Below are 144,179 nucleotides of genomic sequence, written 5' to 3' on the forward strand. Positions count from 1 at the left end.
GAAACACACCTTTCCACCAGCCTGGTATCTGCTGCTCTTATCTTTAAGGGGACAGGTGTTAAAAACCTGCCGTCTGCATTGCTGAGTACATTTATCACAGACGCCCACACACTCCAGAGTGTTTGTTCAGAGTTCCCCACCTGTGATAACATCATCACTCAGCAGCCACTGGAGACGAGATGTATGGATGACACCAAGAGGGAGCAATGCTTGAGATGTTGTAATTTTCATCTTTAGACGAATCCCCCTCTTATAGGAACTTTTACTATGATGACAGCTACAGATGACGGTTTTGTAAGAGATTAAGAGCCGCCTGTCCACAAGGCTGTTTACAGCTCTTTTCAGCACAAACCCTAAACTTAAGGGGAAAGGTCAGCCTGATTAGGATTTAATAACAGTAAGGATGAGCACTTGCGGATGCACACTTAATCAGTTTTGCACATTCTTTGTCAGCATTACTTCTCTTCCTGTCGACTTCCATGGAAGACATGTGATGACAAAAAATTACATCAGCTATCATCTTGACAATTTTCCACTCTGTGGTTTGTACTACCAAAAACAAAAGTAACACATCGTAAGGTTTCCTCCAGCTTGTCGTATAATGTGTTTAATGTGACATTTTTATTCCTCCTTCAGTTGAGCCTTGCCCCCATGCCCCTACCACCATCAGACAGTACAAAGAAGGTGAGGTGCCGAAGAAGTCCTGCTAATAAAGGAACACGCGGTAAATAAAATGACCTTGCGAGGCAGCTAATTTAAAAAGTTATTAATGAGTAACTGAGTGTAGAGGCAAAGAGGGAAGAAAAGTGAGCTTCTTTCTTAGAGGAAAAATGAGCTTCGTGATTACAAAAATTACAAGTTCCAAAAATGCTCCCTCACTTTTTCGGAAGTCAAAAATTGCAAGTTACAAAAAATGCTCCCTCAGTATTTCGGAAGTCAAAAAGAATATGTTAGGTGTTTTAATAATGTGTTTTAATATGTTTTAATAAAGGTTAAAATTAAAGGATTTTGATTCTTTAAGTCAGGACTTACTTGCTCCACAGATTGGACTTTGAAACAAAACTGGTGCTCTTCTAAAAAGTGCTTCTGACAGTTAGTGATCATAAGTGGATGGGATTTTGATTTTGAAATGAGGAAGGTCATTAGTATCCAAGGTAGTCATGTGGTAGTCACAGGCTTTCAAGCTGTTACAACATCTCCCTGTGCACAATCTGTGAATCTCTGAGCATCTGTACTGGCAGATCATTAAAACAGTGGTAAAAGCGAACACGACCGCCTACACTCATGTGTTCAATCCAGCTACAGGGGCATGACACAGCGCGCCAAGTTACGAAAATCCAGAAATGCACGAATGGCAGAAACACCATTGTTGTCGTGTGACATCACAACAACTTTGCCGTATGGTGCCATTTGCCAGGTAGGGCACAGTGTGTATAAAGGGGCCCTTACACCACATCTACTTACACCTCACCAGCCCTTTTATTAGGCACACTTTGCTAGTGTTGTGTGGAATCCATTTTGCCTTTACAACTGCATTAATTCTCCTAATCCACCACATCCCAAAGGTGCTCTATTGGATTTAGATCTGGTGGCAATGGAGGCTATTTGAGCGCAATTAACTTATTATAATTTTCAAGAAACCAGTTTGAGATGATTTGATGATTCAGTTTGTGGTTTATTATCCTGCTGGAAGCAGCCGTTAGAAGATGGGGAACACTGTGGTCAAAGATGTGGACATGGTCAGCGACAATACTCAGGTAGGCTGTAGGGCTTAAATAATACTAATAATATTAAAGGACCCATAGTGTGGCAATAAATATCCCCCACACTACTATGCCACCACCAGCCAGGGCAGGACGGATCCGTGCTTTCATGTTGTTTATGCCAGATTCAATCCGGATGTCGGAGCAGAAATTAAGAACCTGCCTCAGACTGGTTTAACTTTGGCATAACGCCCACTCTGATATTGCGATAAAGTTTATCATCAATCCATGGTCCTTGTTCATCATGTTTGTTCACCTCCACAGGTCCCTTCTGTCATGCAGTACATACACTCTTTCTGTTTTGTATCATGTTATTTCATAGATACACACACCTTGCCCCAGTGTGTGTTTAATGAATAGGCTGAAAAGTTGCATTTTTAATGCTCTTAGTGTTCATACTGACTGTGTTATTAATCATTGCACTTACTCGCTTTCCTCTAAAACTGTGCGACGCATTCACCGCCAGCTGTGCCGTTGCTTTTCTTTGTTTTGTTTTCCTCTTCGTGCATTTTTGGCCCATATGTCCTCTCTCTCACACACATACATGCATACACCATTACAAAGCGAGGAAAAAAGACCCTACTGTGTACAGCAGAGCATTTGCTTGCTTCAGCTGTCTAACTTTGAAGATGATGTCAGAATGTGACAATCACCACTCTATCTACCAGCTTGTTTCATAACAGGTGTTATACATACAAAGAGAAAGTGTGTGTGTGCTTATCAGTGTGTAAGTGTGTGTGTGTGTGTGTGTGTGCATTTGCCTTTTCAGCCTGGCTGTGTTTTGGACTGCAGACCACAAACAACCCTGAGGTCTGAGGATTGTTATCTCATTGGCGCAATTATCACACTTGCAGGCAGATAGACACCAGAAACACACACGCACGCCACTTTCACCCCATTACTTCGAACCACACCCACTGGACGGGTGTGTATCTGAAGGGGCTGTGTGAGTGTGTTTTGGAGGAATGGAGGGTGGATGTAGGGCAGATTGTACTGATGGCTGGGGCACCCCTGTGACAAGTGTCCTAAATCGGGGCAGTCAGGCATGATCGTGCCATTGTGAATCGACTTGTCAGGATCGCTTAGAGACAACAATGGAGCGGACAGACGAGAGGCGAGTGTGTGTGTTTTATCGCATGTTGGATTAAGGAAAAATTAAAATGTGCGTTCGTGGCCAGTTGCAGTGTTGGGAAGTGATGGCAGGAGGGGAGGGGCTGTAGCGAATGTAGCGGGTGTGCGCACGTGTGTTTGTGTGTGGGTCTGTGTGGTGGGCCCTATTGAAAGGCCCTTCCTTCTGCTCTATTTACCCAGGTGAATGGGGAAGCTGGACCAAGGCTGGGCGGGAAAACATGTCATTTTGTGCCAAGCAAATTTGTGTGTGCGCCTCTGTGTGTGTGAGGAAGCAGGTGGGGAGGGGATACTTGTTACTGTAGTTAAGTAGAAGTTGTCAAGACAAAAAGTTAGCCACACCATGACCCTACACCCTCAATCCCTAACCCAAACAGACCGCTCCAAGCACACGCGCACACACACACGGGGACGCACACAAACCATTGTAAACATAGCAGTTTCTACATATTCTTGGATTCATAGCGTCAAAAAATTGCTTTCAAGTTTCTAAAGCGTATCATTTTTTTAGTCACGCCTTACTTTGTGTGTGTTCACATGTGTCTGTGTCTGTGTAATGAAAAAAAACCTAGACAGAGCCAGTGTGAAAGCAGACAAAATGGGCTCTAAGAGGAAGTGTCTGCCGTGTGTGCGAGTATGGCATTTTTTTTTTTGGTGGGGGGGTGGGGGTGGGGGGGTGTTGCTGGGAAGTCGATAACCTGCTGTCAGGCTGAGAAATTTGACCACACTCCAGCACCAGAAGCCTGCGAGGATGTCAGCGTTTGTGCGTCTGCGTGTGTATGTGTGTGTGGTTACCTATAAAGGCCCTGTTTGATACAAAGATTCGAGATCACGCTTGTCTCCAGTGTGACGGATTGTTATGAAAATTACAAAGAGAGACAGGAGCGTGGCACAGACCTGAGCGCAGAGTACAAATGGTAGCTGTGTGTGACTCCCTGATATGAATGATTGGAAATCGACACCAATTACAGTTTGCAACTTGCAAATGTGACACTAAATTCAAATATCTGCTGTGCTGTAGTGTTATTTATTGTTTACAAGGCATTCTTTCTCTCCTGTTTATTCAAAATTTCACGTCCGTTGACAGCAAAATTACATTTATTTATACACTTTACATATTATGAAATATAGCTACAGTGGGTTAAATGACAAGTTGCTGACTGGGATGATGTCATTTCACTAATGTAATGAACTATTTAATATATTAAAGTTGAAACAACCATGGACTTTGTTTTGATTTCACATAGTATTAGACCAAATATTAGAGTGATTAATTAAATCAAACAACTTAAGCTTGTTAGCTGATCCATAAGTGAATCCATAAGTGAAGTCCTATTTCAAATTTAAACTTCATGAGGCTACAGTTTCATCATTTCCGTAAATAAACTGCCCACCTCTCTGTTGCCATCTATTTATTTATTTACTCGACTCTTTCAGTCTTTTATCTAATGGCCTAACGTCTGTTTCTTGCTCTTTGACCTCGTTGGCACTGCTTTAGCAGTACTGACCCACTTTTTCAAATGTTTACAGTTATTGTTTTTGGCTATCTGCAGCAGGCACATTGGCCTATACATTTTTTGCTCCTGAAAAACAACAACAAACAAACAAACGGCCTAACGAATGGCAGCCAAATCTGGGAAGACAGCGACTTGCAGACGAGTCTAATCACCTCAGCAGCACTCCCCATCTCTCTCTCTCTCTGCCTCGCTCACTCTCGTACCCGACTATCTCGTCACCCTCAGTCTCTCTTTCCACGTGGCAGCGACTATCTGCTCAATCTGTGTGTTCTGGTTGCATCTGAACATATGCATGTATGTGTGTTTCATGATTGTGAGCGTGCTCGTATCATAGAGCATCCATGCCCGTGTGTTATGGTCCTCACATGGCACACATTAAACTGACTTGGTGATTCTAACATTAAATGTGTCACCAGCAACAATGATCCTGTGGTTTCAGGTCACACACAGGTTAAACGAGCCTATCTGTGTGTCCTAAAATTCACAGTCACCCAATATTTTCCCAGAAAAAACTGCTGTAAATAAACCAATCAGGATTTAACTCCTAGCTGCTACATGTTACATGTGAAAAGGGAGGTATTTTGAGGTATTCTCCTAACCTTTGACCCAGCTTATCCAGGCGGTACTCCTTGGTGACCGATTAAAGTTGCACTAGTCAAGTTTCCTTTTTGAAAATGTAACATGTCATTTTCAAATTAATGTTCATTGTATATGAAATGAACAAACACCAAGGGCGTTGTGAAAGTAAGACACAAAATACAAAATTTTTGGATGTGAAATTTTAGAATAACATAAGTACACGCTCAAAGTTTTTGATTTTTTTGAGAAAAATAAAAATCTCAAATTGACCCCGGAGTTGAAGCTGTGTTAAGGCCACTTTCGTACATGCCAGTGGGGCACATGCACGACTTTTCACTACCGGTGCACTATTTGAACAAAGAGCACACTTGTTGCCAAATGCAGTGATCTGATTGGTCAGATCAGTTTATTCGCAGGCGAAAAATAATGGAAAAAAAATGGCGTAAATTTGTTTTGTGAAATGACTTGGCCAGTGTGAACTGTTTCATTTAGAACGGGTGGGTCCATTGTTGTTTAGGTTGTCACAAATGGAACAGTAATTTCCAAATTGAACGTCATGTTGTATCAAACAGAATATGAAACTATCAAGTGAGACTGCACACTCATTAAGAAAGTGTTTGCTGAGGTCATAAATCAAGTTAGAAGTCGGGTCATTTTCCCATCAATCAGACTTCTTTTAGCAACCTGAAAAGTCACCCACCTTTGACCAGTAGGAGGAATGCAGGTTTAAGGCACACTAGCTTCATTTTTCAGACCCAGAGGCTGCATCCACATTTTATATACAGTCTGTGCGTATTTGGGACAAAATTGTCCCATTAAAATGAAGTTATTAATTCATTTATGTGTCTACACATGGATTGTTTTAATATTTTCTATGCCTTAAGCGTGCTAGTAAATTGTCGGATCTCTGCTGACCTTCTCCAAACAAATAACCACTAAATAACCTGCTTTAAAGGCCTTTTTCACAAACTACATTGTGACATTTTACATACAGGTTTCAGTAATTCTAGGAACTCCTATTTCAACTTCATGGAGCTTGTTTTTTGCTCCCCCCCCCTTCCATTTTTCTCCTCTTCTCTGTACCATGGATGGGGGCGGTAGTTATCAGGCCCAGCCAGCACAGCCCTGCCCTTCTACCTGACCACTGCCAGCAGGGAGCGGCTGCTCTTGCCTGAATATCTCCGACCACAACAGCAACAAGGGAATGAGGAAATCAGGCTAGAGTAATCTATGCAGACCCAGAGCACGCTGGCCAGCATGTGAACTAGTGGCATGTGTGTGTTTTTGTGCATATGCACGCGCACGTTCAGGAGCCCGCCATTTCTGCAACATCCTGCTATAAATCTATTGTGACACACAAACCGAATTTATGAGCCAATCTGCTTGCGACAGACATGTTTGATTTGAAAAGGGAAAGGAGGATGGAATAAAAAAAAACACTAGCACTGAGAGTAAACTTCTGCTTTGACTTTTAGAGCTAAATATCTTATAAAAATGTAACAGTGTGACTCAGTGGCAGGTGAAACTCTTAAAAATGCAAATATAATTCTAAAATATGACTTTATAATTACCCAATAAAAACAGACCATGGAAAAAGGGTATAACTAGAGGTTGCTTTACTTGACCTAAACAGAACCAGGCAGAAACAAGAGCAACATTATGACAGCAGCTTTTGCCCCTGTGACCCACATAAACAGCCAATGAGAGCCTCTTTGAGCTTAAATGAATGTAGGTGCACATGCAATGATTTACAAGCCACTTTTGCATTTTTCACAAATGAAGCTCCTCTTCTGTTTTACATGATTTAAACTACATAAAACTCTGTTTCTCTGTGTGAGGGGACAGCAACCCTGACGTGAACCGAAATGAACTCGGAAAAAAATTAAATAAATAATTATTCACTATCAACAAAAGCGCACTGCAGTCCAGTATTTTGATGATGTTGTGCATTACCACAACCTCTTCTGATAGTCAGCGCTGCTCTGATAACAGTCACAAGTGGACACTCAGTTTTTCATTTATTGAAATAAGCAGATGAACGTAAAGCCTGGTTTGTTTGTTTTATTAGTTTAGTCATTGAGGTCTGTTGAATGGTGAAGCGGGGACTGCAAAAAGAGTAAAGATACGTTGTGTCTTGGATCTCTCATCCCAGTATATATTGGGTTTTTTTTATTATCAGTAAACCACTACCATTCAGTATACACACAAGCAGCTGCCTTCTCACTCAGTGGAAGCAGGTGTCTGTGAATCCTGTGGGGTTTGGGGTTTGGGCTTTTTTCTGGTGGGGGGGTCTAGTAGAAGATGGTGAAATTCCCAGGGTGAAAGTCTGCTTCGTGCTATAGCCTCTTTCCACAAGACACCCCCACCCACACACACACACACACACATAAAACCACACACTCTACATTTGCTGACAGGAATTGTCAAACCCGTCGTTCAAATTCAAGCAGCCCTCATCAGGCCTTTGCTGTCATTTCTTTGCTGTCTTTTCGGGGTTTTTTTTTTTTACACCATTGTTGTTACAATAGCTAAAAACCACAACATTGTGAACATGTGGATGGACTAAGCATGCTTACGCCCACAAAGAAACTATTTCTGTTTGCCCCTGTCTTAAATATCACAGTTCCTGTTAGATATGTCCGTCTTGATGACTGCCATTTCTGTTTATGAATCCCTCTGAGACTGCCACTTGAGAGATGGGAATCTATATTTAAGGGCAGTGTGGTGGATCAGGGTGAGGTTGGGAGGGGGGTGCAGGTGGCTGAAGGTGTTGTGGGGGATGTGAGAACGTGTGGATGGGGAGGGGGTGTAAATATAGCTCCTGGTCTGAGTCTGGGCCCCTTAGCTTGCTAAGGCCTCACAGGAAAGAAAGTCTCCTCAAGAGACTGAATGTGGAGCTCATACTTACGTGCGTTTTTTGGCGAGCAGCGACGAGTAATAGAACAATTTTCACATTGCCCACAGTCATGTTAGTGCATATGTCTGTGTTTAAAGGAGTTGATAGCATGTTTATGCAAAGCCAAAAAAAAAAAAAAGTGAAAGCAGTCCAGGACAAAATGTTTCTTTGTATTTCTGGGACATGCACCTGAGTGGTCCCTGCTTATCCACGGAAAAAGAGGGAACGGTTGGAAACATTTGCTTATTTTCTTTGCTTGCTGATAAACTCTATACTCACTTGGTGAGCGGCAGATGGGAGAGAAGGTTTTATGATATGATATGGTTCGCACAACTTTATGACAACAAACCTTTGTATCAGTTTATGTGTGCGTGAAAGCGAGGGCTATTTGAATACTATAATCCGCAGAGGAATTTGAATACTAGAGATAGATTACACTTTGCAGAGGGTAAATAGTTCATTCAGTTTAAAAGGCAGGAATTACTCTATATAATGGTGCGGCTATTTGGAGCGCTATTTACACTGACACCGTAGGCTTCTTGGGCTGAACTTTGCACTTTACAGCTTAAATATATGAAAATGTTATTTCCATATATTATTGTCCACGAGTAGCCGTGTTTGAACTGCTATCAACTTTAGTACGCTTAACGTCAGAGATTAAACACTGAACACAAGGTTGTTATAAAAACAGCACACTTTATTGAGTAGGCAGTCAAAAGTAGAAGTATAAAAACTTGGCATGTGTAAATGCTTTTACAAAAAGTGTGCTAAGTGTTTGACACGAGTTACTGCAGTTTCGTTAAAGAACACAAAATGCTTGTTGAGTGTACTTTTACAACAGTGTAAATCCATCAGGAGAAATGTTTTTCTTTCTTTCTCTTTTTAAAAAAATGGGATTTTGGCTGTAGCATTAATATCAGTGTTTGCTACTCTCACAGTTTTAAGGAGAATATAAAATTCAAGTGCAGCTTGGTCTTACTCTTACTGGGTGAAGCTCAGGTTTCAAATATAAATGCATTTCGGACTTTCAAATGTATAAATAAATTCTCTCTCTTTCTGTAGATATATATATATATATATGTATCTAAATTCTAACAATTGCTTGTTCATTGAATCTTTTCCCGGTTGGGGGGGATACTGTAAAGGCCAGAAATAAATCAAAAGAACTTGAAATGAAAACTCAATTCCTATGAAATAAAGGCGCCGATGTGGTTGTCAGGTAATACTAAAAAGGCTGGCCCCTTTCTGTTGTATAAAAAAAGTATAAAAATTGTAGTTGCATAGTGATGCGAGAACAGACCGAGCAGTCCTTGTTCAGCAGTGGAGTGTTTACATGAGGTGGCAAAGACCAAACACTTGAAATTCTCAGTAGACCCATTAAAAACCCCTTAATAATTAAAAAAAGGACAAAAAAAGGTAAAAACAAAAAAAAAAAAAAAAAAAAAAAAAAACAAAAAAAACAAAATAAAAACAGTTTCATTGTGAAATACAGAGGTCAGTTAGAAAATCATCATTATGACTTTGGATGTACGATAATGCTAAAAGGGCTTAAATACTCTGAAATACAACACTGCTCCATTGGCCAATTGTAAAACAACAGCAACAAAGTCATAATGTAAAAAAAAAAAAAAAAAATCAATAAATTAATGAGCTTGTTCTTTATATTACTATCAACATGTGTAATTAATAATACAGCCTAAGGCATACATGGTCACCATTTCCCCGTTTGTAATACAATAAAACCAAAGAAAATTTAAAAAATTTAAAAACTTTAAAAAAGTCACCCCCCCTCCCCCCTTAAAAAAAAGTCTTTGGTTGGTACAAATCCAACAAATGTAAGTGTGAAAAAATCAGTGGCATATAGCCTCTCCCAATGACTGTACCACCGCAAATATGTAACCCTGCGATGCTGTATCCGCCCGTCTGTTCCAGAAGTGTAGGTGAGAGCGAAAACTCTTTGAGTTTTGAACCCAGTGATGTCGTAAACGCCTGTGTTCTGCTCCAGAAGTAAACAAGTAAACATCTGCTTGATCCATCCATTGCTCCAACCATTTTCTACTGCTTCAGCTGGGGGGCTAAACACCTTAGCCTGGTTGAGCTAAGGGCTTTTTTTTCTCTTTTTTTTTTTAACTCCAGTGCAGGAAAAGTTGATGTGTTTGGATCAGCATTTATCTCAGTCTATATCATCAGTGTCCTTGAAGGGAAAGCACTCAAGAACTTGTGTTCCGAGGCCAGTATGTGCTCCTCTGTTTTCCCGGAGGTCAACAGATCCCAGGAACCCAGCTGTTGCTGCTGTAAGAAAAAAGAAGATGATCAGTTTTTATGTTAACATGCAAAGCTATTTTATATATATATATATTTATGATTTAATTACACACACACACACACACCTGTAGTGGGTTATTCAGGCTTCTGTGAGGGAGCTGGTAGATTTTGTGTCCGTCTTCGTTCAAGAGTGAGCTGGTAAGTAGGTCCTAAAAGAAAAATGAAACAACACATGTTAACAACATGATAATTACAGTACAATGACTGAAAAGGGGTGCATAGTAAAGGATCTTAGGGTTGATCCTGTGCGTACTCATTGATGGACTCACATAAAACAAAACAAAAACACATAAGAAGGTCAAACATCAACTTACTGATACTTCCTGAGCTGGGCGACTGGGGGAAAAGAGCTGCCTGTTAAGTTCTTGCCCTGCCCACTGCATGCAGTGGCTCCTCTTGCATGGGAACTCGACCTAGGACCCCCCCGAAAAAACACAACACGGTCATTTAAAGCACCACATTTTCCTCTTTTTGTAACCAAGTCACACAAGCTTGGCTTACAAAAATTAACCTCAAGCTATTCTTTAAGCTGATGTCAAACGTGTTGCAAAATGTAACTAAAAAACAAAACAAAGCACAACATGTTTGTCACCGCAACATGCAAATAGCTGGGTTTGATATTTCACCCCTGCCCGCTGTTTTCTCAAGATACAAACTAACACTTCTTATGTCAGTCTCACATCATATGCGCATGCTCTTTTTTTTGCATATGTGTACATGCCTATGTAGGGTGGAAAGTACCTCTTGCTTTATCTTCTTAAATGGAGGCTGCTTAATGGCATCTTCCACTGGCTCCTGCTTGATGGACCCAACCATCTGCTGCCCCAAAGTGGTGTTCTGGAAACAACACAAACCTTCGAGTGAGTCCCGAGGACAATGCAGTGTGCACAGCAGCAGTTTGCATGTCAAATTAAGCACCGAGGGATATATACACACATTAAAGTCTCTCACCATTAGTTTAACGGGGCCATATTTGATCTCCTGATGGGTCGAGGCTGATCTCAAAGGTGTGGGTGTACGTGGGGTTGACTCCAGAATTGATTCACACATACTGGGAGTCATGAGCCTGAGGAGAGAGGAAAGAAAAAGCAAAACAAAATAAGAGACAGCTGTTAAAAAAAGGCTCATATAACAATAACAGGTTTGCATAATAAAAGTGATGAGAGCAAAAGCTTCTTACAATTCATTATCGTTTAGGAGGCTTGCAGGCACGGTCGAGTTAAAGGGTAGGTTGTCTGAGTGTTCTGGGCTCACTGGCTGGTTGAGGAACTGTGAAATAAAAAGGAAGAAAACATTAAATTAAAGACCCCTGACAAGGTTTTGACACCCAGGAAGATCGTGTAGCACGCTAAGCTCAGAACACAGAAATGGAAAGGAAGGATTGGAGCTTTAAACAATGGGACAAACACTAGTTTTGAGTGGTGACTGCATAAGCTCGGGTCATGTGACCTGTGGGGGTGAACAGAGTAGATTTGTGACTTCACATGGGTTGGCATTCGAGCGGAAACCAGTCAATGATTCCTTAGCAGTTGCTGAGCACCGATTGGGCAAGACCCTGTCTGCTTTAAGAGTGCTCCTTTCCAAGAACCCACTGCTAACAGGCTCTGGGAAAAGGGTGGGAAATTCTGGGTCAAGGCCCGCTATTCTATCTGTGTTTCTAATTTATAGGGCATCTTCTTCAACTGGTTCCAGTTGATCACGACAGACAAAAATAAAAACATAATATAGCACGACGCAGTGTAAGGCAGATACTTACTGAGTCAATCATGGATTCCATAAGCCCAGGCATTGGATTTGAGAACGCAGGACTGCTGTGGGGACTGTTGTTGTTGTTGTTGTTGTTGTTGCCGTTAATGCCTTCGACGGGTGTTGTGGGGGCGCTGTCCTCAGCTGAGCTGCTCTGGTCAAGAGGCAGTTCCTGGCCGGCTGCCTGGTGATGAGGTAAAGGCAGAGCAGCACCTTCTGAGCTGTTGGACATGGAGCTCTGGTTGGTCCAGTTTTGATAGAACGAACAAATCTGGAGAGGGGAAAAAATGTTAAAGGCTGGAAAAGAATAATCACCTGAAAACACAAAAGCACAGAGGAGCAAGTGCAAAGGAAGCAAAGATATAAGAAGCTCAGGGAACGCTCAACCGTGATCAAATGAGAAGGGGAACTTTAATGTAAAGGCCGACAGAAGAAGTGTTGAGTAGAGAATTGCACAAGGGGTCATGCAAACCCAAAAGAAATGGTGATAAGATCCTATTGCATCACTTTTTGCAGAAACAGACCACCCAGATGTTTCCTCCTCCTCCTCATGCACACACAAAAAACACACGTCCAACCACTGTCCTTAGAAAGCCAGGGTCAAAAAAACGCCCAAAAAACACATAAATTGTGCTGTCACATGTTTCACTCTCCTGAATCCAGACGCAGACCCGAGTGTGACTCACCGGTAGTGACGGCTGGCCCCTCAGTTCATTTTCTGTTGACATGAGCAGCATTTCGATCTCTTTCACCCTCTTCTCCTTCTCAGGGTCCTCCTCGTTATAGTGTCTCTGAAAGAGCAGAAGAAATGCGTGAGCACCAATTCAATCTAACCAACTCATCTTCACCATCTTTCAATCGCCGCTCGGGTTTGCGATTCTTACCTGGACTTGGGGAATGTTGAGTATGTTCATATTGAATGCGAGGGTGGAGTGCCCCTGTTACAGAGAAAGAAGAAGACGTTAATAAATGCAAGCTCTTGCGGGGGGAGATCTGCCTAAATTCTGGTTTAAAGCCCACTTACTCTACGTGCGTCAGACAGGTAGGTGGCGTAGCTGATCGGCAAATTGGAAGTCAACTGCGTGTGACCGGGCTGTTGGGGAAAGCACATGATCTGATTGTTGGTCTTCACGTAAGTGCGGCTGGCGGGGAGCGAGGGGCTGCTGTTCTTGGCTGTGTTCTGGAGGTAGCCCTCCTGTTCCACCTTTCTCCTCATGGTGGAGTTCCAGTGGTTCTTTATAGCGTTGTCGGTCCTGCAAGTCATAAGGGACATGTGTTAACTTAAAGGTGATGTGACATCCTCTAGCTGCGCACAGCAGCTTTATCAATACAGGCGCATGCACATGCTGAGGCAGATAGGAAAAGTCTCAGTCACACACATACACGCATACTTAAAAATGTGCACAATTGATAAGGTTATCAGTGCAAAGCAATTACAATAACCACATATTTATCTGTCTTTTCTCTTCTCCTGCCATTCTACACCTCGCCCCCACGTCCTAACTTAGCCTTTTAACCTTTCTTTCCCAGCTTGCATTATGTGTCCACAACTCCATTTTCTCTCATGCTCACTTTTATTGGCGTGCCCTCCCCTCCATTTCAGCCTCTTAACCGCAACATTGCGCAGCTAACCAACAAGGTTTCAGTGATTCATCTAGCTTCTCCTTTTCTGCCTCTTCTTCCCTCTCTCTCCACCTCACCTGCCAGGGAGCAGCTTAGCGATTTCTGCCCAGCGATTGCCCAGCTTCTCGTGCGCCTGGTAGATTATTCTGTCCTCCTCCTCCGTCCAGGAAGTCTTCTTAACCTCTGGGTTCAGGTGGTTGTGCCAGCGCTCGCGGCACTGCTTGCCAATTCGCCCCTTCAGGTGCTTGGCGATCACTGACCAGCGTTTGGCGCCGTATTTCTGGACCAGCTCGATCACCTGGGGATTTTTAGGGTTGTGAGGGGTGAGAGAAAGAGGAAAGGCAAGAGAGGAGGAGGAGGAGGGGGAGTGTTGAAAAGGAAGAAGTGAATGGTAGTAGAGGGGCATGGGGAAAGAGGAAGGAAGGAGTAATAACAGGGAGGGGAGGGAGAAGTAGAGTGGCACAGAGATATGAAAACAGGAGGGAGAGAAGAAATAAAACAATGATTATCCATAAAAATCTCAGAAGTTTTACTGAATGCACTGCTTTTCCTTCCTCCTTCTCTCTCTTTCTTGATCTTTCGCTTGTGTAGGTGATTGAGAACACCTGCTGGTGAGCAGTGAGGGAGTTTCCATTGGAACATTAGCCACTCTGCTAATCATTACAGTGGCATCTGGGTGGAAATATAACCCCTAAACGCGTTATATGTTGTGTAAGTGTGAGTAAAAGTGTGCAACCACAGTTCAGGAGTTGCTACAGAGAAGTTGCTTTAAACACAGGAACACAAAGTAATTGTTGATCTCAGTGGTATCCAGTTAGTATAAAGCCCACTCTAACAATTACACTGTAAGGTCACCAGTAATGGCTGTTATACTGCTATAACATAACCCATGGCTAAAGCACACTACAAACTCTACATGCAAGTTAATCTTGCATTTATATTCACAGTTTTCCATGCCACCCCCCCCCCCCACCAAAAGTACAGTGTGCTCTTACCCTTTGGTCCTCCTCTTTGGTCCACGGTCCTTTAATGAGTTCTGGGTTGAGAACCTTCTGCCACCTGTGTTGGCACTGCACATCTGTACGGTTCTGTGTAGAGAGAGAAAAACAAAATACAGTTTGTGATCATCTCCACACAATGGGAAGTTGCATGCAGACAAATCAGGGACTCATGCCTGCTACTTACAGTTAATAGGCTTGCAATTATTTTCCAGTCTTCTGCTCCATGATGTTCAACAAGTTTCTTCAACTTCTCATCCTGAAAAAATAGAGTACATTTTTAAAAAAAATATGTCACTAATATTTAGTATTGAACAGCAGATTGTGAACTGTATTGACAGGTGTGTGTGTGTGTGTGTGTGTGTGTATACCTCTTCTCGTGTCCAGCGTGTCTTGCCGAGCTGGCGTTTCCCAGGCTTGGGCAGTGATCCATCATAATCATGTTCATACATCTCAGTCTCCTCCTCGTCATCCTCACTGCTGTACAGACTGCAGACACACACACACACACACAGGGCAACATTTTAAAAAGAGGTGGAGTCTGCGTGGAAAAAGAAGAGTGCAGGATAATAGACAGGAGAATAATAGGACAATAAGTACCTTACTTGTTCTAAACTACTCCCTATTAATCTCTTTATGAGGTGCATTAAAAAAACTCAGCCCTCTCTTTTACTCACTCTCTTAACTCCAACACAGACAGAAAACCAGTCATTCTTGAAGGTTTGGCTGCAGGCTTTTAGCCAAGACACCCACAGGGGGTGTGCGTGTATGAGTGTGTGTGAGACAGAGAGAGAGAGAGAGCGAGACAGAGGGGGAAGGAAGGGGAGGACGAACAGGTTCCAGTGTTTTTAGTTTCCACAGATACCTGGATTGGCACATGCGATCATAATTTTGTGACCCTGGCGTGTTCAAACTTGCACGGGGCATTGTACAGCGCAGCCATGCACACACGGAAACACACGCACACGCGCAGACACAGTCCACGCGTATACACATACACACACACACACCGATGCCATGTGGTCAACCAATCAGAATGCGGGACAGGTAGAACGAACAGGTAGATAGTTGTGCTGTCATACAGTGCAACAGGTGAAGAGGAACCCCACTGTGTGTGTACGTGCGTGTGTATGTTTGTGTGTGTGCATGCGTACAGAAGGATATTTACACGCCATTATCTTCCTTATTTTCCTTTTGCCCAAATGCGTGACTACTATCGCAGAGGCGAGCAAACATACAACTTCTCTCAAATTTATCCAACAACCTCTGCGTTTGAGCGCAAATGAGATAATTAGCGTGAAACAAACAAAAAAGCAAGCAGACAATAGAAGATGATTACAGCGCTCTCACAATAAGAAGAACGACTAATCAGCTCGATCGGCTCTCCCGAAGTGATAATTACTCTTAAACCAATCAAATTAACTCCGGGTGCAGTTTCTTCTAATTACCATGAGAATAAAACGAGATAAAAACACGTCTGTAAACGGAGGTAAACGGTGGCTTTGTGTGTGTGTGCAAAAAAGCCGATCTCAAACATAAGATTTACACACTAGAGCTAATGTGTGTAATTTAAGGGAGAAAAAATAGCATTGGATCTCCGCGGAACAAGTACGCATGGAGTACAAAGTTAGAGCGCAGGTTTCCAAAATAACAGCCAGCGCTCCTCGCGGAGATGCGGGGAAGCAGTCGTGTGTGTAGCGTGTGCAAGTTTCACCGAAAAGAGCCGAAATCGGTGGCAGATGAACTGCTTTGCAGCGTGTTTTTACTATCCGCGAGTTAAGACACGCCAGAGACGAGAAGCGTGCACGGCAGAGCACTGTCACAGCCGAGCGATGACCAGCCACCTGTCATTGGCGCGAGCGCTCCTCAGCTCCAACTGGAGAAAAGTAAAGGGCTCGCGCATAGTACAGGCTGATCACAAATATATATCTATACTATATATAAAGTAAAAAATATACATATAAAAAATATATATGAATATAAACACACACGCGCGAGCCAGGACAAGAGGATGCACTCTTCGCACTCGTCTTCACGCCGTGTCCAAGTGAAATAATGCTTCACCAGAAAACTACAATAATAGCTGCAAGTCTTTGAGAGACAGAAAGGGAAGCTTCAAAGCTGCCCAAGTCGTTGCTCGTGTTTCTCTTACCTGCTTCTGGACCGCCGAATCATGCTTAAAGTCTGCTGACGGTGTTTGGTAAACGCGGTAAGCACCTAGCCGACAGACAGCACTGACTTGCTCTCGCTCCTCACTTTCAGCTTCACTTTTAAAACACGACCGCTGGTACTACGGACCCGCCCCCTTCCCGCCCCTTTGTGCTCGCCCTTCACCAATACGCCGCGCCTCCCGGCTGTATTTGGCGCCTCTCGGTCGTGGCCTGAGGCTGTGGACCCCCAGGCGTTTCTTAAAGACATTTTTTTTTCTCTCTCTCTCTCTCTGTCAACAATTTGAGCAAGTCCGAGTTTTAATGGACAAGCAGATGCCTCCTATGAGAAAATGTGATGTTTCTCGTAGATATATCCTGAAAGCATGTTGAGTTTTGCAGTGAGAGACCCCGTGCTATCAAAACCACAACTGGCTTTGGTAGACCCCCAGTATAACATAAAATTAGGTAAAACACATGCTAAGCTAACTGGTCACGTTCACTCTATTTTTTAGGACAAATTAAATACATTGGATTTAGGTCTGACTCTATTAATGGTGTATGTGAGAGGTTTCCTCTCCTTTCAGGGGGATATGAAAGTCAGAAAAAATTACAATATAGCCACAAGATAACGGCAAAATATATCAGCTTCCCAGTGGAGAGAGTATAAAGTAAAGTAATGAAAATATACAGGATTTGTATGACATATCGTACTGCCAGAAGATGCCTATTTGAAATGTGCTTTGAATAGGGTTAACAAGTGAATGCGGTATGGGATCCACTTTGTATGATAAAAAAAGTGATCTCTGACCTTATTTTTGTAAGCCTGTACTCAAATAGTACACATGAAACCTGCCTAATCATGCAATATCTCGGGAGAGGAAGTTTAATAGCTCTTTTATTAATATAATTCTGAACAGGTCAGGGTACAATGCAGCAGAGAATCCAAAAGGAAAAGTTGCCATGAGCCTTACTAGTTATTGATTTGATCATTTCTTCTATAGAGATAGCTCAAATTGGGAGGCAGCAGGACTCCTTAATAAGTGCCCAATATAGTGTGTGCATGTGAGAGAGTTGGTCCTGTCTTGTAATACAAGTTCCTGGTTGATTTTCTCAAACGTGTCCTTAAACGCACCAGCCAGGTCACTCAAAAGGAGAAGGAAATGCATCTGTCTGAAGAAAACAATACAAATAGGTTTATGGCATGCAAGGAAAGTGAAGTTACAATGAGCCCAGTGGTGATTGCCTACCTGTTTGTAGGGTGCCTCCTGGTGCCACAGATGTTTCTTGGTGATAAAACATAGAACAGGCCTCGTGTTATTGTTTGCCCATAAAAAAGAAAAAAGTTACAGAACTTGCAATTGCACTAAACTTTTTTGTGGTACTTTATTTGCACTTATCTCACAGGATAGGCGGCTTTAAACCACACATGACTGCCTCTTTAAGTTGATTTCTTGTCTTTGAATTTTCTGAAAATAATCAATATTGAAACTACAGACTGGATGAGTTTGCGCTTATTAATGCCCATGGCTTGTAAAATATTGCTTATTTCTTAGTAATACCGCAAAGCTTCGGAATTATTCTTTATTTAACCAACTCATTTGTCACATATTGTGCGTAGTTTGTTTTGGTGAAGCTTTGAATTGCTAGAGCTGTCTCTACTCAACCATTCATTTCATGAGGGGTGGGGGGTTAATGCTTTATTGGTTTAAATGTGTCTTCTTATTGTTCCTACATACGCGGCCGTATTGTCCTAATCACTTGTGATTACCATCACCCGATACCAATCTATTGTTCCAGAGAAGTAATGATAATAACAGGCTGATGGAGGCTTATGCACACACACACATTACTGTAGACTAAAAACTTGCCACTTAATGCAGCCTCTAAAAGTGCTTATATGGCTCAGTGAAGTGAAGCAAGTACAATTTTTCCAGTTTATAGCTTTAGACATGAGTTAAATGGGGTAGACTACAACTTCAAAGTTATGTGTGCCCTACTAGATTGCTTAATCTAAAGATGAAAATTTTTTTCATCTTTTTTTGTTATGAAGTTTCACCCCCCATTTGATCCACTAAGCTGGAGGCAATTGATTGTCCTCATACGTCGCAGGCAACTCCTGAGTACACAAGTTATAGTCCTGTCAGTTTTGCCTCAAGTACCTGAACGACCCGCAGTGTTTACACAGCCAGTGATAAAACCTAAAGAATCGTTAAGCTCTCTAATTTCTGGGATTACTTCGAAGCTGTGTTTGTTTGCATTCAGGCTGAAGAGGAACTGAAGGATCTCTAATACCAAAAGGGAGTGAGAAACAGACAGCTATGTGTGGTAAAACAACATTTATATGAAAATATATGAACAGCATTGGTCTTAGATAATGTGCTGTTAGATTAGGCTTTATTGTCTCCCTCAGGAGAAATGGAGCTTTGACAAATGAGGGAAAAGTGGCATATAAGACAACACATGTACAATTTCACCTCTTACTATTCAGTAATTTTTAACTGATAATGGCACTAAAGAAAATTTGTACCTATTTAACTTACTTTCCTGATGGGATCAACTCATAGTGTTACCATGGGGTTGCATGTCTTAATTGAGTGAACAATGAGCCCAGATAAACCATTTGGTCAGTTAAGAAAAAGGGCAGAAAAGTATTCTCAGGTGCTTATAATGCATTTTGAACTATTTACCTATTAAATGGCAGGACCTATTGTGCTTTGCTAATGGAGAGTCGTTTAATCACTTTGAGATGTAGATGCAGCCCCTTTGCTGTTGATCAAAAACTTAAAAGGACCTACTAATGACCCACTAATGGCCTCCCCAGTGATATGTGTAAGTGTGCTTTGCAAATGCAGATTATTCAGGCTCGTTCTTGTTGGGGGTTTTTCTGAGCACGCATAAGAATGTGTGAGTTTGTGAGCCTACGCTCGGTGTGGGTGTGTCCACCATTATTATCGTCTGAAACTGGCTGATTGGTGTATCAGTGGACAAAAAAAATGGTTAGGTTAGTGGCCCAAAGCATGCTACTAAGATTGTTTTTCACACATAAAACTTTTACTGTAAATCACCTGTTTCCTGTCTGCGACATAATGCTTTACTGAACATATAATAAAAATCCCATCTATCGAGGATTATCTATATATAACCCTTTCGGGACGTAATCTTGCAAAGCTGCTGGAAGGAAGCCGTGTGTTTGGAGAGTGTCTTTGGAGAGCAGTTGCTTTCTGCTTTCATGCCTTGCTATACACATCATGCAGCCACAGTGTTTCCAACTCTTCTGATTGTAGGCTTGTGAATTTGAACATCACACTAAGTGAAAGAGGCCTCAAGTCGCATGAACGCAGCCCTTCTGGTCTTCTCTGATTAACTTCAACCATGTTAAATGACACAAAATAAAGGCAGAGTGGATAATTTCAAATGTGTGTACCACAAAATGTGTTATGTATAAAATTCATAAATTTGATGCATTGCACTGAAAGTCATGGACATTTAGAGGGATGTAGTCTTCTTAGCATCGGGCTACACATGTTGACTTGAGGATCAAAATCAGATAAAGATTAAAATAATCACTTAAAATTGTCTTTAAATTGCTCCCCAAAAGAATTCTCAAAGGTTTTTTTTAACTAAAACACTAAAACACATTTTCTAGAGCCAACTTTCGTTATTAACAAGCAAGGGCTCCCTATTAATTCCCATTTTTCATAGATCTTTTTGGAAAGGGTAAAATGAGGACTGCTTTAAGTCAGCTGATTACATCAAGCTGAGGAGAGCAAAATGGTCGTAATTACTGTATTGTAGTATATTATTATTCCATTCTATAAAACACATTTTGCTGCTTGTCCTCTACCCGATCTAGCAAGCTCAGTGTCCACTCTATTATTTCTTAGCACTGTGTACAGCCATGACTTTTTGATCTATTCAAATTAAACTTTAATTAAATAGCTGTTATCATGTAAGACTGCAATCCAAGCCCACACAAAAATATAAGTGTAGTTGACCTTTAAGTTTTTATATTTAACCATTCTTTGCTGGGACAAACTGTGTGCAGAGGGCGAATTTTTTGCTACATGAGCCAGAATGGTGTCATTCCAAATTCAGCTTTCCCTGACACTAAAAAGCATCATGTTTCACAGATGGAAGCAGCAGTGTCCTCTGTGCAAACATAACACTTCTCCACTGTTTTTTTTAACTAAACATTTTCCAGTGTCCCCCTGGCTTGTCTTGCAACCTGCAGAAGCGGTGGCTGTCTCCTTGTTGTGCAGTGTTCTCCTGACGATCCATTAATAAGGATTAACATTAACTAATGCAAAACAGGTCGTCAGATCTTCCTTTTACACCGTGACACACCTTGCTTGTGATGGGATCTTTTGTTTGTTGATCACTGCTGTTGAGGGTGATAATGGCCTGGCATTTTTTCTTCTTCTGTCTGCATGACTTCCTCTTCTTTCTGCCTGACTGTGAAGTGAAGAAGTCTAAACTCCAGAGATGGTTGTGTAACCTTCTCTGAGCATCTACAGATCCTTTTAAAGCACAATGATGGTTTGAGGATATTTCTGCAGGAATATATAACATTCTGTAGGACACAGAAACTTTCAAGTGCCACTCTAGGTTAGTAAAAGAGGAACATCAGTAAACAAGCAGTCTTCATGTGAGTTTGGGATCACTTGGGTAGAAAAGACAGAAATTAAAAGTGAAAGTGTGTGTGTGTTTTCTGCACAGGCCCCAGATGTATCTTTTTCTTTAAGGGTAATATGTAAAACTACCTTGGGTCATCTGAAACCAAACTGAAAGAAAGGAGCAGGGGTATATGAAAATTCCTTTGTAGAAGGTTGAGGAGGAAGCCCAAAGCCCATTGACTCTTTAGCTGGGGACATTTGCATGGGTGCTATTGGGCAGGTTAAGGGCAGGTATTGTGATAGCTACCCCCTTTGCAAAACAGTGTGTGCACAGGGTGGTTCATTTGAATGATTTTAATGATGGCTCATGGTCTCATCCTACAAGATTCTGTGCACAGTGTCGGGAAGGCCACTTTTTGCTGTTAATAACTTGGCATGAGTGTGTGTGCATGTGTATGTGCTTGCATTTAAGTGAGCACTGGAAACATCAGAAAGGTTAACGTGATTATGGCTGGGTGTGTAGCCACATATTTACCAATTGTTAACTGGGAATAAATGTGTATTTTAAAAAATATATCACATGCCTAAAACCAGTGGGAATTTTTATTTTTTTAATTGATTGTTAGATATTTCATATTTTGGGTTGTTTTTTTACATAAACCACTATTTCCTTCAGGATTTATGGATTTGAGTGTGATTATCTTTTAATTTCTCAACCTGCAACTTTAAATACCTTTAAATACCTTTTATATATTATCTCTGTGTACTTTAGTTGTTTGGACTGCTTGCCCACCTGACTGCAAAGGGTGTATGTTTTGCATTTTCCCCGAGGGTGAGTTCCTGTGAAAATGCACTCCCACCATGTCTGGGGCCCTTGGAAAATTATGTAAAGTGTTCCCCGGTACCTACTGCCAACCTTTAAAGGGACCTCACCCCCTCCCCACGCACATGCACAGAGGCTTTGTCTTCTACAATTACAGCAGGCTAATCTGTTTGCAAATGTACATGTTGTTGTCACCAGAATTTGCAACCCTCTGCTTTCACTTGACTCCACAGACACCACCGTGTTCCATTTCTCCGCTATCATGCGGATCCTGTGAAATGTTTGGTAATTCATTTGGAGGTGATGTGACAAACGCAAACATCTTTATTTTTATTTTAATCAAAAATGATATAATTTACAGGTTTAAAAACAAACAAAGCAATTATCCTCTGATCCCATCATTCTTCCAACAATCTGTCCATCCATCTGTTTAATCCTTTTAATCAGCGCAGAATCCATTCTCTCAGAAATCCCACTCATCTGCCACTGATTAATTGATCAGACTTTCTGTAAACTCTGCGGCAACAGAGATTTGTCCGGCAAGTGCTCAAAAGCCATTGAAAGGAAACAAGTGTTCAGATCCTGTGTGAAGGTGTGAAATGATCACACCTTCTTGTTGCAACACTAACGCATGTTTGATTCATCTCTATATGTGATTGCATCAAGGTGGCAGAGAGCAAATAAAACACACACACACACACACACACACACACACACACACACACACACACACACACACACACACACACACACACACACACACACACACAAACAACGTATTTGGCATAGCACTGTGTCAAAGACTGGTTGGTTGAAGTTGTGGCGTTTTTTCTTTTTTTAAAGAAGTCTCTGTTTTGTTGTGAATCTCAAAAGGTTATGTTGACCGAGGACAATGCAAGAGAAACACTGCAGAGACCAACTTCTCTAGTTTCAATTGACTTCTTTTTCTTTTTTTGGCATACATGTCTTCTCCCTTATGCAATATGTTCCATTTCCATCTTGCATCAGGTGCTGTTTGAAGCGTTTAGTTTGTACAATGTCCTAGAAACATTTTGATGTAAAGGAAGAGTTCCCTCTGTCACCTGTGTGACCCTGTAAACTGAGCAATGAACAACAACTGCATATGTATGCATGTGCAGTTGTTTATTTTGACATGTAGATGTGCACCTAAAACTTCAAAACGCAGGAAGTGGAATTTTTTCTTTTTGTAAGGGGAAACCTCCACCCACTCAGGGTCACACATGCATGCGCAGGCAAAGGCACACACACACACACACACACAGGCAAACTTTTACGTACAACAAATGATCATCTTCTACACTGACGTCCCCCTCCCGATATGAATCCCCCCCCCCCCACGTTGTTCTTACCAACCTCTGTCAATCTGATCTTCGTCAAACTGCCAGTTGCAATATGAGCCATCACTCGTGAAAAAAGTCTTTACAATTACCTAAGCAGGAGCTGTTCTTTATTCTGATCTATTTTTAGCAAGGGGGAGACACGCCAGACCTCATATTTCATTTCACCTTGCAGATGCATGCTGTAAATTTCACCTGCATCGCTGCTATCAGATTATTGTCTGACATTTTCATCATCCTTCCTTTCATTGAGGCAATAAGATGCATCAAAAAAAACAAAACATGCATACATCTGCAAGCATATCTGACACCAAAAAAGGGGCATGTTGCAGACCAGTTCGCAGATAAACAAGCACACGAAATGTTTCTAAAAAAAAAGGGCACACAAATACACTTCTCGCTTCTCCCCCTTTGTGGTAGACAGGCTATAGATTTCTTGTGGTACAAAGATAGCAGGAAAATATGATGTCACTGAGTGTTTGTTCGAGGTGTAGTGTGGGCTCAGATGGGTTGGCCCCTAACCATAGGCGATAACCTTTGACAAAATAGTCATTCACACCCCAAAATCAAAGGTGGGATTCAAATTTGTATGCGCATGGTAGTTCATGTTAGCAGGCTTGAGTTCTTTCAGTTCACTTTTTTTTTCTTTTTCTTGAGAGAGTGCATGGTGCATTATAACTTTTAAATTAAGTTTTGGTTTGCTTGTTTGTTTGCTTGAATCATTATGGTGTTTCCTTCGTATGATTTAAAACTAGAAAATCTGAACACCTGAGCTGGGTCAAAGAACCCTGTAAAAAAAGAACGACGTGACTTCATCGGTGCGGATGAAGGCCAGATTCAGCTGTCAGCCCAACAGGCCTGCACGGGATTCACTGAGGATTCTGACAAGTGGAACCAATGTGGTGTTTGGGAACACCGCGGGGAACGAGAGGAAATCTGTGCAGTAAGTCATCGAAACTACAGAGACAGTCATCAGCCTTCTCCTCATGTGTACACTGTAAACACAGAGCTGCGGGAGGAAAAGTTCCAGCACCATCCGGTGCACAACCTATTCGGGGGGAAGCTTTGAAAATATTGGCACTGGACCCAATAAAATGGCACAATTGTGGAATTAAATAAACCAAGGTTTGAGATTTTTATATATTGGTCTTTTAAGTGTTGCCTCGGAAATTGAAGATCAAATGATTGAACTCTTTCCTCTCACAAAGATGACATTCGACAACTTCCCCCTGTAGCCTTAATGATGAGTTTTGACACCTCAATGAATCATTAAAGATGTGACTGGACAACAATTAGAATTGTTCCGTTTTTTTGGGTTTTTTTTTTTCAAACGTAGCCCTAGTAAGCCGTAAAAGCAGAGATCACATTCACTACTTTGTGATGCACACCCAGACATTATACTCTGAAAACAGGTTAGAAATATGACATAAACTACCCATTTCAGAAAAGAGAAACAAGGGTTACCCCCTCGTAAACATCCAGGTGGGAAACATTTAAAATGAAAAAGACTAAAAAACTGCAAATCAGAACATTATTTAACAACATTTGGTCAGTCCTCTTTCACAGTCAAAGGTCCACAGATCTTAAAGGCCGTGCAACTAGAAATAAAAAATTTGCTTTTGCTGTTACAGGAAAACTATGCCAGGTCAGTTATTACTGATATGAGTCACAAAGGCACCCCACCCCCCGTTTCTATTTTTGGTCTGATTTTCCTCACCTATTTGCTTCTCTGTTTCTGTGACAGTGTCCTACCAAAATGGAAAACTTCACTCTGCTTCAGTGCAGCAAATATTTACAAGTATTGTTCCTCTTAAACGAAAAATATATATAATTCAAGCGCAACCTGAGAAACCACAGGTCAGCGAGCATCACCACATGTGAGGCCCAGCTCTGCAACATTTTTTCTTCTTTCTTTTTTTCAGCCATTGCTATATGTGCCTGATGCCTGGTGGCAAAAAGACTATAGGGCTTAAAGGAAATGCTACACCCCCCACCCTCCTCGCACCATGGACGCTTAACACCTGAGAAAATCTAACACTTTACAGACTGTATTTCATACCACCTCACACCTCTCTTATTTTCCTGTGATACTCTTATCTCTGTCAGACAGAGTCCTCTCCCAGTCATTCACTTTGTTTTAAAGAGTAATTTTATTATAACGTTTCCATTTTACACAGATGGGTTGTTTTCTCTTTCTTTGCGACATAATTTATTTTCTTTCTCTGTTGTGGTTTGTTATTTCTTATTATTTACTGTTAAACTCGTCGTGTAGTGCAATGTTTCTTTTTTATATGGGGTGCAACTTTTATTACTATTTTAGGCTTGCAGAACTTTACTCTGACGGATGCACAGAGTTGAAGCTGTAAATAAATCCAGTGTAATCTAGGTCTGACAGCGCAAACGTTTTGAAACCCATTGAGATCTTATGCCAGGCTGAAGAACTACAAACGGAAGTTACGTCAGCGAAGAAAAAAACTTTTTATTATTATTATTTTTTTTAACTTTAATTATGCAAAAGCTCGGTGTCGATGAAATGACGTAAATACAACTAATACATCTATTTTCTTTTTTGTTTGTTTTTTTGTGTTGTGGTTACATTTATGTATTTGCGTGACTGTCGAATCTATTGTGACCTGCCTGCTGAGGTAGGCTAGCTTCACACAGCAGCAACTGCAGGAGCTTCGCTGGGCAGTGAACACATGTCCGTGAACCGAATTACATAACAGTGGCGCCGAGAGAGGAGGCATAATCAACATGTCTCGTCATAGAAATGTTCGAGGTTACAACTACGATGAAGGTAGATGGCAAAAAGGGTTCCGATTTAAATGCCGCGGCAAGGCCTCAAAGAGCTAAACCAGTTAGCTGTTTACAGCTAAGCTAAAGTTTACAGTTATTCAGTAGCTGTAGCGGCTAATGCTAGCTCGTTTAACTGGCAAGATCACATTGATGTCGTGTCACTTGGCACCTAGCGCAAGATAAATTGTCCCATAACGACAGTAATTACTTATACCCACGCAAACCCAGGATTTTAGGTTAATGTTATAATGACAAATTTTGATGTGAGGTGTGTGTAACTACTCAATTCACTAATGTTTACTCAGGTTATTGCCAGCTACTTGCCTAGCCTAGCTTGCTAACTATCCAATGTTTTGTTTGTGTCAGTAACACCAGATTCCTTACTTGCTCTTCTTTACATTCACATCTCCCCATGTTGTTAACTTGCGAAATATCTCTGTAAATAAAGCTTAGAGTTTAGCGATTAGAGGAAAATCTCCAGGTTTCCAGTATGCAGTGGCATTCATAAAGTTGCTGACAAAGCAAAGTCACAGCTGGCATAAAGGGGCTTTACTGCAACTGTGTATACGACTGTTTGTGTGAGGCACAACTAAATGAGCAAAGGTATCCATCTAAGTGTTGTTTTTCTTCTTCTTTTTTCAGACTTTGAAGATGATGACATGTATGGACAGTCTGTGGAGGATGACTACTGTTGCATTTCACCAGCAACAGGTTGGTTAGCATTGATGCATAGTGAAGATGGAGCAAACTAATTTGAATCTGTCTGAAGTTAAGCATACACTGCATTTTCAAATAAATAACTTTTTTTCATTACACTCATTGATAACAATAGTTGCTTGCATTTCCAGTTTAAGTTTGAAAGTATGCAACATTAAGTAGACATCATGTATGATGACGTATAATCTACTATTAAAATTAAATGGTTTTGGCTTATCTAGCAAATCAGTTCATCTACTCGCGTCAAGAAGAAAGACATGCACCAAGGGAAGAGCCTTTAGAGGAGGAAGAATTTGAAGATGAGGCTGTCCCTGTGTCCCCTACTGTCAACCACAACCTCAGCCCTCTTGATCAAGGTAGTATTTTTAAGCACACAACTGTGGCTCAGAATATAAAAATTTCTCAACTTGTTTTTTGTGTTTTCACAATTAAAGGTTCCATGCACCAATTCCTTTTGTCCTTTAAACTTTTGTTTGAAACTGTGCATTTTTTTTTACTCCGTGCTTTTTGTATGGATCACAAATCTATTGTGTGTGTCCAATGTTTGCTGTACTCTTTAGCCAAGCTGTATTCCTGTCTGGACCACATGCGGACTGTGCTGGGAGATGCAGTGCCGGACTCAGTCCTGACCCAAGCAGCCATAAAATGTGGATTTGACCCACAGAGGGCACTGGACGCAGTACTGTCTGAAGACACTAAAACCGCTCCAGTTACCAGAAGTACAGCTGAAGAGATTGGTACAGTAGAGCGAGCTAACCAGGACAAAGCGCCACAACCACAAAGAACCAAACAAGAGGCTGTGGCTGACAAAGGTACACCTTGAGTGGGTCAAAATAAAAATGTTTCAGTGATTGAAAACTGTTACCCCTAAATGATTCAGTGTAGTAACACACCGGGAGGATGTTAATTTGTGGCATTTAAAGGGTTGTATAACAGATTTGGGTTTTCTGTGGAGTTTCATAGCTATGAAAAATTTTTCTGTATAGGTGGGTGTTCCAAGATAAGTATTTCCCATTTCCTCCTCAAACGCAGTCAACAGAAGTCATTGCTGCTAGTACTTCTATATAAATATGTGTCATTATTGGGTGTATGGAAGCCTAACAGCCAGTAGTGTTCTTGGTTGATTTCACACAAATTTGCATAGTGATACAAATGTTTAACAAAGTGCCTTCTTTCTGTCTTTTTTTCTCTCTTTTGCTACATGATTGATTTGACTTCTGCTCCCCCTCACCCCTACTCTTCGACAACTGCACTTGGCTTTTGTAAGGTAAGGAGCCTGCTTGTCTGCTTCTCACACAGACACGACATCCAAGGCACATGAAGCCAACACACATGGGCACAAACATGAACATCCACATGTACCTGAACTAAAAGCACCCAGCTTATGTGAACTCTTATCTCAACCAAATGCTGGCAGCTGTGAAAAGCAGGATTTTAGCCTTAAAAACATTAGCCCAGGTGTTAGCAGTGGTGGTAGTCTGGCACAGCTCATCTCTGAGCACGAGCAAAAGAATAAGGGGTCAGTAGTAGCTGACACAAGGCAGGGTTCGGACGTTTCCTCATCCAACAAAGGACTAAATGCAACAACAACAGCATCCATTATGTCTAATCAGAGTAGTATTTCACTGGGAGCTTTGGCATCTTTAAAGACGTTATCAGCATCACCGGCCTCTCCTCCCTCCATCCTTTCAGTTTCACTCAGTAGTCTATCGCTAAACAACCCCAAGACAGCAGCTGCAGGCTCTTCTATGGCTGCTCCTCCTGGATTTGGGAGTCTCAGCTCTGTTGTGCAGAAAAATCAGCAGTCTGTTGAGGTTGGAGGCAAATCCATGCTGGGTGGTTCAAAGGGCAGCCCAACATTGGCCGATTTAATCCAGGAGCACTCAAATCGAAGCCCAGCTTTCAGTAACTCGCTCCTTACTCCTCAAAGCAGCATACCTTCTGTGATGTTTCAGGGAATGGCTGCACCAGCACAAACACTATCCCTGTGCGAACTTGCTTCCCAGCACCAAAACAGAAAGAGTTCCCCTCAATCACAAAGCACTGAAAGACTAGTGAACGCTCTCTCCTCATCAAAAATAACTAGCATCACTCCCCCATGTCTGGCTGGCACTGTCTCATTGTCCCAGCTTGCCTCGCAGCATTACAGCAACAGTTTCTCAACTTCCCCTAAGCCTTTCAGCTCTGAATCTCCAGAAAATGCACTGAAGCAACCACCTGGTCTCTCTGAGCAGCTCTCTTTGTCACATATGGCATCTGAACACAAAAGCAAAACCTCAACCACCTCAAATGGGTCACAGTGCTCCCTCACGTCACTCTTTTCACCAGCAAAACCAGAGAAGACTGGCATGTCAGAAGAGAGTGCTACAGAGGGTGGTGCTAAGTGTGAACTCGACCACAGACCATACCACCAAATCTTCAGACAACCTGAACCAGGTCACACTATTGATCTGACTTCACTGATGGCCCAGTCACATGGAGAAGGTCTCCATCAGCTTGAAAGTGACCTCCCATCACCCGTGTCTCCAGCTGCTTTTGCATTGGGGTTGGATGTTTCTGTTTTTGCAAAACCGTCAGTGTTTGCGATTACTCTGTCTGTTCAGACTAGCAGAAGACAAAAGAGGATGAAAAATGTACTGAAGGGAAAAATAAAAGGTCAGAGGACAGGAAGTTATTACAAGGCCTTCCTCTCTCAGTCGCAGGAGAAATCCAAAGAGCAGCTTCCCACACTTTTGCCGATTGTACCTTTCCGCTTCGACACCCCTTCGCCTGACGACATCGTCCGTGCTAATCAGCGGAAAGCTTTCACCAGGTAGCCACAAGGAAAGCGCTTAATTCAGTTGCATCTACCTTGGTGCTAACTTGACTTGCTTTGAATGAGAACCCCACTTCTTTCTGGACCATTTTGCTCCTATCACTGAACTAAACCCAGAGATGCAGCACTCAGGGTTGCAAGTCTGCACTCATGTATGGGGAGTAAAGGAACTTTTGGGTCCAATAAAATGACATGATCACTCTGATCACTGGTTAAAAAAATAATAGAAATAAGATTATTAAAGCATTTATGTATTGTTTTTAAGTGAACACACACAGAACAAAGAGAAACGAACTCACTCTGGCAGCTTAACAATAATCTTAGCTAACCCGAGCAAACTTTCAAAGAACAATTTAAGTATTTTAGGAACTTTTAGAAAGATTTTTCTTTCTTATTGCTGTAGTTAGCTTTCTCTCCTTCATTTTAAATGTAGTCTTATTTTTGTATGCTTCGAAGGCCAATGGCTTTTTAATTTTTTTATGATCACAGCAAAGAGAAAATTCACATATACTCTAGATGTGACTTTTTTTTTTTTTAAGTCTGAGCTGCATGAACCCTCAAAAGACAAAAGAGGTTGACTTTGTTTGCAGGTGTGCTGCAGCTATTGGAATATGGATCAGTTAACCATTGTACTGGTTTACTGCTGCCTGTGTTTGAGATCATGGGTTTGACTTTTTGGTTTAGAGGACACCTGGAGATTTTCCCATGAGGGAAGAGGAACACATACGCATATGCGCACAGACACACAAACGCATACACAAAGACAAGCAAAATCTTTTAACTGTTAAATATTGAAAAACTGAGGTTTTTTGCGTGAAAGCACTATGAATAATACTTTTACTGAATTAGTCAAAGTGAATGCCTTCATACTGTAGTAAAAGATTTTAATTTCGTTTTGTACACATGGGTTTAATTCACACTGGGTGTGTCTTCGCACACTGCCAAAGGTTAATTTGTCTGTTTTGAAATAAAGATGATTGAATTTATGTACTCTGAGTGAACCTCTGTCTAGTCTTCTCCTTCAGTTTTTGCGAATGTGCATGTGTTAAACACGTTTTTTGGCTTATTGTAAGGAACTAATTCTACATAATGAATTAAAAGTGCTCTGTTTTAATGTAAAAATCTATAGTAAAGTTCTAGTACACAATAAACAGTTGGTCACAATAGTATCTTTACCAGTTAACAGAACATTTGCCTGTTTTTAAAGAGACATTTTCATAAAGAAAACATTATTGTTTATCTGCAGTAAAGCTTCCATTTTTTTAAACGGTTATGCTAAGGTGTCTTAAGGCATTTTTGATTTTGACACTCTTGTTTTTTTACTCCTTCAGTGTTTTTTTAAGTGTGGGAATTCATGTTGGAAGAAGAGGTGTAAACGTCATGCAGGTGCAGAGAGTAAACTGGACCCCTGGGGTGTCTGCCAGAAAGGAGAGCCTGAGGGAGATAATAAATGATAAAGGACAGTTAGTGTTAACAATAGCAAGATAAACATTAGAGGTGAAACAGGTTTTTCAGTGTACAAAGCTTGCAGTCCTTGGAAAATGGTGTTTGGAAATAATTAGATACACTGGATGTGTTGTGGTCTGTTTTGTGTGAAAAAGTGCAGGTCCAGAGTGTTTTTATAGTGTTTTTTTTCAGGGAATCAAGAGATGAACGAGTTGTTATTAGTAAGTGGTTTTGTCCAGCAGCTATTTGTCCTTTTTTCTCAAGGGGAGCCGCTGTGTGGGTTTGTGCAGGAAGCCGCACTCTTGGAGAAAATGTCAAGCCAAGCACATGTCAACTCTGCACAGCCGATAGACTGCTGTGCCTCTTATACACCACCTACGTAGGAAAATCTGATCAAGCCTCTCAACTTTCACAGCTTTCTCAAAGGCTGTGACAGATCAAATCCTTTGTGTGTCTTTACAGGCTCTGCATCTCTTGCAAGGCATACATGTTGCACAAACTATGATTGGTTTTGAAGTAGTGCCAACTCTGGAAAATACTATTGTTCTAACAAGTGGTCAAAAGTAAGCAGATGCACTTGGACTTACATGCGTCAGTATTGTGTCTTTTTTGTGGTTTGTGTTCTGTTAAAGGGCAAAATGGAAAATTTTGCATTCAGAACATAAGAAATTCACGAGTTGACCTCAGTGCTGTGGTTGAATGCAAGACACATCCTAAATGTCTTTTTTTAAAAACCATGCGGCTGGCATGCACAGTAGTTCCCCAAATTTGTTAACAGCTACACTTTCCCAGGAGTTAATGACATGCCAGTCCTACTACTTCCTAATACCAATCGTGCAAATATATATACTGTACTTAGTAAACATGTAACACATTTAAACGACCACATATTACTTATAAATAAAGGAATCTTTGTAAGCAATATTTGACTTACAAATCAAGGAATCTCTCTGTTCAGTATTTACTATGCAATCATTGTCACCCAATGCGTTTTTGAATATGAAATTGTTTGAGTGAGTGGTTCTCATACTTTGCCTGAAAGCTGTTTAGCTGTTTCCAGTAGCTGAAAATCTTTGGAGGCACTCACTAGCTCCTTTCCTGTCCCAAATATCAGCTATTAATATGAGCTGAGACAGTAAATATAACTCTATTTTAAACTTTTCTCGGGGTCCAGGCCGTGGTAAGATTTTATAATTAGATTTTATTTGTGTCTGGTGGAGGGTTGTGTATATGCATGCACGTGCAACGAACAACCTAATTGCTTGTGGTCCTGTGTTTTTTCCCAAGTAGTGGGGTTGCTGTTCAGGTAACAGAGTACTCCTCGATGCATAGGCCCATATCACCAAGCCTTAGGCTACATCATTTTCTGATGTGCACATCCCAGAATTGTAACAGTATGTTGACGTGACACAGACCTCAACAACTGTGATAGGTCTGTGTGGTAATAATGTATGTTGCAAACCTAGTAAGCGGATTAGTAAGATTACAGCACTGTAAAACAAGATATAATAGGCTGTAATTATATCTCACTTTCTTATATTGCTAATTCACAATTCTGCCAGTGTAAACATACTGTTTTTTTTTGTTTGTTTGTTTTTAATTATACATGCGTAGACTCTTTAGTCTTTCTGTCTTCCTGCATTTCAGTAAAAGTATCTTGATCATGATTGGATTTTTTCAAGTCTGGTATTGACAGCTCAGTTTGACTCTTTGACTTTTTAAATTTAATATAAAAGTGTCATGTTGTGATATAATTGCTTTTGCGATGGCAGGCGTTTATGTTTTTTAGTGCATCCAACCAGGGGACAAACTCGGGTTTCTTAGAGCCACATGTCAGCTTTTGATAGCGAGTTAATATTTGAAAAGGAGCTGCTTCAACAACCCTCTAACAAAGAACAGTACTTTACAATATCTAAAAGAAAACTATTCCAGCTAAGGGTGGAAGCAACAAATAAATGTGTTTTCACCACTTGAGGTAGAAACAACCCGTCAAGTACAAGAAAGTTCTACAAAGGAGGAGATGCTAGCGGGGATGATGCGTGCCCCAAATGTAAGCAAATGACTCCACCAAAAACTGCTTGAGCACTCGCTAATTACACTCCATATGACAGTAAGAGCAAACGGTGGATGGAAATTACTGATGTGGTTACACAGTGGAAAAGCAGGGCTTTAGGCAACTGGTTAAAAAGCTCAAACCAGGATACAACATCCCATGTAGAAAATATGGTTGAATTTGTTTGTGTAACAGTGCTGTGCAGCTCTTGTAGTGTTAGTCATTGTCAAAGTGTTAAGCGGTTATTTTATACTTAAATTGTCCAGGGAAAAACCTGATAGGCTACTTTTTTGCTTACAGTTGAAATACTGGGACAGACTGTAGTATGCCTGGGCGACCTGCCTGGACATATCATTTGCCCAGGCATATATTGGTAACATGCCCAAGCAACGCACCCAAGAAGTCAATGCTATGTGTTGGGGGAAAAACTGGATAACATGCCTTTCAGTGAAACCATCAGCAGCAGGGAAGTTTTTAGTCCCATCTAACTGCAGTTACCTTCGAAATACACGACCAAGTGCTTCTTTTCAAGTTTCTGATCTCATTTAGTTATTGCAGTTATTGTTTGCAGATAGGGAGTGTCATATAGTAAATCCTTAACCTACTAATCGCCTTGCTTTAGCAGAACTTTATTTTTATGCCAAAGTCTGCTTAGCTGCATGAATTATTAAATGACATTGATATTGTTTGTTTTCCTTTCAGACATGCTTTAAATTTGCAAAAAATTAGATAAAATGTGGGAAATTTATGTCTACAAGGAGGTGTGTATTAATAATTTAGCTGTTAGGCTCTATGCATTCCCGACTGTGGCAGAAAAGATTACAGTCCCCGCTGTTTTTTTGTTTGTTTGTTTGTTTGTTTTTTTTTTTCATGTTGGCAAAACAGTTCAGCCTTAAGTTGTGTGCAAGCCCTTGCATATTATTCAGAACATACAGTCCTGTTTAACTGCTCATTAATACAAATATTTAATCAGCCAATCACATGTTATCAACTCAACGCATTTAGGTATGTAAACATGATTAAGACAATCTGCTGAATTTCAAACTGAGGATGAGCAACTTGAAATAATCTCAGACTGGTTTCTTGAACATCAGTTTCATTGTAACTCTAAGGGCCCTGCAGTCAACAGATCTCATTCCAGTAAAACACCTTTGGGATGTGGTGGATCGGGACATTCACATCAAGGATGTGGATTCAACAAATCTGCTGCAACTGTGTCACACAAGGACGTCAATATGGACCAACATCTCTGAGGAATGTTTCCAGCACCATGTTGAATCTATGCCATTGAGAATTAAGTTAGTTCTGAAGGCAAACGTGGGTCCAAACCAGGGCTAGCAAGGTGCACCTTGTAATAAAGTGTTGTTAAAACCATATTTTAGCAGCTTGTTATAAATGGTACATTCAGATTTCTAGGCTCCCCCGATCACCATCAACTTTTGCTAAGCTAAGACGTCTGTAGTTTTATTCTTAAACCATGTAGTGTATGACCCTTTAACCTTTTTTGGTGGTGGGGGGGTTGTTAAGTTGTGGTTTTGGAATAACTTAACAAATGTCCACAAAAAAGAGTCAGATTCTTAAATTAGTTAAGATTTTAAATGTTTCTCCAACTAGTTTTATATGAAACACTTGCGTAGTAGAAAAATAAGTCATCCAATGGGAATTACTCTATAATGTAAAAGTGCAGAAAAAAGATCCTGTATGCATGAGCAACATACAGATGACAGACATCTTAATGTATGAATATAATTATGACTCAAAATGTAGGTTTGAACAGGAATAAGGTAAAAGCCCATATACAGTAAGCCTTGAGAATGTGTGTACTTGAGTCCAGCCACAGTACAGTGTGTCATTTCAAAACCTCACTATCATTACTATCATTACCCTGCTTGATGCATGGTGCTGTTAAAGTTGGCATAGAGACTTGTTTATTTTTCCATGCGGGTCTTTTGGCGTTCTTTCTGCAGAAGGCGCAGATGTGCAGTCATGTCCGTCATTAAAGAGTTCACTTCTAGATTCCTCAAGCAAGAAAGCACTGAACAGCAATGCCACTTAAAATAGATTAACATTGTTATTTTTTTTTTTAGACAACAGTGTAAACCACAGTGTACATTAAAGTTATAGGTTGTCGTGCTGTAGGTCAGAGACATTAGTCTCTTTATAAACCTGTTTTGAACTATAAAAACACATTAGGTGAGAATTTCAAGTAGCTTCTGTGACTAAAGGTTAACTGCTGAGTAGGTGGAAGTCGCAGATGCAGAGATATATTTTATGAAATCTTCACTTGTGGTACTGACACTGTGGGTCTGTTATGACTCATCGTGAAAGGGGTCAGATCCTACTCATAGTTTTTGCCTCCACCGACAGTCTCTTTTTCATTCATGTTTCCATCTATTTTTCAAACATGAATGAAGTTTGACTCCCAGATTGTCTCATTGATAATAGATCCGCAAGTTTAGGGTAGAAGATTGACTAAATTTAAACCGAACAACCCCATGGATTTTTATTCCAGCCTTTATGGTTGAAATCATGTTATTAAGAATAGATTTAAACTGGTTTAAATCTATTCTTAATTACATGATTTCAATTTCCCTTTTTTCGGTTTTTGTAACAATACAAATTAGAGATGAAACTGGCACACTGGCGCAGATTCAGAAATGTTAGGTGACTCACTTCAAATATTCCCCTATTCCTCCCCACTCCCACCCCTCTCTCTCTCATTAGATATTTTGACATAAAGTCGACACACCTTATATGTCTCATAGGCTCTAGCGGCCTCAAGTGGTTGGTGTAGTCTTTGCCCCACCCCTCACCTTTTCTTTTGTCTGCACTGCGTTTGTGTGTTTGGACAGACGAGGGAGGGTTGATTTGCATATCCTGGGTGCACTCCCTTTATTCTGTCATGAATAAGATGACTCACTCGCTCATTCAGTCACACTAAGGGTCCCCTATAATAGAGAAATCCTGGATAGAAGGATACCATGTGTTTACTTACCAGTCCAAACAAGGTAAAAGATCCTGCTCTGCGCCTTGGAGCTATATCGCGCCGAATCATTTTTCTCATGTTACCATCCTGTTTGGAAAAGTGTTGCAGTGTTTTGACAAAGCAACATGCACAGTTAATAAGGGGGTTGACATTTGCTTAAGACCTTGAAGGAGTACAGCAGAATGCTTGGCTTTTCTTTTTCTTTTAGCAAAAACAAATTTAAAAAAAGCAAAGAACCCTTCACATACTTTAGAGCATGATGTATTTTCTTTTAATCACAATGTGTATTGGTAGATTCATTAGATTTTCCCAGTTGTTGTATCATTCTTACTTGCTCTAATGAAGTCGTGTTAGCCTTGTTTTCAAAAACAGTTGTGACTCTTATGTGAAACATGAATAAGAATGAAATCAGTTGACATAATTTGAACTACTTTTCGCATTTGAAAAAATACAACAACAAACTTTAAAATTATATTAATCGATTGATTGAATGAAAAATTATCCTGGTCCAAAATCTATATATACCATTCACAGCTGTGCCGGTAATCCAAACGCACAAACCCACCCCGTCTCTGTACCATCATGTTTGCTGGCCTTTTTTTTATATACTGACAGACTGTCAGTGGATGTCTGTCAAGGACCCTGTCTGAGGGCCTCAAGCTCAGTATTGGTATTTGTAAATTTTACATTGTCCACAGTACTTGGTGTTCTGCATATAGACAGCAATAACATTGGGTAGATGTACAATTTATAAAGCACCCCTGCACTACAATGCCACGCCCTTTATTGCTTGAAGATCACAGCTATAAGGTTTACAGCCTTGCATATAGAGATTCCTCTATATTTTGTGATTTTTTGCACTGCTATCTCAACTATGTTGCTAACATCTATATTTTAAAAGGCAATAACATTTCCCAATTTGACCCTTAATGTTTTATCTTTGTAATGATTTCAATTAATAAGTAGGTTTTGGGTGATTTGCAATTGACTGGATTTTACAGAGGGCTCCAACTCTTTTAGATACAGAATTGTAAGTGATTTTCAAGTGGCCTGATGTCCTGTTGACACAGGTGGTAGAAACCTCTGTGTCTCTGAACGAGGACCAGAAAAGCCCCCAGCTGCATGAAGAACCAAAATTCCCCAGAGAGTACTTTTTCCATCTCATGTTGCTGCTTACTGCAGGACAGGTGAAACTGAAACAGTAGATTTCATATGATGGTGGTGTTTTTAAAATTGCTGTAATTTAATCGCAGCGGTGGTACTTTTTAAAAAATCTTTTTCTTTGGTCGATTAGATTTACCTGTCATTTCTTAAGCGTAGTTTTCAGTTTTTTATCTCAGTTGTTGCAAGCTCTGCTTTGGTTGTCCCCTTTTTCCACATTTAAGTAGATATGGATACGTGTGTGGGAATCAACAGTATGCAAATGCCATTAACTTAAAAAGCCTCACTTGAGTGTGGTGAGCTGACTTGTGCGGCAGTGTTTCTGAGTGAAAGGGACTTTTTCTCTAATGCAGAGCAAGTCATTCAGAGAGTGTTTGGTTAGAGAAAGTCCATTAATATTCTGTTGAATCGCACCTCTTTCCTCTCATTTTCCCTCAGGGTATTTTTTATGATGAATAAAAGGTATAAACATGCAAGGATTGGCAGAGTTGTAGTATTTTCATAAAATTCATGCTAAACAAAAGCTAGAAGATGAAGGTATATCCACTGCTTTATCACTCCAACACATTATAGAAATGCTGAAGGAAGGCAGTGGGTGGTTGTGTGGGAGTTTATCCTATTTTGATACAACAAGGAAAGGAACATAAAATGAAGACTAATAGAAGTGGCGGTTTATTAGATCTTAGGCCCTTTTCACCTTGTAGCAGTTCAGGCTTTCTGTTGTGCATATATGGACATATTTTTTTTTAATCAGTCGTGTGTGCGTGTGTGATAATGGATGCATTCACTTTCAGTGCTGCACTTGCTGAGGTGACACCTTTTCAAAAGATTCATTCTGCGAAATGCTGTGTCACACTGATCTATTTACGTGGAGACGGGAGGCAACGGCCACTTCTGAAATTAACCCTTTCTGAACCAGGATGTCACTGCCGCGCACAGACGCACAGTGTGTGCAGTAGGCTTGGCTGTGCAGCCCAGTCTAAATGAATCAGAAACGGGTTGATATGACTGGGACCGGTGGCCATTTGGGACTGGGATGACAAAGCAATGACCTCAACAAGTCTCACTGCTGCATAATATGAACTAGCAATCAGATAGATATGAGGCTCAAAGTGCAACTTATTGCAATCTGCACTCTTACTGCTCTCAAGAATATGCCAACGTGCAACTATAACCAGTAAAATAGTCATTACCTGAATCTGTTGGACATCACTGATGTGTGCATGGTTGTTTTAGACTGTTGTAAAACATTATCTACTTAATAACACAATAAATATTTACATTATTTGTCTGGACTGGTTAGACACATTGTGAATCTGAGGTTTGAGGCTGCTCCACTTACTTACTCTGACTAATTGTTGAAAGATTGCATCTTAATGTCTTTTAGTTTAGCTAATATTTCTATATTAACCTTGATCTTAGTGCATGCCAGAAAAGTCTAGATGTAAGCAACCACAGTGGAAAAAAAACAAACTGAAAAACTTTTTCTCCTTGGAGAAAGTGTGAGTCATGGAGGCCTTTGTTTGCCTTTTTGTGTCTCTTATTTTTCTCAGCTAAAAGCAGAGATGCTTCTCACAATAAACTGGACTCTGAAGTTTTACCCAAAGTGGCCCGCATGACCGTCTCTGGAAAGAAGCAGACTATGGGTTTTGATGTTCGAAGGTAACTTAACCATTCCCCTGTTGTCATGTTCAGATTGTTCTCTTAAAACAGTAAAAAAAAAAAAAAAGTTATTTGACTGTGATTTAACTGAAGTCTTTAGCCTTTAGCAAAATTGTGGTTTCATTTAAAGCAAAAGCTAAAGACTGATCTGGTGGTTAGAAGGAGATTAGAGCTTGCGAGACATAATTTTCACGTGTTGCAAAGAAGCGTAATCACACTTCAATTCCTCTTCTCAGCACAGGGGAGAACGGTGTTGTCGTCACAGCTACAGAAGCTGCCTCCAAACGCCCCGAGACTCCATCTAAAGGGTCCAACGGGGACGAGCCCGTCACCGGTCCCACCCCGAGCCGTTCATCTGGGAAGGCACGGCAGGCCATCAATATCAAAGCTGAGCTGGAGAAGCGACAAGGGGGCAAGCCTCTGTTAAATTTGGTAGTTATAGGTAGGCTGAAAATACTAATATTAATGCTCCACCTTTATGAATTACTTTGTGCACCACTCAGTTAAATAGTACTTTAACATTTAATGCTTTGGGGTATTTTGAATGCATGCAAATCCAAGTTATAAGTTAAAAGAAGAGAAAGATCAGCAGTCACAGTGCTTCGAAATTTGGGAGTGTACACAATAGTATGCTGAGTGGGAGTTCCTTTTTTTTTTGTTTTTTTTAATCGGGCACTTCTTGCAGAGTTGGTTTTTCCCCTCATATTCTAGAACTGGTGTTCAGTGTCTTGATATTTCGATTTACAGTTGGGCAGTTAATCATATTGAAGATCTCTTCTTGCTGCCCTTGTTTGGTTGGCTTTGCCTATGTCACAGTTGAATGTAGTAAATGAGTCGAGCTTCAGACAGGCTCAGTTGCTCAATCATTATTTCTCATTCTCAGTTACAGCAGAAAAAGTGACTTGGTAGTTTCAGAAGTGCAGATGATTCTAGTTTCCCACAGCCTATGAAACCTTTCGTTTTACCACGATACCCCCCTCCTCCCCCCCCAGAACCTTCGATCCTTCTTCCCATTTCTTTCTACCCCCCTTGCCACTTGTGCAATTCTGCTTATTTCCTTCTCCCATCTGTGGCTTCCCTTTGCTGTTTTATCATTTTCGGTCCTCCCACCTGTCTTATCATTCTTAGCACATTCTTCCTCTTTTCCTTATCTGTCTATCCCTCCCTCCATTCCTCGTCAGAGTCCTTTAACACTCCCCGCCCTTAGAGCCCATTTTCTTTTTGAATGACTTTCTTCCTCAACTCGGCGCTATCATTACATTGCTAGTTATCTCTCTACAGGTCACGTGGATGCGGGTAAGAGCACACTGATGGGCCACCTGCTATATCTGCTCGGCAATGTCAACAAACGCACCATGCATAAGTACGAGCAGGAGTCGAAAAAGGCAGGAAAAGCCTCCTTCGCCTATGCTTGGGTTCTGGATGAAACGGGCGAGGAGAGAGACAGGTATATATTGACTATGAAAGTGCGCACAAAGTGAAAGATGCATGTACAGTTATTACATAATAGTCAGCAAATTTATATTTGCAGAGAAAATGTGCATTTATTGTTTTTAAGGACATATTTTTATTACATAACATTATATTTATTGCTCAAAAAAATGTTTGCCTATACATGCATTCCAATTTGAGGGTAGAAATCAGATTTATTAGCTGACAGGTAACTACTATTATGCTAAAAGATGTGCGATGCAACTTGGAATCTCTTTTTGCTGCAAGCTTCTTTAGATTAGAAAAGCCTTGTTGAGCTAGGTCAGTAGGTCAGTCTTGCTCTGGATGGATGAAAAGGGTTAATTTGTTACAAGAAAGCTGTTTTTCCTACGTGACATGGAATTTTTATTTCTTACAAAAGGCATTTATCATGAAAAAATATGTTGTTAAAAATCTGTCCCTGCTTGCACTCTGTTGTTATTATCAGAGTGAAACGGAAGCGAAATATGGCAGAAACAGAAAGTGACATGGGTGGGAATCCGTATTCAACTTATCACTAAGTTCTGAAGCAGATGCGTAATACTGACGAGCCTCGCCCACCAGACGTGCAGTTACACAGGAAATGACCAGGACTTTAAATCTGGATTCCCTTATAAGGCCTTCCAGCCACTTTAGCACGCTATAAACATTTTCTCATATTCAAGTGCATCAAATGGTTAAAAAATGGTTAAAAAATGAATTGTTGGCTTTTTTTCCCATTTTTTTGTGCTTCAGAGGTGTTACAATGGATGTGGGCATGACAAAGTTTGAGACAAACTCTAAAGTGGTGACACTGATGGATGCACCAGGACACAAAGACTTCATCCCCAACATGATCACAGGAGCTGCACAGGTATAACATGAAAAGCTCTTCAAACAGCCTGATCAGTGCATGTAAATCAAGGCTGTGAGTGAGATGTCGCTAGATATTGGTGGGCTGCACAGTTACAGTTTACGAATGATCGAAATGGACGTGCCTGATGAAATTTAAGTGCTGCAAAAATACAAAATCAGACCTCATAAGAAGAGGGTACAGATGAATATGGATGAGTATAAGTAATGAAGTTAGAAAACTACATCTATGTACAGGTTAGTAATCAGATACTCGAAAAAGTAGATTGAATGTATCTGTAATTTATGAGATGAATAATAAATATAATGTAATAATATTGAAGAGGATACAATTTGAAAAATACCTATTTCAGTAACCTATGTCCTCAGTAACCTATGTTCTCAGTAACCTATTTCTGAAAAATAGGTTACTGTTTATCTAATCCTCTGCTCCATCCATTGGTTAGCTGCAAATATGAGTCAACCATTTAAACATTTCTAACCGATCCTAAAACATTTTTCTGACTCTGAAAACTTCTCGATTAAAATGGCCGCTTTCCCTCCTTCCGCACCCCGACATCTTGAAATAACTTCGGTGGTTTTGGGTGTTGGTATCACAAGGTGTTTTTGCAGGCATGGGTGTGCTTGTCTGTGTCTGCTTTGGGGAGCTCGTGTAATTTCTCTTTTACCATATGACTGTCCTCACATTTACCTCTTCATGTAGTGACTAAGGGGTTTCTGCTGTAAGCAAATCAAGGTGACAGTGTGTCATGTACTTAAGAGGATATTTTTCAATGTATTTTCTCCAGTAAAGCATGAATTTCTAAGTCAAAATGAATAGAAATTTCTGTAATGCCACCTGCTTATACTTGTATATAGTATAAAAGTATAAAATATTTTGTGATGAAACAATCGGGGCATTCTTTATGACCAATATCAGTAATAGGGCTTCCCCATCAGTCAGCTGATTTAATTATTTTTATTTAATGTGCTTTAGCTATAAATTAGGCTTTCAGGGCATGCTCTCTTTGCAATTTCTTCCTTGCCTGTTCAACTTGTGACTGTTTTTCTTTTTGCATAAGATGCTGTGCCATTTTTACTCAGTTTACTAAAGTTTAGAGGAGAGCATCCAGTTGCTGTGACGCATGTGTTCAGTGCAGCATCTTAATGCTGGCTCACACTCGACATGAAATGTCCAAACTGTGATGTAGAACATGGCTTCATTTAATGTTAAAACAAAGAAATTGTGACACAGGAGGAAGCACAGCTAGAAGATGAGCCAGCAGGCAAAAATCTAAATTTTCACACAATGTAAGTAACTCAGCACTCAGCTATCCCACTGGTGACGTTAAAAGATTTACACAACATGCACTTTATGCAGTTCTCTAAAGTGATTTTCTCAGGAAGTGCATATAAACATCAAGGGTTAAGTTGGTGCACTTTTGCTACTGAATCTTTGATACATCCCTTGATATACATGCTCAAAACAGATTACAGGAAAAAAATGTGGTGAACAAAAACAAGATTTTGGGTTTAGATTGTGATGCTTGGAGTGGGCGGAAAGCTGATATAATTGCAGTTTTTCACAGGTTAAATGTTTTCCAACACTGAGAAATTTCCTGGGCCTATGTTTTGGTGCTGTAAAAACTCAAAAAATGCTGAAAGAAAAAATAACAACAGAAAGTAAAAAACGGAAAATGTCATTCTTTCATTAACTTGGAAAATATTCATAGCGTGATGATAAAATTTTACACACGATAATCAAATATTCTAAAAAATAATTGTATGAAAACCCCCCGTCAGTGCTCTGTTCTGTATTGGCTCCCTGCTTCTCACTTTCCTTGTGTGTGTTATTTGTGTATGTGGAAGGGCAGGGAGGGCTCAGAGAAGAGCCATGCTTCCTAATATAAATTACTACAAGCAACAACAAAAAAAGCCCCTAAAACTTGAAGGTAGTTTATGCACAATATATAATCAGGACCTGTTCTGAAGACATCAGTCCTGCTCATGTGAAAATCTGATAGCATTGCAAATGCTTTCTAAATGTAGAAATATTAGCAGTGGTTTATAAAGTTACAAACAGAATATATTTTGGACAATTTAAAAGTGTGTGGTTTTTATTTCTAAGTCTGCCTCTGCAGAAACATATGCATGCCAGCCTCAACACCCCTTCGCCTTACTCTCTCTCTCCAGGCTGATGTGGCGGTGCTCGTGGTGGATGCCAGCAGAGGAGAGTTTGAGGCAGGCTTCGAGGCAGGCGGTCAGACCAGAGAGCATGCCTTGCTGGTGCGTTCGCTGGGTGTCACTCAGCTGGCTGTAGCTGTCAACAAGATGGACCAGGTCAGACCTTCTTCTGCACTAAAACGAAGCACTGTGGAGGCATTTTTAAGACTGGTTTTTTTTACAGATGAACAGTATGAGTGACAGTCTGTTTGTTTTAAACAAATAAACACACAGTCCTGCAGGTATGTTTAAAAATTAACGTAAAAAAAAAAAAATGTTCAGCTTGTCCACTGTTGGCTGAATCCAGCAAATCCTGCTAAGGTATCTTTTTTCTTTGTTGCAAAAGGTGTGCCCAGAATCTCCCTTTTCTGTTCAAGAACAACATTGTGGAGATGTCCAGATTACAGGAAACAATCAGGGAAAGAGCAGGTCTGTTGGAATAATAGTATATAGATGGACAAATCAAAGAGTTGATTGGTCAGAATAACTGCATAAGCATGGTCATCATTGCTGTAGGTACCAGGAAACTCGAAGTCAGTGTCCTGACTGTAATAATTCTGCAGTTTTGAAGATCAGTGTGAAAGTTGACACTGCAACTTTCAGTGCTACTGAAAAACAATGAAATCTAATCTATCAAGAAAAGGCCTGGTAACAGGCAGATTTTCAATCCCAATGAAATATGGTGGTGTGATGTTCAGTAAGAATTACATGAAAGTATATTTAAAAAAATCTAACATCTGGCATCTGAAGGAATTTTAGAAAAGTGGGTCGATATTTTAGCCTATCATTGTTGTACTAGTACTGCCCATCTTCGGCTTAAGGTGGTATTTCTAACCTGTGAGACTGCGGGTGTACTTGGTTGACACCATATGCAGGACTGCATATGGTGTAAAATTCACAGGTTGTGCACTGCAGTCTAAAAGAAGTTACTCTATTTAAAGTTTTTTTTATTTTTATATATGTACACCTTCTGAATGTTGAAGACCTTAACAGGAGAGAATAAGGCCTTAAGAAAGTGTGTATGTGTGTGAGATTGTGTTTTTGTTTTTGTTTCCTATAATCACTGGCATGTTGGTGACACATTTCCATATCAAAGCAGTGCTGAAGGGGAAACTCTGTTTCTTTGTGTTTTTCCTTTTTCCTGTATGTTCGTTTACACATCAGGTAAACTGGCAACAGGAGCGTTTCCAAGAAATCATCTCGAAACTTGGCCATTTTCTCAAGCAGGCAGGATTCAAGGTGAGCCGGCATGAAGTCTGAGGACATAGCTCTGCATCTGTATAATATTTTGGCTGTGAGTAAATATTTGCTCTCTTTCTTTGATTCCGTGTTTATCTGCTCTTCCAGGAGTCTGATGTTTTCTACATCCCCACCAGCGGCCTGTCAGGAGAAAACCTTGCCACCAGGAGCTCAGTGTCACAGCTCACCTCTTGGTACTCTGGGCTGAGCCTGCTGGAGCAGATTGGTAATACACTGTGGCACGTCTTGAGCTGCCGAAAGCGTTTATTGCCTTTTGACTCAAGCTACATTTTCACTCTCTACTTTTCTAAATGTGTGATCTGACGTGATGAGTCACGAGTTTTGTTTCCTAAGAAGGTTGACTGCACTACCAATGCCCAGCTATAGTTATAGAGCAGGATTAAATATTTAAAAAGCTTTATTTAAATTGGAAGATTAACATAAGTCAGTAGACTAAACTCATGCTAACGAGTTAACTGTCTTTATGTAAATCGAAATATATTGCCTTGAGAAAGACAGTCCAAATTTAAGGACGTTTCTCTTAAATCTGTTAAATCCTGGAGTGCCTGTTGTTTGCAGCACTTATATTTTTGTCAAAATAAGTTCACCCCTTTGCAGTTCTGCTCTCACTGTTTTTGAAGGTATGCAGAAAGAAGAATTAGTCATATGTAGATCATCAAGTTTGACAGCTTGAAATTCATCTTGCTGTTAACTAATGCAAAGAAAACACCATAATGACATTAAGAGCTGCAGGTATTTACTGTAAGTTGTTTATTTCCATAGGCCTCAGTCACACAGGTCTAGAGAGTGGTCCTGTGAGCCACAAGGAACAGTCTGTTTTACCCAACCAGTTGGCCAATAGTTGCTAGAAGTTGCTAGGTGCCTTACTGAAAACCCCTTCTAATTGCTTTGAATGCTTTGATTGCGAAGAGATTGTCACGCTTGCCTATAATTTGCATGGAAGATGCAGACATGACTGCAAGTACTCCCACCTACACCGACTGTGGAGACCGTTTGTCTTTGATTTAAAAGCTGTGCTTTCCTGCTGCACTAACTTTTACTTTGACTGTGAATATTTTCTGTTTCTGGTTTTTGTCACTTTTTTAACTTATACTATCACTTGGTGTTTGGTTTGCGAATGGTTGCAGGCAAGTTAACATCTTCCATGCAAACTAGAGAGAGAGCAAGAGCGGTAATCTGCCAGCAGCTGGAGGTAAAGAGTTTATAGTGTAGTGTTGGTTCATTAAACTTACAAGTGAAAGATCTCTGGTTCAGTCCCAGGAAGGTCAGCTGGTGTGAGCTGAAAGTGTTTTTTTTTTTTTCTTTAAACAAGAAAAATGACTGAATATTTGATTACATTTATTATATTTAATTACTGAATGACTCAACTTCCTTTCTTTGGGTTGGCATGAGTGTTAAAACACCAGATGGAATACCTAAGACGCTTAGCAGCATCGAGTTAGGTTTAATAATTTTAGCACTGAATGTGGATTATCTAGCCAGCTTGACACGTTGCAGCTGCAGCAGTGTGTTTTTTGTGCAACTTTTTTTCTTGAAATGAAAGCTGCAGAATCCATGCATTCTGACTGTAAGCATGCTGCAATAGACGTGACTTACTTGAAAATGATTCACGCAACACCGCCTGACATGTGAAGTTTAGCTTCCATAGAACTGACATCTGTTTCAAAACATTCAACATCCAGTCTGTCCGCTTACAGAGAAGATGATTCACCACCAATGGTCACTGGACAGCTCATGTTATTTACCAGCATTTTACCGCTACTCATTGTTTACTTCCTCTTTGTTTTTTTCCCCCTCCAAAGATGCTTTCAAGGCCCCTCAGAGGTCTGTAGACAAACCTTTCAGATTGTGTGTCTCCGATGTCTTTAAAGGTAACGTTAAATATGGAAATGGGCCCTTGATGTCTATTTTCTTAATGTCTGTTTTCATTTCTCCAATTTGTGTTTGATTGCTGAGATTTTGCTGACATTGCATTTTCTCTTCCCAGACCAGGGTTCAGGCTTCTGTGTTACAGGAAAGATCGAGGCTGGTTATATTCAAACTGGAGACAGAATACTGGCAATGCCTCCAAATGAAACCTGCACTGTCAAAGGTATGCACTCGTGCTTTTTTCCCTCCCCTCCCTTTCTTTGTTAAATGAAATGTCATCGGGGTGGGCTGAAAAATAAAATCCTTATACGGCTCGGTTTTTAGTATCTGTACTAAAAACTATCAAATGAGAGCTCAATTATTTTTATCTCAAAGACTGTTAGTCATAGTTTGACATTAATACAAGAAAGCATCACTCAACACCCACTGCACAGGTGGAAAGTTTATTTTTGGCAGCCATACAGTGAATTTCTGTAAACCTGAAGGGAAACAGATTGATAGCATCTCACCAAAACAATAGTTTGATATTAATAAGAAGTAGAAAAACATGCGTACATTATGCAAAATCACAAAGAAAACAAATGTAAGCCTAACGTCTGCTTACATATAGACCTTTTTTGTGTGTGCGTCTGCTGATGTGGATGAGTGGTAAACACTGCCACCTTAAGGCAAGTTGGGGAACAACACTGTGCTGCTCTTTGCACTGCAGGAATTACTCTACACGATGAGGCTCTGGACTGGGCTGCAGCAGGAGACCACGTCAGCCTGACACTCACTGGCATGGACATCATTAAGATCAAGTAAAGAATTAATTGCTAAAGACTTCATGCACCTTTATGTGCTAATGTAAAACTGAATGAGTATTTTGGAATATTTCCTAAGAACGGTAATTTATCATTTATGTTTTGTAGGACATGTAAATATTGAGGTCTGGTTTACAGTGTTTTAATTAAATACAGACTTTATTTATTTTGCTTGTAGGGTGTTTTTTTGTTGTTGTTGTTTTTTAGTGTACTTTATTTTTCAAACATATTTTTCTGACTGCTTCCTTCCAGTATGGGCTGTGTGTTCTGTGATCCCAAAGAACCTATTCGAGTTTGCACTCGATTCAGAGCTCGAGTCCTCATTTTCAATATCGAGATCCCCATCACACAAGGCTTCCCAGTAAGTGCCAACAAACCTCTGCTTTTACGCACAGACACACCTAAACAATTCTGCCAAGATTTTAGTGATGACAGTTGCATAATTATGTTATGTTAAAACGGGTCTTTGCACAGTTGTATGTGCTTTAACTGTAGAAATGTCTGCACGCTTGGTGTAGGTACTGTTGCACTACCAGACAGTCAGCGAACCGGCCACCATAAGGAAGTTAATTAGTGTTCTACACAAGAGCAGCGGCGAGGTCCTGAAGAAGAAACCAAAGTGAGTTTGGAAAAGGATTTATCATCATTTTCTATCCAATTATGCATGCCAGCATTTTTGTTTCTGTTTATTGTGTTGTTAGGAGATTGTTTTTATTATTTCCTTCGTTTATGGTAGCGCTGAAGCTTTTCTCTGAACTTGGAAACAATGAATAGCCTTCAAAATAAAATGTTCATGGTACTGCCTTCCAGCGCCTTAATGTCAGTGTGTGGGAAGATGTGGTTAGTTAAGTAGGACATTTCTTTTTCCTAAACAAAACTTTACACGAACAGTAGTTTGGATATTTACTGTAGATGCACATACACTGCTCAAAAAAAAGGAAAAAAAATCACCACAACATAACACAAAGCATCATTTTTAGCTGCTTTGGCGTAAATGAAAGTGAGAAGAGTTCAACTGGAGCGGAAACGACAAAACGGGCCCCAGAAAGGAGGTTTTGCAGGTGGTGGCCATAGATCATTGCTCTTGCCTGACCCCTCATGACTGATTTTTTTTTTTTTTTTTTCTTTTAGTTGTGCCTCATGCTAGCTCACCCAGGTTGGCACAGTCTCAATAGTGTGGAGGAGATGCTAGGCAACGGGCAGTTTTACAAAGAAGGCCGTTGAAAGGCCTTAACCCAGCAGAAAGTCTGGTTTGAGGGGGAACAGGAGGAGGAGCGCTGCCAGAGTCCTACAAAACTCATGTGCATTTTTTTATCACAGACTCCATGAGGGTGACATGGAGGGCATCCTGTAGTGGGACCTATGCTCATAGCTCTGTTGCCTCTGCACCTGTTGTCATTTTCATTTATGTCAGAGCAGATGGAATTGATGCAAAATGGTTTATGCTTCCTAACATCTGGACGTTGAGTTTTCAGTGCGAGAATCATTTCACCAGTCATCCAAGTGACTTCTTTAGTCTGAGCTGACTGCAGGTTTCCCCAACTTTATTAAGTCGACTTGTACCTCAAGCCAGCACATACAAATCAGTATTTAAGGTTTTACTCTCATCATCCACTGGAGCGCAAAATGGGTGTTATCAGGACGCTACAACACAGAGCGAACACGATCCCCAGAGACCCAGTGAAAAACGAAGCAGATGAACATCGCATCAAAAAGCCCAGAGTAAATGTGGTTATCCCAGCTGGACATTTGACAAAACTGGGAAAGGCTTTCAAATCCCACCACAAGGATCGGGCTCCCAGCTGCAAACAGAGGAATATAGTGTACGCTGTTAACTGCCAGGAGGATTGCTGTATATATATCAGGGAAAACAGGTCCTAAGTGGACCTACAGGCCAGTGGACACTGTTTCAATGATGAGGATGTACACATGCTGGACAGGGGGGAACGCTGGTTTGAGCGCAGAGTCAAGGAGGCCATTTACGTGAAAAGGGACCATCTCTGAATCGAGGAGGCGGCCTAAGGGTACATATTTCTTACATCTTACAATGCTGTGATCGCAGCCATTCCCCAACTCTCTGTGAATAATACTGGTGGCTATTGGTCAATGGTCATGACAATTTGCATATTAATGATCATGAAACTGACCTCATGACCCATTGTTAGTCATTATTAGTCAGTAGTGCTACTTTCAGTCATTATGCAAATATGCTGTTTATGATGTTGGGAAACCTGAAGTCAGCCGAGACTGAAGAAGTCAGTCAGATGAGTGACAAAACATTTCTCCACTGAAAACACCACCTCAAGATGGCATCATATTAAACCCCTTTTTGCCATAAAGTCAAGTTCTTGTTAGAATATTCAAATTCATGTCATGCTGCTTCTTGTGTGTCTTTTCTGTTGAGGTGTTTGAGTAAGGGTATGAATGCCATCGTGGAGATCCAGACCCAGAGGCCCGTGTCATTAGAGCTGTACAAAGACTATAAGGAGCTGGGCCGCTTCATGCTGCGATATGTTGGCTCCACCATCGCCGCGGGGGTTGTCACTGAGGTAATGAGTTGGATCCTGTGGCAAAATAGTCCCCCTTCCCCCGTTTAATAAAGTACTCTTACTCCATTTAATTTTTCTTTCCTGCAGATCAAAGAATGAAGACCATTTCCGTCGACACAGAGCCGACTAGCCGGACCTTGCTCTGGAGACTGCATGCAGCCAGAGACAAAGTGCAATTCAAAGAGATCAAAGAAACGCCGCTCATGGAGTCGGAGCGTCTTATTCATCCATCCATTTATCCAATCAGTGTAGCAGCTGCTCCACCTGTCTGCCCTGAACATCAATAACTGCACAGATATCAAGTGTGTGGCAAGACGTCACAAAATAAACTCCCAATGCATCCGCCAGCTCTCACATCTCAACTCAGTGTTGCTGAGCATCCTCATCAGTCATACAGGCGCACTACCCAGCTCCTGCTCACTCCACCTTTATCTGTCAGTAAAGCCTGTTGCTCTTAAATTGATTCCACTTGATTAAACCAATGTTTTCTTTAGACTCTGAAAGACAATCCTACCCTGCTGAGCATCTCACAGTGATGAGTTTAACTATGTTCTTTTTGAAGGAGCTGTAATAACACTGGCTTTTATTTAAGGAGTGAAAGAACAAGTCCATGTTTTTCCCCTCTCTGCTTCTATGCATGAGGGGTCAGCACTGGGTTTACACTGCCCTGTTTTCCTTGATGAGGCTTTTCTAATCAAAACTAAAATTTAAAAGCATGAAAAAACTAATGTTACATTATGTGGGACTCTAAAGGGCAAAATAGTATCTTTTTTCTTTTAAACTAGAACTCTTTTTTTAATTTTAAGTTCAATATCTGAAGGGATGAAGTTTAATGCATTCAAATGTTTACTCTAACCAGGGTAGAGTAGTTTAAGAACAAAAAAGTGAAAACCATGATTTCCAATTGGAGAAGGCATTTCTCATTTATGGTGAAACGATAATAGAATTATAATGGATTTTCTTCTGCAAATCAGCAGGAAGATGTTGTTTGAAGACCTGATCTGATTTCCCTCTTTATTTCTTTTTCTTTTTTTAAACAAAGGCTCATCTGAGTGCAGTTTGGAGTTCAAAGAGTTGTATCATTTCTGTGCAAAAAAAAAGAAGAAAAAATGCTAAATGAACATCAGCAACTTGTGGTTTGAGTTTTGTTTTCTGCATCTGAGAAAATTCTTTCATCTAGTGACTCTTGAGATTATTATCAACACGTAAGCCAAGAAAAACAAACCTTTCTGGAAGGCCATCTTCAGTAAAAGTGAGTTGCATGTGATGTTGAACAAAGACTTAACTTTGGTCCTGACAGTCTCACAGCTAGAATGTAAGGCACCCAAAAACATGCCTCTGTTATGCTTTCATTTAGAGGACAGATAAGGGATTCTGAAAGTAGATGTGAAATTATTTTGCAAAATGCTCACAATTGCCCCCCCCCTCCCAACTTTGTTTTCTTGAAGCTCTGACGCATGTTGAACAACCTACTCATTGTCACCTCTAATTGCACACAATTTAGGGTGAAAGTTCAATGAGAGTTAAGTTTCCATTCTCCTTTTCTCTTTGGAAAAAACAGAAATATAGTGGTTATTTTTTTTTTGCGTAGTTCCATTGCCAATGTGACGTACCCTGTAAAACGGCTGAAGAGATGCACTATGAAAGGACGAACGTGTCCTGTAGAGTATACAGGAATTCTCCAAAAACAAACACAATGATTCATCAGATCGGTCAGCGGTTTTTGTCACTGCGTTAACAAATGCATGCGGGCCATGACCACTTCTTAGTATCTTCTTTTAGTCGATTCTGTTACATTTTCTTGTGATTTGTTACCAGCTTATCGACCATAATGACATGATAGCATCACACAGTTGCTGCAGATTTATCAGTTGCAAATCTGTAATGCAAACCCATTTCCACCACATCCCAAAGATGCTCTATTGGTGTGGTGTGCTGCTGCAGCCCATCTGCTTCAAAGGTCATCGCGTGAGTTCAGAGATGCTCTTCTGCAGACTTTGATTGTAACATGTAGTTGAGTTATTGTCATAAACATCAGCAAGACATTTTCACCCAAAGAACTGCTTCTTTGGATATTTTCTCTATCAGGCCATCCTTTGTAAACCCTGGAGATCAGCAGTTTCTGGAATACTCAGACCAGCATCTCTGGCACCAACAATCGTGCCCTATTTAAAGTCACTTAAATCCCTTTTCTTCCCCATCCTGATGCTCAGTCAACTTCATCAACTTGTTTTGATCATGTCTACATGAGTAACTGTACAAGGTGCTGCCACTGGATGATTGGATACTTACATTAATATAAATGAATGTACATAATTATTATAATGAACGACATAGGTGGAAACTGTATATGTATGCTTTGAGATTTAACTTTATGGAACTGGTGTCCATGTCAATAAGTGATCTTTAAGTCATTCACAGGCCTCAGGAAGAAATCCTGCACTAGTGAGCAACTCAGCGTGAAAGTTGCTTAGTTGCCACAGGATGTTAGTGGTCATTACGCAGACACGCTACTCACCTTACAGGAAAATATATGTGCTGCAAAAAAAAACCAAAAAAAAAAAAAAAAAAACAGGAGTAGGAAAACGATGAGAACTTTTGTTAGTGGTATGAGTGTGTTGGCTCATATCATAATAGTGAATCACGTTCTCTGTAAGTAGATGAGTAATGTGATGGCTTCATGGGCAGTCACCTTTGAATCAGCACTTCCTCAAGGAGTTGTGTACACAAATACAGTGCAAAGGACTTTAGGTGCTGTAAATTATGTTCAAGTTTTTTGTTTTTGTTTAAAAAAACAGTTATATCTTTTCATTGAGGTTCAGATATTAGCAGTGTTGGATTACAACCATGTACAGAAATATAGCCACAGTTATAAAGGTGCAAAAATGTCCATCTGTAAGGCAAAATAGCAGAGACATCTCTTCTCCAGGTGCAAAAGTCCATCAATAAACTCACCATTTGGACTTGGCGGTTGACTGTGAACCAGCACATTTCCTTTTCCTTTGCCATTTGTGAGTAGGGTCATACTTTAGAGCTACACAAGCTGATGAATGACCTCTTTTTAGTTTCAAAGAGACATGAAGGGTATTTCCCAAAAGTCTGACCTGCATAGATCCATCCTCTTGGTCTACTCAGTCATACCAGTTACATGATTGCCTCAGAAACCCTATGCACTAAACTGTGAACTGAATGATCAAATTGAGCTACCGCTGCAATAACTTATGAGCGATGTGGATGTTTTAATTTTTTTATGACCAAAAAGTATGAATTAGTGTAATTTATAGTTGAAGTATATCAGTAGAATTCAGCTAAGGGGGTACAGTGACATCACTGGGCTGCCCTGGACCTCCAAGGCCCACCCAAGATTGTGAGGCCATGCATGCAATGTCCATTTAAACTTATAGACAAGAAAATGGTGTAATGCAACACATACCTAACGTTTGTTTCTGTCTTTCTGAAACAAAACGGCTTCACCTCATTCATTTAACCACCAGCAGGAGTAGTTCACCCAGTTTTATGATATTAAAAAGCAGCCTGTGAGAATAAATATAAAACTTTTCAGACCTCTGCAGTTTTTCTAAACACACCTAAAGTCACTCAGATGCTTGAATATTGTCTATGAACACTGGAAAGCCACATTTATCTTAACTATCTGAACTTTGTGGTGAGCAGACATATTGCCATGATATTAATTAAGGTTCTCTTTAAGATACTAGGTGTAGAAAAAGTGTTTATTTTTTCAGGCTCAAAGATCTGTGTGAATAAGGTCTGATAAAGAGTTAGGCAATAGGATCGTCAGAGAGTAAGCCCCTCCTTTGGAGGGCCAGTGTTTGTCTGGTTAGCAGTACATGCAGTCGTCGTTTTCTCTGGGAAGTAAACTGGTGTTAATTTGGCGCCTGTAATTAACAAGCATGTCAAAAACTTCAGGAGAGCACTCACTTTTGGTTCTGGAGAACTACATCGGAGGAAAGTTCGTCTCTTGTCGGAGTTACATCGACTCCTATGACCCATCAACTGGCGAGGTCTACTGCAAAGTGCCGGACAGTGGCAAGGAGGAGGTGAGGATCAAGTTACTTGAAACCATCTGCAAAACCTAGAGGTTGAGATTTGAATGAATCCTTGCATAGGTTTAGACATGTTTGTATAAGTCCTGCTGTGTGTTTGCATTAGGCCGGACGGACAGCTTTCTGCAGAGCTGCTGCAGAAGTCTTATTTAAATACAATTTCTTTTTTCTGCTCTAAGCTGCAATATCACAACATTTGCACAAGAATATTTTTGCATTGAGTTGGATTGCTTGTTATTACAAATCCTGTTGTTGGATTTAAAGGCCTCTGACTCAGCAATATTAGTACATTTTAGTGTATGTGTTTTGATGCGTGCTCAATCATCCAGGTAGGAAAGTCCCAGAAAGTTTATTGTGTTCATCTAGACATTGCATTATCACTAGGAGAAATTTTTGTCACTCATCCGAGGGACTTCTTCCGTGTCAGGGACTGAAGAGATGAACAGAACGAACTTTCTGAATGAGGTTTGAGGTTTCAGGTTAGTGCGTTGCATAAAATGTGGTTTCAGAAAAAGCCACCTTTGAGCTTTGCAGAGCAAGCCATCAAGTAATCATTAAACACATCAGTTAACTTCAGCAGTTCATGTTTGATCTTCTTCAAAAATGTAGTGATTTGTTGAAATGCATCCGTGTACATATTATTCTAGTTAACAATATTCTTAAATCCTCTGAACTCCTTAGAAATTAACCTAAGGGATCAGCTTTTTAAGATTTTAAGAGTGTATCAATAAAATGTCACTTAAACAATCCTGCGTATTCTCTTAGCGGGCCAAAGTGGAATCAAGCTCTATTCTTGGACGTGATCGTGCTAATTGTGCAGTTTGCTTATACCTCATCTCATGCCTGCAGGTGGATGCAGCAGTGGCAGCAGCTGAAGAAGCGTTCCCAGAATGGTCTGCACGCAGCCCAGAGCAGCGAGCGAAGATCCTCCACAAACTGGCTGACCTTATTGAGGCCAACCTTGAGGAGTTTGCACAAGCTGAGTCCAAAGACCAAGGTTGCTTAGACTGTCTTATATTTTGCCACCTTAGAAATCAGGTCACTAATGCAGGAATAGAAATGAGTGGCTCAGAAATTACTTTTTATTAATCAAATACTGATTCATGAATGTCTAATCTTGTAGGCAACTGCTTCATTTGCCCTTAGTGATGCTCACTTCCGAATCTTCTAGGTAAAACGATAACAGCTGCACGGACTGTGGATATTCCCCGGGCAGCATACAACTTCCGCTTCTTTTCGACATCCATGCTTCACCACACCACCGACTGCAGCCCAATGGACCACATGGGCTGCCTAAACTACACTGTCCGCTGCCCCGTGGGAGTGGGTGAGCGCTAAGGCTTCTTGAAGTGAAACCTTCAGATGATCCATTTGTCCTGTGTATGTGCTCTTAAATGGCCTTTGGTGTGTTTTTTAGCCGGTTTGATCAGTCCCTGGAATCTGCCCCTGTACCTTCTGACCTGGAAAATTGCACCTGCAATCGCTGCAGGCAACACAGTGGTGGCCAAACCCAGCGAGATGACCTCTGTGACCGCCTGGATGCTCTGCAAGTTGATCCAGCAAGCAGGTAGACTACAGAACCCACAGTGCAATGTCATGCAGATGGGCGTCAAAGCAAAGCAAAGCAAAGCAAAAAAACAAAACAAAACAAAACAAAAAACGACATAACACAGTTTTTTTTCATTTGCACATAATGAACAGATATGAGTACAGTGGTCTCTCGTTTATCGCGGGAGTTGCGTTCCAAAAATAACCCGCGGTAGGTGAAATCCGCAAAGTAGCCAACTTTATTTATTTATTTTTACAATTATTATAGTTGCTTTGAGGCTGTAAACCCCCTCACTACACACTTTATACACTTTTCTCAGGCAGACACGAACATTTTCACACTTTTCTCTCTTGTTTAAACGCTCTCAAAGTTCAAACCTTCGTAGAAAAATAAGTCCAGTATTATAGAATGAAACGTTTCGTCGAAATTTTTGTGTTTGTTGGGGAGAAAACTTACAAACATACTATATATACATGCTAACGAGCGAAGATTTATGTAAATTTTACAAGCTGAACGCATTCTGTACTGTACAGGAGACACGGAGGAACGAGATTGATTGAAATTGTCTTCAGCCAATCAGGACGCAGAACACAATGCGCTGAACAAACAAACAAACAAACAAACAAACAAACAAACAAACAAACAAACAAACAAACAAACAAAAAAGGAAAGTTGCACAAAAAAACAGCGAAGCCGCGAAAGATGAACCGCGTTACAGCGAGGGACCACTGTAGTGAGAAATTAATCAGTGGTCTGCAATCATCTTCATCTTTTTAGGTGTTCCTCCCGGTGTCGTCAACATCGTATTTGGCAGTGGTCCAAGAGCTGGTGACGCGCTCGTTAGTCACCCTGAGGTCCCTTTAATCTCCTTCACTGGGTCCACAGCCACTGCCCAGCGCATTACCGAGCGGAGCGCCCCCTACTGTAAGAAGCTCTCATTGGAGCTGGGAGGCAAGAACCCAGCCATTATTTTTGCTGATGCAGACTTAGATCAGTGCATCGAGACCACCGTCCGATCCAGCTTTCTCAATCAGGTGAAGACAAAATTTGACTGATTTGACTTTTTTTCCTTTAGGACTGTTTAGCTTTATTTATTTTATTTATGGGTGCCATTACTTTTAGTTTTTTCTTTTATATATTATAAACTCAATTTTACACTGACAGGACAGCTGCCCGAGAGTCTTTAGAGCTTCTGTGTCCACAGACTGTTATTTTAACAGGAAATTTGTTGGGAAATCTGCAGCAATGAAGAACATTTTTACAGAACGAAAAATTCTGAAATCATTTCTTTATTACATCGTTATTAATCTCATGCTCTCCAGATCATAGCTGGACATGTTTGTTGTCAGTTTAGAAGTGTTAAAGTTAATCTTTTTTTGTACTGAAATGTGACGGTGGGTGTTTTACATATACGAGTGCAGAATCCGTGACAACCTAACATGATGAGTTTGATTTGATATGTATAAATTGCCGGTGTGCAGAAAACTGTAAAGTAAAGCCCAGAAGGTCCATTTTAATACATACTTAAAAGGGGTTTTTCAAATTTGCTTTCATTGCACTTCTTAATGCAAATGAAATGAAGGTGATTATCTGTAACAGGAGCTTCTGTATGTGTTGAGAATGTAATAACATAGTTTGTCCACAAGGGGGCAATCACAGCCCAACTTTTTGTCTTAAGGTGGGTTGTCAAAAAACAACTTTCTGAAGTCCTCCATTTTTATCTTCTCCATTTCTTCTCCTCTTAGGGAGAAATCTGCCTGTGTACCAGCAGGATTTATGTAGAGAGGAGTATTTACTCGGAGTTCCTGGAAAGGTTTGTGGCTGCGGCTAAAAAGTGGAAGACTGGTGTCCCCTCTGACCCCAGCAGCAAAAATGGAGCGCTCATCAGCAAAGAGCACCTGGAGAAGGTGCTTACATGTAATGCAGAATGTGACTGAACACTTGTTGTGTCATTTTCTGATGTGCTATAGATTGAAATGTCTCCATTTCAATCCAAAGGTTCGTAGCTATATAGCCCTGGCCAAATCAGAAGGCGGCATAATTCACTGCGGTGAGGGGCTCGACCAGCTGGACCTCCCGGAGCGCAACAAGTCTGGATACTTCATGCCGACGACGGTCATCACAGGCATATCTGACAGCTCCCGTGTCATGCAGGAGGAGATCTTTGGCCCCGTCACCTGCATCAGCCCCTTTGATACTGAGGATGAAGCTGTTGCCAGGGGCAATGGCGTACGTTACGGTCTGTCAGCCACAGTGTGGTCCAAGGATGTGGGGAAGGTTCACAGGGTGGCCCAGCGGCTGCAAGCAGGTCTGGTGTGGACCAACTGCTGGCTGGTGAGAGATCTGAACCTCCCATTTGGAGGAATGAAGAACTCTGGTGTGGGAAGGGAGGGAGGAAAAGATTCCTATCACTTCTTCACAGAGGTGAAGAGTATCACTATCAAGCACTGAGAGAGGAAAGTAAAAGTAGAACTTGTAGTGCAAGAAGTACATGGATATGTATCCTGTTTTCCTTCTCTCACCCCAACCGGTCGCAGCAGATGGCCGACCCTCCCTGAGCCTGGTTCTGCCGGAGGTTTCTTCCTGTTAAAAGGGAGTTTTTCCTTCCCACTGTCACCAAAGTGCTTGGTCATAGGGGGTCATATGATTGTTGGGTTTTTCTCTGTATGTATTATTGTGCGATCTACTGTACAATATAAAGCGCCTTGAGGCGACTTCTGTTGTGATTTGGCGCTATATAAATAAAATTGAATTGAATTGAATATATGGGAGGCCTTGTTTTTAGCTGGTCTTAGTGTTCATCAACTGTCTTTCAACAACAAATTTCTCCTCTCAGTTTCCCCAGTTTGCCACCATTTCCCAATAAAGTTGCTGAAATTGCAGTTTATGTTCATTATTTATGGATGAATTGTCAACAAGCTCAAATTTGCAAATGAAAACAACATAAACTGCTCTTGAGCTTCAGAAATAATCTGTGTCTGTGTGCGCTATAGCCAACCAAAACTTAACAGTACAATTTGTAAATATAGGAACAGCCATTTCCTCAAAGACAGTTTGTTATGCTTCCTGCATGATGACATAAAGATATTTAAAAAGAAGGCAAAAAAATGCAGTCATCTTGTTATTCACATTTACACATATCCATGTGCTTCAGGTTGAAAAACCCAGTGACTGAATACGTATAGCTGAATCTCGTCAGATCAGTGTGTTATGATGGCAGGTTGTGGAGTTCAGTTTGTTTTTAATCTTTACATTCAATGATGTCATTGTCTTGATAACATCTGTAACACGGTCTGTAAAAAATGCTGCATTTTTGGTCTGATCGAACTGTTAGAAACAGTTTTACTAACAAACTTTACCGCTTGTGAAATCATTGGTCTTTATTTTTCTAAACCGTTCAAACCTCAAGGTATGCAAACATACTCATAAGTAACTGTTTGACACAGACATGTTTTTATCTCTTAGCTGCTGACGTAGGAGAGGTGAGTAAATGATGAGTAGACTCTCCTGTGGGGTTGTTGGACAACATGTTTGAAGATAGAAGCTGGCTGATGGAGACGATTGTTCTTTGCTACTCTACCTGTACTGTGTGTGTGTGTTTTTACATTTTTTAAAGGATTATGAGACAAAGATGAATACAGATACCCTTTTACAGCGAAGGGAATGTGAAATATTGTACTACACTAAATATTTAACTGGCTGCTGCATGTCACATGGCAAATGTATTTCAGTTTATCTGCTGTGCACCACGAAACTGCTGGGTCCAAAGTTGGAGGCACTGACGTCAGTTGAATATGGGCGGGGCTACTGCAAGCATTTCACTAAGGATTGGCAGATAAAACCCAAATGTTCCGTTTGACATGATTTTCTTTTATGGAAATGATCCCAGCTGCTTCTGCTGGCACAGGTGGTTCTCCAAAGGTACAAATACCTCTGCAATGGTATCAAAATATACAATATACTGTCAGAAGTATTCAGTCACCCATGCAAATCATTACATTCCGGTGTTCCAATCCCTTCCGTGGCTGCTTTCAGGAGAAAAAAAATCACAGAGTGGGATCAGTGGTGCACAGAGGTCAATAACTTTCTGCAGAGTCAATCGCTGCAGAGCTCCAAACTTATTGTGGCCTTAAGATTAGCTCAAGAACAGTGTGTAGAACACTTCATGTAATGGGTTTCCATAAAGGTCCATAAAGACATGGATGAGTCCTGACCGCAACCTCTGCGATGAATTAGAGGACAGGAAAGTCTTCCCCGAAGAGTTGAAGCTGCAAAAGGTGGGCCAACATTATATTAAACCCTATGGACTAAGAATGAGATGTCACCCAAGTTCATGTATATGTATGTGAAAGCAGCAAAGCGAATACTTTTGGCATATAGTTTATCGTGTTCACTCATTGTGCTTACATCTATTAATTCACTATATAGACCCAACTGTAGTACAGCTGAGGGTGAATAAGTCAGCAAGGGAGATGATCAGCACTGTGGTTAAATTTTAAAGTTCCACAGCAGTGCATCCAATAAGTTTCCAGAATTTGAATGTAACACATGCTGAAATAAGAGTCTGAAAGTAAGTAGAGGCAAGGCAGAGTAAAAATGTGTGTGTGAATGGGAGTGAGGTAGGTGAAAAGGAGAGGCTGCAAAGAGTGATGGTGGATAAGTTTAAATACCTGGTGGTCAACCATTCAAAGGAAAGTTTTGAACAAAAAGAGAGACAGCGTTGGTTTTGACATCGGCAGAGGAAGGATAGTATTGGGCAAAGCATGTTGACTATGGAGCTGCCAGGTAGGAGCAAAAGAGGAGAGACAGAACCAAAGCTCCATCTATGACATCTAATCCATGCTTTCTCTTTGATATATAAAATAATACTAATCGAAACTTAGAAAGGTAAATTCTGGGTATCAGAAACTTCACATAGCAGGTAACTAAACCTGAGTGACGTGACCTCCAATACAATTAAGATTATATAATAATATCTTTCCATGCTAATCTTCTGATCAGTGGTGCAGCGTATATGCAGATAATTACGTGTGATGTTGCACTTCCTTTCAATTCAGCCGTGGTGCCAGTATAGGAAAAGTAGGCACACTGGAGGAGGGGAGGGGGGGCCTATCCGTTTAGCAAGTGTGTACAATCACGTCCCCTGGAGAGCTCTATGTGACACTTACCACAGAGCCAGGGTGTGGGTCCCACCCTCTGTGTTTTGGCTAGGGACTGGGTATTGTGCTATGTCACGCTGTATGCCTGCACACACACACTCTGATGCCTTCCTAGAACATAGTGTGTGACAAAGTGGATACCATCCAAAAGTAAGGCTAAGGTGTCAGAGGCTACTTGCTTTCCACTGGCACACACTCCCACCAAACGGGCGTGATGTGTGAACCAGAATGGGAACGCAGTAAGTCAGCATTTATTTCATTTTGCTCCGTTTCCGCCCTTTTTGCTGGATTTATCTTTCATCTTGCCTTTTGTGAAGGTTTCATTGAGAAGGAAAGGCCCCGCTGTAGGAGGACTCGCCCCGCTGTACGTGACTTTGAGAACGCTGCCAATGCCCATTTGAAAAAAACCAAAAAACCAAAACAAAACAAAGGAAATGTTAATGTCTGTGTTGACTGATTGATACTTAAACATTATAATTATATTACATTTAAAAAAATAGCAAAAATGGGCTTGTTTCATGAGTAAATCATTGTTTAAGACGTTATCTATACATTTTTACTTTTATAGGGAGTTTTTAACGTTCACTTTAGTTGTTGGGCACTTGAAGGAACGACGGTGGCATCCTTCCATTTTATATCCACAAGTTTTCTGCAATATTTAGCCCCGCAGAATATATAAACAATCTGTTTTCATGCTGCCTGCAGGGATGTGAGAGGCCTCCTGCAGAGGGGCTTCGCAGTCATATGTATGTGGAGAGAACAGTAACGGCCGACAGCAGTTCTTTCGCCTATTCTGGCCCAAACCCAGCGTAATAAATCTGTGAAAACGTCTCTTAACTTCTCTGTTAATAATTAAGACACAGACACACACACAAAAATAATTCAAGTTCCCATTTGAAGAGCAGAATGTGAATGTGCGTGCATGACAAAATCAGAGACCTATTGTAAGAGGGTGAGAGAGACTGACCTGGGATTATTGCATGGCCCAGATTTTGCAGATTAAAAGCTTTTGGTTTTCCTTTTGTCTTTGATTGCCATGTTTCACACCCTGTCGATAAAAGCCTTCTGTCACGTTTGGGTTTAGGGAATTTTCCACCGCCTGGTCGGCTTGGGTTTTGTGGTAGATAAAGCCCCGAGATGAAGCCGAGTCCTGAGAAAATGCTGCAGTTCAAGCAGGTTAAGCAAACTCAGCCAGCAAACCTCATGCGTATGTGGAGACAGTGGGAGGGAGGGTGTTACTTGGCTACAGAAGGCTAAATGTTTGCGCTGCATGTCTGTCTCCATGAAGACTACGCTATTCACAAGCAAGACAGGAAGAATAAAAATGATCAGCAGTTATTTGCTCTTCATGTGACGCTGAAATCTGAATGCTGCTGGGACTGAATGATGTTTTGTTTTAAAAATAAGCTAACCCGTATACCTGTGTATTGCATTCTTAATTATATATAGCACATTTTATCATATACCTAAACTCAATATGCTTAACATGCACTTGTATTCATTTTAAACATCTTTAAAATGTTACATATTAAAATATTGACCATGATTCCATGGGGTACGCGGCTCCATAGTACAGTGGTTTGCCCGGTTGAGTCTGGAAGGACTGCCAACCTGAAAATCTGCCAAATCAAACATATGGAGCGACCTGCTGTGGCTTAGACCTGTTCTTCTTCTGGACAAATTCAGGGAGCAACTGAAAGTAGCTTCTACTCATCAGCTGAAACTCAACCCTTTTTCTTAGCCTACGTTTGTCCCAGTCCAAAGTTGGTGCATATAGTTATCAGCACTTTACACCCAGATTTTAATGCTTAATCAGATCAAGCTGCCATGGCGACAGCGTCTTGCTGAACTACTACTGCTCAGATAAATGGTACTTCTTGCTTTGGCGTTGTGCTTTATTTTCCTTGATGTTGGTAATATTTCCAAAAAACCTGAAATCGAGGTTCCTGCCACGGTGGTTGGCAGGAACGATGTGGCCTAGATCTATTCTTCTGGACGAATTGAATTAGTGATGTGTTTGTTCTGATTATATATTACAGCATTATGCTTTATAGAGCCAGTATGTCATTTTACCACTGAGCACACATCCGCTTTGTACTTTCTTGCATTTTTTTCATTGAATAAAGAGATCTTTTTTAAAGTATGCTTTCAGCTCATATCTGCTCCTGGACTTAATAGTAAAATTAGACCATCATGTTATTATGAGCACAGGAACAACCAGTGAAAAACAAAACAGGTAGGCAGTGTGTGTATGGCCAAGACTCTTGCGAGATTATGTGCACAGAGGTTAAGAAGTAGGACTTTGGGTCTTTGTACATTTGTACTAATAACTGTTTTAGATCTCTGACTACAATCGTTTGGATAAAGTGTGTTGAGCACAGTTCAAAAATTGCATCTAAAGTAGTTTGGCATTTATGGTCCTCAGACAGCTATAATTCTTACCTTCAAATAGCTTCTGCTCATTATCACTGAGATTTCACCACTGGGAATCCTAGATACTCATTTTAGAAGATGAATTAGCATTTTATTCTCCTAACACCATAATACAAGAACAAATACAGCACTCTGTGGACAGCAGAAACAGCTACAGCATAACTGCAATTAGGCCTGCCTGCTGATAAGGCAGACGCATCTCACGCGTCTATCATATTCCTGAGACTTTTATGCCCTTGCTGGATATCACTGAATGGCTAAAGTTGTTTTCACTGGCATTGTGTAACCAAGGCAAGCATTAGAGGACACCGACGTTTGGGTCAGCTGCAGAAGAGCAAACAATAAAAGGAAACCAGGTCAGCACCGAAATATTAGATGTTTATACAGGATTTTAATGTATTAAAAAAGTGCTTGAAGAGCAGAAAGTGTTCATAAAAGACTGGATGGGAGATACTTAAAGTTCCTGCTTTGACCTATTTAACAGGAAAAATCAGATATCCTTTATCGCAAGTTTTGAAATTAGTCCCGTCAATATTAGCATGCCACACGGTAGGCAGAAGAGTGAGAGGTCATCAGTGCTGTACGCTGGCGTTCCCGATGCTGCCCGTCTTTCAGTTACACGAAAGCTCTGAGCGCAACATGGAAATAAAAACACAAAGCATGTTGTCACTTATATCATGCAGGCACTCAGTCGTGTTGAGTGAAACTGTGTGTATGTGTGTGTTGAGAGTGGGAGGATCTGCCCCAAATTACTCATGTTCAGGTTTTGATGACATGATAAATATTTTTTACATAATCCCACACTTAGCCTTCTTATGCTTCTAGACATCATTTATGTATTTTAGGTAACCTGTTTCGCACTGTATGATGTGTTTTTATGTTGAAAAAAACATAGTCACAGATAGTGCCAGGGGTTTTGCGTCTTTCCTCCATCTGGCATATGCCAGGTCTGGAATAATATCCTCAAAACCCTATCCTAGTTTTGTGCAATTTTTAGGCCGCAGAGTACAGGTGCACTGACACTGCAGTGAGTGGAAAGTAACCTATTGTGCTTCATTAGTCTCCTGAAATCTTAAACCTAAATGTCTTTCTACTTATACTGCTGTAGTAAGTGGGTTGATGCCTAATGCGGACTGTTAATAGGAAATGATCATTAGTCTACAAACTGGCAAAGAACCAGGAAACGATGCAATTATTTAAATCAAAACACAGCAGTTAATAACACCATCAATACCAGGAAGTTAATTGACTTAACACAAGCATTTAGGCTGTCTGATTTCAGAGAAATAGCCTAAAAAGCTAATGGACTAGTAAGTAATCACCCTGCTGTCAGGCTCATGTATAAGTAGGATGGAAATTAAGAACCAGCTTCATTTAAGAACGGGTAAGAATTGATCAAATCATCCAAATCGTGCCCCCTGAGGCTTATCTATTCTTCTTAGTTAAGCAGCGATGTGTTTGTTTCAGTTGTGCATTGACATCAAGCACCATGCAATCTTTTTTTTTTCTAATCTGTATCTACTCTATATTCTGAGTTAGTGATGATAAAAACAGTTGCACTGTCACTGAAAATGTGTGTAGGCCTGTGCCAACCCGACTTTTTGTCCCCAGGGAGGACTGACTGGGACGTAAAAAGTGACTCAGTACTAGTATCAATAAAATCTTCTTATTGTGTCACATCATAATGAGAAAATTTGGCAAGGTGAGTACCTGAAGCTGAGGCTGTTTAGTATTTTGTGCGTAGTTCCTGTAGGTGTTGAGGGCATCAAGTATATATGAGCACTGTTTTCAGCAGAGTCGAGTTACTTAGTACTGAACGGTCTCAGCAAGAACATAAAGGCATGTTACCCTGAAGAGGAAAACATGCCACTCAACTCCTGAGCTGCTTAAAGCTAAATTTAAGTGGAGCACAAGGAGGGTAGTGGAGACTTCCGTGTGTCACAAACAGGGCTGCACAGTCAGATGACAAGTCAGACGAACACACAAAATGCTAATTAATAAACAGTTTATTTCATGTAAGGAAGCATAAGAACAGAATAGCTTGTGTAGTCAGTGCTTTCAGTGGTATAAGTGAGTGTATGAATGAGGAAATGGTGAATGAAACCAAACAGCAGCCAACATCCAAAAGGGAAGAGGACCACACAACAACAGAACTCTAACAGGGGTAATTTATACTTCAGTGTTAAATCCATAGGTACGTCACAACTGCAAACCCCTCTGAAACCCTACAGCATAACCTATGCATTGAATTTATCAGTGAGAGCATAACAATTGTTGCCTCAATTTAAAGATTCGCAGATGTCAGCAAACCTCTGGTACAAAAAAGTGGACAAACTTGAAGGGTAAATTTGTTTGCCTCTGACCACAACAAAAACTGTGGACCCAGGATGAAAAAAAAAAGTCCCGGCATTTTATTTGTTTCTATCGTGGCTGGCACCGCGTATGAAACACTGCAACTCAACCACGTTGTAACTGACACATGAAACACCACAGAAAAGTGTGAATGCTGGTGAGGGAGGCGGCCTCTCACGTAGGTTACGTCATAGGATCTACAAAGATCCACGGCAGTGAGGGCTTTTGTTGCGCTCTAGCACACTGGGCACAGGTGCTGCCGGTGTTGCTAACAAACCGCCCCTCCTCCAGACAGGCAGAGAGAAAGGCTGAGTAAGAGGGTCGTCACCCTCACCACTGTCAGCTGTGAACTCAATTTGTATGGAACCATTAAAAATACCCAAACTAATTAGTGTTTTTGTTCATGTTTGGTCAGAATGAGCCAGAGACAAAAAAGCCACAATAGATGTTTGGCAGCTTTTATGCACTTTGTTGGCCTAGGTCTTTAGTTGAAACGTAAGCTGTAAGCGGTTAGCTCAGTTAAACATAAATGCTAACACCATCACTAAATTCAAAGGGTGCAACAATAGCTACATCTCGCATAGAGATTATTTGTGTCTATGCAAGATGTTATGACTCTACACCCACTAAATGCTGGGTGTAGAGTGCACTGAACCAAGTGCTTTACACTCGCTACTCGCTAATATGTGACTCACATTGTGTGACCTGTTATCACTGAAGAGTAAATGTGTCTTACGGTCGGCATGTTTGTTTTCTAACCGATTACAGTGTCATTAAATGTTGTTTAAAGCTATTAAATTTAAAACATTTAAGAAACATTTAAGAAAAAAAAGCAAAACATTATCCCAACAGCCCCAGCTCAGTCGAGCAATCACTGTTTGTTCGATTAAGATGTCTACTACTACTTCTCAAGAAATCCTGTGATACACTTACCAGATAAAAAAAAGTGCACAGCCAACTTTTGCAAGTGTCTTTCAGACAGTCAGTCTGTATAAGATGTAACAGTACGCGTCTGTCACTCACTTTCAAGCTTTAATGCAACATAAACAGGCACACTGGTTTCCCATTGTATGGTGTTTATACAAGGAAAAGTTAGCTAGAGACTGAAACCATGGTTTCTATCAGGCTCCTACCTAAAAGTTGGACACCCTCAACCAGTCGCAGCTGATGGCTGGCCCTCCCTGAATCTGGTTCTACAGGAAGCTACTTCCTGTTAAAAGGGTGCTTTTCCTTCCCACCTTCGCCAAGTGCTTGCTTAAAGGTGATCATCTGGTATGTGGGGTTTTCTTTATTATTGTTGCTTTTCAGTATTATAAAAGTGCCTTTAGGTGACTGATGTTGTGATTTTATGCTATATAAATGAAACTGAATTAAATTAAATTGAATATTAGAGTATGTTGGGAGTATAGACAGTATAAAAGTTGGACGTTGCTACTACCATGTCACCCGTTGGTTTCTAGTGTTCAGGTGAGCAACTTGGTAGCAGGAAAAAACCCCAAAAGCAAAACCAAAAATACAGTTTTACACTGTTGAATGCATTTGATTAGACCAGGCATTAGCTATTATTATAAAATGTTGCAAGAATTTTCATACAACTTGGGTTACAAGCTAATCCAGAGAATCCGGTCCAAACAACAGACATTTTACATTTCATACTGGAAAAAAACGATACAGGATCAGCACACTGTAGCTTCAAAACAAGTCTTGACCACAGAAGACAGTTAGCCTCACCCAGTCTCAAGTTGTGCTGCATACTGATACATTTGAATCCATTTTCTTTTCAGTCTTTTTTAAAATAAATCTCATCATGTTAGTGTCTCACTGGAAAAAAATGCTCACAAAGCCTGATTTCATTTTTCACGCAGAGGAGGAAGGATGACACCAAATCCTCCGCTGAATGGAGAAATAACGAAGCCAGCATGTCACAGTGGAGCACTAAGCCGGGCCTGTTGCCTCCAGCATGGCTGCTTCACAAAGGCCATCAGAGCTCCACTGAGACCTCACATAGCCGAGGCCTGTCTGTCAGTGCGTGGGTGGATATGTGCAGAAAGGGGGAGAGAAGGGAGAACCAGAGAGATAGAGAGAGACAGAGAGAGAGAGCTGTTGACTTAATGCTGACTGGTCAGTTCCAGGCTGTAGGACCAGATGGCACAGTTTGGCCTCTGATTCCTCAGGCCATTCTCCAGGTAGACATTTTTCTACACTTACAAACAAACACACATAAATACACCAAAATATGCATATGGAGCGTAAAAAACCTCATCCACCGAGCTAATGCTTTCAGTTTCATTTCTAATCTTCCCACTTTTAAAGTAAGTCTATGAAAAGTGTGCCTGTAAAATGGAAAAATGACAGAAAAAGAAAACGACGGAAATCATATGGAACTGTATGCCTATGCACGTGTGAACAGAGGGTGACAGGAGGAAGGAAACACATAGGAAGCTCAACTCAGATGTGTTAATCAGGTGCAGCTGACAAAACAGCCACAGAGGTAAAACTCTATGGTTAACATGTTCTTTAACCCCTATTATCAGCCAGGTATATATAGGTCTATAGGTACAGCACTGTGCACAAGTCTTGAGCCACCTCTTGTAGCTAATTTTTCATCCAGATCTTGTACCCGAGCATTTAAAGAGGATTGTCTCTATGTGTGTTTGATTGTTTTTGCACCTAACTCAATGAAACAACCAGTAAATGCAGACAACTCATTTAAAAATGTATCCTAGTCATGTCCTTTACTAGTTTGTGTTTGGAAATCTACACGGAAGAAAGCTGGAAATCATGGACGGTTGAAATGATTTCAGCTGGAATGGAGACAGAACAGATTACAATTAACCAAGGCAAGAAATTACTATTAGGCCCGATTACCACCGAAGAGGTGAAGACAATCTGGAGATGATCTGCTGCACACTACATGAAAAGATACAGATAAGGTGTGAGGGAAAGCATCCAAGTCCCAGGCTCAGCAATTTTCAGCAAACTCTGCAACTACTTCCTATTTTCCTAAGAAAATATAAAGAATTGACGGGAAGCTCAAGACTTTTGCACAATACTGTATGTATATCACATTGTCATAAATCTGTTTACTCAGTTATCATGAAACTAAATGCATAAACCAATAATTAAAAAGGATTGCATGCTATATTGTACAAGAACACAATGTCTCTTTTATTGCATCCTACTTTTGTTTGAACTTCTGTCACATCATATCATTTTTTTTTTTTGGCACTTGTACCTTTTCCTGCCATTTTATTGGATAGCTGGTGACACACCACCTTTTGGGAACACAGCCACAAAAGATCAAACATGCCTAACTACACAACCAGGGGCAGACCCTTCCTGGCACATGACTGAAAAGGAGCCGTTTGTCTGTCTGTTTACATTTTCTAAATGTCACTGACCGACAGTCTGAAAGGACCGTCCAACCTGACCGAACTCATCCCTCATCATTTCGCTGACACACGGTGATAAACACAAACCCAACTTCAACTTTTGATTGTTCACTCAATGAGTCATTGAATCTTTTTATCATTTTTTTGTGGATGAATTGGTTCATTACAAATTTGTGCTCAGTTTCACAATCTATAGCCAGTGGTTCCCAAACTTTTTTTTTGCTAGACCTCCCCTTGTTTTACAAGAAAAATCTTCGTAAACTGCAATAAATTACAGGCAGCAATAAAATACACTACTAACTCTTTTACGCTACGTCCACACCTACATGGGTATTTTTGAAAACGCAGCTGTTTCTATGCGTTTGGACCTTTCATCCACACGTAAATGGCATTTTGAATCACCGTAAACTGAGATTTTTTAAAACTCCTGTCAGGTTGGAGATTTTCGAAAACTCTGTTTTTGCATTTACGTGTGGACGAGAATTACAGAGTTCGTCACGCAACGTCAAAGGTATGTGCCTTTTTTCATGTCACGCTGTGCACCACGTTATTGTTTACATGAGATGAATTTCTACAATGGCGAATAGAGACAAAATACTGTTACTGTTAATCTGACTATCTTCAGGTTTTACACGCTTACATATACACACAGTTACTGTCCCTCCATTTAGAAAGGCAGAGGCATCACGGTGTGATTATTTTACATGTAGTTGTTTTTTTCCCTGTGTATTAATATTCAACATTGCTATCAATACATTTTTCAAAAAATGCCTCTCTGTGCAAAATGGGTTCAAAAACATGAACAACTGTGGGATACTGTTTGTCCGTGATTTGGACAGGGGGAACAAATTGTGGCAGGATCAGCCTGATATTATTTGTATCCCACTGTAACTTTACTGTATAAAGAGTTAACATCTCCAGAATGTCAGGAGTAGTCATAAGATGTGTTTGTGAACTAAAAATCAAGAGTGTGGGATACTGTTTGTCCATGATTTGGACAGCCCAGTGCGTGCTCCCGACGCAGGGGAAACTAATTCTGTCGTGGAGACCTACCTTGGCACTTGTGCAGGTGAAGCCAAAGGAAAGATATGCTTCTTCATATTTTCTAGTATTTGGCTTGGAAGGAAGTTTGTTTGGAACCATATTTGGCGATGCTTCATCTCCTGCTTTGTGTTTGTTGTCAAAAACCTGTCCATTATGCCCAAGCGTTCTTTTTTTTTTTTTTGCAAATTCATATCGTGCCCCACAGAGGAAACACAGCCTGTTCTAAGATAATAACACATATAAACATTAGCATTGACCCACATCTCTCATGTACATTAGCAATAAATAATAGGGAGAAGAAAAGAGAAAAAAAAGGTAAATTATAAAATCATCCAAGTTAATGGAGTTGTTATGATTCATATCAATATTGATAAGGATAAAGGATCAGGATTAGCAGAGCAGACATCATCTCTTTGTACAGAGAAGAAAGGAGGCGGAAGCTACAAACTGCAGGAACATCTACTGACAGTCTGGAAACTAAAGTAAGGAAATTATATTGGAGTATTTTTGATATTCAAAAGCTCTTTGAGACACAAAGTGCTGCTGAAAAATAAAACTGAACAGAAAAAAATGATTCAGTAAGTTGATTTTTAATTTAGTTTAATTTTAGTTTTAGACAAAAAACTAAAAGCATCACATTTGAGTGACTGTGTCTAAAAATTTGGAGCGTTACACCAATAGCCACATTACCATACAGAAACTGAAAAATTAAAATAAATAAATAAATAAATAAATAGTATCATTTAACAATAGTTGTCTGCTTCAGACTATGAAGACTTTGAATTTTATCTGCAATGCAAACTGAACATGAACACATGTAACCACAAACCAGGCCATTTACCAAAATGCAGTAATGTATTATTGAAAGTTTACAGCAATGCACAAATCAGAATGGCCATTACTACTAATCACAACACTCTGTGCTGTGTCTAACACCATGCGTATTAAGTAGGGATGGGTATCGTTTAGGTTTTATCCGATACCGGTGCCAAACCGGTACTTTTGAAACGGTGCCGGTGCTTAAACGGTGCTCAAACCGGTGCTTAAAGAATGGAGAACACAAACTTTGTCCAAAAACCTCTCATGTTTAGCTGTTTTTTTTGTAAAAAGATAACAATGTTAGCCTTTTCTGCAGCTATAGGACATATATGGTATCACTCTTGACTGGAAGTAGTGCTTAAACAATGGAAAAAACACAAACTTCCCATATGGAAAAGAAATAGTAAAACTTATACAAGACTTGCATAACATGTGGCCTACTTCATATAGTGAATCATATAAGGCTTATATGATTCACTCATGAAAGTGGCCACTTTCTCATTACTTTCATATATTGTTTTAGTAAGTATCCAAAACATACAAGTTTCATTTATATAATTTTTTCAAGGGATCTTATATCTGTTTTCACTCTTGTATCCTTTTCATACAAGTTTCACACAAGACAGATACAAACTTTATAAGATTTTATATATCTTTTTACATATGGGTTTGTCCAAAAATCTCTCATGTTTAGCTGTTTTCCACTCTTTCTTTGGTCATTTTAGCCTTTTTGGCCAGGGTGAAGGGAGTATTTGCCATCAAACAAGAAGACAGCTGCATGTAACTACGACGGTGTTTGCTAGTTCACCTTACATGCATTAATGTAATAATGTGGTTAGCGTACTCAACGTTAATTACACACGAACAACATGAAGCTACTCACGCAGAGGAGAACGGCTGCTGCTGCCATCATCATCCGTCATCATTTCTGCTACGCTGACAGGGCTAGGGGCCAGGACTCTACTCTTTTGGGGGGATGTTGCTAACTCCAGGTCCGCTAACAGGCACCACACCCGCAGTAGATGTGCACGGTGTGAGGTCTCGCAGCAAGCTATCAAACACGGCAAATTTCTCGGCTTTAAAAAAAAACGCTATGCGTCGCCAGGTGTTTCATCAGATTTGAGGTGTTACCTCCTTTGACAGTATCACAGTATCAGCTTAAAGCACTTGTTGCAGGCTGCTGAGTTTGCACCTTTTGCTGTGAAGTACAGCCAGACTTTTGACCGCTTCGCCTTGGGCATTTTTAATCTGTAGCTCTGCTCTGAAAGAACGTACGTACCTGGCCCCGCCTACTATCCTCGGAAACGTAAAATGATTGGCTAGAATTGGCTCAGGAAAAAAAAAAGCACCGAAATAAAGCACCGAAATGTGCGCTGCTTTTCGGTCTGGTTACTACCGTTTACACCGGTACCCATCCCTAGTATTAAGTACATATAAGAGCTAAACTGTCACAGTAACTGTAGGAGTTGAGACAGTTTAATGGGCCACTGCTGTGTCTAACAAACCATAAATTTGTTCCTTCTTAATGCGATACTCCACTGCAGTTCACAGGTCTTGAATGTTTACACAGAAAAGTTATATAAAATCTTTAATTTTTTTCAGAGGGATTGTTACGGCCCTAGCAGGGCCTCCTCCTGAAATTGCTCTTGTGCGGGTGTGGTGTTGTTCTCCCTCCGCCTCCTCCTCTCTTACTCCACCCCTCTTTGTCTCTCTTTCTCTCTCTGCTCTCCCTTCAGGATGCAGCCGCTGCTCATTCCCTTGTTTGTCACCTGGACCCAGTCACTTAAGGCCATGAGCCATTGCCAAAGCTGAAGAGAAAACTCTGCAGCCAGCTCCTCCTCTCTGTTTGAAGTGTGCACCAGAGTCTATATTTGAATATAAAAGGGCTAGAGTACAACACTCTGTCTTTTAGTGTACATGTTGCTTTATAGTTGATGTTGATCAGAAGTTTGTGCAGTTTAATGGATTCTTGTAGTTATTTCTTTATTCAGCAGAAGAGCAATCTTAAAATGAAAACACAAAGTTATTTCAAGGTGAAGAAGTAAGTGTGCTTTATGGGACGAGTTGATTTTCTGAAGTTAATGTGATTGAGCTGCATTCTGTGGCCTTTAATTCTCCAAAACCAAGAATTAAAGTCTATTATAACATTATCGGGATGATGCGAGACAGAAAATGGCTTTCTGAATATGGAGACAGCTGTTCCGCCTCATAGTTTTGAATAAAGACATGAATACTGCACAAGAATTTGCATGAATAAAGATGCCATAGACAGCTCTGTGTCAAAGATATGTGAGAAAATATCGAGATATCTAATTTACACAACGTCTAGTATGACAAAACTTTTGCACTATATACTTCTAATATTAAATAAAAAATGTTTTCTTTCCTGAGTTTTAAGTTTTTAAAGTGGTTTGTAGTACTATTTGGTATTTTCAACATGTAACCCAAGTATATCAAGCAAAACAAAATGAACCCTACATTGATGGAGCTCCTTAAACTTAAGATCTTTAGCGGTGCTGACTGATGACAGGATGAAGAAAGGAGCTGTTATGAGGACAGCACAGGCCAGAACCACTTCTGATGTTGCCATGAGTGGATCAGGCTGCAATGGATTGTTATAGACAGGTGCAGTCTCATTTAGAATATACTGATTTTTTTCTTTTTCTTTTTGTGTTAAAGCCAATGTTAGATCAATTTTTTTTTCTCAAATTAAAGCAGTATAAACAAAAATTATTACTGTCTTACTGGAAATGGTAACACTTTTTTCCTGAAGGTGTGCATTGTAAAGACATAGTGGGACTTCAATGCTTTATGTTCATGTTAATGGAGAATTTAAACACTGCCAGTGTCTGATTTAAATGTAACATTACATTTGTAAGTGTGAAAATTGTAAACCTAAACAGACAGACATGTTCAAGTCTTAGTGTCTGTAGGATGTATGATTAAATAGGCTGTGAAGTCTTTTTACTGAAGAATCATATCTGATGTGGCATTTGTTCATCTGACAATGTGTATTTGCTAACTACTATTAGCTAACTTACACACAGTAACCATCTTTGCTAAACTTAACTTGCAAATGAACACCTGTACAGTACAATTATATGTAGTCAAAGGAGTTTGCAAAGAAAAGCGTCTGGACTTCTTTAAGTTGCTTGAAGACGTTTCACCTCTCATCCGAGAAGCTTCTTCAGTTCTAAGGTCAAATGGCCGAGAGTCCCAGATTTAAACCCAGTGGGAGTATCCCCCCAAGGAGGGACAAAGGACCCCCTGGTGATCCTCTAATCACATGCGCCAAGGTGTGAAAAACCCTTAGATGAAAATAGTCATATGACACAAAGTAACATACTATTTGAAATTGTTGTATGTAAGTTGATTAGCAAAGCCAATGAACCCAACTGCAAGTATGATGGCAAATTAACTAACAAGCATGTTCAGGTCAAATGTGAAAACAAGTTACCTGTCCATTACCATGCCACACTGCCTCTTGAAAGCAGTAATGGCTAACAACTAAAAGGAAAGGCCTCATGTGAAATGTAGCTTCTTCTGTTGTTATTTCCTTCACAAGGGTCTCTGAAAGTTGACATGTTCTTAATTGCCCATTATTTTCTTTAACTTCTTTGCTTTATTTACCAATTCCAGCTACAGTCATACTTGTATCATCAGATGTTATCTGCTCATCCTGTCCTTATTTATTACATGAAAAATCTGTGATCTACAGCACACAAAAAATAAACTCAGCAAAAGCAATTTGCTGTGTCTGATCATTTACTTTATCAATAAAAAACAAACAAAACCAAACCTTTCATTTTTGCTATTATTTGAAGTTGAGACAGAAAAGTTCAATGCACTCGTCACGTCTGCCCCCGCAGACCGTGTGGAGGACCCAGGTGTGGACAAAGGCGAGCCTTTATTTCGGGCTGATACATGTGGAGCATGAATAAAAGTGAAAAACAAACTAGAGCAACAACTAGATTGTGGAACTATGACTTCACAAAGAAAACTATCAATCAACTATGACCTAACTAGGAAACTATGACGACTCTGACTACTATGACGCTGTAAGGCAGGGGTCCCCAATCTCAGTCCATGAGGGCCGGTGTCCCTGCAGGTTTTAGATCTAACCCTGGGTCAACACACCTGAATCACATGATTAGCTCATTACCAGGCCTCTGGAGAACTTCAAGACATGTTGAGAAGGTAATTTATCCATTTAAATCAGCTGTGATGGGTCAAGGACACATCTAAAACCTGCAGGGACACCGGCCCTCATGGACTGAGATTGGGGACCCCTGCTGTAAGGGAAAGATACACAGATGACGCGACGATGAACGAATGGAGACACACAGACTAAATACATAGGAGGTGACGAAGGGGATGGGAAATTCATGGGGACACAACTGATACAAATAATCATAACGAGACAGGGCAGGCGCAAACACAACATGACATACACTGACAGGAGACTATCAGTAAAACAGGAAGTACACAGAGACGCAGACTGGAGGAGGAGAGCGGGAACTCAGAGAAACACGAGGGAGAGTACAGGCATGAAGGGCTGGGGAAACATGGATAAACATGAAGGAATAAAACAAGGAGGGGAAAACAGGGCACAAGAACTCACACCACTATATAAACACAGACACACAGGGAGACACAGGGCAACAGCACAAGGGGGAAATCTAATAAACAAAACCCAAACACAACCTAGGAACCCTTAGAACAACGAGTGGACATAATACAACATGGCTATAAACACAGGAAAACTCAAAACACTGGGTCAAAAGACCCAGGACCATGACAGCACTTTAAAATTAACAAAAGAAACAAAGAGAAAACTGTTACCGCTGAGACAAGCTTGCTTGTCAACACAGCTTGCAGGCAGATTTAGTGCTGCTCCACCTGTTAGTGTCACAGTTTGCCGAGGCAAACTGCGTGGAGTGGACCCAGGTGCAGACATTCTAAAACTCAAACTTAATTGATGATGAACTGTTTATTAAAGCAGACAGAACAGTACAAAATAAAAGGACAAAAACAACGCAAACTAAGCAATAACCTAAACTGGGTAAACTAGAAAGGAAACATGAACCATGAAAAACCCTGGCAAGTAGAAAAACAAACAAACTCTAAACATGGCGATGATGATGACGATATATGAAAACCTGAACGCAGGACATGGCATGGGAACAACGCAGGCGATCTGACAAAGACTGAATGAGAAGGCACAGACTAAATACACACAGGAGGCTAATGAGAGAAGTGGGAACACATGGGGAACAGCTGACACACATGAGCATAACGACATCACAGTGGAAGAGTAAAACTAAACACGATGAACACAGGAACACAAGACCTCTTCAAAATAAAACAGGAAACATAAGACGCAGACATGACAACCTGAACTTGACAACGTAAGACACAGACATGAAACATATGAAGGGCAAGGGAGACTTAACAGGGGTGGAAGACACAAGGGGAATCTAATAACAAAGAACTATAACAACCTAGGCATGATAAAAAATGAACTTAGAAAACCTAAAGGGCTTAATTGCCTTGGGGGCTTAACCTTTACATACTCCTGCTCAGTACAATTATAAATGTTGCACACTTGGATTAAAAGGAATTGAGAAACCAGTGTGGCTTTGTCAGTTTGTCTTTACTGTGTCTGCAAATGTATAGACATAGTATGTTGTTACACATTTGTACAGTCTCACACAGCTCTTGTTAGGCGCACTGCATTATGGTTAGTTTTTAAACTCCAACTCTAATGTTTCTTACAGTAACATAAATGAAATAAACATAAACAAAAGACAGTACCATTCACCAGTCTTCATCCACTGTGATTACAACCCGATACAGGTATAGATCCAACTACAATGGCACGTGGTTTCCACACAAACTAGTGAATTGGCTCTAGCTGCTTATCGTTAACTTCATGGCTATCGCTAAGAATGGATATATACTAATGACACATAATGGGAATTAATGGCCAACTTTCCCACATTCTCTGCAACCCCATGGACTTATCTTTAGACACAGCTCAAGTTATTTACTGTCTTGCATCTGCTTACCTGCAAATGTATAGACATAGTACATCATTACACATTTGTACAGTCTCACATAGTCTCTCATTAGGCACACTGCATTATGGTAAGTGGCCGGGCTTGTTTACTCCCGCTAAAGCTGCTCAGCACTATGTCTTATTGGAGACTGGGGCACACATTATTTTACAACAACCAAAGAAAATAACATGTTTGAACAATCAGAACATTTTAACCAAACATAATATTGTAACTAAAAGATTATGGGGGGTGTCTTGTTTTTGTCCATAATGCCTCTTTTGTCCTTACATAAAGAATCATAATTTTATCCTACCAGTCTTATGCAGATGACACACAGTTCTACTTGTCGTTTCCTCTGATGATCTAATCTGTTCACAAACTAATAAGCTGCATTAGTGACATTTACTGCTGGATGTTTTAAAACATTTTAGAATGGAACAGAGAAAAGATGGAAAAAGTTGTTATTGACAGAAAATTAGTTAAACTTTATCAACCATTTCTGTTAAACACAATGAACAAGTAAGGAACCTTGAAAACACTGTGGACAGTGATTTCAGTTTTGATAAGGACATCAAGGAGGTTCCCAGAACCGCTTTTTATCACTTAAAAATATATCTATGATTGAAAAATTCTTATCAAGCAGGTTAAATTATTGCCCTACTTCAGTGGTTCCCAAACTTTTTCCATCCACGTACCCCTTGAGACATGTCAGCCTCAGCCGCATACCTGCTGCTGCCAACGACTCTTAATTAGTGTCTATAAATACATTGCAACACTGCATGCATAAAAATAAATACTACGATTATTTCTCACCACCAAATGAATTTATTAATATATTTTATTAATAACACAATTTTAATCATGACATTTACTACCTAATACTAGCAGTGTATCAAAAGATTTATTAGAATTTACCATTTTGTTGAGAGCATAAAGGCCAGATGTGAACTTTGATTAAACACAACTTTATTTAATGTGATGGATGTGCTTGGGCAAAGGCACATAGCTCTTCAATGTTTGGCTCAATTTGGGAAAGGCTGAGTCTTAAATCGTTTTCCACACATATAGGTCTATAGGTACAGCACTGTGCAAAAGTCTCGAGTCACCTCTTGTAGCTCATTTTCAGTCCAGTTCTTGTACCTGATCATTTAACGAGGGTTGTCTGTGTGTGTGTGTGTTTGATTGTTTTTGCACCTAACTCAAGGAATGAACCAGTAAATCCAGACAACTTAGCAAAAAAATAATAATTTTAAAATGTATCCTAGTCATGTCCTTTACTAGTTTGTGTTTGGAAATCTACATGAAAGAAAGCTGGAAATCATGGATAGTTGAAATGATTTCAGCTGGAATGGAGACAGAACAGATTACAATTGACCAAGGTAAGAAATTACTATTTGGCCTGATCAGCAAACTCTGCAACTACTTCCTATTTCCCTAAGGAAATATAAAGAATTGACGGGAAGCTCAAGACTTTTGCACAATACTGTATGTATATCACATTGTCATAAATCTATTTGCTCAGTTATCATGAAACTAAATGCATAAATCAATAGTTAAAAAGGATTGCATGCTATATTGTACAAGAACACAATGTCTCTTTTACTGCATCCTACTTTTGTTTGAACTTCTGTCACATCATATCATTTTTTTTTTGGCACTTGTACCTTTTCCTGCCATTTTATTGGATAGCTGGTGACACACCACCTTTTGGGAACACAACCACAAAAGATCAAACATGCCTAACTACACAACCAGGGGCAGACCCTTCCTGGCACATGACTGAAAAGGCGCCATTTGTCTGTCTGTTTACATTTTCTAAATGTCACTGACCGACAGTCTGAAAGGACCGTCCAACCTGACCGAACTCATCCCTCATCACTTCGCTGACACACGGTGTCAAACACAAACCCAACTTAAACTTTTGATTATTCGCTCAATGAATCATTGAATCTTTTTATCATGTTTTTTGTGGATGAATTGGTTCATTACAAATTTGTGCTCAGTTTCACAACCCATAGGCCAAGTTTGCTTCATAACTCCTACTATTTACCTGTCACAATCAATGCAAGGTTTATCCAGCTGGTCAGACAACTCAGATTCAGTCCAACAGCATTAAAAGTGCATTGACCTTACACGGACACACACTCCTTGCAGCTGGTTTTTCATGACAATAGCTCCTTGTCTCGGTGCATTTCCTGAATCACTGCGCAGAGAAAGGGAAACTTTCCGGGGATTCTTCTGCTACACTGACCTTGTCCATGAAACACACTCGTTTAAATACATGCACACACATTTGTGCACAATGTCCAATTAAGCACTCCCGGGAGGGAAATAAAATGAATGGTCCTCATTCCACTAATTTGTCGTCTACAGTCACCAGAGTGGCGCTGCTTAGGCAGACAATAAGCATTCTCCACTCATGGGTTTTTTGCCTGGAGTGAATTTCCTCACATCATCGAAGGTTGCGTGCATTTTTACGCAAAGCATTCCTGCAGTGACCAATCACATTTTCTGCTACTCATGATTTACATCTTTAAAAACAGCTCACATATATTGTCACTTTGAAAAGCAATGTTTTGATTATTTACTTAGCCACCAAAAAATACTCAGTCGTTAACTTGTCATTAATTTTCTTTGACTTTTTTGCATTTGTTTTTATCTACTGCTATCTTCTCCCCTCCTCTTCTTGAATTTTTTTGGCCTTAAGCATTGTTTGTGTTTACTAGCCTACTCTGAGTGTGTATGTGCTGACTGTCGTGCATTGCATAACCCTCTGTTTGAGAAGTGATTGAAAAGGAAGCCAAGTACTTTTCCTAGGGTGCCATCAGTTGTGCCACTGAAACCAACTGTAGGTTTAAATAAAGAGAGAGCGAGATGGAGAGAGAGAGATGGTAATGAAGATAATCAAAGGGAGACACACCAAGAAGGAGGGTTTTATAGATGCACAGCGGGCCCTCACAACAGCTGTAGGGTAGACATGTATTGGCCCACTGGGAGACTCTGCTTAGGATACATCAGAACCTGCTGGGGAGATGGCAAGAGCAAGCGGAAGGCATACAGAAGAGAGGAAGTGCCAGAGACAGAAAAGAGGGAGCTGAAGACTTCTGAGAATAGAAGATGGATAGTGAATGTTGAATAAGTTTCTGAAACCAATGAATCAGCATTAGTTTTCCCAGGAATATCATTCTGAAATATTTCAAAAATGGTTTCTACAAAGATCACTGCAAGCTGTAATATAAACTGGACTGATCTGTTTTGCAGTGAAGAGAATAAGCATGGTTCGATTTGAAATAGGATTTTTCCACTTGCAGACTTTTCCTGGAACATGACAGAAATGGCACCATATGACCTTTCTGTCTGTTTACACTCCCTGGACATCTCTGACCAACAGTCTGACCAGGACCGTTCAACCCGACCACACTGATCCCTCATCATTTAAGTGACAGAGGGTGAAAAACAAGCTTTTGATTGTTCACACAGTGAATTATTGTATTTTTTTTTAAGTCAAATGCTCTGTGTATTAATGGATCCAATATGAACCCATGCTTGAGTCCATAACCTATAGGCCAGGCTATCGATTCAACATCTTTTAGAAGCTCCACAATAGTTTCAAAGTCAGACAAAATGAAACATATGTCTTTGGATAAGGAGCTTTTTGACATTCAGTTCATGTTACTAATAAATAAGACAGTTAAAGAAAGTGATATCCATTGTTACGTGTCATTGTGACTTTGTAACATTATATTACATTCATCCAACTAAAGGCAAAAGCTGCATAACATTTGTAACAATTGTAACATCTGTAACATTTTCCCAGCCAGATCTCAGTAGATTACAGATTGCATTGAGCTGAGTTGTTTTCTCCTCCCAATCCGAGTGCAGAATCCTAGCTTGATGGCTGTTATGGAACATATATTTTTAAGTGAGCCAAGAGATTAAAAACTTTAAATTTAGAATATACCCCATACCACTACTACTATTTGGATCTGCCCCGTAACTATTCCCTATTTGTGGAAGGCTGTCAGTCAACTGTTTACCTCAGCTGCCAATGTCAGCCATACTGAGGTAAGTTGTTGAGGATATGCTGAACTGTCGGTAAGCTAATGTTAGCCTATGTTAACTTTTGATCACCAGTGTTAGCTACTGTTAGCTGCTGTTCGGTGGCATTTATAAAACTATCATTGGAGTGGGTGTACTCTTAGGGATACTTAGTGAACAAACTGTCATATGATGTAAGAATATGATCAAACTGCTAATCATAGGGAAAGTGTGACTTTTAGGACACTCAAGCCTCACATTAGCTGTCACAATGTTAGCTTATAACCGACTGTTATTTTTGTTTAGTCAGCAAAAACTCCCTGATGAGGTAGGCCTGTATGTCTGCTGACAATGAGTAACTGCAAAAATATCAGGAATAAAGCATGTTTTAATATTACACGCTTATATTACAATAAAGGCATTGGCCTTTATTCGATACAAACGGTGAAGACAGAGAATAAAGTAGAGACAGAGAGGGGAAGACACAACAAAAAGCTGTGGGTCAGACTCAAATCCAGGCCTCTGCTTTCTGGCCATGTGGCATATGGGCGCCTGCTCGCCCCCTGAGCTAAACCAGCACAATTTATGCACAATTTCATATGTTAGAGCCTTCAGTTCAGAAAAAGAGGCTTTAGGTGAAGGGAAAGAGGATGACATTCTATTAAGATGTCGGTGGCATTGTCTCTTTCCTTTGTGTTTTTGTGTCTTTGGTAAAGGGGACCCCTTCTCTGATGATAAAATGTCAGTATGATGCCTCATATCTGGAATCTGTAGCTTCAGGCACGGATTTAAAGGTCCCTCAATGGCAAGTTAGCACCTGCAAGTTCTCTTCTCCTCTACCTTTGGTGTACAATGTATGGGGCCAGTCTCTAGCCCCGTACAGAAACCACAATTAATCGGAAGGAAGATGTCCTTCCTGGTCACTATTCAAATATGCTTGGGGAACATGGCAGCTTCCATGAACCACAAATCTGACCACGTCATGAACACCAACACCCGAAAGTGGCTGGGCATCGTGCCGATCACGGAGAAGATGCAAGGAGCGTGACTGCGATGTTGTGGGCACGTGGTCAGAAGTGACGAAAACTCGGTGGCAAGAACAGCACTGCGACTCAGCCCCCAAGGCCGGCGACCAAGAGGCAGACCAAAAAGGCGATGGATGGACTGAGTCAAAGACAATGTGAAGAAGATCGGCGCCAACCCGAACGACACCCTTGATCGTGCTGAATGGAGGTAGCTTTGCAGAAAAACGGACCCCACAGAGCGGAAAAAACGCTAGGAGGAAGAAGAAGATATTACTGCTAAAGACTTCAGAATTCACTGTCAATATATATGTATAGTGTTATAGAAAATCATTGTTTTTTAATATTTACTGGAAATTTCCTTAGAGTCAATGACCGTCTCAAGTTTTCTTGACTCTTGCTTTTTTCTTTTTAATTGTTGTCAAATATCCTTTAGTCAGTAAAGGATACTTGTTTGGGATTTATGCCCTTATGGATAATAAAATGCTCTCGAGTTTTAATGCACTTTTTAAATCTGAGCAGACAGAATGACGCTGCGAGTGAGAGATAAATCATCAATAGAGCATCAATAAATACAAGTGTGCAAATGTGTTTATTAGCTATTCCTGCCATGGCATAGGTTTAGCACCACCAAGTGTGACTGATGAGAGGAAAGACTTTGAGTGATGAGTTTCCTCTCCATCCATCGCTGTGTTTCACCCACCCATTAAACATTTCACAACTGCAGCCTGACGTGTTCTGTTTTCTGACGCTCAGCGGGGGGCCGGCTTCTCGTGTTCTCAGAGATCTGAGATCTTTTTTTTTTTTTTAACTCAGTTTTAAGAAAAACATCCACGGCTCTCCCGGGAAGCGCTCTTGACCTGCTGTGAAGCCATAAATTGTGATTTTTCAATTTTTCAGCTATCCAAAACATTAATTCCGCTTCTTCTACCATGTTATTTGCAGCTGGTTCATTTGACTTCACTTGTGAGTAAACTCAACCTGAAACAACACCAACATGTTACCCAAAATGTTTTGTAGTGTCCAATTACTTTTGAACCCTCACAAACAGACACAGTTCTGTTTTGACGGAAACAGAAACCATTAAAAATTACAGCAGTTCACCAGTCATTATTCTAATTCCAGTTAAACATGTTACATCACATCATACCTACAGAAAACAAAACTGTGTTACTGCAAAATAATTAAATGAAATAAATAAACTCAAAACAAGACAATCTGACACACACACAAAACCCAAACCAGCACCTATTCTTTGCAATGTTCCTTGTCTGTATCCTCTTTAGGTGGGTCTGAATGTGTGCACGTCCACATCATGAACTCTCCTTCCTGAAACCTGATGGATTATTAACTTGTCTCTGCAGCAGCATGCTGTCACGTTTCATACGACTTGGAACACAGAGTCAAAAAACATCACTGATGTCCTCGTTGACAGATGTTTATGTACTTTACGTTAAGCGCTGTGTAAAAGTGGAAGGGATGCATATGGTGACAAAGCAGGAGGGTGGCAACAAAGGAGGGGGAGGTGAATGTTTTGGTTTTGAGTAGGGAGTATGAGGAAAGTGTGTGTAAGGTTCGGGTCAGTGTGGAGCCAGAGTATAAACATAGAAAGGTGTACGCCCTTTGATGCAGATGACTGAACACTGGACTGAGGTTACTACAATACAAACACTTGCACGCATGCACGCACACTGAACATCAAGAAAAAAGGCAACTCGTGTTTACATTTACTGGAAACCAGTGATATAATTGAAACTATAATTTTATAATTTATTGGAGTGTGGAAGGAAGCTAGAGTACGCTGAGAGGGCTGGACTAGGACAAAAAAATTGGCTCTGGCATTTTTTGGTCCAGGTGGCCCACCATGATCACTGCATTTATTTTTAGTTTCTTTTTCTTTTTCTGTCTTAATTTTTCAGCCTTACGTTTTCACCACTTCTTTCTCACTAAACTCTAGTGAACTAAAGCGAAAGTAGGAGAGGGCCTGATTGTGTTAAGAGATTTGATTGGACAGTGTCGGTAATAAAAATAAATGAATTGGCTGCTGTAAGTGCTTGTAGGGCCGGTGCATAGGGGCCTTTTAACTGACCCTTCAGCCCAAAAGTGCGCCGGCCCGTCAGGTATGCCAGATTACCAGTCCAGCCCTGGAGAGAACCCATGTAGACACATACACCGAGAACATACCAAGGCCAGAAAGGCCTCAGGTTGGATTCAAATCAAGATCTTCTCGCTATGAACAACACCACAATGCCACCTGCAACCACCACCTTGGTAAATGAGAACACTAAGTAAACAAAAAGCTGCAATATTTATGAAGTCTTAATCAGCCTACCTCAGATAACCACTCATTATAGCATGCAGAAGAGCATCTCCTAATGCACTACAGATTGAACCTTGAAGCAGGCTACAGCAGATGGAGGCCACATTGGATGACACTCCTGTGAGCTATGGGCTAATCAAAAGGATCTTAGAAGATTGGAAAAATGAGGCTCAAGTTTCTACTCTGACTTTTGGTTAGTACAGTCAGAATTTGGTGTAAACAACATGAAAGCATGAATCCATCTTGCCTTTTATAAACAGTTCAGATTGCTGCTGGTGGTGTAATCCTCTGGGATATATATTCTTACTGCACTTTGGACCCCAGAGTACCAAAAGAACATTATTTAAACACCACAGCCTATCTGAGTATTGTTTCTGACTATATCCATCCCTTGATGACCACAGTGTACCCATCTTCTGATGGCTGCTTCCAGCAGGATGACACACCGTGTCATAAAGTCTCAAATCATGTCAAACTGGTTTCTTGAACATGACAATGAGTTTATTGTACTTAAATGTGTGTCTTTGGAATATGGTGGAACGGGAAAATAAAAGCACATTTTTTAAATAACAACCTTGTTAAGTGTCTGCAATTTGAACAAAAGTGAAACCAAGCACCAACATTTAGGAATCACTGAATCACTTTAAAACATAGTCAAAATATATGGTGATTAACAGATGAAAGATCACCCCCTCACAGCCTGTCAGAAGCTCTTGTCTATTTACAGAGTTGTGTTGGCCACAGAGCTTATGCAGTGTAAACTGTGTGTGAGTGAAAGTGTTCGTGGTCTTCAGTGGACTGCATAAAAACGAGCTCTTTCCTGTTCTTTCTTTTAGATTTCTAATTCCCTGCCTCTTCCATAGATGGCTTCAGATTGCCTGTGTACGTGTGTCTGCCTTTGACCTGCAGGACACCAGCTCAGACTGCTGTCTCCATGGTGAGGGGCTGCTTCCTGTCATCAGAAGGCTGGGCTTCCTGTGCTGAGGACACTGTCGCAGTGTGTGCATGTGTGTATGTTGTGTAGCTGTCTCTTATTACACCCTTTTTAGTGCCCTTTCAGCAAACGCTTTCCTAAACGCAAATCTCAATGTACTTCCTGCCCCCCAAAATGGGCAATTCTACACCCTATTATTCGCATGAAAGCGAGCTGCAGAGACAAATCAACAACCAGGAAGCTGATTCAGTCCTGAAACAGCTGCCATTGTGTGAGTCACTCTCCTATCTTGAGTGGATTTTAGCTGGCAGAGACCAAACAGGTAGAGCTGAACTTAGCAGAGGCGGGAGGGTGATGTTTGGGGTGAAATCAAATGTGGAGGAAGCCTCTCGAAATAGCAAAGGCAGGCCAAAGCCATTGTCTGAGCTGTTCCAGTGTCTTTTTTCTTTTCCTCCTGTGGACTCAATCCCTGTTCACCCCACCCCTGCGCTAAACTGACTGGACAGTAGACACACAGGCACCAGGGGGGAAACCCTTCCTCTGCACGCTATTCTTTGAGGATGGCTATTGTAAAATGTTGGCAAAGGGCAACTTTGCAGATGAGTGTGTCAAATGTAAATCCTAACATTTGCTATTGTATGCCACTTTAAAATGCGAACCTTTTCCATTATGCGACTTATTTAGTGCATTTTTAACAAGTCTGAGATACCTCAGTTAATACTCACACTGATGTTGATGGCGATAATGAATTTCCATAAAGAAGCATGTCTTTATCAGAGAAATGCCTGATTACCAGTGCTTGGATAATCCAGGCTCATAAACACAGTGTAGTGCTGCAGTGCTATTTTTAAAGTATGAAATATTTTGGCGGTCTGCTGAGTAGAGTTTTGTGAAACTTATGACTACAGTGACCCAAACTGGCGACCCTGACAGAATAAAGTATCCACTCACACAAATTTCACCCACTGGAAGTCATGCAAGTGACACTACTTGGCATTTTAGTCAGCCAGTCAGCACAGCACTGCTCCCTGCAAGGTGAAGCAGTCAGCATCTTTATGTAATAGCTGATATGTATCAAGCAGAGAAAAGAGCTCAATACGGAGTGGAAAGATTACGAAGAACACCCAAATTATCTCAAACACAGTGTGTGTGTGTGTTTGTCTCCCATATTTAATCTTTCTAAAGCAATCTGTAGATATCAGAGAGGGAAATGTATGGGATGCTGGAGTTACAAAAGCGTTTTCAACCAGAAAGTTGTTGCCTACTCAAAGATTAGATAAAAGAGAAGGTCCTCTGAACACAGAAGACTTGCTCTGAATTGAAAACCAACCACTCAAACCTCGGCTGGGTGCTACTTTAAATTACTTGGCAGTTAAAAAAATACTTGACTCATTGTATTGCATTGTCAGGCACATCATACCCAGATGGCACATAGGAAAAAGACAATTGAAAGCATATAATAAGCTACTGTCAACCATCTACTGTTGGTATTTGGTTTAATCTCTGGTTTCCCTTTCCAAAAAAATCATCACCGACTTTTAATTTTTGGTTTTGTTATGTCTCTTTGTGTTTCTAGTTTCTATGGTTATGTTTAGTTGATTAGGAGGTGGAGTGTTTACCTTTTTGTTTCTGTCCTTCCTTTGTGATTGGCTGTCCGCCTTATTTCGTTTCACCTGTGTTTAATTGTCTCCACATGTGCATCATCCCTTTCTGTCTATATATGGTCTCTTCTTCCCTTTCATCCTTTGTTGCATCGTCTATTGTATAAGCTCTAGGTAGTCAAAAAACAAAAGGTACAAAAAATACCTTCTATCTGCTTTTCCTAACCACTTTTGCTTGACCTTCATGTAAAATATACTAGACTGTTCAGTATATCCTTTGCTATAGGAGGCGATAAAGGAAGCATTGAATCAACTGTCAACTGCATATACTTATTATTTTGTGCATTCCTTATTGTTTATATGTTTTCTTTCTGCTTTGTGTCACCCCATTGGACCTTGTACGTTCTGGGATGCTTGTTTTGTCCAGTGAAGGATCCGTATTTGTTTTATTTCAGTCTGGCAACGTGTCCTGTGTTTGGGTTCTCCTTTCACCCTCCTGTGACCCCCAGAAAGTGCAGTCTATGTGTAAACACTTTCAAACGCACGTTAGCCATCATGTGTGGTAAAATGACACCATAATGCTGATGTAATGTTGCAGATCAAATGACTATTGCTTTAAAACTCAACCTTAATTAAATTTGGCAATGAAAATGTAAATTAAATGTTTATGTGTCTGACGTTTTTCATGGTACCTTTGGCTGTTCCCTTATTTCCCAAGGGGTCCCCACAGCAAATGGATCAACATGTCCTTCCTGACACAACCCTCCCATCCAGACCAGTGAGTATACTAGTTTATGACCCCCTGAGGCTGGGTTTGTTTTTCCCAGTGGTTTTGAACCATGGATCTTACACATGTAAGGCAAATGGACTACCACTGTAATGCACAACTAATAGGTTTCTTTCTGTTAACAGGGAGTTTTTCCTTCCCACTGTTGCCAAGTGCTTGCTCATAGGGGGTCATCATCAGATTGCTGGGGTCTTCCCTCTATTTTTGCAAAGTTTTTACCTTACAATATGAAGCGCTTGAGGCAATTCGCTGCTATTTAAATAAAACTGAACTTAATATTAAAAATTGAAAAAGTCATGCAATATACTCAAGATCTGTCCAGTGTGTACCCCAACTTTAACTCTATGAAAGGGAGGCTTCATTACTCCCTACAGAAGCAGTAAAAAAACCTCAGAGAAACGTGTTCAGGATTATACATTTTCTGGCATATAACTAAAGTAATTTAAGCACCATTAATTATTGTGTTAAGTTAAAAAATTTACAGTAACTCTCTTTTACAATGAGTCATGTTAGAAGGTGGAGTTGAAAAGGAAATAAAATCAGAAGAATTAAACTGGTCCACAATACTATGCTCTGTTAACAGCTATGGCATCTACAGGCATACATATGCACAGGTTTGTGCATTTCTCTGACATGAGTGACCCCCTGGGATTTGTCCTGCTTGCATGATGCAACCAAGGCAGTGATGCAATGTTGGTGTAATGCATCGATAGCCTTTGGCTACACGCACACAGGAACACACGTGTTGAACTTTGATGTTAAGAAGCAGTGGCAGCAGAGAAAAAAACTGTCAGAATGATTGAATTTGATTGTTATGTAACTGTATGATTTGTGTGTGTGTGTGTGTGTGTGTGTGTGTGTGTGTGTCTGTATTTGAAGGTGAAAAACAACCTCCTGTCTCTTTCCCTATCACTCATGCTTTCTTACACATGTGGCAATGTGGTCTTGTGTTCATCCAATCAGAATTATTCCTACAGACAAAATGACAGCGACGGGATAAGAAAATAACTTAATTTAAGACAAGAGTTTAATTCAGAGGTATTGAGCTCTATTTCTTCTTTCCCACTGTTCTTTCATCATTTTCAAGATCATCCACGTGACCTAAGGTAATGCGTTTGCTGTTGTGCTGTAAAAGGGCTCTCCGAGCACACTGCTGATTAATGAACGTGTATATCCTTGCTGGGAATCGTGGCATATCGCCAGCCTAGGAAACTAAACTAATGTCTCAGTCAGCTAGAGAAACGTGCAAAGCTAGGGAAGAGGAGGAGGAGGAGAGGAAGCTGATTTAGGAGATAAGAAAAGGAGATAAGCTTCGCGGAAGAAAAGAAAAGGGAGGGTAGAAGAAAAATAATTACCAAATCAGAGGAAAAGCTAATGGCTGAACAACAAAGGGAGGAGAATGATGGAGTGGAATAATATTTTAGCTGACAATAAATAAATTCTGTTGGAAGAAAAACGAGGACAGAAGAGAGAAATATAGAGATGGGAGCAGAGGAAGGCGAGTAATGCTCGCTGACATTGAGGAGTCAATTAGTTAGGGGTGATGAGAGGGGAAGGATGATAGAAGGAGACAGACCACACACACACACGCACATGGCGACACACGCAATCAGTAACAATAATAGTGACGTCACTTTTCCTTAACCTCTTTTCAATAACTCTGTCTCCTTTTCTCTTTGAAATAGATCTGCCTGCTCTGTATGCAAGACATGTCCCACTTCTCTGTACCTGCCCTGTGTGCGTGTGTGTGTGTGTGTGTGTGTGTGCGTGTGTGTGTGTGCATTGACATATCAAGATTCAGTCACTGAGTAGTTTCACCAGGCCGCCAGTCCACAGACCTACGCTGTCTGCTCATTGGTCCTAGAGATGTGCTGCCTCAGCCAATGATGTTGCAGCAAGATTTTATGGCCATGGTCTGTTTGCACACACACACACACACACACACACACACACACACACACACACACACACACACACACACACACACACACACACATACACACACACACACAGAAGAAGAGAGAGCAGGATGACCAGAACAGAGTATTAATAAAAAAGACTGCACATAGAAGACATGATGTTTGTGTCAGTGCCGACATTTTCTTTAGGAAATAAGAAAAGACGCAGCATAATGACACATAAAAAGCAAACTAATGCTTTTCACGAGGCACCAAAATTGATCAGGTGCTTATTGTGGTTATTTATGACTCTGAGTGAGTCCCAACCCTCTTACCTTTCTCCTTATTTGTGTCCCTTAATGGTTAACAAAGCAGCAAGAAACTCTTCAGGAGACTTATCACAAGAGTCAAGTGGGCCCGCCCCCACGGCCAGTGTAGTAAGAGTGTGCCTCAAAAGCCTCGGGGTTAAATGATTATAGATGTTGTGTTAAAATTATGCAGGATTTCATGTCATATACTTGAAGAGTTCCATTTTTTTCATCCCGGCCATTTATTTTCACATTTAATTGTTTTTACTGTATGGAAATGGTGTAGCCATGTGTTAGGGATTCACAGAGACCAGTGTATGGACACAGCAGAAGCAGGCACATGCGCAAATAAACACAAATATAACAAAAAAATGAGAGATGATGTGTTTCAGCATTAACACGAGTTCACCCTCTATTTGATCTGAGCTATAATTCTGGAATAATGACAATACTGTTTTTAAAAATTTGAGAATAGTTTGCCATCCATGATATAACGGATGGCAATCAGTAGTCTTGTGTTGGATCCTTAGTTTTTGGACTTTGGACAGTAATTGTTTAGAGTTTGTTCAGGAAGAGCTTAAAAAGCACAGTGCCTACTGTAAGGCCCTGTCCACATGCACGAGGGTATTTTAGAAATCATAACTTGCATTGAATACCTTTGCTATCAGGATGCATTTTTCTACTTTCTAAAACACTCATTAGCTACAGATAGATTTGTAGGTAAATAAATGTCCCGTCTACCGACATTTCCTTAGAGTAAGCAGTTATTTTTATTCTTAAAGCGGTATTAAAGCGATGACAGAATATACCACAATTGACTTTTCACAAATCGCAGACATACTTTGACAAGCGAAACTTTCACATCTCACAAAGTCAGACGCTGTCTTTAGAGAACAAATGCTGCGGAGTGATTTGTTTGCAGGTGCCAGGCTTCCCTCGTGTCATTTTCGATCCTTTTGGTATTTTTGTTTTTCTGTTTTCTTCACGTGGAAAAAAAAAGATGAAACATTTCCATTTCAAAGCAGCGCTGGAGCATCTAAATAATTGCATGCGTGTGTGTGTGTGCGCATTTATGTGTTTGGTGTTCGTGGGTGTGTGCGTATATGTGCATCAGTGCTTGAGAATCGATGTGTGTGTGTGTGCATGCACGTGTGTTTGAGGCTGCTGAACTCCTTGGCAAGGACGAGCATTTTAAAAATTCCTGCTCAAATGTTCAGCGCCATCACCTCTTACCCAAAAGCAAAACTGTTATCTTTTAGACTCTCTTCAAAGGCACACAATTGAAAAAGGAGGAGCAAATGCGCTCTTTTCCCAGAGAAGAATTAAGTGAGGTGAAACAGGGACAAAATCTTCAACTTAAGCTGATCCAAATCGAGACGTACTCTGCCTGCAGTAAAGAATGTGTGTTTTACACAGTATTCACGGTGTGGTTTGACTAATACCAATCAGTGACATGCTTTAACAACTGCTCATGTTTATGGCCTGTGCAGGCCAGACTAAGTGCAATGGACCCAACAGTCAAAGCTAATTAAGTATCCATCTTTACAGTCTTAGAATAACAATTATACTTGTGGATATGTCTCAGATGAAGCCGTGTCCGTGAAAAGAAGTAGTTGAAATGCAGGTTATGCAACAAGGGCAAGACTAATGTGAAGATTTCGTTCTCATCCATGAAAAGATCCTGTGCCAAAACAAACTGAATGTCTGCTTTTAACCTGAAAACATCAGAACGACAAGATGAAGCAGTAGGAATGGAAACACTCCTTTATATTTTCTTTTTCTCCTAGTGGCTGATTTCTGTTTGTTGCAGCACTGTATGAAAAATCAACACACCAAAACAAACTTGAGACAGTTATTTCATCATAGTGAACAGGACGCCTGAATTAGCAGCTTTGTGTGCTCCATTATAGACCAATGAAAGGGTGGCCTTTTCTATTCATTATTACACATATCCAAAACTTCATTTTTTATGATAAAATAGGAGAGAGGCAATATTAGACACTATTCCAGGGATAGTTATATAACTGAAGCCATACCCCGGCTAAAAGTCGTCCACATCAGGTGTTGAGAAATAAGGCATACATGGACAAAGACTTATTTATATACACATATACACCCTGTCAACCTGATCCCAAAGATCTAAAAATGTGCATTAATGATGTTTTAAAAACAACAACAAAAAAAACACACCTCTGGTATTGTGCATGTGTGCCTTTTCAAGAATAAGCAATATGCACTTGTTGTATAGGTTGGAGTGGGTGTAAGACAGGGAGCTGAAAATTCCTATGTAAAGATAAGAAGTGCATGTAAAACAGAGGGAACAAAACAGCAAGCCTAAAAGATGAAAGAGAATAAGGAAGCAGTAGACGATGAAGTTATTCTCAGTGGGAGCTGAGGCTCAGCTCTCTGCATTTTCCCTCTGCAAAAGTTTATATTTATTTTTATGTTCTTTAGCAGCAACTTTGTGAATAAATTGATGTGATTTTCCATGTATTCTATAAGACATGCTCTTTGCACAGTGAAGAAAGGAAATAAACGGGTAAAAGCCTTGCCCTTATCAGGATGTACTTCACTGGCAATAATAAATTCCCTGGGTCAGTAGCAATGAATTGTCCTTCTTAGGTGGAATTTTTAGCCCAAAAGGAGTTTAAAAGGACAGGAAATACCAAGAAAAGGAAACTTGCTCTCAGGCTTTTAGGGTTATCTATCCAGGGCACAACTGATAACACATTACAGGCAGTTGGGTGAATTGGACATACAACTCAACTCAGAACGGCTGACCTTGACACACTAATGTGCAATTCTTGATAAGCCTTTGGTGAAATCCTTCCACTGGAAATGCTGACACTTACCATGCATCATTGGTCTACTATGAGAAGTGCAGATTTCACATTCCAAAGGTTACTTTTAGTTGTCGGTCTGTCAGTGTGTTTAATATTAGACTGCACAGCAACAGCAGATAAATTATAGTGACAATGTCATAACTTGTATAATAATATTTATGCACTAAGGTAACTTTTTGCAAAGGAGTAAAATAGTTATACTACATGCATCCTGACAATTTCAAAACTTTGTCTTTCACAGTTTGGTTAACCAAAAAACGTTGTTATCTTCACACGTCCTATCCACAAGCTTCACACAACCTCCTTTATGGCTGACCAGATCTCGCAGCAGTGTTCTGCTGTCATGGCAAATGGAGTGGTTTCCTTCCTCTAGGATGATACACATTAACCACTCTTTACTTTTGTGTTTGTGCTGTTAAAGGAACAAAAAGAACTGCACATGCCTATTTTTCTTCCACTCCTTTCATGATACCCATCTGCCCATAAACTTACTACTTTGTGACTTTACATGATCTGTGCGTGATTTGTGTGATCTTTGTACTAGGACCAAGTGTCCTGGTACAAAGTGGTTTATGCTTAACTAAACTGCTGAAACCAAATAGGCTAATTTTAGCTTGCAAGGATCCTGTTTTTTTAGCAGTACTTTTTAAGAATAATACTGAGCGTATCTAATCATATCTACGCTTGGTGAAAAAAAATACTGAGTAATAATGATTTAATGCATAGCCTACAAATAATCTAATAATGTTGGCCTGAGTTAGCACTGATTAGGTTTCCTTCTTATCATAAGTTGCATGAACACACCTCAGTTAACCACTCTTTATGCCCAAGCAATTAAGAATACACAACAAATAAAACCCTGGAGTAGATGGGCTACAGCATCAGAAGACCATTGCTGCCAATCCTGCCAATAAAGAAAAAGAAACTGAGGCTACAGTTTGCACAAGCCCACTATGATTGGACAATAAGATTGGGAAGAATGCTGCCTGGTCTGACGACCCTTGATTTGCGGTGCAACATTCAGCTGCAGTGTCTAAATTTGGCATACCCAACATGAATCTATCAGGTCTGGATCAGCAATTCAGACTACTAGTGGTAGTGTAATGATGTGGCTATAGTGTCTTGGCACACTATGAGCACCTGACCAACTGAGCTACAGGTCACATTCATCCCTTTATAACCACATTGTACTCATCTTCCAGCAGGATAACGCACAATATCACAAAACTCAAATCATCTCAAACTGGTTTCTTGAACATGACAAAGAGTTCACTGTATTCAAATGGCCCCCCAGTCACCAGATCTCAACCTAATAGAGCACAAAGCCCTTTAAAACCTTTGTTGTTGGCAGCATTTATTCTACAGTGGCTTCATTCCTCAAATAGTTTGACGCTAGCAAGTACTGAGACCTTTGGGAGGACTTTACAACACAAACTTAGGAATAGTTTTACCACTAGCAGTTGGAGCTCTGTTCTGAACTGACTTTGCTAAACACAACATGTCACTCAGTTGCTTTAAAGTCTTTTGATAGAAGTGTCAGTGGGAGAGAGATGTTGATGCGAGGGAACTGGTACCAAAAGCTGACATTTGCAATTGATACGAAGGCGTTTTCACCTTTAAGTTTGCATCAAAGTCTTAAGTTAATCCATGTGTTAAGTTAAATTAGTTTGGGGTTGTGTGCTAAATAAACTATGACTTTTATGTATCAGAATGCTCAGTAGCTCTGTTTTTTGCTTGTTTGCTCTAGGTTAACAGCTTTAGCTTCTACTGACAGCTCACTGTATATAAGTAAGTGTGTGTGTGTGTGTGTGTCTCTGTGTGAGAGTGTGGTGGGGGGAAAAAAGACAAACCAGGCCACATCCCCTGGAGAGACAGACCGAGGCTCATATCCAATGCTCTTTATGAAAGAGAGCTGTCCGCCCTGTCAGATCTCCCTGTCTCTCCTCTCCTGTGCCTTCATCTCTCCCTCCTCTTTATATTCATCTTTTTCTTTCCTCTCACATCTACTCACCCCTCCAGCACCATCCCCTGTATTTCATTTATCTGGCTCTCCGCATCTTTTCTCAGAATCTATCAGGATTTCACTTTGAACTGTTTTTTATTCTCTCTCGCTCTTTCTCTGTCTCTGTACATGTTGAGGGCATTCGTGATGAAACTGAAATTCTTGCCTCACAGCCAAAACAGGCGCATTGACTCGTGATTTTCTCACAGAAATAAAATCTTTTGGGCTTCACTTGGGAGATCGGGTTGCAATTTTGACACAATAAGATGAGTTATTAACCAACAACTCAGCTGAACGGTGATCTCAAACATGACTGAAGACTTGTTTGTGATGCTGTCCACATTTTTTATTTCTGGATTTTTGACTCAGCTCCTAAACTCAGTCTGTGACACAATCCCACACCTTTTTTTTTCAGCGGCGGAGCGCGTGTCGCCCCACAAAATCACGCTGCAGTTTCTGCAACTAGCTCAACTGTGAACGAGGGAATGTCCTGTTTCTTCCTATCAGCATTTTCCATCTCTTCTCCCTCCGCTCTTGACCCTCCCTCATAGTGTTACCGTGGCGATGGGGGGTCTGTGGCTGGTCATTGGTGTGGCGCCAGATAGGAAGCAGCTGACCGCTTGTGCAGGAAATGGACAATAAAGGACACACTCAGGCAAGAAGAGTGCACGAGTAGGTTGACATCATATGTGTCACTAAGTGTGTAGATTATAGACGTAAATATGTCGACCATTGTTTTCAGTGGTGCCATGGGAGATCAAATAGGGCTAAAGTCCTGGCTTAAAACCGTACTTTTCCAGTTGTCTTTAGAGAACAACTTATTATACTATTATTATACTTCTACTATTATTATATTATTATACATTTATTGAGTGCTCAGGTAGGGTAGAAAAGCACTATACAGTTCAATAACCCATATTAAATAACATATTCTGACCTTATAGCTCATGATGTAACAGTAGGGTATATATATATTAATTAAATGCCTGATAATGTCAACAAAATAATTTTACCCCTCCATTTATATTATCATTACTACATTCTATTTAACACACAAGATTTTTGTCTGTGAGTGTAATCGTCAAATTATAGCGTTGCGTATCATTGGTCCATTAACTGAAATATAACATCTTCTTGTCCACAATGAGTTATTTATTGTGTGCATATTCTTTTTAAAGTGAGATGTTTTGAGCTATTTTTTTATGCAATTATGAAATTTTTTAATTATTTTAAATTATTCTACATTTTGACACATTGGACGCTGATGGAAAGTCATACATATTTAATGAGATAATAACACAATTACATATTTGAAAACATTCAAATATTTAATAAGATAAAACATATTTCATTTTATAATATTAATAATAGCAGGTTCTGTTCTGTTAACCAGTTCCGCTTCTGGGTCTTCCCTTAAAATCCAAATCAAAAAAATGAATTACCTCAAGATTGAAAAAAGTTATCCAAAAGTTATGTTAATCATAAAATTGCATAACTGGGTCAAACTGGTTACCTGTGATTTGTGTAATGATTATCCAACACAGAATGAAATCTGCCATAAGGGGCAGTAAATATAAACTGTGATTTCATATCCATGGCACATATGGGACAAAGGGAAATGATTGGCATGCCACAAGCAGCCCGAGAGACAAAAGACAGAAACAAAGCGTGTCTGTAAATAGTGCTCCTGTACGTCTGTGTGCTCCCTGTGGCTCCTGCAGACTTCCTTATCTGAGAGTCATCGGCTTGATCGCTCCATTGAAGTCAATGCTTCTCATTGTTCCTAGAAGGATGGAATTCCACAACTGCTACAAAGGGAGAGACAGAGCAGGGACACGGGGAGAATTAAAGGTTGGGCATGGACATATATGGTAGAAGAAATTACAATGGGAAACGTATTAAACACGCGATAAATTTGGCTTGGTGCTTTGTTTGGTTTGAGCCAGGTGTGTGCTGTAAAAAGACGTCACAAAATCCAGTATTTTTTGTGAATGCACACGATTTTTAAACCAAAATTTATTGCAAGCTAAAAAGAAAAAAAAAAAAACACAAAACACCCACAAAAAACAAGATATGCAGTATATGCATTAGACAAGATGATCTAAATATGACCTCTACTTCTATAGCTCTGTATATAGATAGATATATTCAGTTTTTAATCCATGCCTTAAGAAGTGAAACTTTCATATCTAGTGAGAAAGTTTACAGCCTGCTTTGTATACCACATTGGTAACTTTTAAGTTAAAAAGTTCCTAAAAATCAAAACTTGTGTTGCAAAAACTTGACATTGTGTTTTCATTACAAATGAAATGATTTTAATGTGTTTATTCAGTTATACACGGGCACCTCACCTAGCTCAGTGTCATCTTTCATGCACCCAAAACAAATTAATTTATGCTGTGGCAGATGGCACATCTTCAGAGGTGGAGTTTATGCAGATGAGGCAGCACTTTGCAATTTTGGTACCTTCTGTAATGTATAAGGCACCACAACAATGTAGCATACTTTAATGTTATTTGCAATGATCTGACTCTGAAAAATCCCCGGAAGCTGCTTTTAAAGAGGAAGTGTGGAGATTATCATTAACAAGGCTGACTCCACATCCTGATGCTGAACATCCTGCTCTAGCCTCTCATACAAATTACACAAGGCGCATCAGGTCACTAAAACAATAGGTTTAAACTATCTGTTAGCTCAAGTGAAATCACCAGAATTGGAGTTTATATGTGCAGCCAACAAAAGGGCAGGCTTTACTTGAACCTTTGTGTTTTTCAGGCACGATCAGTATTGAGAAAAGATCTGATTAAATGCCTCTTGATCTGTGTCCTCGGAGACACATGACTCATCAGCTGGTATGCAAATATGCATGTGTGTAAGCAGGTAATAATGTCCCAAAGTCTCCAGGCGTATTCCTGTCAATCATTCATTTGAGGATTGCATTACTGAAAAGGTCACATAGCATCTGCTAAACAGGGAGAGATACAGAGAGAGATGAATATTTTAAAGTTTAATGAGAAAAAAATACAAGGAAGGGAATGAAACTGTCTTTTACAAAAATATCACTCAATCTCACCATAATAACTGTTTCTTTAGTCCTATATTTGAAGCCTGATCACATCGAAAGGCACATGCTAAGTCAGCAAGAAGACTGAATTATCTGACTGACCTGCTGCTCCACATTCTTGCCTTGTTCCACATCAGGTCTGAAGGGAACTTGATGTTTCTTTTGAATTCATACCAGACCCACCCTGCTCAATCTGTGGACCACGTGAATCACCTGCTCAGGTATGTCGTACCATGCGTCCGCAGCCAGTGTCTATCTTGCTCCTGTTTTGACGAGATTGCACTCAAGCAACACAGTAGACAAAGAAAAAAAAGCAGTGCAGCAAGGTCACAAGCTGTTATGAACTAACCTAGTTTCGGTTATGGTTAATATGCCCTGCGTTATACTAAAATCAATCTATAAGAGAATTGCTCCCTCATGATGCATGGCTAATTACAAGCACTGATCATATATAAATTGCAACTTTGTAAAATTGGTGTAAATTTTGATGAAATATAACATAACCAATAAGTTGTGTATTGCAGATCTTTGACCTGTTTTTGTGAATGAACAAAAGAACAAATAAAAAACAGTATATATTTTATCCGAAAGAGGAAACCCAAAGATTGGTTGTTGCACAGCACTGCCTTTGAAATTGTCCATTGCATCATTTGGAAAAGGCTGAGAACTTATAAAAGGAACAAAGGGGATTGGAGGATCTGTCCGTTACCATCTACAATACTCTAGCATTAATCTGATCAACAAACCAAAGCACGCAGATGAAGAAGCACACGAACAGCAGAAGAGTAACAATCTGCCTCTTTATGAGGTGCTTCCAAGCTAACAAGTGGCCAGCTATGTCGTTAGCATGTAGATACTTGATTCTCGACGATTCTCTAAGGAAATTTTCTGCTGAAGGAGACTTGCAAGCAGTCTGACAAATACCTACCAGGTGATTAGAACCTTTGTGAACTGTCACACTGAGACCGTGCTGTGCATTTGTGACTGTACTGGTTCGTAGTCCCACACAGAACACTGTTCTGAACTTACCCACTGTGGAAATCTTGCTAGAAACTACCTGTCTTGCAAGCTAAAATGTAACACACCCTGATGAAAAATAGTTCCTGCAAAGGAAGACACACAATATACGTGAGTCATAGTAATAGTCACTCTTTTGTGATTAGCAATTTAATTACAACAATAATAACCAATTATTAATAATTAGTATCACTTCTGATTCAAAGAATACACATATAGTTAATAACTTGACAGAGAAGTAAATTACATTAGACAATACCTTCACTAAATCAGGGTTGCAACCACAGAGTATCTCAGGATATGATGTTTTCACCATTGTGCAAATGATTAAATGTATTTAAAGGGAAAACAATAGACTAGAATGCATTGCTTTTTTGCACAGCATTGCTCCTGTTCTATCACATGAACAAAGTTTCACAGCTGCAGGTCATGCAAGTCGAAAATGAAAACTTAAAACACCTGGTTAAAAATTGGAGCCAAATGCTCCGCATGCCATGTCTTTGAAAACCTTCTGATTAAACTCGTGTGATGCTTGTTCCTTGACATTCTCCAGTACCCATTACACAGGTATGTGCAGTAGGTGTTAAAACACGTGCTACACACACCCTGATATTGGCTTTTTTTCAACTTTCTAACATGTTGAATTAAAAACAAAAAGAGAGCTTCAAGTTGTCTGTGTTTAATTATATCGTCTGAACAAACAATGGATCGCTTAATGCTTCACTTTATATGGGACACGCAAACATCGCAAGACAGAGCACATACCAAATCGCGTATCACAGCTAGTCATCAGGTGGTGCACACCACGCGAGTGTCAGGTGATACAACCACACTATAACAGAAAATAAAGCAATGATAACTTGAGAATATGCACTACCAAAGACATGGCAACATACCCACTGAGTGAGTTGCAGCTATGTGTATGCAACAAGAAACAGCTTTTTTAAAAATTGCTGCTTAAAAGTCTACTCGAAATGTTTCTGCAAAACAAATTTAATTAGCTATTATTCTGTTGGTTTGGCAGACAACATTTCAGGGCATTACAGTTCCTCTGAGTTTACAGTTTGACAGTCTTGACCTATAAATGCTGAACAAAGACACGTAAATTTGCTAGCAAGCTACAGTTTTACCTTAGCTTGAGCTTTTTAGCTTCGTATGCCAATTATCGCCATCTAAATAATAATTTTAGATTATTTCTACTTGAGCAAAAACAGATGTCACGCTCATGAGTAGCAAGTCTTTATTTTGTTATTTGTGCCCTTTCTTCTTTAATAAGATTGATACTGTAATGTACAAACTTCACATTTAAGACCTGCATTAAACTAGTGGTTATCATGTTTGACAGTTAGCACTTACAGTTAATGGCACTGTGTAATAATTCAAATGTAGAAATGCCTTTTTTCAGTTTTGTTAATGCTGGGTGACATCAGCAGACATAGATTTGTTCAAAAAGTATGTACTTAGAAATTACTGTAAGTACGTTGACAAATCAATTGTGACTCAATGTTTAAACTTGTTTTGTGTCTTTGCTCCCTCTGATAAGAAATGCAGAGGATGCACTAGTGCCCAGACTCCAGCTATACAGAAAATCTTCAGTGATTGCAGGTGTGCGTAGAAAGTTTACTATTTACTTTCACTTTGCTTTTAGAATGCAGTCTGACTATCTGTGTCCCAGCACTTGTTGGTTGCTGTAGATTCCTTGATCTTACTGGTATTTTACAGTGTACACAGTAACATACCAGAGCCCGCTCTGCTTAAACTTGTGAAATGAGTACATCGTCTTCAGTGAATCTGAAGTGATCGTAAAAAGGTGAAAATTTGGATTGTCTCCTTCACTTAATGGGCTTGTGCGTTGGACAAAATGAAATAAGTTATTTGCATCAGGCTGACATGGTGGGCTGACATTAATTTTTAAGGACATGGTGCTGCAGTCGCATTGGATTTCATTTTAGTGTAAAACATTTCTGTTAATTCACCTAAACTGTAACCTATTTTCAGCTTGTGAATAATCTTTCTCGCTGTACAATGATGATTTATTAATCATCATTATCACTGACCCATTTGAGGTTTTCACTTCAGGTACTAGAAGTGTGGTAATATATGCAAAAAAAAGAAAGAAAAGAAATGCATGGTGAAATAAAACTTCTTACATAAGCCTCTCTGGTACCAGGGATTGAATCCATAATGCATGATTCTGCACCTCACTGCACCTTTACTTCCAGTGCCAAGGTTAAGTGATAGTCCTGAAAGCAATGTTTCCTTTATATAGTGAGGTAGAGATGGTGGATGGTTGTGTAGTGACATTGAATTAAATCCCTAACTATAATTCAGTTTGTTATTTGAGTGACAATGTTCAAAATGTAATTGTAATAGCCACAATTCTCTCTTAATTTTAACCCCACTGTCAGTTGATTGGATTACTCTGGAATTCTAAAATGAGGATAATACTTTTGCTGACTGCTAATTTTAATGTTGAATCAAATATCCGCTCCGGCTTTGGTATATATTCCTTATCAGATCTTAAAATGAGGTAAACACAAGCTGAGATGAACAGCATTACATTTTATAGTGTCATTATTTATTTAACAAAAACCCAAGTTGCAGAAGGAGTGTGTGAACAATTAAGTAAAGCCTATGATTCAATAGTTTGTAGAACCACCTTCAGCAGCGATAACTTGAAGTCATTATTTTTTGTTTGACTTTACCAGTCTCTCACATTGTTGTGGAAGGTTTTGGCCCACTCTAATTTAGATTGTCGAGGATTATGAGGTTTATGCATAGCTCTCTTAAGGTCCCACCACAGTATTACAATCATGTTGAAGTCCAGACCTATAGACTGGGCCATTGCAACACCTTGATTTTTTTCTTTTTCTGCCATTTTGTTGTAGATTTGCTGCTTAGGGTCATTGTCACATTTGACCCAGTTTTGGCCAAGCTTTAGCTGTCAGACAGATGACCTCACATTGAACTTTAGAGTTCACTGTCAACTCAGTGAGTGCAAAACAAGCCCAAATCTTCAGCCCTCCACCCCCGTGCTTGACAGCTGGTGTGAGATATTTGTGCTCATGACCTGCGTTTGTCATGAACTTTAACACTTAACATACTATCTGATGCCTGCAGAGTCTGAGATGCAGTTCTTGGTTTGTTTTTGACATTTCTCTGAGCACTGGACAGTTGAAACTTGATGTCAGTTTGCTGGGATGTCCACTTCAGGAAGACTGTTAACTGTCTGTCTTGAATTTTTTTTTAAATTATGGACTTTAAATTATTTGGAAATGGCTCATGGGAAGCAGCAACGGCTTATTGATTTCTTTCGTCCTTGGTACACCTGAGCTACACAGAAGTTTTAGCGGCTTGCTTTTTAGTGGAGCATTCTCCAGACCAGCAAGCTGCTAAAGCTCCTGTTTTTTATAGAGGCGCTCACACTTGCTAACGATCAGTTAATCAAGTACATTTAATTAGCAGCACCTGGCTACTACTTACCCTGATCATAATTCTTAGTTTTTCCACACGGCACTTCTGTTTAATTTTTGTTCACTAAATAGTGACATTTACCTAATTTTAAGACCCACTAGAGTTATTTTTTTATTAGGTCTTGTTTTAAATATTAGAATTGACTGAGAGTGTACTGCTTTATCTTACTAGCAACAACTTCCATGAAAAAGTCTAAACCATTTGTTTATGATAGCACATGTTTCTCAGTATATTCTGACTTCCTTACCCAGCCAGAGGTACCTCCTTGCATTTGAAAATGTAAATCTTTTAAAAAGGTCACAAATATAGTGTGTCTGCTGAATGGTATTTTCAGTTAAAATACACATTTGGTGCGCAAGAGAGTATTTACAGTGCCTCGAAAGTGCATGTGGGATCAAGTTAAAATAGACCACAGTGGATACATTCATCTTAATGTGCTAACATGTCACCCTGTGGAAAAAAATGGCTCAGTGGTGTAATAAATTCAACTCAAGCTCTGTTGAAATGAAAACAGAATTTAGTGACTTAAAAAGTCCTAAAAGTAGTACAAAGAGAATATATAAACAATGCATTTTTTTTAAGAATATGTACTTATTTGATCCCAGCAACACACTGAAAATAACTGACGAGATGACATTGATTCAACAAACATGATTGTTGTTTGGAAATCTATAGCACAATAACATACATTAGGCTGCAGCCACTGAGAGCTGTTATCGGATCAGTTTATTCACAATAGGTAGCCATAATTTTTTGTTAAGGTAAAGTATAGTTAACTTTTCCATGGAGTTTCTGCTTGTATTTTAGCTGACTGAGCTTAGTGATGAGCACCACTGTAATTGGTTCTCCCCTCTCTACTTCTTTCCCTCTGTCTCCTTAGCTCAGCACTGCAGTATTGTCAATCCCACTGGGAGTTTCGTTGCTGAACTCCCTCCTACGCACACCATCACACACAGACACCAACGCAATACTGTACTGAAGCAAACAAGCACCACAAACAAATACACAAACACACGATTTGGCACATGGGGGGTCTGTATACATGCCACTACATTCTCACAACCTCTCTCTACTCTTGCAAGCACCACCACTGTTACCTCCCACGCATCTAATACACACACACACACACACACACACACACACACACATATGCACACGCACTCACACAACCTTGGACCAACAGTAGACTCGTGGCTGTGTGCGCGCTGCTCATTAGGCAATAATAGATTCAGTAAGCTTAACTTTAGGCCCTGGGAGAGCCTTGAGGTAAACTAAAACCTAATAAGCAAGGGTGACAGACACTGAAACACACATGCACATACAGATAGACTCACACCCAAAATAGTGTTCACCACCCTATTTATTACTTAAATATGGGTGTCAAAGGAAAATGAATGTTGTTTGCTCACTTTGCTCACAAGTCTGCCTTTAGTTGCAGATGGCAGTCCTTCACTTATTCTCAATCATCCTGATACCATCATACACACACCCACCCACACATATGCACACACACACACACACACACACACACACACACACACACACACACACACACACACACACACACACACACACACAGACAACTCTCTCTGCAAAATATACCTTTCTTCATAATCCTGTGTTCTAACACCTTTGCTTCCTGAGACAATTCACACTTAACAAATGCTGCAGTTTGCATACAGAATATGCTAACAATGTCACATGCAGGAAAAGTATGGAAAAAAGCAATGTATGAATACCTGTACAGAAACACATATACACCCAGAAAGTCACATTTGAAGAAGCTGTGTGCTTTATGGCAATGGTATAAAAAAGGGTTGCTATTTTCAGCATGGGAGGGAACTTGCGGCTGGTGTAAAATTGAAGCACTTTTTCCTATACATGCTCCTCGCTGAAGCCTGTGGAGGCAAAGTAGGAACATGGTTAATTTATGAAAGTGACTCAGAGTCAGCGGGATCCTCTTAGAAGTGGAAGACAGCGAGAGAAGGCAGTGGGTGAAAGTGTGTTTCATGAAGCAATGCAAAGATGCGCACTTGCAGCCAGGGTCACAAGGTTCGGGCGTTGTTCCAAGTGATGAGCTCAGTACTTGATGTCAGTGGTCAGCCTGTCCCTGGAACCGTATGAGCAGAGCTGAGGCGGACACTGGAAATTAACTGAGTTTGATGCAGTAGAGAAAAGTGAGAGGACAAGGGCAAAAACAGGGAGAAGCTGGTCTTCAAAATAAAATAGGGTGTACACTCACAGGCCAGTTTATAAGTTACACCTTGCTATGCTGGACATCCTTTTACCGTCAGAACTCCTTAATTCTTTGTGGCATCAATTCAACAGGTTTCTGGAGACATTTATCAGAGATTTTTGTCCATGTTGACATGATTGCATCACATAGCTTTTACAGATTTGCCGGCTGCAATTCCATGATGTGAATCTCTTATTCCACCACATCTCAAAGGTGCTCTATTGCATGATGATCTGGTGGCTGTGGAGGCATTTGAGTACAGTGAACTCAATGTAATGCTAAAATGCCGTGATCTTAAAAAGAATGGAAATGGTAACCAAAAGTACTCGGGTAATGCGACATTTAAACAATGATCAGCTGATAATGAGGTGTCCCTTAAATGTGGCACAGATTTATCCCCCATACCATTACACCACTGGCAGCAGCCTAAAATCATCGAGATGAAGCAGGATCAGTCTATGCTTTTAAGTTGTTTACGCTAAATTCTGACTCTACTGCCCACCAACCCCATATCACGACAAAGTGTCCAAAAAAAAAAAACATTGTCCAATTTTGGTGAGCCTATCCAAACTGCATCCTCTTTTTTGTGTTTAAGATTGGGACCTGGTGTGGTCTTCTGCTGCTGTAGCCCATCTCTGTTGAGATTCAGAGATGCTCTTCTGCATACCTTGGTTCTAGCAAGTGGTTATATGAATTACTATAACGTTCATATCAGCAGGAAACAGTCTGGCCATGCTCCTCTGACCTCTGACATCAACTCTATGAACTGCCAATTAATATTTTCTCTTTTTCAGACCATTCTCTGTAAACCCCACAGACGATCTGAAGATCGGCAGTTTCTGAGTTACTCAGACTTAGAAACTCCATTTTCAAAGTCATTTAAATCTCATTTCCTTCCCATTCTCATGTTCTGTTTGAACTTCAGCAGGTCATGGATTTGCTGCATGTGATTGGCTGATATTTGCGTTGAACAGATTTACATAATGAAATGTGTCTGGTGAGTACTGATCAACTGACTGCAGATGCATACAAACCTTTATGCTAAAGAGGCGAATACATATTATGCTGATTATGATTTCCATTTATAAAATTACACTGCTAACGTTTATTTCTCTTGTTCTCATATCCAGAAAAGACTGCTTCATTTTCTTTCCTTTTTTTTTAGACATTTTAAAAGTTTAAAATTGGCTCCCAATGTTTTCTCACTTCTTTAGTTTTGTCGGTGCTGCTTGAGTCAAGTTGGGGTGTTTTTCTCTGTAAAGTAGCTGAAAAAGACTTAAAAGGAGATTTTTTTCTTTTTCTTTTACCAGGTCTTGTTCAATATACAATCAAAACATACCCAGTGGAGCTCATTAGCAGTCTGAGATAGCAAGTGCATATTATCTCTGACCATCACAGAGGCTTGAAACAGCTTCACTTGGCTTTTAGTTGAAAGTTGCTGTTCTCCAATGTAATGTCTCATTACTTTCAGTAAATAATATGCTTGAAAAGGCATGTGAACGCCACGTGATATGTAGGGTTTGTGAGCTGCAGCTCCCACACAGGCAATAATATCTGTAAGCTCTTTGGAGGAGGGCCTGGTTGTATATGACACTTCACTGCATTCACATAACTTTGAGGCAATTCTATAATTTATAGACTTTGCATTCATTTTGGCAAGTCTGTGAAACATTTAAGTAGCCCCGTTGTCAATTATTTATTGGTTGGATTTGAATTCATAAGAGAAGCACATAATCTTTTGGGAGATCACAAAATTATTCATGTGCCATGCAGCTATATATTTTAGTGAGAATCTGTTAAGGTTATGTAAGTCTGTTGCTGCTGTCAGACTATGTAATAGCACCCTGGAGCCCTTACAGCTCTGGATGAGGAGATATTTTAGCAAACTAGGTTTTTGTCTTTATTCCCCTGACTGGATTCAGTGAAGCAAATCACTGGTGCTTTAATGCTTAAAACCAGAATAGGCTTCTTCCCTTTTTCTTCTATTGACTAGATGCAGTGAGGCAAATATTAAAATTCACATCAAAGAATAAACAATCTCTCTTAACTTTGGCGCTACATATAAGGCTTTCAACCTAAATTACCACTGGCGTAATTTGTCTCCTCTCTCTGATATGATCTTCAAGAGCGCACAAGCAGGCGGACACAGACAAGCTATTAAAAATCAGTGTAGTGCTGTGCCGACAAAGCCATCCACCCTGAACTCCTCCCTACTGTTGCTTTATAACGTGCCATTGTTTTCCTCTGTCAACAACAAGATAAAACTTATGCTGTATATAAAATCAGAGCGAATATTTTAGAGACAAATTTAATGTGAAAGCATTCAAGAAAAACAAAGCTCAGAGGTTTCCAGATGTTCCTTCCATCTGTAGAAGCTAAGCCTCAGTAAAGTCCACACTTCATTTCACCATTAACCATTTTATGTCATTACTGCTGAGTCATATGACTGATCTTGATTATTCTGCACAGTCACTGATTCCCCTCCGAGAAAGAAATGCATCCCTCTCAATATGTAGCTGAGGCAAACAGACTCACTTGCTGCCTAATTAGAGTTTCATTTTGTCTGAATGCTTGCCACGTGTACAGCAGGGTGCCTTTTAATTTGCACGCAGTGCAGAGGTGTTGTTCGGTGAAATCGGTTCTTAATCTTTCCTTTCTAATGGGTTTTCTTTTGATCAATACAGCCACTCAACACAATTGCATGATTGTTCTCTGATAAACACAATAGCTATTCAGTAAAACTTGTGTGTTTCACAATCAACTGGTATATTAAACACATAAAGTACTTTGCTAACTAATGGGTGAAGTGATTCTGTGCATCTTTTATATACAGTGTGTCCTAGAAAATTATACTGTCAATTAAAAGAGTCCATAAAAATTGCTGGAGCTGGTTCTCTCTCTCTTTGTGATTGTGGATTGTGCTGCTATTTGATCATAACAAATAATTTGAGTTAACGGGACATAAAAGAGTACAGAAATGCACTCTTTTATGTAAACAAACAATCAAAAACAATATTTGAGTGTGAGTGTACATCTGATATTTTAGACAGTAATATTTTTGTGTCTTTTGTCCTGTCTCCCTCTCCTCACCGCAGCAGATGGCTGCCCTTCTCTGAGCCTGATTCTTCCTGTTATCAGAGAGTTTTTCCTTCCCACTCTCACCAAGTGCTTCCTCAAACGCAGTCGTCTGATTGTTGAAGTTTTCTCTCGATTATTGTATGGTCTTTACCTTTCAATTTAAAGAGGTGACTGTTGTGTTGGGTTGTGATTTGACACTTTATAAAGAAAATTTAATTAATTTAAAATATCGCACAACTAATTATGCTTTAAAGTTCTGAAACAAAATTGGAGTTATCAAAACTTTAAAAAAGTACTACATGAACCTTATGAATCACATGACATCTTGACCCTCTCTGCACAGGTCTTTATTTTAGCACGATGACATCCGTGCTAAAACCCACTCCTGCAGTCATGGCTTGGCTTTTCTGTCATAAGTGTATATAAAACACCATCTGCTAAGATGCTACTATGGAGATATGGCAGACAACAAGTGTTGAGTGCTACTTCCTATAATCTTTACCCTAACCTAACATAATCCCAGTAATCGTGGTGGTGGGGTGGGTCAACAAAAACACTGCCTTGTAGCTCTTCCTACTTGTAATTCAAGTCACACTTTGACATTAGCTGCTAGAAATGCCGTCGAGCAATGTGAATTTAGAGATGAAGGTCAAGTAGAAAGTAATTTTCTCATCAGTGCAGCAGAGTGAGTAAACATTCGCTTCTAATTGCTACACGAAAAGCCATGAAGCCTATCATATATAAAGCATATGTAATGGTTAATAATTCATGTGTTATTGTTTTACTTTTAAGGCAGCAGCCAGCTCGCAACTAGAAGCTTTCTTTTTTTTTTTTTTTTTTTCAGCACTCAATGTCCATGAAAGCGTAACTGGAAAGTGATTCAGCTTTATTGTACATGGGTGTCAGATTAGGAAATTAAACTGCTCCTGCCTTATTGGTACAGAGGCAAGGGCATATGCACTGACGGGACGAGATGTGTGTCAGTGTGAGCGTGAAGTCCGGCTGGATCAAAAGAGCCAGTGGTTCACCACCATTATCCCTGACATGCAGGCCTGCTGTGATGGAGACACGCATTGGATGTCACTGTCCTCTTTGGTTCTCAGCGATACAGTTTCAGAAAAAAGGGGAGAAAACAAGGGAGGACTGAGGTGAGGCAGGCTGAAGGAGGGAGAGAGAGTGGGAGGAGCCAGCCCTGACTGCAGCAGAAAAATGAGTGAGCGGAGGGAAAAAGGGGGAGGGCAGAGTGGTGATGAGGAAACAGTGAAGGATTTGGAGGAAGGGAGAGAGACAGAGAGAGAGAGATGGGAAGAGAAAGAGAAGGGGAGGGGAGGCAGCATCTGCTTGCTGCAGAGCCTTTCATTGATAAAGTAGCACCGGAGTGAGCCAGAGGACTGCAGCTGGACTCATCACACACACGCTTCATCATGCTTTCATTCACGCACTTCCCGAGACTTCCTCTGTGCACTCACCCACAGTGCACCTCAAGTCTTTGCACCAGTGAGGACGCACACGCTCACCCACTAATCACACAGTGACATGCTCTTTATTTAACAACACCATCGCCTCAGACTTGCTTCTGTTCTCTGCATCCTATTTTTGGGAATGTAAGCTTAGCCCAGAGAGGGACACTTGTAACTGGGAGTTGTTGGTGTTGGTGGTGCATCTGATCTGGGACCGGGCTTCGGAGGAGTCTCCGGACAACAACAAATAAAAAAAGACAGGCTGCAGCGGGATCAGCAGAAACCAGCCAGCGGAACTGCATAAAGGTAGGGATGGAGAAATTAGACATTCATCCACACTTGTAGAACCGTGCTTAAACACACCCATCTTGTAAATACACTCGTGGATGCACGCGTAAACTTCACACACAGCTGACATTCACTGAGATGCTGAGTGTGGGGTGCTGTAAACAATGCTGTTTCCTGCCCACATCAGCAGGAGCAGGTGTATTTGTCTCTCCATCTCTTTCTTTTCTGTGAATTTCTCACTTTCTCGCTTACTTCAGCCCCGTCTTCATCTCTGTTCTGACAGGTTGGTTTTGAGGTAATCTCATTCATATCGCAGCATCTCACCCTCAAATTTTTGGTCCATCTGCCTCCTCCTGCCGCCTCTCGCTCTCACTCTCCTCTTGCATCCCAAATCTTGCTCATATTGCGGAGGCATCACTCCTGCTTTCGTTGCCTTATTGAACTCTTTCTCTTGCTTTCTCTCTGTCTGCCAGTCTGCCCGTCATCCTGGGATCTACAGAAGCAAGCGGTGTGCCGGTGTCGGCCATGAAGCTGGTGAATGAGGGAGGAGGAGGAGGCGGAGGAGGAGGAGGAGGGGGAAGCAGTGGCGTGGGAGGTGGAGGTGGGGGAGAGAAAACTGCCTTCTCCTTTAAGAAGTGCTCTGCCTTCCAGTTTGTCAAGAGAAAGGTGAGTTTGGATGAAAAGCATACATTTTGGTGGGGGTGCATCTTTGCGCCTACACATGAGCTGCATATTGGCAGTGAGAGGTGGTGACACAGCCAGAGTGTGTGGGTGTGTATGTGTGTGTGCATGTGTGTGCACACCAGAGATGATGTCATTGTGAAGGCTAAGCCGCTCTAATCAAGCGTAAGATTGGACTCCCTGCTTGTCTGTGTTTACAGCATGTGTTAGGTTTTTTTCTTTTTTTGCTTGTGTGTTTGCGTATTCCAAAACACCGTTGCACTTCAGGACCCACAAGTGTGTGTTGTGTTGAAATCACTGAGTGGAAGAGAGGTCCTGTGGTTAGGATCTAGTCAGCATATCCTGGGTTCTGCTGCAGTGCTGCCACAAGGCTCATTACTGGTGTGTAATGTTGATAGTTTGCATTAAATGTTTTCTGTGATGGTTCGTTTGTGTAGGTCTGATGAATGTGGGCCCTGGCTTTTATAAAAGCATAACTTCAAGCTGTACTTAAAACTCAAAACTGTTCTTAGGTCTCACTTTCTAATAAGGTTCACCTCACAAGGATGCATTATAACTGTCACCCTCACTAGAGGTCAATAAATCCTATTTTTGCATATTGCATATTACTGTCAAATTGCAAAATAATTCTATCAATGGGCTGCAGAACATCTGCAAGACTTTGCATTGCATATTTCAGACTTCTCCTGTTGTGTTTCAAACTTTTAATATCAACAGTAAAGTGGACTAGGATTATTACAGTATGTGTGATTTGTGTTATGGCTTATATATATACCCCCCCCCCCAAAAAAAAATTGGTTGGCTATATAGAAAGTCATAATATAGAAGTTATCATAGCTATGTGTTGTCAAACTCAAGTGCTAGCTAAATAAATAAATGTGTATTTATTAAGTTATTACATTCAATGGGGAACTAAACACAAAGTGAACAACACCTCCTTCCCCTTCTTCTTTCGGGTGCTCTCTTTAGGGGTCCCCACAGCAGATAATCTGCTTCCTTCCATCACTTCCTCCCTAGCATCTTCTTCTGTCACACCATCCCTCCGCGTGTCCTAGTTCGCTACATCCATGAATTTCTCTGTTTTCTTCCTCTTATCCTCCTGCTTGGCAGCTCTATATTTAACATCCTTTTGTCCAATATCCCTCCTCTGCACATGTCCAAACCATCACAGTCCCCACTCTCACTTCTACACTCCTGTCCTTCTTTCTCTCTCACTGCCTCTAAACATGCCTTCCCTCCATCTCCTACTCTTTTGTATTTGTTCGGCAGTAGCGCATTATCCATCGGGCCCCTGCTGGTCAACTGCATTGGTTTCACTCATCGTCGACCCAGGCTTCAACCAGTATGCAGTATGGAAAGCTCATTCATATTTAATTTTTGCACCAATTTTATACCGAATGCCCTTCCTGACTGCACTAGCCTAAACCTCGCTTAAAACAATAACAAATATATTACAACAATAGTTTGTACCACACTTTTTCAAGTTTTATAACTGATTAATTATTAGTAAACCACTCATTAGTTGTAGCCCTAAGAAACTAGTGGCAAGATTTACTAAATGGGGCAAAACAGCCTGTGAGCGCAATCCCCCCAAAAACTCTCATAGTTAGTTTTATGGGTGATTTACAAAAGTTGTACTGTTTTCTAAACACAAGCACAGAAAGTTCGCTTCAACATCAAGCACAAAAATAAAACATGCTTTTTATCTGCATTACATATCAAGGCAGTTATCAGTGAATTGCATGTCACAGATGTTAATAAATCAGTTTGCACACATGATTGCATTATGAGAAATGACCGTGTACGACTGCTGTCGCTGTGTTACTACAATATTACTTGAGGTTTATTAGATTTCGAAAAGTCACCGTATGCTGTAATCTGACTAAAACATGTCAATCTTAAAAACAAATTTAATTATGCTCCCTGAATAATTTGCAGTCGATTTACATGAGATCAAAAGAAAAAAAACAAAACAGCGCGAGGTGCCTGCAGGCCATAACAGGAAGGATATGACTAACATTACTTCCCGCTTGTGGAAGAGAGGTAATGCACTCAGTCAATAATCACATTGCTGCTCTGGGGATACAACAGAACTTTTTCATTTTTATTTTTTATGTAGTAAAATAATTCAAATGACGAGTTAAGGGCTGATTGCAGCTGTTATTTACTTCATGTTGCCACAATTTCAGCCATAGGCAGCGAACATCTTCCCAGATAGCAACAAATAAGCAACAATCACTTATGCTCTTGATTCATATTAGTTTTCTATCCAGTAGGTTACTGGATAGATTTACATGCATTTCTGATCTGATTGTGTCACTGCTGTGTTTTTGTTTAGTTTAGTTTTTTTACTCACAATATGAGTGGTCCAAAATGTGTGTTCTTGTGTGTCTGTGCTGGCTCAGATGGAGTACAGTATGGTGTGGATTACTGATGAATCGCCTGGTGAATAAGGACAGATTGCGTTAACACCCACACACACAACCACGCATGTACTCCCACAGGCGCTCTATGCTTGCAGTGAATTTCCCACAGAGTCTATCTATCTATCGATGTAAACTTAAAATTTTTCTTTTCAGTTTTTCCAAATGATTTCAATTTTGGCTTCCCTTCTGCTCCATCCAAGCGATGATAAAAAATAAAATAAAAAAACACAACCTTGCAGAACATTCCCGAATCCCGGTTGATGCTATTGCTGCCTCTCAGGGTTTATTTATTTCTCTAATTGCTTCAGAATTATCCTAATTGCATAATAAGAAAAACATGAGTCCAAACAGAGCCTTGTGTCACACAGAACAAGGAATGGAAATGTAAAGTCAATACAGCTGCATTCTGCATGTAACTGTACTTTTATCGGTCACTGTATATTTGAACATTTACAACTTGTTACACAGGAGCAAATACGTAACAGCGATGATGTCGTGCACAGCTTTTTCAAAAGCAAGCCAACATTTTCACGTTCCAACGAGCGATGGATGACTGTGTTTTTGTGCCAAATTCGGTGGATTCGGCACCTATAATTAGTTTCACTGTCAGCGCGGCGCGGTGAACAACAGGTATGACGGAACACTGTTTGATCTGTCACATTCCCTTACCTCTTTGAACCTGATCTCAAAAACAACAAAGAGAAAAGTCATGTAATTAGATGGAACTCCAATCACGTGCAGCCAGTTCATGACTCGTGTGATGTGTGAAGAAGCTTGCGTTGCTTTCTTATTTTAGGTGTGTGTCATCCGTTTTCTGTGGCAGCCCTACAGCAGCTGGCTTGTTTTTGTGTTGACCTGCTGGAGTGTTTTTCCAAGTCTGTTTTCTCTTCGACCCGACATGCCTTGACAGGCTGTCGAGGCCGCCCTTCGACTTAGGCGTTCAGTCTCAGCGTGTGTGCTGTATGTGTGTGTGTGTGTTACTGCATTTTGGACTTTGTGCTGCTCAGCCGCCACAGGCTACAGCCCTGTGGTGTGTGTTTTCTAAATTTTCGAGTCACCCAGCAGGATGAAATTTCACAAGGTTCCTCTCACTGTCAATCTCCTTCTGTTTCTGTGTCTGTTTATCCGTTTCCTCTCCACTTTCACCAAGATTTTTTTTATGTGTTTCTTTCCTCCACACTCACACGCACAGACTCACACACACACAAACGTAAACACACCGGTGTTTCCTGTAAGTGACAGTGCTTCTCTGGTCTTAGTCACTGAAGGAGCACTGTGTGTACAGTATGCATTGTTCTTGCGTGCACCGACTTGTGCTGCGTTTGTTGACAGCATAAGGGTAATAATTAGAACACGCGCTCATGACGTGAATGCATAAAGGTTTGACTTGTTGTACTTCATCACAGAAGCACACTTGAGGACTGATGTTCTCCTCAGCTTTTACGAAGTATTGGTGAAGCATCGCTGGTGTTGAAAAAAAACATACCCGGGAGTAGACATATAAGGCTGTGCTTTCATTCTTCACCGAGACAGACTCAACATCATACTTTGCGCCATCAGATGTCTGTGTGTGTGCTTGCATTTGTGTGTAATACATATATGTCATTGTGTGAGTGCACCCCCTCTGATTAATGTGTGGCAGAGTGGAGACACAACCTGTGCCTCTCATAAGTGCATTCCTTCATGTGTGTATCTCTTTCTAGCTAACATGTAATCATGGATAAGTTGACAAACTGCTGATGATGAGTTGCAGCTGGTAAGGTGTGGGTGTATATGCACTGTATGCACATGTGCATCTGTGGAGATCCTGTGCAATTACCTTCAGCAGCAGAGGAAGAAACTGAGATGTTATAAGTCAGATCAGAGCTTTTTTTTTTTTCTTATTTACAATAAATATTGTTCTTTTTTTTCCTGTGCAGGTACGGAGATGGATGAGGAACCCGAAAGTGAGCGTGGAGAAAGCTCAGGGGAAAGGCCTCCTTTACTCCTGTCCAAAGTGTCCGCTGGCTGAGGACCTGTGGTACAGCCACTTCCCATCACCCTATGGCTGCTGTCATTATGCAGGACTGCAGGGTGGCCTGTATTACCACCAGGAGCCCTGCTCACCTTGTCCTGCAAATGGACAAACGAGTGGCCATGAAAAAAGCAAGGGCTGCAAGGTAAATGGAAAAACAAACAGAGAGAGGATTTGTGTGTGTGTCTGAATGTTGTTGTGTCGCTAATCAGGAATTCCATTGTTGGAAAAAAAAACTGCTTTGGACTTGCAAGCTATTAGTTCACTTTGGAAATAATTTGACTACAGAAAAACTGTATCAGGGGAATCTAGTTTGGTAAATATAAGCTGCTTAGAAGAAATTTAAGATTAGAAGAAGTAAAAATAGTTGTCACTAAACATTTCAGCAAAAAATTCAGCTTGATTGAGTTGCAGCAAATGTCCAATGTTTTTCACAGTTTACACATTTAAAAAGTGCAAGTAATATAAGCATTTGATCTTTGGTCTCAGTCTGGGCTGTCATATATTTGCTTATTCATTATGAGATTGGGAAAGTTTGTCCATTTTGATGTCACTGTGTGAACAATGAACAGAGCTCACCCTTTTGCACATGCAGTACACAAAAGTCAAATTTCTGACCGATGAAGGGACTGCCTGTACGTGGACAATGAACAAAAGTACTGTGCCACCTACACATGATCCCAACAGGGGCTGTGCTTCCATGGAAAGCAATGCCATGAAGCCATGTTAGTGCTGGAGGAGGTTTGGAACTGCTCAGTTATCGAGTCACCAGTGTGACTTTTATGGACTATGCTGCTCATCACTCTGTAACTTTCCGTGGTCTCCCACTGAATTGCTGTGGTTCCTAAACAGTTCCTCTTTGTAAAAAATGTTCTTTTGACTGATCAGACAAAACTTTAACTTTTTGGAAGTTTTGAGCCCTGTAAAACTAACGCATCATTTCATAAAAACAACATCATACCGCCAGTGAAACACGGTGGCGGTATCGTGATGGTCTGCGGCTGCTTTGCTTCTTCAGGAACTGAATGACTTGCTGTAATTGATGGAACCATGAATTCTGCTCTCTACCAGAAAATCCTAAAGGAGAATGCCCGGCCATTGAAGCTCAAGTGCTTCAAGGGTTATGATCCAAAACACAGCAACAAGTTCACCTCTGAATGCCTTAAAAAAATACATAAAATGAAGGTTTTGGAGTTTGCTATATAAGCCAAGATGCTTTAACATGACGTTAAACACGCTGTTGATGTTCAAGAGTGGGCTAAAATCCTTCCACAGCGATGTGACAGATTCATCCCCAATTATCACAAAAGCTTGATTGCAGTTTGTTCAGGCAAGGGTGACACAACCAGTTATTATGCTTAGGGGGCAATTACTTTTTCACACAATAGGTTTGGAAAGCTATTTTTTATTAATAAATAAAATCATCATTTAAGAACTGCAATTTGTATTTCCTACAGCTTTGTGATTTCTATCAATTATCGTATCACGCAAAGTCAAGGAACAAAACCAGCTGTTTGGAACTTTTTTGGCTTGTGCCACTAAATAAGTCATTGTTTACTTATGGCCCATTACTTTGACGAGCTTTAGATTAAGTGGATGCTTTCAACACATTTTGGGGACATTTGGGGAAATTCAAAGGATTTAATGTATTTATTCTAGATCTAGGGGGAAAAAAAAATGTGTCCACATTTGAAAATCTCATAAATCAGTTTTATGAGCACCAAATTCTAGTGTCAGTTCAACAAGAATGATTGTCTGCCCCACAAAATTAAAAGTTAATAAAATTCCAATATTTGTCTTTAGTTTGCAGAAGGAAAAAAACATTTTTCATCTTGAATTGAAATAAAATATGTGTGAAACGGTACAGCCATTACAAGAAATAAGAAAAATCATCACCATCTGTAGACAAACTAAATTGGATTAATGTCTCTGTCACATAAGCTTTATTCTTACATGTGAACAAATCGTTCATTTAAAGAGCAAGCGAAGAGTTAACAAGAAGAATGTGACCTATTTCATGGTAAGGGAGAGGCCGCCCACTCACCTGCTGCCTTTTCACCTAAAATCTCCTCATGCCCGCAAGAGGAAGCATATCCCCGACACACTCCAGAACATCACTTGACTCATTTCACTGATGTCCCACCAAAGGCAAACAAAACAAATTAGGCTTTAGAAGACTCTAGATAATGTTGTGATCCTCATGTTTTCCCTTTAAGCTCCATCACGAGTGCTGTTATGTAACATAAACAATAAGGCAACTGAAGAAAAGGGTGTTTTTTCAAAGTCCACCTTTGTTGTTGCTGTAAATGAGTGCAGGAGGCCTGCATTTAGCAGAGAACGCGGATACTCCGTTAAAAATCTTTACCAAAGTGGAAGTAAATTCACACCTGTGCACTGGAGGAAATGTAGCTGTCAACACACACGACTTGCCCAAACATGCATGGCAGGCCTTTTACGTCGATGCTGCTGCAGATGTACTTGGTTATGCAACTACGATTACAATAGCTATCCCACTGCCTATCAATCATTTTAGCCATCAGATGGTTCCCTGCTTGTGTGTTTTTCCAGGCCCATGGGCATCTGGAGGGAATGAGTCATCACTATCCCACTGAGCTAAACTGTGTTTGTTGAGAAACCATGCTAAAGGTGTGTTTGGATATGAAACAGCACGCTATTGTTGCCCAGCACTCTATTCCATTTCCCGTGTCGCTTTTTTTGTTTCGCTGACTCTCCATCTATTCCACCTCTTGACCTCAAAACCAATAGATGTGTCTGCAGTAGTACTGATGTGTCTCAGCGGGTGTAATTGGTGTGTGCGTGTTTGTGTGTGTGGCTCTGGGGTTAAAGAGGAGGGGGCTCGGTGGTGAGTCATGGCTTGTTTATAGTGTAGTGTAGTGTTTGAGCTGTGGTAGTTGTTCACATTTCAGACGTAGTCCAAAATGGGTTTTGATCCAAGATTTAGTTCAATGATTGACAGCATACAAACAGTAGCCCTTACTATGTGTCTTAATATGGGGAATTCCACCATTTGACTTGTTCTGCCATTGCCAAACACTACACAAACACCACGTTTGGTCTTGTTCCCGGCATACTGTGCTGTATCTTTGCACGCTTTGTCCAAATATTTTACAACTCAGGGCATCAGGCTCAGCTTGCCAAACACTGGCAGAGCGTGATGCTTGTTCAACAAATGGAACACTGATAGAAACATTTCCCACGCACGTCAAGCTCGCTGCTCTGTTCTCCAGGAGGCCAACTTCAGCCTGACTCAAATTTAAATGAGAAAAATCTTCGCTATGAAATTTCACCAGCCTGTCAAAGCAAACTGCAATTTAGACAGCTCTCTCAAACTGGGACTTCAGAAAGTGGGATGCTGACGCTGAGAGACTGCTGTCACTGCTGACACCAGATGACGGAAACGCTCTCGGGACACTTATCGCGGTCTGATGCGTTGCTCCTCGTTCTTCGCTTTTTGTGCTCTGCATTGTTAAATATGAATGTTCAACTTTAGCCCGGCTTACTGCAGCTTTTCTCATTCAGAGAAGAGGCTTTTGAAACTGTTAATCTGCGCTTGGCAGCAAAATATCATTGCAGTTGTTTGTTGCCAGAGGAGCTGCGCTGAACTTGAATTAAAGTTTTAACCAACCCACAAGAGGAATAAGAGCAATAAATAAAATATGAACTGTGCAATATCTGAATTGATAAGTTTAGAAAAGGCAACAGTTTAAGTGTTGTTCTCCTTCCAAGAGAGTCCTCGCTGACAGAGTGCCCACCTCCTCTAATCACAAAGCATCAGTACCATTAAAAATGCAGGTAGCTCAGCTTGGCCTTGACACAGTGCTCTACATCACCTTCACCCCACCGCTACAGTGCTTGTGAGCGAAGCTAAATATAGACCGAGCTTTATGGTTATGATTATGTCATAAAGTGTGAGTGTGCTGAATTTATGACACAGCAGTTTTTATCGAGGGGCAATGAGGCTTACTGGAAGCAGGAGGAAGGTGGGGGAAGTGAATGTAAGAAAATAGAAGTGAAAAAGGTGGAAATATAATGATATTGTTGGAGAGAAAAATAAAAGGGAGGGACTGGGGGAGCTGAGGGGAGGGGCACAAACAGAGGAAAACAGTGAGAGAGAGCGAGATGAGAAGAGCTGAGAGGACAGTTTTATTACAAGATTGAAGATGAGGTCAGGGTTTGTGTCCCGCCGCCAACGCATGAACAGAAATCAAAAGCATATAAATCCTCCTGATAAGGAGGGCCTGCACTGTCCCGTATACACAACAACAGACGACCAGATACACTCACGAACACACACACCCGCGCACACATGGCTAATGCAAACGCAGCTTTTCCACTAATCTCTTAAATCGAGCCTGCACCGTTCTTGATGAAGACTTAATGAAAAATGAAAACAGCGTGAACCTTTGGTGACTCCTGGTTGTCCGAACATGTGATTTCTCTCTCTCGTCTTATGATTTCAAGAGAGCCTAATTGCACATCAACAACCATTACCTGTGCTTTATTCAGGTTTTCTCAGAAATCTTTGAAATATTGTTATATAAATGGATAAAAAAACAAAACAACTGTCCAAACTGTTATTTTCTAAGAATATGAAAAAAAATACAATTTCACAACATGGAAAATCTTATATAACTCATTAATATTTACGTTTTATACTTAATCTTATCTCATTTAAAGGGCTAATCGTGAGTTTTATAACAGGGAACTTTAAGGAAGTACTGTGTTGTATTTATTCACAGTTTGGAAGAGTGACTCCTGGATTACCTTGACGCTGAAAAAGTCTTTAAAACTGAATAATTCTTAAGCAAGTACTAGCGTTTTAAAAGCTGTCTTGCTGTACCAACTTCACCATTTTACTCCTGCAGCACCTGAACTAAAATCAGCTAACTGTAGCGCAAGTGCGCAGGAAGGAGAAAAGAGCATGCTTGTTTGATGTTTTTTTTCTTTCTGTCCACCTGGTGCGCAGATAACTCAAGAATATACTATTATAACACAAGTTACAACATAATTGTAACTGTAATGTGATTACTTAATTTTGCACAATAATGCATTACTTTGTAACACTTAACACTGTATAAGACTTCATTTCTCATAAGAGCAGCTCTGATTTGCTCAGTGGGATTAGTGTTTAGCAATTTCCTTACATCCTGTTCCGGAAGCTGATCAGGTGATATTGTTAATAAGTCCATGTATTCAGTATGTTTTAAACACCAACCTTACTCAGAATGGCCTGGCCCAGTCTATTCCCTTTTCTGTTTACTGTCCAAAACTCATTCATGCAAGAGAAAGAGAGAGAGTGCATTAGACCAAAGTAGGAAGGAAGGAAGGAAAAAGCAAAAAGGATGAGGGCCGAAGGAATCCTGAGAGATGAGGGAAGTCAAGAAGAACAGTGATATTTATCTATGCTGATGCATCCCTGTGAGACAGGATTCACTATCCATTAACTCACAGCAAACCACATTTCAAAAGGTTTCTTTTGAAATGTGCTTGGATCCAGAAAAAAGCCTCATTTGACAGTTAAGTAAGCTCTTCTTGTTAATATTTTGTCAGAGTCAGCTCGATCATAGTGTACCTTTGTACCGGCTCAGATGATACCGGTGTCATCTGCATTTTAAAGCAAATGTCTCATGGGTCAGTTGGCCGTGACGTTTTGTTCTCCACAGAGGGAGGCGGTCTATGACAAATCTACCTTTTCTGTTCTCCTTTAGCAAGTGACAAGGCCCTGCGGGCTAAAGTCCTCTTCCACGAATGCTGATGCATTGTATCTGAGTCACAGAAGGAGATCAGGGAGGAAGCATGATGCTAGTGTTAATTCCTTTGCAAGATCCTGTCAAGCGACTGTAGGGGTGATCACGAGTACAGCTGCGTGTAAGGTGTTGAATCACACATGCTGGCAGGCTTCAGAAGTAGAAATGGCCCTGTTGTAGGCCCACATATTGGCTGTTGACACTGACTTCTCAGATAAGTGGCATTTTCTTTTTAAAGTGTAAATGTGCCATTGCTGCACTTTGCACTTCAGACTCTGGCTCCTGACGTAGCATTACCTAAGAAGATACACTCTGTTACTTTTTGATGACGCTGATGGTTAATGACTTGTGAATCATATTCAGACATTCCACTGATTTACTTGTGACCTTTTCACTGGCACACAAACTCACTCTGGATTCCAGCCAGATCTCCCAGCTGGGGGATGTGACCTGTGAAAACTGGATGGAAACCCTCGAGCTGCTGCATTTTCAATTAAATTTATGAGTTTACAGTTTTTTAACAATGCACTCCACAAAATAACAAAATGACATGATTTATTACAGAGCTGCTGGCCCTGTATTAATTGCAACTAGGTGTACTTAATGAACTGCTGAACTTTGTCTTCTCTTCACCAGCTTGAATCGCATTTACCGTGAATTGCATTACTGTCGAAAAAGGTTTTAGCTACTACTGGGAGTAAGAAGGAATTAAGAGTAACAACCCTCAAGGCCCAATTATATTTCATACAAAGAATTACACAGAGAGCACTGGGAGCCAAAATCCCATTCCAAGTTGTTGGCTTGTCATGCATACTGTACCAATACCAGGGGAAAAATACCTCTCATTCCAAACTTCTGATGGTACTCTTTTGAATAGTTTAGCTAATTGATTCAATACTTCCTTTTGCCTCATGAACAAGCGACAGCCTGTGTTCACAAATTTTTGCCGTCTGTGTGACAGCAAAAATTTAAAACCACACCAGTCTGTCGAATGCCACACTTAATGATGAGGTGAGGTAAATAAATTGGTACTTATATATAGCACGTTTCTAATTGAGCGCTCAAAGTGCTTTCCTACAACAAGCCTCATTCATAAATACATTCACAGAAGTGCTTTTATTAATATTCACACCCTCACAGTGTATTGGATACATCAGAGGCAACTTAGGGTTCAGTATCTTGCCCAAGGAAACTTCAAAATGCAGATTAGAGGACCTCGGGGATCAAACTCAGACCTTCTGACCCTCCTCTACCACCTGAGCAGCAGCCACCACATATGACACCTGCTTAGCATCGGTATGAAGATAGTTGGTATCAGTTTGGCCTGCTGCCCGCTTTGGCTTGCTCACCTGGAAAAGCCTGAAGAAGTCAACTGGTTGACTTTTTCTTGACTGTTACAGTTTACCTACATCAAAGAATGCATCACATCATTTACAACCTTGATACTTTTACATTATTACCAGTTACACCAATGACTAATAATATCTCCCCCAATTTAAAAATATTTAATTAACATATAAATAAAGGAAGTCTCCCAGGGCCCCGGAAAGCAGTTCTAAGCTACCACTGTTTAGCATAAACTTAGCAATGGAAAACTGCTAATCCTTTCCTTTCCTTTTGTTCCACAGCCAAGTGCTCTGGCAGGCGAAGAATGTGGTTGGCGCTGCAAACTTGGAGTTGCTTTTCTCGCATGATCTCTCATCTTTGCTCACAGTGAATGCATATATATGCTCTAAAATGGCACAGTGCATTTGTTTCCATTGTTACTGCAATATCATACAGGCGGACTTTTTTCTTTGCCAAGCCCCAAGAAAAGATAAATAAACAGAGTGGCGGCACTTCATACCTTGGCTACAGTTTCCTGTATCTGCTGTGGGAATTTTGCTTTGTGGAGACTCAGCCAGATCTATCAATAACAAACTAGAGGCAGGTGAGGCAGAGAAAGTAAGGCAGATTGTTTGTGGTGTTAAGAGGTATTCTGATAATCTCTGCAAAGTTTGAACAGACATTGAAGGCATTCAAGGTACACAGGAAGAGATACCTGTTTTATGACTGCTTGCCATAAAGGGACAGGTTAGTTTGAAGAAGTTTAAACCTGATATTTTGAACAAAGAGCGATTGAAGACACGGTTAAACAATAAGAGTAACTGACACAAACAAATATTTTGAATTATGTTAATGCCGATGACTGTCTTGAGATCCACATTCACGTTACTACTTCTCTTCCTCTTTTCTTGACCCTCTGGAAAAAAAAACAAAAACTCCCTTGTTTCATTGTGAGGGAATTTGGGAATTACTGTTATTCTAATCTACCCTGAGAACCCCGCTAATCCCATCTTCCTCCTTGCTGTCCCAGAGCTAAAGCCAGAAATGCTGTGCTACAGAGGCTCAGCAGCACCCTGAGAATGAGGCAAAACATTTGCTTCTCCCAGTAACATGCTGATCTCTGCTGGAAATGATTTTTGTGCTGTACTATGGCCTTAGTACCCAAATACAAGCTGCTCCTGTTGTGCATTGTGTGCATTTTGCTGTAATTTGTGCTTCAGTTTTGGCCTAAATCTGTTAGTACACCCTGTGTAGTACACTATGTGTGTAATGTATACATTTCAACTGGATATTTGTTGTCCTATGAGAAAACATCCTAGTTTATACTGCAAGAGAAAGTAGCTTCAACTATCTTTTGGTAGGTTAGTCAGATCTTTATTCTAGCTTTAAATAATTAGCCTCCTGTGACCCGAGTTCTCGTTTGGGAAACATTTTTAATTTCTCCTAGCTATTTGGGATTAGTTGGACCTGATGAATATAAAAACAAGTCTTCGTCTTTAAGCAGGAAGTTGTTATTTTGCTGTGTTTGAAAAAAAAAAAAACCCTGTATGTCCTCAGATGGGTTCACTGGGGTTTTTTTTAAAGTATAACACATAAAACTTAATGTTGCTTAACAAAGTATGAAACTCTATTGAACCGAATGAAATATTAGGTGCAGAAAAGCCAACATGGGATGATGAACCATGAAGCAGCATTTTTAAATTCAGCCAGACATGTTGCCGCCTTGTTTTTTAATCAATTTTAATTTAACTGTTGAGGATTTTTTAAATGTATAGTTATGAATATATAATATATAAAGAAATGTGGGGAAAATTTTCCCAAAAATTGGAAAGGATAGCATTATATTATCTTTAAAAAAGGGCAATGGGCTGAGGCATAGTAAATGACCATGAATATTAATGTATTGCTAAGAAGATAGGGTTCAGAGACCTTGTCACCGCAGTCCTTGAGATTTAAAGATGAAAGCATTCAAGCGAGTCCATTGAAAATTAGTATGAGCCCAGATGAAAGCTCAAAAGCAGCTTAGGGTCAATATCCAAATCTTAAAATCCCAAATTTACTCCTTATCCACTTCCCTCTTTAACAGTGGTATTATTCTCTGTCTTGTTTTTAATTTCGGGTCTCCAGAACTCTCCTCTTTTTTCTGGCTCTGGGGCTCAATTTCCAGTTGGATATATTGCACACATTTGGTGCTTTTATTCCACGTAGACTGTCTGAATCATAGTTTAGGCATAGCCTGTTCACCACTTGGATCAGATTTCCTATCATCTCTCATTAATTTTAAGACCTGTTTGCGATCTAAGAACGGTTTGGGGAGGTTGGGGGGAACCTTATCGCTGACCTAAAATTGGATATTTTATGTAAGACCATCTTGGTTTATTGTTTTGTCTTTCAAACATATTTTTCTTTGCCTCCACGTCGCTGTTCACTTTAAGCCAGTTTGATTTAGACTTACATATTGAGGGGAGCTGGTGAAGGACATGAATGGATAAGCAGGACAAGGCCACAAAAGGGTTGCCAGGAGAGAGAGCTGAGCCGTGGGCTGGCTGTTGACAGCACCAAAAAACACTGTTGTTATCTGCTGTGCAAAGGCCTTAGGCAAGTGTTGTGTGCGAAATGGACAAAACAACAGAAAACTCTTGACTTGGAGCTTTATCATACAGTTTGATGGCCAAGTCTACTGTATGGGGCTTAAGGACATACCTTTAGGCAGTTTTATATTAATTTATTACTGGTCAAAGCCATCTTTCTCCTTGCTGACAGGAAGCAGGAAGCTTTAAAAATTGCTCAGATTGAGTCTTCACAGAGCTATGTAGCTGATGTCTACTGGTATAAACATGGAAAATATTACTTCCTGAGTTAATGAGGTGAAAGGACAGATCTTGCTGGAGAGCGCTTACATAATGTAACCACTGTTTTCTTATTGGTCACAGCACAAAACAAGGTCAAAGGAGCAGGGAAAGGACTGGGAATGTGGAAACGGCATACATATATTTGTACGTGTGCGTGTGATATGCACTCCCTGCAGACATGAATTTTCATAACCGCAAAAGGAGGGTCAGATAGAGGCCATTCAATAAAAAAGCATGCATGATAAACATGTACGGTCCAATCTAATAAATAGCACTCGTTCGATTTAGACTTGCATACTGAGGGTAATACTGCACATAATTAAATATGATGAAATACACAAAAACACACATTCAGTCACTGTCAACTCAGGTCTATCACATTTCCTTTCTAATATGAAGTTAAATGTGCACATCCTTTCATACATCAACAAGTTTCTAACTGGTTTCACAATGGTAAATGTAAGTTTATTAAAACCACAGAGCTATGTTCCTGTTTATGTAAATTACTAAGAATTGTCACATTTGGGGAAATATATACATTCTCTGACTATATAAGATGACTGATATTGACTTCATGTCTGTAGCTACAGTAGTTAGCCTAGCAAAACACAAAGACAGAAAATGCTAGCCTGATTATGTCAAAATACAAAAAGAACACAACCTCAGAGACACGAACTCGTATTTTTCCCTGAAGGTTTTTGGTTTTAATTTGCATATAAACAGACTGACAGTAATAATTCATTAATTTATGGGGCATTACTTGGAATGCTAACTTATTAGCGTGATTTATTAAGATATTGTCATACACAGTTTTCCCCCAACTCTAAAGGATTTCCAGTACAATTTATCTGCCTGAATCTAACCTCATTTTAAGAAGACACTGATTAATGGGTGTGTATACTTACTATTTTACTGAGGTTTTAAGTGTGAAGTGAAGTGAAGTTCAGTAGCCATTTATCTGGGTCACCTGAAACAAGTCAACACTGGCAGTGAAGTATTTCTGTCTCAGCTTACCAACACACAATAAAGCACAAAGATGTTAGTCCTCCTGGTGTGCATGAGACAGATGGTTTTTTAAATGAGAAACGTTTTTTTCTTGCTACTTACTCCTTGTAGTCTTTTTTTGGTTTTGCTAGCCACTGTTTAGAACTGTAAAACAGCACCTAGCGTCACTCTCTCATATTTTTCTACAAATATAAAAAAAATACAATGTTTCCTCTTTCTGACGTTCTGGTACATAGATTTGATTAACTTTTGTTATGGAAAAAAGTTGTTTTCACATATTTCACACCTTTTTTAAATTCATTTTGCTAAGCTTGGCTAGCTAGCTTTGGCTGCTGGCGTTAGCTGAATTAACAAACAGGAAAGGACATCTTATCCATCCATTCTTATGTAAACCTCACCCAGAAGCAAACACACATTTTTTATAAAATGCTTAATTGTACCTTTAAGATTTTGACCACACATAGTGACTAAACTATGACTAAATGACATTGGAACAGTATGTGACCATGTATTTACCGGTTTAGACAGAGAAAACAGCTCATTATGAACTCTCCTTCTAACATTGGGTAACAGCTAAAATCAAGACCTGAACTATCCACATACGGGAAAAAATTTTTCACCGAGTTGCAAAATTCACCTCAAATATGCTCACATGCAACATCACTCACATACTGTATTTCTTCATGCGCTCCTATGCAACTGTAATGTTGGGTGAGCAGAGCAGTGACCACTGATAGAGGCCTTGATAAGACTCATTTGAAATAGCTCCAGTCACTGAACCTGTCTGCTCTGCATGCCAAGGGCAACATTTCCCTTACATAAGAGCTTTTCTAGGTCACTGGTACATATATCAGTGTAATTTGGCTTCCTCAAGAAATATTTGCCCCTTGACCTTAGTTTGCACTGTCACATGTGTGATATATTTCTCTCCCAGACCTCCTCTCACTTCTATATGTGTGTGTGACAGAGCTCTTAAATTATTTCTGCTTCTGATATGTGTTCTGGCAGTGTTGCTAGCCACTCGCTAAGTAGTGATTGAGAAGAGGATGTTTGTGGTGAAATTGTCCTCTGGAGCATGTGTCATTGTGCAGCTGTCACAAGAGAGAAGATTACTGCTAAGACAGAGCCTGACTCACTCAGTTTATCCAGTGCAAAGCAAATGCAAGTCTCAGTTATTTGATTCATGAATGGATCAAGCACAGTACAGTTTAATCCGTCAAATTTTAAAAAGTCACTCACAACTTACTTTTTAAACACATAATTTGAGGCATAATTTAACTAGTAAATTGGTTAAACTGTCTTGACAGGTAAATGTGTCGTACTGCAAAACTATGCAGGTTTTTTACTGCTATAACCAGCATATCAATAACGTTCTATTAGTCTTGGATATTATTCCGTTTGAAGCTTTATTGGCTAATGAAAGAACACGACTTCTCTAAATTTTCAGGTTAGGAAGTGGAAAATGCTGGCTCGCCATCATGGTGACAGTACAGGCAAGCAGAAGGAAGCAGAGCCCGACCTCCACCTGTGTGGCTGCTCATCCTGGGGGATTCACGCCTCACCCCTCTTGGCCAGCCCCGTCATGCTGGAGTGCTCTATCTGCAGCGGGCCTTACATCAGCTACGCCCTAGAGGACACCTGGCAGCCACGCCAACGTACACAGGCAAGTTTATTCTACAGCTAATCAGATTATTGCATCAAATGCTAACTTCTTGAGATAAACAGTGGATCCAAGAGTGATGGGAATTCCAGGTGTATTAAGCTGGGAAATTAAGGAAATCTCCAAAGAAATCATTACCAAAACCGTTGTTATATAATATCTACAATGCCTGTATGTGAAAATGAAACATTTCCATTGTTTTCCTTGGGTTATGTACAAAATCTATATGTTATATATGAAAAGGCTGATTAAATAAATGCACCACCAGGCAGTGGGAGTAGTTACTGCTACAGTGCTCCCATAAAGTAGGTCATGGAAGTCTTTGTGGTATTTTGCAGGATTTCTAAAGGTCTGTGTCTAATCCTCCCCAAACATTAATTTCAGCTCATTACCTTTTTTCTGTGGTGCAGTGTGTTTGCAGTGAATGTTGACATGATTTTAGAAGATAATGCTCTACATGAAGATCTGTTTTCCACGGCACCTACAGTTTTATTATGGATCGTTTGACTCCTACTCTCCGTAGTGCAAAATGCTGATGGGTACACTAGTTGCATTGCTAAGCACTATAGCCTCCCTTTTGTATTCAGAGTAGAGTTCACCTTTGTAGCAGCGTTAAGGACCTTTATTAGATAACTGCTTACCAGTTTTTATTAGCTCTTCGCCATTCTTCGTCTTTATGTAATGAAAGTGTCATTCACCTGCTTCAAAAATGTTGCTACTGAGGTAAATGTATAACAAGTTAACATGGTAATGTTTAATATTTGCCTCTCTCCCCTTGGATAATAGGGCAAGCCACATTCCTACTGCTCAAAACTGTTCAGGGAACACAAGTTCTTATCTCCCAGAATAATAAATAATTAACAGTTTACTGGTTTTATCTAACTATGGTAGCAGTAAGCTGTTAAGTTTAAGAAAAGAAGACAAGATATTTTTTTTTTCCTTTGGTATAAATGAAGTTCTGTGAGTAACTCCATTTTTTATATCTGTTTTTTACTTCAGTGTTTTTGTGGATACATATAAAACGAACCCAGATCAGAGTTCCTCAGTCCTTTGATGGTAAAAGTCCAAATGCTTCTTTTCTTTTTTCGCTGTTAAATATGCCTCATCCGATGATTCACTGTCAAGTTACACAGACCGCTACCTCCCCTTGATCCCAACACAGAAAAAATAAAATAAAATAAATTCTTCAACCTCGTTCTCTCTGCTTCAACAAGCCACGCTTGTCTTCTTTTGGAAAATATAATGAAATATTAATGAACAGAAACCCCAGATTCACCATCGCTATGGATACAACTCCATCAGACCTTCGCTGAATCAATAAACAACCCAAAGCAAAGGAAAGTAAGTCAGAAGGGGGGGAAAGACAGACGCAAGTGTAAATCCAAGGAGAAAGGAGAAAGGAGCATGAATGGTGAAGCGATTGTAGACTGTAGAGAGAGATGTTGACAGTATGAGGGGATATGAACAGTGAGTCATATATTTATTTACAGTATTCGTGTCTGAGAGGAACGATGGAAAGATGCAGCAACTGTCAGCTATATAAAGACTTAGAGGTAAAATGACTGGTGTGACAGGCTGACTGCTCAAAGCTTTGCCTCTGAATGAGTGAACAAACTGATGGGATTGGAATAACTTTTGTGCAGGCACACAGGCACACGCATACACATCCTTATCCCTCGTCTTGTTTCGATCTTGAAAAAACACTCATGGGAGACTACTAAGTTTTCCGTGCTGCAATGTGGAATAACAAAGTAGGCTAAGACTGTGTTTACCAGGAGCCACTTTGAAAAGTTGATGACAGACGGCAACATCATTGAAAACTAATATCTGACAAGGCAGTGCACTTTGATGGGAATGCCCTGAGATGCAAATGCTGCCGGTCCTGTGACAGCTGCCAGTTATGTTGTATGTGGAAAAAGAAAAAGTGGGACAAGCTTAAGTAGCTACTATTGGGACTTGTGTGTTTACACTTGTATTTGTGAGTCATTTCTGCCTGCCACATGCAGAGAAATGTTTTGACAAAGTAAAAGACTGGCTCTCAAAAAGACATCCAACTTCAGATGCGGATATGTTTACTCCATTACATTTATTTATGCTTCCCAGACGAAGGTTTTGCATTAAAAATACATTTTTCCTTTTATACTTATCAATCTAGTCTTTCTACTCTGTTGCCTGGTCTAGTTAGGGCCCATTTTTCATGTTTGGGATATAGATGTGTTTTAAGCAAATTTACTAAAGAGTCATTTCCACATTCAAGTTGTTAGCTATTCTTGTTTTAAGCAACAGATTCACAGAAATCCAAATAATAGAGAAAATTCTGTGAAAGCTTACTTATAAAGAGCCATGCACACAGGAAGAGACTAGAAGTGGTGTGATGACCTGAGATCATCAAAAGTCAATGAAACTGAACGACCTGGGTAACTGAACAGGTTAAGTAATCATTTAGAAGAAGAAATGGTCAGATATTGAGATAAACACAACTCAGCTTTGATTCAAACAATTAAAGTGGCTTTCAATGGAAGCAAAGGATACATGTGATTGATAAATGATAGGTTGGGACGCATATTAAACATTTATTAACTAAGCCCCGTAGCTATATAATACATAATCCGTTATATAAACCCTGTGTTTTGCTTCACACCTAGTCATAAGTCAGTTAGTGCATACTTCACTCCCATTGGTACCCTTTGAGAGTATGAGAACTGTACACCCATCCACAGTGATTATTTTTGCCTAGTCATTGTTATAAGTCACAGAATTTCTTTTATTCTAATCTCTACATTGCTGCTAGCCCCTTCCTGTGTGCATTGCTCTTTTAGCAGCAAATGTAACCTCCAGTTTGTAAGTTGACTAGCTCATCTTACCTCAACAATAAAATGCTATTTAGACACCAAAGTATCATTAACAATCAAATGCTATATATTAATATGTAGCATAGTATATCAGCTTCAGAGGCACTTTTTTCTCCCTGCAGTCTTCCTGCAGCAACTCTTGTATTCTGTAAATGTCTTTGGCCCAACTGAACGAGATGAGTTTCATTTTGGCATTCTGTCTGACTGAAGAACAATGATGCTGTTATAATGTCGTTTAAAGTAAGCGATCCAACCACTTTTTAGAACGGGAAACCAAGAGAATCAGTGAAGTCTCACTCTGGGAATCCAGCCTTAATAAGACATGTTGAGGGGAGCTAGCTGAAATGAAAGCCTAAATCAGTGTGGGAGAGAACCAGCGCACTTTAAAATGCCAGCCGTCAAAAAGGTCACACCTCATATAGTCACCATTTATATAGTTAAGAATATCAACTTAGACTGATGATTTCAAAACAGCTTAGCTTTATTTTATTGCATTTTTTTCCTTTATATTTTATTCTAGCAAATCAAGCGAAAAAGCATTGACTAAAGGGAAGGAACAGATTTTGACCTTTTAATCAACTAGCAATGAATCAAATTTGTCTTGATATGGATTATTTCACTGTAGATAGATGTTATTTTGTTGTACTTGGGTGTTATTCTACTGTACATAGATATTATTTTACAGTATATAGGTGTTCCTTGAGTGTATTTAGATGTATGCCATGAAATGGGTTTTAAAACACCAACTAAAATAACAAAAACAATCATACCTTTATATTTGTTTCTCTTGAGTATTTGACTTGCTTTTTCTAAGTGGTGTCACATTTTTCCCCCAGGCAATGGACCTGTACTACCACAATGAGTCAGACCCAGACAGCTACTGTTGCCCTGGTGACAACAGTAAGTAACCAGCAACTAAGCCTGTTGTTTTGTATTCTTCCATTTCCTCCCTCCTCCTTCTTTCCCTCTGCTTTCCTACTGTGACTCCACATCACAAACTCGTACTCCTCTGTTATTTCTTTCCACCATCCCTCTCCAGCAGTCCCAGCTCATTTCTCTTTATTGTCGCCAGTGATGTTTATTTTTTTCTGTAAGTCCAAAATAATCTTCATTTTGCTCTACCTGTTTGTTGTTGTGTCTTAGTCCAAACCTAATGAGGTTGTGACTTCACCTTACCTCACCACTTTGCCCTCTGAGCCACCCTCTAAACTCCTGGGATAATAACTGTTGTTCAGAAACCAAGATTACTTATTTGTTTTGTGGAAACTTGCAAAGCAGTAGTTACAGAGGCAATCCTCAGGACCGATCATTATGCACACAATGCAGTGACCTTTTCTGTTTACAACCTCTCGGGCGCTTGTTGCTTACATGTGTACAGTTGGGTGAAAGTCTATCTTGGTTTATGGCCAAAATGACAGTAAGTGACTGTACTTTAATTTTCCATCATGCTTCACAGTTGTGGCACAAATCAAGCTCCAGTACAAAGTGCATAGTCTGTATGCGTGACATGTTTTGGCACACACTGCCTGTCTTCTTTCAGTGGCTGTCACTTAACACAATCGCCAAAGCATAGGCTCCACCGAGTATGTCTGTGTGTGTCTGTGTGTGTGCGTGCCCACGAACCACTTTCCTCCCTCTTTGCAAATTCAGTTTATTAGTTCTAAGTAATAAATATGAGATGAAAGGCAACATTTAGCATTTCCTGCTTTGCTGCTGGAATTGTACAGAATCTTTAGGAACTATCTGTTTCCAATTAAATTATTTGCCTGTACTATCATTAACTGTGTAGAAAGCACAATTTAAGTAATACGTAAATGCCACTTAGTTATATAAGGAACCATAAGAAGAACCATATTGCATTTAAATATCAGTGTTATATGACTGTTACTATATTGTTGTTTATTATTACTGCATAAATAAGCTTTTACTGGCTATGGTTAAGCTAATTTTAACAATTCTATACGTACTTTTTTCTATGTCTTGTCTAACATTCACAAAAACACACTGATGAATGCATCAGGGGCAGCTCAAGGCTCAGTTTCTTTGGGCAGTATCCTTGCTTGACTTTGACTTGCTGGAGCAGCTAAGATTTGAACCAGTGACCTTCCAGTGATTAGATGACAATCAAAGTGCGTCATTTGCAAAAAGCTTATCATATAAACTTTATCTCCACAGAAATGTTCTCATTCATAAGCATTTGTAGTGCCCAAAATATTTAGAACAAATATTTTGTTCTATGAAGTAAAGGTGCAGTACAATGGTGTGTACTACTCACTACACAAATCTGACTTTAGTCATCTGAGGACCTGTTAGGGGTCGGTTTCTTCTTGTCCTCTTGGTGCACCTTATCTTTCTGCTGTGGTTTGAGGCAGTTGGGCTGTTCTGTGAAGGGAGTAGTACACACTCTGGTATTGATATTTTAGGTTGCTTTGCATTGGCGTAACCAACAACTTTAGAAAAATGACTAGCCATTTTTAAACTGTTCTCAAACGTGTGGAAGCTGATGAACCAGACACTTAACTAGAGTTTTTTAGTTATGCTCACATAGTTTTAAAAAATGGGTTTTCAAATGATCAGTTAACATTTAATATGATAAATTACAATAGAAAGGTATTTCATAGTGGGCAAAACATTTGAAATCTGAAGTATAAGTGCCTGTTTGAGCTTAAGCACAGTCCTGAAGTAAACTTGCATTCTGTATACTGCAGCAACTGTGCTGCAGATCTGCAGGTGCCTCCTGTTGCCTCCTGGAACAATCCCAAGTAAGAAATGTGACAAGAACCATATTCTGATGATTTTTTTTTTTTGGGCTGGCAGTAGTGTGCCTGTTAATAATGGGAGTTTTCAGCGGATGGAGAGAAATCCAAGCAATTAGCGGAGCTGGTGACAAGCTGTTCCTGTGGCCTCCGCTGTCATGCTGCTACACCCTGTCGATCCACATTGAGCAATTAGTGGCTTTTGGAGTACTTAGAAGTTGAGGACTGTCACATATGAGTCGTTTACAGTGATGCAACGATGTATGTGACACATGAAGCGGTGCAGAGAGACAAAGACCGAGGGATTGATCCAGTAATAATAATAATTATAAGGAGCAGGGATCTGACCGGCTAATTTTTACAGAGGAAACCATGCCTGTGTTATTTTTTTACTCCTCTCAATAAGGGCAGTCTTATGTAACCAACACTACCTGCAAAAGAAACCCTTACTGGAAACACAAGTATGCTAATAGTGCTATAAATCAGCATGTACACATTGACTTATGGTGCTTTCCCCTGTGGCAGCAGGTTTATATAACATGTAATTGCTAAGCCTGGATTTGAGTGTGTGCATGCGGGGGTACGTGTTCTCAAATTTTCCTTTTGTTCTGATGTACAATATTATTAAAAGGTCTGTTTTAGAGCTGTTATTTACTCTTTTTTCCCAGCGTGTATGACGCATCACTTACCTGTGTCAACCTGCCTTTCAGCGCTTAACAAACATGCTGCTCACGCCTACACACAGGCACGCACATATTTGCAAATACAACACAAATATATGCATATAATTCATAACCAATAATGACACTGCAAATCCAAAGTCACATCACAGTAATGAGAAGAAAGTCTGAACACATTAGTTTGTATTACAACTTAAATATTAATAATAAGACCTTTAATAGAGATCTATATAGGTCGAGATTAGCTTGCTCCACTTTTATCAGCTAAGCTACTAATCACAGATAAAAATAAAAATTTAACAGTGATGTTTGCTTTCCTGAATTTATTTTTCTAGTAAAACACTGTGCCATCTCTGACACTATCATGAGTGTCTTCCTGGAGTTACATAAACATTCCAAGGAAATGGGAATTTTTGGTGATTGAGTAACATGCCATTTTACTTCAAGGAAGTGATTAGGAACCTTCAGGGCCAAACATATAGGCCTCAAATGCCACAGGTGACCCAGCAGACATCTCCATCAAGACAAAGATCAAACTGGGAAGCAAAGGATGACGTAGCTATTTTGATAGTCAAGCGGGCCATCTCACTGACAGTCCTCCGTGTCCAAAATAAAAGCCTAGCTGTCCTCTGTGAATAGCCGAGGACTTTATATAACAGTGTCATTTGGTTCCTCATCGCCAAGGCTCATTCACATTCATCACCAGATCAGCTTTACTCACAAGCACCCTCACCATCCTCGACACACAAAGAGTGGACATTAGGACATGGACGGATGAGAGGCTGAAAGAGATGAGCAGATTTAATAGATGGATGTCAGGTGCCGGAAACAGGATGAAAATGGGCATATGCCGGTCTTTGTGTATGTGTGGCTATGCTAAAGGTGGGTGGGATGAGGCAGCAGGATTGTGTTTCCATGTATACTACAACTCTAATATCCTGCACCAAGTCAACCCCATCCTGTCCTTTCATGGCTCACAGGGTCTCTGTGTGAGTCAGTTATTTCTTTGGCATTGATGGCAGTGCCACTCACGGGTTACATAACATACTAGTGTCTCACACAAATAGGCAACAAACGCACAGCGTGAGTATTGTGGGAGCCTCCTCTTGTTCGGGCCTGAGCTTGGAGCAGCCTGCGAATCCTGAGGCGAAAGCAGGCCAGATAGGAAAAACACTGAGAGAACCTTTTGTTACTGCCGCTCCCTCGCTCCAATTTCTTCCTCTCTTCTGATCTTCGCTCAACACTTTGCTCTCATTTCATTCGACTCTTGGCTATGACCAAACAAGTGCAGAGTGAAGATCAGTGCTTACACCCTGACGAAGGTAAGGGTATTCTTCTTCTTCTTCATCGTCATCTTTGTAAATCTTCTCCCTCAGTGCAGAAATGGCTATATTTTCAGCCATTCCTCTGAGGACAAAATGCAAGTCATTCTGCTAAAGACTCATTTTTCAAGTTCAGCACTACAGTAGCTCTCTCTTGGTATGTCATTTTCCTGTCATCCTGCTATTTTTTGAAGAAAGAAATATTAGATGCTTCAACTTGTGTGGCATTTCTGAATTTTCCGAATGCTGATAAAAGATGTCAGTTTTAATCCCACGCGGAGTGTTGCTGAAGTACGCAGAATCGTAGATTAAATGCCCGTTGAAGGATGTCACTACCCCACGGCACCTTGCACTGCCTCAATAATAAATATCTTTCACTCAGTTCTTGGTGGTGCAGTGAGGACGGGCATGTGGAGCGAATTTAGGATGCGCTTCCAAGTACTCTTGTGCCCTTTCTCCCTTTTTTAGAAAGTGTGCTCTGTGAGTCTCTCTTCAGGCTTGTGGGTGCTTGTGTTTGCCTGTGTGTCCTCAGACTCCCTGCAGGTTTGTTTTGCCCTCCGGCTCAGCGTTATGTGTATGTGTGAGTGTGTGAATCAGGTGGCTGTGGTGGGCAGATTAATAATAGATTTTGCCCTGAGTTAAGGGAGAAAAAGAGACAGCAGTAAAAAGTTGAGGCTGTATTTAAAAAACTGCAGAGTCACCCATGGAGACAACCTGACTCTGCACAATTCTCATCTTTGAGTGTGAGACTAGAAAGTTCGATTCAGAACTCCAAGACTGGCAGGGTAGTTTTATAAGTGCCCATGAGCAGAGCCCTAAAAACTACAGTGTGCAGATTCCTATTAGCCAACATATCAATCAGACTGTGGGGGAAATAATTATTTGATCCCCTGCTGAATTTGAGAGTTTGCTCACTTACAAAGACGTGAACAGTCTTTAATTTTTATGGAAGTTTCATTTTAATGGAGAGAGAAAGAACGTCAACTAAAAATCCGGAAATAAAAAACACATTACATAAAAGTTATAAACTGCTTTGCAAACTACACGGGAGGAGCTTGTTAATGATCTGGAGGCAGATGGGACCACAGTCACCAAGAACACCAGTGGTAACACGCTACAGTGTAATAGATTGAAATCTTGCAGCGCCTGCAGGATCCCGCTGCTGAAAAAGCATATGTACAGACCCTTAAGTTTGCCACTGAATGTCTAAATGATTCAGAGAGGCAAGGAAGAAAGTGTGGTCAGATGAAACCAAAATGGAGCTCTTTGGCATCAACTCGACGCGCTATATCAGAAATGCTAAGTATGTCCTAAAGAACACCATCTCCACAGTCAAGCACGGAGGTGGAAACATTATGCTTTGGGCTGTTTTTCTGCTAAGGGTACAGGACAACTTCATGGCACTGAGGGTCCAATGGACGGGGCCATGCACCATCAAATCTTGGCAGAGAACCTCCTTCCCTTAGAGAGAACATTGAAGGTGGATTTTCCAACATGACAATTGAAACCGAAAGGTTTTATAGAGTTTCTGTAAAGAGGAGTGGTCCAAAATCCCCCCCAGAAACGTGTGCAAACCTGGTGAGCAACCACAAGAAACATCTTACAGCTGCGCTTGCCAACAAGTGTTTCTCCAACAAGTACAGAGTTGTCATGTCATAACATGCAAAGCAATTTATAACTTTTATGTAATGTGTTTCTAACCGACTGTATAAATGTGGGTGCCTGCACCTGATCAAAAAAGAGAAAAGGGCTTCTCAGAATAGACCAAGGCTAAATAATTTAATGAAAAGCAGACATATCCAAAGGCTCCAAGGTTCAGCTCATTAATCGATAAGAACTCTGCATTGCTCCTGTTGCTCCTGACACAGGTGTGCCAAGGCACTATTAATAAATACCCACAAAAAAATGGAGATAAAAATAACATAAACTGCATTGCACAACTTTTTAAAAAAAGGCTCGATTTACGTCAGAGTTCGTGCAGAACTGCAATAAATGATCACTGCCTTGTCATTTGTATCCTCACCTCCCCTGCTTCCTTTCACTTATCACTGAGATGCCTTATCTCACTCACTCCCAGAGACTCCCAAAGAAAAAGAAATATGGGAAAATTCATAAAAGACACTACCGTAAGAAAATATCAGGTAGATACAAGTACTCAGGATAATGAGAAAGCATTTCATCAATAGACGGGTTAATTAAAGGCCCAAACACTGGCAACGGCCAACTTGCCAACTCTGTGAATTTCAACATCTTTTTTAATTCTGAGCCCAGCGTGTGAATGACCTCAGGTGGCTGGTGGAAAAACACTGGATGTGAAAATGAATTTAAAGGGGAAATGTTATTATTTCAAGCTTCTACACTTAGCCTTTAACTATAACCCAGCTTTGTGATGCTGTCACAGGGAAGTACAATCCCAAGTATACAATACAGATGGATGATGAGGATTTTTAGCTCATACTTGGCTTAATATTAGCCTTACATTTAAATCCATATCAATGTAGGGTGGAAATAAACGTGCATTTTTTTGTGGACACTTTTATCCATCGATCCATCCATCCACTTTTCCACTTATCATCAGGATCACGGGGTATTTTTAAATTAAAGTTCAAAGTTTAAACGCTTAACTCAAAACTCGAGCAAACTCAAGGGGAGCATCTGAAGGCAGCAAAACCCCCGCCCTCGAGAAAAGTCATGCAACCATGCAACGAAACACAAAACTTGGAGAGTGGAAGGAAATAGAGGCGGGACGTCTCCGCCCTTTTAAAGAAAGAAGAAAAAAAATGCTGGATTAAGGTCTTCAAGAAAAGGAATGCGGCGTAGTTCGATTACCTCCCTGCCGAGGAGCCAAACCTTTGTTCTAGTAGTGATTGGGATATAGAAGCATCCACATGAAAGACAAAACGACATCTCTGACGTGTAAGTACGCTCAATATACTTTTGAAAACACCGGCAATCGTTTTACAAAGAAAGAAAAAAAAAACGCTGTTGTATTTGAATCGTACACCTGTAGGAAACTACAGATCCGCAGTGTTTTTCTACCACTTACCGCGCAGGTATGCGTATTTTAATAGTTAACTAATGCAAAGCAAGCGCTTCTAACACAGTTTGTGCGTGTCTGTGTGTCAGTGTGAATGTCCTGCGAAGAAAACACAGGCAGACATACTTGGTGTGTGTGTGTGTGTGTGTGTGGGGGGGGTCTCCCAATTCATCCCATAATCCCATGACCTGGATTTATGATGCTCATATCTATTTAATTGTCTTGCTGATAGAGAGTCTCTTTAAAAGCGCAGGAGAGAGCTTGGTAAGTCTCTCTTGCAACTTGTTGAGCGGTGATGCTGCAGGTAGACAAAATGAAAACTTCCGAGCTGAAAGGTTTGTTTTCTGTGGAAACTTATTGCAGTGCAGTTTTTTTTCTTTTGATATAAACTACGGAATTGAGATCTTTTAAAAATGCATTTTGCTTGTGTTCCAAAAATTGTGCGGCGCCACTTTGGTACTTAGAGTGCGTTTATCTCCGTTCTCCTTACGCACAGGGATCGGTGTCTCGATTAAGTGCTTTTGGCCTTCACATGAGATATCATCTTACACACATTCCACGGAGGGGTGTATATAGAACTTGAACCAGGTGCCTTACATAACCGTGTATAACTGAGCCCGTCTGCTCTTCAAGTGTGCCAGCGCAGAAAACTAATCATTTCCTGCATTGTTACACACATTTTTTTCAACCCTCATATTCTAATACTTTGCCTTTTTCTTACTGGTAAGTTAAAACAGACTTTTTACTCTCTGTTTTCATTTGGACTGACTGTGTGCAGGAGTTTCACTCTGTACTTTTCCACTACCAGTGGCTTTTCTTGGCATCGGGCCTCCCTCGGCTCAGGCTCTCCCTCTTGTCCTTTGTGTGCCGGGATAGCCTGCGTCACTCCCGACGGTTTTAAAAGAGGAACAGCCAAACATTGAACTTGATAGTCCTCGTGACGAGGCTATCAAATTATTTGTACTGAACCTTAGTGTACACTCAGCGCGAATACACACGGAGCAGGAGTGACAGAAATAAACAGGGACTTGTGGAACAGTCACGAATGTCTCTATCAGTTCTGTTTTAATGTGCACTCATTTGTAAGACAAAGTCCATTCTGTGTGCCTGAAACAGTAAGTGGCACCATATGTTAGGCTGTTTACTGGATACATCTGGATTTCATTTGCCCATAGGGTTTGTGTTTGCAGTTTTGTGTGTGTGTAGATTGAAAATGTGTTTACTTCGTAGTCGGTTCAGACTGCCTGACTCTCGCCTTACTCTCGGGGGTGTTAAAGTTGGAATGGTATTGCACAAACTTATGTGCAAACACCGGCTTTACAGTGAGTACAGTGGTAATCACATCTTTTTTTTCTGCCTTTTGTCCATGTTTTTGACGCAAGCACGGCTGAGGTGCGGCCATGACGCGCTGGGAGCGCAACGACCGCTGATTTGTCGAAAAACGGGATCGATCGCCTTCTCTTGGTTCACTTACCAAAGCCAAATGTTTACCAAGGATCACGCCCACCCGGGAGGTGGAGTAGAGGGTAGGGAGTGTTGTGGCGTATGGGGTGGAGAGAGACAGCTCGTCCCTCTCCGTGGCCCTATATAAAGCGAGTGCCAGGGCTAGATGGTTATAGTTTGGTTTTTGGCAGTCTGGAATCGAGTAGCTGCTTTTTAACTCATCATGACGGTCATAACAGAAACGCAAGAGCCTTTGCTGACTTACTCGAAGTCTAGAGGGCTAGTGGCATTAGTCACGGGTATGGATAACAACAAGATTTTAATTTATTATTATTATTATTTTTTTCTTTTAGTGGAATCTCTATGTTGCTTTTTTCCTTTTTAATCCAATGTAAATAATCTTTCCATCCCTCTTCTTTTTTCCATTTTTTGCAGCTTTTATGAAACAAAGGAGGATGGGTCTGAACGACTTCATTCAGAGGCTTGCCACAAACTCCTACGCCTGCAAGCAGTGAGTATCAACTCACATCTGACTCATGTTATTGTTCTGCACTCAGTGGAGGTTGAAACATTGGGAAACCCAACCAAACATTCTAGTTATATTGCATTGAAGAAATATTTGATGTGTGGAATGATGAGTCTTTTCATATTAGTGCAAATCTTTGGTCATTTGTGTGGAGATGAACTAAGTTTAAACTCTGTCTGTTGTTGTTGTTTTTCAGTTCCGAGGTTCAGTCCATCCTGAACTTGAGTCCTCCTCAGGATCCTGAGCTCATGAACACAAACCCCTCTCCTCCTGTAAGTGCAGTGAATTGTGCAATATTCGGACATATCCTCTGTTTTCATGCTTATCATACATGTTATGGCTCTAACTTTTTTTAATCATCTCTGTCCTTCCCTCACAGCCCAGTCCATCCCAACAGATCAACCTCGGCCCATCATCCAATCCTTCGGCCAAGCCCAGCGACTTCCACTTCCTCAAGGTTATCGGCAAGGGCAGCTTCGGAAAGGTTTTGCTTGCACGCCATCGCACGGATGACAACTTCTACGCTGTCAAAGTCTTACAGAAGAAGGCCATTCTCAAGAAGAAGGAGGTATGTGTGCTTGCAGACATGTTTTTGAATTTGAACTCGCACACAAATTGCAAGCATACCACGCAAGGTGTGTTCATGTCAACCCCCCCTAACCACCTCTCTTTGTTTCAATCAGGAAAAACACATCATGTCAGAGAGGAATGTGCTGTTGAAGAATGTCAAGCACCCGTTCTTGGTGGGCCTGCACTATTCTTTCCAAACAGCGGACAAACTGTACTTCGTCTTGGACTACATCAATGGCGGAGAGGTGAGTTACCAGCTCAACTGCTGACACATAGAACGATGAACAGTCTGATCTATTTAAAGCTGGAATTAAGGTTGAATAAATTAGAGGATAACTTCAAGACAGAGGAAGAAACGAAAGGAAAGAGAGGCATCAGATGTGACCTATAAACTGAGAAGGAGTTTAAAGGAATAGTAATGCCTTTCCAGATCAGAAACAAAGATGAGACAGAGCAGAGACAGACAGAGGGGATATCCTGTCATGAGAAGCAGAATAGAAGCTGCTGCTCTGTCTTTTTTTTTTTTTTTAAACTAAAGGAAACACCTCTCAGGAAATCATTGAGGAGGGGGGCGGGGGTGGTTGGGACAGCAGGAGAAACTGTGGGCCAAAATTAGCAGCGCCATTCAGACTTGGTGTGCGTCTAATCGAGCTAATTTCCTGTGATTGTTGGACAAGCAAAGACAGTGCTGATTAAATATGGGCCTCATCAGGAAGCAGGATGCATTTGCTCTCTTTTTCTCCTTTCTCTCTTTTTTTCCCTCCATCCTGCTGGTCTCTCACTCCACCTTTGGTCCTCAATTCATCTGTCTTCTCTTGTCAAACTTTTTAAGCTGTCGCCATCCTGCCTCTTAATTTCCTCCCATCCGGTTTCCTTTCTGTCTCTGTCTTTTTTTATTGTAGCTTTTTCATCCATTAATTTCCTACCCCTACTTATATATATAATTCTAACAGTGTAATCGAGTTTGTTTAGTTACCAGGAACAAAACTGCTCTCTGCACTTGTTTCAAAGACATTTTTTTTCTGTTTTCCTCTCTGTTCCAGTTGTTCTACCACCTGCAGAGAGAGCGCTGCTTCCTCGAGCCCAGAGCCAGGTTCTATGCAGCAGAGATCGCCAGCGCACTGGGATACCTGCACTCACTAAACATTGTCTACAGAGACCTGAAACCAGAGAACATCCTGCTGGACTCCCAGGGACACATCATTCTCACAGATTTTGGACTCTGCAAGGAGAACATTGAACCCAACGGGACAACATCGACTTTCTGCGGTACTCCAGAGGTAAGGAGAAACTGTCCAGTGTGGCTCTGCTGTTAAGGTTTTCTCACAGTTGTCTGTAATAGCGAACCTTTTTAACTTGCCATTTCTTATCATCTTTTGTTTGTTTTTTTCCCCTCTGCAGTATTTGGCTCCTGAGGTGTTGCACAAGCAGCCGTATGACAGGACAGTAGACTGGTGGTGTTTAGGAGCTGTTCTCTATGAAATGCTGTATGGCCTGGTGAGTACTTCTAATCATATTACATTACTTTAAGTTGGAGTAAAATTAGATTTTTACTGTTGTCTTATTTGGAACACTGAAAATATTACAGGCATTTATGCTAATTAGCTCTTTTTTTTTCTGCCGCCAGCCTCCGTTTTACAGCCGCAACACAGCGGAGATGTACGACAACATCCTGAACAAGCCACTGCAGCTGAAACCCAACATTTCCAACTCGGCTAGACACCTGCTGGAGGGCCTGCTGCAAAAAGACCGGACAAAGAGACTGGGCTGCTCCGACGACTTCGTAAGTCTCCATCTCATTTGATTGTTTACACACCACACGTGGTGACGAGCATCATTTAATTGTTTTGTCATATCTTTTCCAGATTGAAATTAAGAACCACATATTCTTTACCCCCATCAACTGGGATGACCTCAATGCAAAGAAGATCACCCCTCCCTTCAACCCTAATGTGGTATGCTCCCATTTTTTTCATACTCTGTTAAGCCCTGAGAAGTCAGGTTTATGAATTTTCACTGCACCCGCTCTCAGTATTTACACAACGTAACTAAAGAGCATGAAACATCCTCACTTAATACATTTCCAACTATGGTAAGGTATTTTAAAGGTTGGCTAATTCCTGCTTGTCTCCCTGCTCCTTCCCTCTCTCATGCAGACGGGGCCCAATGACCTGCGGCACTTTGATCCGGAGTTCACAGACGAGCCGGTACCCAGCTCCATCGGTTGCTCCCCAGACAGTGCACTCGTCACAGCCAGCATCAAAGAGGCGGCCGAGGCCTTTGTGGGCTTCTCTTATGCCCCATCTATGGACTCCTACCTATAGGATTTAAACACAGGCACTTATCATAGACACTAGTTTAGACTTATCGGGCATGAAACGAGGCATGCCCGTGGACTTGCATCGTGACCCCACTCAATGTTTACCATCAGAATGATGGACATCTCCGAAACCCAACCCCGCGACAACTCTGCATCTACAAAGACGTTAAACATGTGTACTTTGCCACATCCTCTGCAACTCTTGAATGCTTGCCACAAGAGGATGCCCAGTTGGAGCTCTGATCCTCAAGCTTCACTACCTGCAGTCCCCTTTCAGCCTTCAGTTGTCCATCTATTTCCTGATAGTGGAGGTCGTTTGCACACAGGACTCAGGCAGCTTAAAAGCTCCCCTTGATCCCGACGCCACGAGTGACAAGCACACGTCCAAGCTCCCACCTTTTTTTTCAAAGAGAGGAAGGCCGGACCAGGCCCGGAGAAGATTTCCATTTTCATCTCTGTAGCGAAAAAACCTTCCCTCTTGAGATTTCTGCTACCACCTGTGAGGACCTTACCTTTTGAGCGCGAATGAGTAGCTTGGAGATGACATTCATTTTGGTGCTTTAGTTTCTTTTCATGTACTTTCCGTGTGTTTTGAAAAGGGAGTTATTTAAAAACCGAATGTTACAGAGAGACAGATGGGGTAATTTAAGTTTTCTACAAGGTGCCTTTATATTTTTTTCTCTCCATCAGAACTTACATCATTTGAGTTTGACTGTGTCGACACTAACATCAGAGTTTTATCTGCTCTGCACCTGATTTTTTGTTTTTTTTGTTTTGTTGAAGTCACTAAGGAGGAAAGATGTAGCACTAAGTTAATCCAATTCTTCTGTCTTTAACATGTGACATGTAAGAACTCGAATGATGTTTCACGTCTTCTTTTGCACATAAAACAACAATGCTGATCGAGAGATGGAAAGAGAGCGCACTGCTGCTGCTAGGTGGGGACAAGAGGGATGTGTTGTGCAATGTTTTGGGGAGAGCTGCTCGCTGACCGCATTCCCCCTCATTCCTCCAGTCTTCCACCCGCCACGCAGTAATGTTAACGGTGGCCTGCGGACGGGCTGACAACACTTAAACTGAACATTCCATTTTAATATTGCTGTAATGCAGTTTGACGGTATTTAAGTTTGTTTGTATATTTGGAGTTCTGTGTACTAGTTTTAATGTATATTCAACAACAAAAAAATGACTAAAGGTATGCTTAAATATGTATACAGTATGTAACAATGTTAAATGTACTGTAAATTGTAAAAATTGTTTAAGATTTACGTGACCATGTTCGGTTTGCAATAAAAGTTTAACTTTATTACACCTTAAAAATGTGTTATTGTTATTGGTAAATGATCTATGCACGGAAGAGCTTAACTGATTCCCCTTTGGCTTGAAATGTCTTTGCATCTACAGAAAATAAGTACTTCAGAGTTAAAGAAAAACCCATAAGCATGAAGAAACATTTACTAGTCCTGGTTGGAACATATTTGAACTACTGACAAATGTCCCACTTTAGGGTAGAATGAACTTTATCCTCCTCCATGCGTCA

The 144,179-nt window shown here is 40.4% G+C and overlaps 4 protein-coding genes and 1 long non-coding RNA gene across 11 annotated transcripts; 3 read left to right on the top strand and 2 right to left on the bottom strand.

Annotated features, from left to right (window-relative positions):
- Positions 1-8,559: 8,559 nt before the first annotated feature.
- On the bottom strand, positions 8,560-16,850 carry myb (v-myb avian myeloblastosis viral oncogene homolog). 2 transcript variants are annotated; one of them, XM_031726264.2, is made up of 15 exons: positions 16,728-16,850; positions 14,947-15,064; positions 14,763-14,834; positions 14,573-14,665; positions 13,655-13,875; positions 12,979-13,207; positions 12,839-12,892; positions 12,641-12,745; positions 11,965-12,225; positions 11,389-11,477; positions 11,160-11,274; positions 10,950-11,045; positions 10,523-10,621; positions 10,274-10,357; positions 8,560-10,172 (listed from the first exon to the last, which is right to left on the bottom strand). In XM_031726264.2, the coding sequence occupies exons 1-15, from the start codon at positions 16,748-16,750 to the stop codon at positions 10,062-10,064; spliced, it is 1,770 nt and encodes a 589-aa protein (XP_031582124.1). In that variant the 5' UTR covers positions 16,751-16,850; the 3' UTR covers positions 8,560-10,061. The 2 variants fall into 2 exon arrangements, with proteins under 2 accessions (XP_031582124.1, XP_031582123.1); XM_031726263.2 differs by having other exon boundaries at positions 8,560-10,175.
- A 9,149-nt stretch (positions 16,851-25,999) lies between these two features.
- hbs1l (HBS1-like translational GTPase) lies at positions 26,000-51,290 on the top strand. 2 transcript variants are annotated; one of them, XM_031726171.2, is made up of 18 exons: positions 26,033-26,316; positions 26,958-27,026; positions 27,254-27,388; positions 27,593-27,844; positions 39,047-39,155; positions 39,392-39,597; positions 40,437-40,602; positions 41,361-41,478; positions 43,650-43,796; positions 44,844-44,918; positions 45,027-45,144; positions 46,742-46,810; positions 46,927-47,031; positions 47,518-47,608; positions 47,864-47,972; positions 48,130-48,230; positions 50,016-50,160; positions 50,248-51,290. In XM_031726171.2, exons 1-18 carry the CDS (start codon positions 26,274-26,276, stop codon positions 50,257-50,259), a joined length of 2,070 nt encoding a protein of 689 aa, XP_031582031.1. In that variant the 5' UTR covers positions 26,033-26,273; the 3' UTR covers positions 50,260-51,290. The 2 variants fall into 2 exon arrangements, with proteins under 2 accessions (XP_031582032.1, XP_031582031.1); XM_031726172.2 differs by lacking the exons at positions 39,047-39,155; positions 39,392-39,597; positions 40,437-40,602; ... (9 more) ...; positions 50,016-50,160; positions 50,248-51,290 and adding an exon at positions 28,305-30,833 and having other exon boundaries at positions 26,000-26,316.
- Positions 51,291-53,898: 2,608 nt separating this feature from the next.
- aldh8a1 (aldehyde dehydrogenase 8 family, member A1) lies at positions 53,899-58,399 on the top strand. Its single transcript, XM_031726254.2, has 7 exons — positions 53,899-54,218; positions 55,074-55,221; positions 55,396-55,551; positions 55,642-55,791; positions 56,551-56,807; positions 57,519-57,680; positions 57,772-58,399. The coding sequence occupies exons 1-7, from the start codon at positions 54,072-54,074 to the stop codon at positions 58,222-58,224; spliced, it is 1,473 nt and encodes a 490-aa protein (XP_031582114.1). The 5' UTR covers positions 53,899-54,071; the 3' UTR covers positions 58,225-58,399.
- A 55,725-nt stretch (positions 58,400-114,124) lies between these two features.
- Positions 114,125-143,959, top strand: sgk1 (serum/glucocorticoid regulated kinase 1). Of its 5 annotated transcripts, XM_031726198.2 has the most exons (13): positions 114,125-114,193; positions 114,428-114,667; positions 126,921-127,136; positions 130,822-130,885; positions 139,659-139,734; positions 139,946-140,021; positions 140,129-140,317; positions 140,433-140,564; positions 141,363-141,599; positions 141,721-141,816; positions 141,947-142,102; positions 142,185-142,274; positions 142,476-143,959. In XM_031726198.2, exons 1-13 carry the CDS (start codon positions 114,140-114,142, stop codon positions 142,641-142,643), a joined length of 1,794 nt encoding a protein of 597 aa, XP_031582058.2. In that variant the 5' UTR covers positions 114,125-114,139; the 3' UTR covers positions 142,644-143,959. The 5 variants fall into 5 exon arrangements, with proteins under 5 accessions (XP_031582058.2, XP_031582060.1, XP_031582061.1 ...); XM_031726200.2 differs by lacking the exons at positions 114,125-114,193; positions 114,428-114,667; positions 126,921-127,136; positions 130,822-130,885 and adding an exon at positions 134,614-134,743; XM_031726201.2 differs by lacking the exons at positions 114,125-114,193; positions 114,428-114,667; positions 126,921-127,136; positions 130,822-130,885 and adding an exon at positions 137,503-137,659.
- On the bottom strand, positions 114,488-125,685 carry LOC120433148. Its single transcript, XR_005608360.1, has 3 exons — positions 125,576-125,685; positions 125,374-125,435; positions 114,488-114,620 (listed from the first exon to the last, which is right to left on the bottom strand). It is a non-coding gene; the product is annotated as an uncharacterized LOC120433148 (long non-coding RNA).
- Positions 143,960-144,179: the final 220 nt, after the last annotated feature.

Source organism: Oreochromis aureus, linkage group 15 (assembly GCF_013358895.1).
Source record: "Oreochromis aureus strain Israel breed Guangdong linkage group 15, ZZ_aureus, whole genome shotgun sequence".
Taxonomy (NCBI): Eukaryota; Metazoa; Chordata; class Actinopteri; order Cichliformes; family Cichlidae; genus Oreochromis; species Oreochromis aureus.

Excerpts from the sequence above, each read along its gene's own strand:
- sgk1 (XM_031726198.2), top strand. The coding sequence starts at position 114,140 with ATGTGTGGCAGAGTGGAGACACAACCTGTGCCTCTCATAAGTGCATTC. Across the intron at positions 140,022-140,128 it reads ACACAAACCCCTCTCCTCCT|CCCAGTCCATCCCAACAGAT; the intron begins GTAAGTGCAGTG and ends CTTCCCTCACAG. Across the intron at positions 142,103-142,184 it reads TGGGCTGCTCCGACGACTTC|ATTGAAATTAAGAACCACAT; the intron begins GTAAGTCTCCAT and ends TATCTTTTCCAG.
- myb (XM_031726263.2), bottom strand. The coding sequence starts at position 16,750 with ATGATTCGGCGGTCCAGAAGCAG. Across the intron at positions 14,835-14,946 it reads CACGCTGGACACGAGAAGAG|GATGAGAAGTTGAAGAAACT; the intron begins GTATACACACAC and ends CTATTTTTTCAG. Across the intron at positions 10,176-10,273 it reads GCCTGAATAACCCACTACAG|CAGCAACAGCTGGGTTCCTG; the intron begins GTGTGTGTGTGT and ends TTTTTCTTACAG.
- hbs1l (XM_031726171.2), top strand. The coding sequence starts at position 26,274 with ATGTCTCGTCATAGAAATGTTCGAGGTTACAACTACGATGAAG. Across the intron at positions 39,598-40,436 it reads GTTAAATTTGGTAGTTATAG|GTCACGTGGATGCGGGTAAG; the intron begins GTAGGCTGAAAA and ends ATCTCTCTACAG. Across the intron at positions 44,919-45,026 it reads TCAAGCAGGCAGGATTCAAG|GAGTCTGATGTTTTCTACAT; the intron begins GTGAGCCGGCAT and ends CTGCTCTTCCAG.
- aldh8a1 (XM_031726254.2), top strand. The coding sequence starts at position 54,072 with ATGTCAAAAACTTCAGGAGAGCACTCACTTTTGGTTCTGGAGAACTAC. Across the intron at positions 55,222-55,395 it reads AGCTGAGTCCAAAGACCAAG|GTAAAACGATAACAGCTGCA; the intron begins GTTGCTTAGACT and ends CGAATCTTCTAG. Across the intron at positions 57,681-57,771 it reads GCAAAGAGCACCTGGAGAAG|GTTCGTAGCTATATAGCCCT; the intron begins GTGCTTACATGT and ends TTCAATCCAAAG.